The sequence below is a fragment of the Ciconia boyciana genome, chromosome 2 (assembly GCF_034638445.1).
Source record: "Ciconia boyciana chromosome 2, ASM3463844v1, whole genome shotgun sequence".
NCBI lineage: Eukaryota > Metazoa > Chordata > Aves > Ciconiiformes > Ciconiidae > Ciconia > Ciconia boyciana.
In genome coordinates, this window is record NC_132935.1 from 120,172,466 (window position 1) to 120,296,177 (window position 123,712).

General features: G+C 41.5%; 6 protein-coding genes and 2 long non-coding RNA genes across 19 annotated transcripts; 5 read left to right on the plus strand and 3 right to left on the minus strand.

The window, feature by feature from the left end:
* The first annotated feature begins 4,568 nt into the window (after nucleotides 1-4,568).
* LOC140648190 (C-C chemokine receptor type 8-like) lies at nucleotides 4,569-5,624 on the plus strand. The gene has a single exon (XM_072853817.1). It carries the CDS (start codon nucleotides 4,569-4,571, stop codon nucleotides 5,622-5,624), a length of 1,056 nt encoding a protein of 351 aa, XP_072709918.1.
* A 21,248-nt stretch (nucleotides 5,625-26,872) lies between these two features.
* On the plus strand, nucleotides 26,873-28,857 carry LOC140647072 (C-C chemokine receptor type 5-like). The gene is made up of 2 exons (XM_072851432.1): nucleotides 26,873-26,981; nucleotides 27,653-28,857. The coding sequence occupies exon 2, from the start codon at nucleotides 27,664-27,666 to the stop codon at nucleotides 28,732-28,734; it is 1,071 nt and encodes a 356-aa protein (XP_072707533.1). The 5' UTR covers nucleotides 26,873-26,981; nucleotides 27,653-27,663; the 3' UTR covers nucleotides 28,735-28,857.
* Nucleotides 28,858-38,411: 9,554 nt separating this feature from the next.
* Nucleotides 38,412-44,834, plus strand: LOC140648189 (C-C chemokine receptor type 5-like). The gene is made up of 3 exons (XM_072853816.1): nucleotides 38,412-38,520; nucleotides 42,919-43,081; nucleotides 43,753-44,834. The coding sequence occupies exon 3, from the start codon at nucleotides 43,764-43,766 to the stop codon at nucleotides 44,832-44,834; it is 1,071 nt and encodes a 356-aa protein (XP_072709917.1). The 5' UTR covers nucleotides 38,412-38,520; nucleotides 42,919-43,081; nucleotides 43,753-43,763.
* Nucleotides 43,950-48,808, minus strand: LOC140648192 (uncharacterized). The gene is made up of 3 exons (XR_012041141.1): nucleotides 48,660-48,808; nucleotides 47,969-48,078; nucleotides 43,950-44,928 (listed from the first exon to the last, which is right to left on the minus strand). It is a non-coding gene; the product is annotated as an uncharacterized lncRNA (long non-coding RNA).
* Nucleotides 48,809-48,937: 129 nt separating this feature from the next.
* On the plus strand, nucleotides 48,938-75,637 carry TOPBP1 (DNA topoisomerase II binding protein 1). Of its 5 annotated transcripts, XM_072853808.1 has the most exons (28): nucleotides 48,948-49,001; nucleotides 49,394-49,481; nucleotides 50,063-50,197; nucleotides 50,787-50,930; nucleotides 51,733-51,914; nucleotides 52,059-52,252; nucleotides 53,075-53,254; nucleotides 54,306-54,475; nucleotides 55,017-55,180; nucleotides 55,697-55,944; nucleotides 56,214-56,533; nucleotides 57,347-57,519; nucleotides 58,526-58,737; nucleotides 60,026-60,318; nucleotides 61,570-61,743; nucleotides 62,802-62,911; nucleotides 64,024-64,147; nucleotides 64,530-64,679; nucleotides 65,185-65,293; nucleotides 65,889-66,081; nucleotides 66,911-67,137; nucleotides 68,194-68,357; nucleotides 69,291-69,405; nucleotides 69,937-70,100; nucleotides 70,980-71,120; nucleotides 72,287-72,376; nucleotides 72,835-72,996; nucleotides 73,391-75,637. In XM_072853808.1, exons 2-28 carry the CDS (start codon nucleotides 49,401-49,403, stop codon nucleotides 73,532-73,534), a joined length of 4,563 nt encoding a protein of 1,520 aa, XP_072709909.1. In that variant the 5' UTR covers nucleotides 48,948-49,001; nucleotides 49,394-49,400; the 3' UTR covers nucleotides 73,535-75,637. The 5 variants fall into 5 exon arrangements, 2 of the variants coding, with proteins under 2 accessions (XP_072709909.1, XP_072709908.1); XR_012041139.1 differs by lacking the exons at nucleotides 72,835-72,996; nucleotides 73,391-75,637 and having other exon boundaries at nucleotides 48,938-48,987; nucleotides 69,937-70,126; XR_012041138.1 differs by lacking the exons at nucleotides 72,835-72,996; nucleotides 73,391-75,637 and having other exon boundaries at nucleotides 69,937-70,126.
* Nucleotides 75,638-77,967: 2,330 nt separating this feature from the next.
* On the minus strand, nucleotides 77,968-92,827 carry CDV3 (CDV3 homolog). 7 transcript variants are annotated; one of them, XM_072853822.1, is made up of 6 exons: nucleotides 92,293-92,826; nucleotides 90,142-90,221; nucleotides 87,838-87,974; nucleotides 86,601-86,763; nucleotides 85,430-85,479; nucleotides 77,968-78,522 (listed from the first exon to the last, which is right to left on the minus strand). In XM_072853822.1, the coding sequence occupies exons 1-6, from the start codon at nucleotides 92,515-92,517 to the stop codon at nucleotides 78,518-78,520; spliced, it is 660 nt and encodes a 219-aa protein (XP_072709923.1). In that variant the 5' UTR covers nucleotides 92,518-92,826; the 3' UTR covers nucleotides 77,968-78,517. The 7 variants fall into 7 exon arrangements, with proteins under 7 accessions (XP_072709923.1, XP_072709924.1, XP_072709920.1 ...); XM_072853819.1 differs by lacking the exon at nucleotides 77,968-78,522 and adding an exon at nucleotides 83,166-85,047; XM_072853820.1 differs by lacking the exon at nucleotides 77,968-78,522 and adding an exon at nucleotides 85,054-85,298 and having other exon boundaries at nucleotides 92,293-92,827.
* Nucleotides 92,828-93,120: 293 nt separating this feature from the next.
* LOC140648185 (uncharacterized) lies at nucleotides 93,121-100,610 on the plus strand. Of its 2 annotated transcripts, none has more exons than XR_012041137.1 (3): nucleotides 93,121-93,680; nucleotides 95,549-95,765; nucleotides 98,182-100,610. It is a non-coding gene; the product is annotated as an uncharacterized lncRNA (long non-coding RNA). The 2 variants fall into 2 exon arrangements; XR_012041136.1 differs by lacking the exon at nucleotides 98,182-100,610 and adding an exon at nucleotides 95,884-98,151.
* Nucleotides 100,611-100,714: 104 nt separating this feature from the next.
* On the minus strand, nucleotides 100,715-120,473 carry BFSP2 (beaded filament structural protein 2). The gene is made up of 6 exons (XM_072851607.1): nucleotides 120,018-120,473; nucleotides 111,016-111,098; nucleotides 108,937-109,093; nucleotides 106,475-106,636; nucleotides 101,549-101,680; nucleotides 100,715-101,068 (listed from the first exon to the last, which is right to left on the minus strand). The coding sequence occupies exons 1-6, from the start codon at nucleotides 120,471-120,473 to the stop codon at nucleotides 100,715-100,717; spliced, it is 1,344 nt and encodes a 447-aa protein (XP_072707708.1).
* Between the last annotated feature and the right edge of the window lie 3,239 nt (nucleotides 120,474-123,712).

The following is a 123,712-nucleotide window of genomic DNA, read 5'->3' on the forward strand; positions in this document are numbered from 1 at the left end:
GATGGCTGTGTGTCAGGAACGCCAACCACCCCAGAAGCAGCGCAGGTACGTAAACCTTTCTGAAAGCCAGGCAGGGCCAGGGACTCAAACGTGTATATCTCAAAACTTCTCAAAACACAGTAAAGCTGCTCTTGGAAATGTTACACCAGACTCTGTAATTCTGCTGTTTCCCTCCAAAACACTGGTACCACCACAATTTTTCCTCCCTCTCATTATTACCAAGCTGTTACCCACACGCCCAGCGCAGTCCTCTCTGGTCTGCCCAAAGTACAGCAGACAGCCATCCTCCAACCACGGCAGTTGCCAGGCCTGCTCACTTGTATCTTACCTTTTTTTCACTTGAATTCAAGCTCTTTTCCTTGCCTTTGAGGTTCTCTACATCTTCTTGCTTGCTCCAGCTTCCTCCAACGCACGCAGCGTTTCCTCTGATGTTTCCCTGCCGTATTCTTCCAGCTTCATGCCTCGCTTTGCCTGGCTGTGCAGAATTGCGGCTGGTGAAAATACACGTCTGGAAGATTTCCCAGTTAAAAAGTATACCTTTTCAATGAACTGAAATCTTTTTGCAAAATCATAACACATGCAACAGAAAATAACTCAAGAAAAAATATAAGTTTTTTTTTTTATTTTAGAATATGTAGAAATGTTTTAAAATGCAGATATATTTTTAATGGAGGCTTTCATTCTTTTATTAGTTTCATGTCAAACTATTGCTTAATTTTTTTATATGTGTTAATAACTTATCAGCCAAACCAATGCAAAAAGCATCCAATGGAAAAGGGGGCATGTTTAATTGATTGATGTTTTGATCATAAGAACAAATAATGAAAGCTGACCTTACTGATTTCTAAACAAAAAAGTAAATAGAATGGAGTTACATTATGTTGTACTGTATGTCTGTAACAGCAGGACATACTACTGACATATTATTAATCATATAATTAATATAGAGAGACCAGAATAAAATAAAGTTGTATTACAACAATGTTCAAAAGTTAATTCTGAAAAAAAAAAAAATGAAAAAAGAGGAGCTGGTCTCTCTTATGTAGTAAGACCAACTGGGTACTCGGAGGCAGGGTGATGCCGTGGTCACCGGTAGCATTTTGAATATGTCAAGGAACAGGTGTTTTCTTTCTGACTGTGCTACTGACTGGTGCCAGATCCTTCATTAGGTTACTGCTTTTTTTCCCCAGCCCATTTTCTCACTTTTTTTTTTTGTCTGCCTGCAGTATTTAGCTCTTCTCTTCTTTGGGACTGTCTTTCACTATTTGTTTATGCAACAGCCAGCAAGCTGGAAAGCTGCTTTGGGTTGGAGCTGCTAGCCGCTACCAAAGAACAGGTTAATAACTTTAATAACAGCCATGCTTTGGATCTCCCACATACTTGTTTGGGGTTCTTGGGCAAGTCTCGTGTTCTCTGTGCTCCTATAAATCAGGAAAACGGTGCTTGTTGAGATTAATGGATGAAAAGTGTATAATTTGGCTGACTTATAAAGCACCACTGTTTACAGTATTACACAAAATGAAAATAATTTAAAGTTATTGAATAAAATAAAAAATTTCAAGCCTGTCCTTGTTTCAATATTTTGTCCTTGACCATGTAGCCTAAATGCACTAAAATATACTTTAAAAAAAACCAAGGTAGCAAAGAAACTCTGAAATATCTCCCCTTGAATAAAAGCTGTTTAAAAATGATTGCAAAGAGGTATCAGTAGCTGTGAGTTCTTATTTTGCTCAGAAAGTTAATACGTTACTAACGGGGAGGGACATAACCAGACTGCAGTAGACAAGTTCATATTAGCAGAAGGAAATGAAAAACTAAAATAATGCGACTCGGAAATTATATACCAGCTTCTGTAAAAAGTTGCCAATTTATTAGGGTGTGCTCTGTGATGGAGACACCTGAACTTTTACATTTTTTGCTTAAATCAGGCGTGGCTGTCAAGAAGGGGGGGTTAGCAAACACATTAAAAGGAGAACACCTATTCATGTGCTACCTTTACTGTCTTCAAAAAGAGACATATTGGATTTTTGTTTTGCAGAATGTGTTTGTAAGCCCTCTCATCTCTTTTCCTGTTTACCGCAGCTACAAAACCTTCTATTTGTCTCAAAACCTATTCTGTAACTGGCAGCTGCCCATTCGACACCTGCATATCACCAAATCTCGGTCATCTCCACAAGCTATGGAGTAAACCTGGAAACTCCCGAGCCTGAGAGGGGACAAGGACACGGTAGAAGGAGAAGGTGACCAGAGCCAACTGAGAGAGTAGAGGCTTCTTGCTGTCAAAGGTAAAGTCCATCTGCATTTAATGTGCTACTCTTAAAAGTAATGGGCTAACTTTGGCAACCAGGGGAAAGGGACCCGCAGCAGTTATCTCTCTCTTGACACCCTCCAGAAAACTGCTTTTTCAGTTTGACTGTTTTGCCAACTGATGCGGAGAGGGCAGAAAATGGAAAAAGCCATGCCCTGGTTGGAAGCTGTCAAAGGCATCAGCGGTGTAAAGGTGGTCTGAAAGTCTGAAGTGGAGCATCTCCAGTCCCTGTTCAGCCCAGGAAAAACACTTTTGAATTTTGCCAAAATCAGATGCATCATATCTATAAATCTATATCTATGTATCTGTATCTATCTACGTATTTATATATCTATAGCACAGAATTCATTATTTTTTGAAAATTTTTTACTTCTGGTTGTTGAATCTATGGACTGCTTTTAAGGGGTCCCTGACAGGCACTTAAGAAAAGCAAGTGATTGCTGCAATGCTTACAGTCACAGCGTGTCAGGGTCACACATCAAAAGCATTAGCAGGGAATATTTTCTACCTGTATCTGTTGCTGAATGAACAGCCGTTATCTAGTGTCTTAATATCTTTATATTTAGGGGTTTATACATGAAAACAAAGTTGAAATTAATAACACAGATGTCCTACCTACAGCTGAAAACTAAATATAAGAAAGAATTACACTATCAATGTAGATCGCAGCACTACTTCTCTCTCATCACTCGTTATTTCTGAACAAGGAACTCCATATGGTTGAGTGCTGTACTTGTAAGAGGTTTCTCTGCATTGCATGTGCCAATTGACTTTGGTGGAAACAGTCCTGGTGCCCCAAGAAAACCTGAGGCAGGTCAGTGAGGCATGAGCAGCATCCATACCTGGAGCAGAGGACAAACACCGACTCCAGCACCCCTCTGTGCTGTGCATATGGATCCTCCTGTTTCCCTGCACAAGGTGGCACAGCCAGGCAAGAAGGGGTGAATTCTGATTCCTTCCTCATCAATACGAAAATTTTCACCATTCTCTCTCTTTTCGTATACCCGAGCACCAATTTTTAACTCAGGGGAGCATGTCCTCTACTTTTAATGAATTAATCACTGTCATTCATATTATTGCTACAGCTTAATAGCAATGATTATTACAAATGATTCTTCCCTCCTGGAAACTCTGTGTCTTTGAAGCTCTTTGAAGATGTGATCAACCTGTACGCGAGCATTACATAGGTGTAGTGCACAATAAACATGCAAATGACTTCGCAGTGACAAGGCAAATTCCTTTGAAATAGTGTCTTTTGAAAGAACCATTACTTCTTAAAATGTGAACACTTAACTCTGCAAACCAGATCCCCTTTTACAGGGATCATGACGTGACATCTGAAAAAAAAAAAAAAGAAGGTGGCTAAAGCACTGACTCGCTTTTGGAGAGCAGGTCAGACTATTTTAAAGCTGTCTTCATTGCAGTTCTTCAGAAATGACAGAGAGGACACTCCCTCCTCCCCCCCACATTGTTTTGGTTTTCTCTAAACTAGAAAACTGAAGTTGGGCAGAACAGGCAGGCGGGATAAACTGCTGTGTTTTAGCAATGGGCACAGCCAAGCCGCTCACCAGCTAACCCGGAGGTCAGTGGCAGCCTCGCTGCAGCAGCCCAGAGCTCGGCACTGCAAGTGCTGCTGTGTAGCCCTGCGAACTCCTTGCTGCTGCAGAGGTTTTCTGTATGCGATCCTGCACCCACCCATGGAAAACTAGCTTACATGTCTCCACACTCCATGCCGGTATCTAGCCCTGATCAGCTCAGCTAAAAATGTGGTTATGCTGCTGGGTGATGGCTTCTTCAGTCGAGACACGTTTATAAGGGTCTTTATGCTACAAGCAAAAAGCTTCCCCACCCCAGGGAGCACAGGAAAATCCAGATTCATAGATCAGATGCAGGTTTTGTACCATTTTGCACCATTACGATTATTCAAAGCATGAATTTTTCCCTGTCACTATAATGATGAGGGGCTAATTCACCGGAACTGAGGCAGTTTCGGGGAAATCGAGAGCATCCCAGTACTCACATGTATGCATGTATAGGCATGACTGGCAGGCTGCAGGTGGAGCCTGTTGGGTGGTACAGCTGCTCTTGTCCAGCCAGTGAGACCAAGACTGCATTTTGCAGTCTGTCCTGCATTTTGGGTCCTTGGAGGCTGACCCACGGGCTCAATGCAGCACTGAGAGAGGCAGAAGCCACCCTTGGGAGTCCTGTGCCAGGACAGCCAGCCATTTATCCCTTGCTCTTCCCTGCACAGGTATCTGAGATGAATCCCACAAGCCAGTTCCTCAGCACAACAGGATATGACTATGGATATGATGAAAACACTGCTCCGTGTACTGAAGGAAACAGCTTTCGCAGGTTCAAATCCTTCTTTCTGCCAATCCTTTACTGCCTGGTGTTTGTCTTCTGCCTTCTGGGAAACTCCTTGGTCCTTTGGGTTCTCCTGACCAGGAAAAGGCTGACAACGATGACTGACATCTGCCTGCTGAACCTTGCAGCCTCCGATCTCCTCTTCGTTGTGCCTCTTCCTTTCCAAGCCCACTACGCTTCAGACCAGTGGGTTTTTGGCAACACTATGTGCAAGATAATGGCTGGCATTTATTACACAGGTTTTTATAGCAGTATTTTCTTTATAACCCTCATGAGCATAGACAGGTATGTAGCAATTGTCCATGCTGTCTATGCCATGAGGATACGGAGAGCCTCTTGTGGCATAATTATCAGTTTAATCCTGTGGCTGGTGGCTGGCTTGGCTTCTGTACCCAACATCATGTTCAACCAGCAGATGGAAATCGAGCAGTCTGTGCAGTGTGTCCCCACATACCCCCCAGGCGGCAATACCTGGAAGGTCGCTTCTCAGTTTGCAGCCAATATCTTAGGCCTCTTGATTCCCCTTAGCATCCTCATTTGCTGCTATGCCCAGATACTGAAAAACCTGCAAAAATGCAAAAATCGGAACAAGATCAAGGCGATCAAGATGATTTTCATCATCGTCATTGTTTTCTTCCTCTTCTGGACTCCCTTCAACATTGCACTGTTCCTAGACTCCCTGCAGAGCCTGCACATCATCAATGACTGCAAGGCGAGCTACCAGATAGCCCTGGCCCTGCAGCTGACGGAAACCATCTCCTTCATCCACTGCTGCCTGAACCCCGTGATCTACGCCTTCGCCGGAGTGACGTTCAAGGCCCATCTTAAAGTACTACTTCAGCCCTGTGTCCGTGTCCTCTCCAGCCCTGTCAGAGGTGCTGGGGCTGGTCTGTCGTTTTCAGCACCCACCCAGCTCTCCGGCAGCTCTGACAGCGCAGGGGTCCTGTGAGCCTACCTGAGCTGCCTTCTTCTGGTGCAAGAAGCTGGCCTCAGCTCTGACATGGCCCTGGAGGTTGTACCAAGTGTGCAGCATCCTCTTGGGAGGACCAGTATACCTATACCTCCTTTTGGGATATGCTCTAAACTACGGCACAGTAAGTGCCAACGTTAGCTTCCCAAGAGCACCAATACGTTTGTAAGGTGGTGACCCTGCAAGCTTGCCACAGAATTATTTTTAATAAAGTTTTAGAGCTCTTTTAATACATTTCAGCAAGCAGCGTGCTTCCTCTAGTACTTATTTTCTCTTCTGATGAAAGCATTGCTTCTGGCTCACCCCCAAATACGCTCTGCCTTGTGGAAGCTGTTCCATACCTGAATCCCTGCATCCCTGGGACAGGCATGGGACACCCCTCCAGGAGGCGGGGGACAGGCATGGGATTACTTCAATTGCAAAGAGGGAATCACCTCAGCCACTGCCACCATTCCCCCTTTGCTTTGGCTCCCAGATAAAGAGGCCCCTCAGCTCAGGGTCCTGTTGCTTTGCTGTGGGACACTCCCAGGAGAATGGCTGGGGAGGGTCTGGAGCTGCTGCCACCCAAAGCAGCCTTTGGTGGTGATGCCTTCAAAAACAGCCGAGCAACACCTCCAGGTGCCCCCTATACTGGCCACTCGTAGAGGCCCATACACTTGAATATGTTGTCATCAAAGCAGCTGACAGTCTGGGTCATCGCTGGAGGTGTGGGCCCTCCAACTCCGTGCCCCCAGTGCTCGCTCCTAAATGTAAACACCACAAAATGGCATGTACCACATAGGCTCCGTCTCTTTTTCCATACATCATTATTTTCTGCCATTTTAGAAATGTTTTCTTTGAATAAACATATTAACTGCATCTTTTTATATCTCGGCTCCTGAAAGTCTTTCTAATGAGTTGCAAGCCTAGATTAGGATAAGGAAAGGATGTTTTTACTGATTTTTGAGCTGGTATCATGTAAAATACATCTGATGGAATTCAGAGGCACTCTGGAGCTCTTCAGCAAAATAAGTCTTGCCTCCACTTCCCTGCTGAGAAAGATTTGTTCTCAAAATCCCAATGAAAACTCACAGTGAAAAAATAACATTTATGTTGAGGTAATATTACTGTAAACAAAATTTTAAAAGTTAAACAAGAGAGTACCTGAAAAAACCACAGCCTGGGTATTGTCAAAGATTGTATTTTCTAGGGTAATTAAAAATATTATATGTTTTCTTCGTTCTCCCTTTCCTTCTGAAAATGTTTTTTTTTTTTTTTATGTTTCCTAAAAATTTCAAATACCTTTCTAACCTCAGTGCCAAAATGGCTCTTGCCATTAGCTACATAGTAGAGAAAACACTTCTTTCATTTATGATAGTGTAATTAACATTTCTAGGTTTTATTCCTCAATGGATAAGAAATGCACTGCAGCTCAATTACTGTATCATTTTACTTCTCAGAAGACTACTAGGTATTTAGAAACAAAGCCTTCTGTTCGTGTATTTCTGTGGGTTTTTTGTACTGTGCAGGCACTTTAAAGAAACATGGGCCAACATCTCAGATCAGATATCTTCCCCGTGTGGCCAGAATTTTGGAGTCTGGATAAAAGTATTTCTGTTTAAAATGTTCAGTGACATTTACCATCATCTTACCCGTTGGTGTTTCAGATGCAAATGGAAGGGAGAAGAAAGAGAAGCTCTCTAAATATTCTTTTTTAATTGGTATTTTGAGAAGAAAGGAAGATGGAAATGTTTTCTGGCCAGCTCTCACACACTGACACTTTCCCAATGAGCTGCATCACTGCAGCTTAGGCAGCAGAAAACTGGGCAGTCAGGAGCCAAGTTTCCTGGCTGCAGGGAGGAGACACAACTGACATTAATCAAAGAGGGGGCCCCGGTCTGATCCGGACTGCATGGGACGTACAGCACCAAGGAGCTCCCTTCAAGGATATGAAGTATCTGTGGAGAGTCCCCTGCACTTTTTTAGGCCTCTAGATTTCAGGGAATGATGGTTTCATACCCGGCAGCTTTTTTGGCAGCTTTTTTTCTGATTGAAATTGGGCACGTGTGAAACAGCAAACAATTTGCACTGATCACTTTATTTTGTCAACAGCTGTATAAAAAAGACCAAAACCAAGCAAAGACTGCTTTTAGGTAAAGGTAGTATTCAAGGACTCTCTTGTTTTAAAACACAGACCTGGATCATATCTGCAATCTTGTTAGTCAGAAGAAATAATAAGGACTAAGGGATAAGGTCCCTAAATCCTTATTTTTCAATAATTGTTTATTTCCCTTGCTGAATTTCAAATTTCAAAAGGACAAGATGGTCAAAAGCACTGTCATTTTTCAAAGATCATGCTCCTTTTCAGGTTGCTATGTCATTCAAAGTGATACGCACCAGATATGCCCCAGACATGCACAATTCTTTCCAATGCCATCATGAAATTCTGCAGGTGTGAACCTAAAATGTCCCAAAGACACTCCTGCATCATTAATGCAGCAATGTTTTCAGCACTGGACTAGGATTCTCTCTGGGTTACAAGGCTTCAGTTTCTAGTATTTTTTTGTCCAGCTCCCACTGAAATCATGCTCTGTGCGTGTAATAGCAGAATTTAGCCCAAATGATATGTGAAGCCTTAAGCAAAGAAGTAAAAAGGGAGGTTTTGCTGGACTCACTGCAGAGTTTCTTCCTCTTCCTCCATGTCTTCCACTGCTGCGTTTGAAAGACCAGTATTTAAGAATCCAGAAAGGTAGATCCAAACCTCCCATCCTCTGCTCAAGCACAGCTGATCTCTCACAGATCAAGACTGAGGATTCTTAGGACACTTTTCCCTTCAGAATGCTCTTTCTCTGTCTCATGTGGCTGAAAAAAAGGAATAATACAAGTAGCTACTTTGCCCCTTTTATTGTACAAACTAGCAGAATACAGACACAAACATACCCAGCATCACTTCCAGCATACACAGCAGAGCTCTCAAAAGCATTGCATCTCTTCTCTAAAAATGAAATTTTAATGTTGTAAATCCACAGGATTTTATGCTACTCCTACACGTGATGGAAAGAATCAATGGAGACACTAAGCAATGGTTCAAAAATTTTTGCACTTCTACGCACTGAAACAGTTCTGGATAACAGCACTACACTAGTAGGATACTGTTAAGGAGCTGGTACTGCCATTTTTTCCGTTATACATTTCTTTTTAGGTAGAAACTTGTCAACAACAATCTGCTCTCTTCTGCAGTTGTAATATTCTCTCTGGAATAAAGCAGGTAGCAGAGGCACCATTTCCTGTTTCAAGGGTTCTGACACAAAGTAAAATTGGTAAAAGAATTTTGCAATCTACTCATAACCAGACCAGCTAGTTTTCATGTGCTGAGGTGTTGTCAGCTGCAAATACCACTGCAAAAGCACTAAGGAACATTCAGGTTTGATGTCACCTGGATTTCCTGGTGCTGTGTGTGGTAATGTGAATATATATGCCAAAATATCCATTAAATTAGTGGAAAGTTGATCGCTATTCTGAAGAGGATGGAATAAGGAAATTATTGCTGTTCGTAGAACAAATCTCCTAATCGGATGTTGCACAACTAAAGCAATTAATGTTTCTCCAAGGACCAAGCTGTAACACCTACCATTGATGTCAGATTGCCAGCTAAAGTGCTAAGTACCACTTTTCATGTTTGGTAACATTTCCCTAGCTAGTTCTAAAATGTGTCTGAACATGCTTGAACTTTCTAGCTATTGATTTTCATCTAACGTTTCACAATCCTCCACTTTCCTGCTTCATGCTTCTCTGCCCTTTTGTAGTATGATGCCTATGACACTATGACAGGAAAGTCTGACATTATTCTAGTCCAAGACCACTTGGCAGTGTGCAACAAAACATCCAAATGTGCACATCCCCAAAACCACCTCCCAGAGCTTTAAAATAAATGAAGTATAATAAAACTGTGCAAAGCAGTGCAAAAGAGAACTGGGAGAGTTAGAAAAGCAAGAACATAATGTAAGATGTGGTGCTGTTGGTGATTCCTCCTGGCTTTTCTCCGGCCTGCGATTGCCAAGTTCACAGCTTCTGTAATGTTCCTCAGTCCTATTGTCTTACCAAGGGACAGACCAAGCTTAAGAAGATGTGAGACTGAATTTTAGACGTGTCACATTTGGCCCACCTCCCGAGGCTAGGGTAATGAGAAATCTGATTTGATGAGAGCTCCTGGGAGACTAAAAAAGTGAACATGGGAGATCATTCTACAGGAAGAAAAATTCCTTAAAGTGAGGTTCTGCCTATTCAGGAACAGTCCTTGGAGGTTGTGCACACTCTTGCTCTCTGTCTCTTTGGCCCCATGAAGCCCCCCTCTTTCCATAAGGAAGAATGAAGAGCTGCACCTGGTGTGAGAGCAGGGTAAAGTGCTGCTTCGTTCTGTGTTGGCATCTGGATTTGCCCTTATCGTCTAGCAGGTGTAGAGGTCTGTGACCTAGCTAAGGGAATGGGAACTCCCAATGGGAACAGTGACAGAAGGTCAAGGGAGACAACCCACAGAAGGTGTAGAAAATGTCTACTTTCCTTGCCTCTTCCACTTCTAGGGAGGAAAACTGGATGTTAATTTCTGACTAAATACTGGAGTTTCATTTATTCAACTTTTTTTTGGCTGCATCTGCTCAAGCTCCTAGATTAAAACTAAACAGCAAAACACAGGTGCAACTCTCAATTAAGATGCTTAAGCAGTATTAAAAAAGTGGGAATCAAGCCATAGAAACCATTCGTTGAAATGATGTCAGAAATCATGCCATACTTCAGGATGATACAGCTCTGGAAAAAAATCACATTAAACTTCATCTTATAATACTACATTACTTAAGGTAATCTTCTCAGTGAGTTTGGGAACCATGAGTATATGCCTCCGAAGAGCTGAAAAATTTATTCACACTCCTACCAGTTGTTCTTTGCTGCCCATTAGATGCTGAGGGCAGTGGTCTCCAGGCAGACCCCTGTCACTGGCAGCCCCAGGCAGCTTTCCAGCCCTGGGATCACACACTTTCAAGAGGTTAGGCTATTTGGCAAATGTGTGAAATTCAAAAGACATTGCAGATTATTTCACAATAACAAGCTTAGTTCACAAATCACACACACTACTACATGACAAAGACCTAGAAAAAGTGTGCTTTAGGTGCTAGAAATAACTTTTTTTTCCAGTGCAATTTCTACAGTGGGCAGTTCAGGGTCATGAAGAGATAACAAAGTCACTTTCAAAATAAGAAATGTGCCAACACAGTAAATACAGTGTCACATAGACAGCTTCAGAGAGACAAACCTGTGAGGTCAAAAAAGCATTCTGCTGCGCTCAGGCTAATTAGCAGCTGAGAGCTAGGACGAACAGGTCACACGGCTGCTGGTCCTGGACCTAGCTCAGATGTACCTGTAACTGTGCAATATAAACACATTTCTCCACTTATTACAGCCTGTGCACCAAAATGTTCCCAGGACTGGCTTTCAGAGAGTCTCTTAGGTTCTCCAGCAGTTCAGGGCCATCAACATCAGTAGTCTGTGACAGTAGGGGCATGGGAGACATGAAGAAGCCTCAGAGTCTGTGGCTGAGATGGGAGATTTGTGATAAAACCAAATAGTGCCACCAACTGCTGGGAACCCAGCACAGGGTGTCTAAAAAGAATATGGAAAAAAATATGTCAACAACAGTTGTTCTATGGTAGAAGATAAAATTGTAAAGTGAAAGATCACCTCATCTCTCAGAGGGAGGGGGAAACATGAAGTTATGACTTGGCACAGCTCTTAATTCCAGGAGCTGTTTTAGCCACTCTCCTACTCAGAAATTTCAACCCACTATAATATACTCTTGAGCTTTCAGTATCTTGCCCCTTTTTCTTTCTTCTGGGGCACTTCCCTTAGCACTGCCTTCCCACTCCTAAGGACTACTCCCTCTGCTTCAGGAGTCTCTAGCACCTTAATTTCTTTTCTGCTGTAAACATGCTAGAGGGTAAGTCTGTGCCTTTGTCCCCAATCCTTTCCTCACAGCACACCTCTTTGCTTCTTGAGAGCTATCAACCTGACAGGTTGTTGGCTCTCAAAAGCTGGGGCTGAGCAAAGCTGCCCTGTGCAGAAGGTGAGTGAAAGAGACATTGCTGAATTCTTCTAGCCTCACTATCTCCAGCTCAAAAATATAAAAATTTCCTGAAATATATTACTATATCTTCTTAGTATTGTATTACGAAATATTCACTGAATATTGCATCTTGTTACAGGGGGATGTAACAAGGGAGAGACTTCTGTAACCCTGTAAACGGAGACTGTGCTTTCCAAGTGTCTTCTGTAGCCCTGTCACCCAGTAATACAGTATTTTGCCCAGTAATATAGTATTGGTATTGCTATTGCCAGGCCACAGGGTTTGTACTGAGTGTGCAAGGCCTCAGGACTGAGGCTTGCCAGCCTGGCTTTGTCTGAACTCGACCTGCCTGAAGCTTTATTTTTGCTTGGTTTAGCTGCAACAGCAGGTCTTCTGAGCAGGTGGCTATATTTAATTTGTCCTAGTTTTGCTTACCTTTGTGTGGCACAACCACAGTTTAGTAGTAAAACCACAGATAGTAGTAAAAAATAGTTATTCTTTCTAACATGACTCTAACATGATGCTGCAACATAGAGAAATACAGTCCTAGTATGATAGTGGAGGCTTTGAGAAGTAGGGACAGAGAATGAGGTGTAGAGGGATCCTTTCATGAGGGACCAACAGGCTGAAGCCATTGACCTTAGGACTCAGAGGAGCAGTGGAAGAGCAAAAGCATTACACTTAGAAAAGGGGTATAAATGAGGAAGTGTGTATACCACAAATTTAACTATTATTTTTGTTATTATTATTATTATTATTGTTAAGATGTTTTTGCCCAGATGTATTCATGTTTGGGGTTTTTTTTTCTCTTTTCTTTCTCTTTCTGAGATAATTAGATCTGGACTAAAAATGATTGTTGGATTAGAGTGCTAGAAGTTCAATTACACTAACAATAAATTCTTGGGTTTATGTATAAGGTGTTTCCTTTTTGCCCGTAACAGAATTGTGAGTATTACATTTGCCCCACAGACAAGGCCAACTAGGCAGCATCGAGCACCTTGGTAGACAGGCTGGGTTGTGGCACTGCAAATTTGTGAGGTATGGCACCACCTTGGGGAAACCCAAAACAGATGTGAGAGAGTGAATGTGCCTCACCCTGAAAGCCTGAGATTTCACAGGTCTGTATACAATAATCAATTTAAAGCCAGGTTCTGTCACATGTTTGAGATCCACCACTGAATTCAGTGAGGCAGGACACAACAGTCATTGGGATTTGCATAACCTTTTCCAGGGCTTGACATCAGTGTTAAAAAGATCTAGATAAAAACTACTTATTACCTTCTCCGCTTATTTAGGATAAAGATATAAAGAAGAGTTGTATCAGCCAAAATCAGATATTGCTCATTTGTGGCCACACACTGTAACTACCTGTAGTCCTTACACTAGAATCTTGGCTACAGAAACACGCCTCACACAGTCTTCTTTCTGATACCTTGTGTGGGTTTTGGTCTTCTTAATTAGAAATACATTATAACCCGAATACATTATCCAGTGCAAACCCCAAATGCATTAATAAATTAACCCAGAAGTGAGATACAAAACTTTCTGTGGTTTACAATTTTCTGCTGAAATGACCTCATAATGCCACTAAGTTCTGAAGCTTGCCTGACTTCAACTTTCTTTAAGAACCTGAAAATCTCAGAGGTCTGCTGAAACTCTGGTGACCCTTAGATGATTTCCATGCCCAACTTCTCTCTTTCTGTCAGCAGTTCCTTTCCTTCTCTTGAGTTGGAGAAGATAATCAGGTGTCCTGTCTCATCCATCCCAGAGCACTCCAGTGTCAGCTGGTCAGTCTGTCTCCCCTCCTAATGGGTCATCCTGTTCTTCTCTTCCTTCACACTGATTCTCAAGCTACCTGATAAATTGTGGTTTCACTTGTCACAGCTTTCTGATACAGCTTTTCCAGGTTGTGGCTGATGTCCAGAGCCTTTGGCTCTAATTTTTCTAGGCTTTTTTCTCAGGCAGAGAAGATGACTCCTTGATTTCAGGGAAAAAAACACAGGCTTGTGGGGCTTAGACTTACCTGACAGTGTTTTCAATGAAATGAGTGGAGTGAGGAAAGTTGGAAGAGTCAGTGGTGAGCACTGTGTAAGTATTTAATGTTTAATGCATTTAACATATGAACAACTAGGAGATAAGAAATGGTCCCTTGTCAGTGTGAAAAACAGTAACAGACAGTAAACTTCTCCACTCTCCAAGGACAAGTGCTAATAATATTGAAAATATATTGTGACTTGAAGGAAGTCTTGTGAAATGCAGCACCAGTGTACAATGTTAAATCCCTGAAGAAACATGCCAGCGATAGTTTGGTTTTGAGATTTCAGGTAAATCCAAGTGCACTTCAGGCAATGCAAATACATTTTTTTGCTAAGATTCACTTAAAGCTTTATGTAGGGCTTTATCCCAGCATACTTTAGTACAACTTAGGCAGAAATACCAGCTTTTCTTTGAATGCTCTTGCTCAGATAGCTTTTCATTTGAAGTTATTTTTATCACTTATTTGTGGCTTGCTTTCATCTTAACACTTACACAATCTCTTCCAAGAAGAACGGCAAACTAATTTGCATGCGCTAAATATACTGGCATAAAAGAACTATTGCAATGTGATCTTGAGAGCTTCACAAATACAGATGGACTTGGCTTCATATCACACTTGCTAACACTGATACTGTTTTGCACAGTGGCACAAACAGCCTATACACAACCGTTCAACTAACAGAGCAGGTGTAAAATATCTCACTTGTGGACAAAGCTGTAAGCTAGCTCTTCCATTCCCATTATGAGACAGCAATTAGTACTGCTTTTAAAAAAAAGAGAGAGAGAGAGAATGCAATAAAATTTACCACACCATAGTACAGAAGATACCACAGTGAGCCCCATTTGCTGGGGATGGAGAACAGCATCCACAGTCTGTGGTATCACAGACTCTGTGGTGTGGTTAGTTTGCTGTGGACTGTGAGAAAGGAGATTTTGCTGACTTACCTAAAGCCCAGTGTTTTCTTATATTTTCTCTACAGAAGTTACTAAGGAAATGGTGTCTCCACCCTGTAAATAAAACCTGTCACAAGATTATTAGGGTCAGATTCAGTATGTCTATAAATTGGTATAGTGTGGCTATCAAGCTGGCTTCAGGCTGCTGGACTCTCCATGGAGAGTTTTCTCAGAAATAAAGCAGGCTCCACCAGACAGGTGCACAGGAGTGTGAGGCCAGTCTCTGAAAAGACTGAAGACTATCTGGGGCTGGTTGTGTCTTTCGGATTCAGTTTCATTGAGCAGTCCTGCAGATATCTGGGAAGCAAAACCAGGGAAGACTTACATTTCAGAGATGCCAAGTCCTGTGCCACAAATACTACTGGAATCTGCAAGCTTGTCACACGGCAGGCACAAGTTCCACCAAGGGATTTAGGCACTCAGGCCTGAATTTATTCTACCTACCCTATCTAGCACATAAATTAAGCACCTTCCCTTTCCACTTAAACTTAGATTTTCATAGATAGCCTCTGAGGTTGTGTTCCTCATGTCCCAGGGCCCAATGTGAAGACCAGGAACCAGGAGCTACAACAGATGGCAACCATGCCCCCAGCATAATACTTTGCTTTGGAGAAAAACAGTTCACAAAACAGGTTCCCCAAATTAATAGATGCTTGACAGTGTTACTCATAATCTTGGCACTTCAGCTTCCTCATTGCAAAATGGAGATAATTGTATTGATTCATCTCATAAATGTGGTGAGAAGACAAATACTGTAATATCTGTGAAGCAATCAGATATTACCCTGTCAAAATCAGATATAACCAGAACTAGAGACATGATCATGAGGTAAAACCAAAATTCTGCAGTCCAAGAAGGGTCTGGGTAGTGTACATTAAATAGGGCCTGTTCCTGCACGCTAGTGAAGTGCAATAGAAAGAACCCTGAATAACCAGTCCCTCAACTGGGAGGATGGCTCCTGCAAACTGAACGAAGCATCATGATGTGGGGACTCTAGAGGTTAACATCAAGGGCAGATTGCATTGATATTTCCTTGTGTAGTTCTTCCCGTGAGCAACTCAGAATATCTTAAGAATATGTTGAACTCCAAATTTACTTACATCTCGGTTGCCAAGTCTTACTTCTCCAAGGCTCTGTGAAATGCCCCAAAGCTGTGAGAAAGCACTATGACACCTGAGCAGCTGATGATGCAACTTTCATATGCCATCAATAGAAACTGTGTTTTGCTTTTATGTATCATCTTCCTACCTCTTCTAAAACACAGTGCCCCTTTAGAACACGTGCATGGGTATGAGGACGTAGAAGAAGAGGAGGCCTTTGCAGCCTTACTTCTGTGACATGATGGGGAGCACATACAGTTTTCATGGGCGTGAGCAGGGTACTGTCTTCATAGTGCCCCAATAAATCTGTTTCTGCTTCTGGGTGGGTCATTAGCAGGACTGGTCTTTAGATCTACAGCATAGGTCTCTTCCTCTTCAGCAAAGGATGTAGACAGCATTATCAGGCTTACCTGCTAAACAACCACCTCAGCCCCAGCAAACAGCAAATCAAAAATATTTGGCTTGATCTTTTTCCAAATAAAGAATGGTTTCTTACCACCAAAAGCCCCAAAGATTTCATTCAGGTTATCTGAAACATTTGATTGGGCTATAACTCAGTTTTATCAATGTACAGGTTAGCTGTCTAGTCTGAACTCATTGTCTAGGCTCTTTCTATCGCTAAAGAGAGCCCCCTCCATATGGTGATTCATTCTAGCCTAAGGTGGAGTAGCTTAAGACAGAGGCAGTTACCCTCTGCAAATACCTACCTCGATCCTTGGACTATAGAGGGAGCCCTTACACTAGCTAGCCGATGACCAGCTAAGGGTGGGAGAGATGGTTCCTACAGCCTACAGCATTCAGTTTGAAGGAGTCTGGAATGAATTACCTACTAACAGACCTTGCAAAGTCCTCCTGTGTGCTCCTCCTTGTGCTCAACCGAAGTTGCAACATCCCTTCTCCTGTAAGCTTGAGGACAGTCAGCAAAATGTCTGCTGAGGGCTACTGTAGATGCGGACGCTCAAGAGGAGTGTACTGCACAGGACTCAGTAATACATTTATTGAACTCCTTTTTCAACACAGAACATCTACTTCATCCAATTTCACCATAAAAAGGCAGGCTGAAGCACACCAGAGGAATGGGAAAGCAACTCCATCGGTATGCACCTTCCCTCTTCATGCTGTCCTGCTTTGCCTGAAATTCTTAAACATGCTTTGACACAGGGACTGAAGTCAGTATTTCTCCTTCCACGTGAGAGGCCTAGAATATAAGATGAACTGCAAGGCCATCACTTAATCTTTGCTATGGTCTTAGTGGCATACAGCTGAGGCCCAATCATTCCTATTTAGGTAATCTGCTTGGTAATTTTACCAATATTTTTGCCAACAGTGAACTGTCTCCAGCTCTCCCTTTCCCTCCACAGGAAGAGAAAAGAGACTTCTTCAAGAAATTAAGCAAATTATGTCAGTGCCCTGAGTGTATCCCCATGTCTTGACTTCAGTATCCACATAACATTCTAAATTTAAGGCAACAGTATTATTGTCGGAAAAAGATAGTTCTCTCTGACATTCAGCGGTTGATGGAGTAATAGAAGCACATCATAGTTTGGTTCCCTTGCTTCAATTCTGTCAGTGGTAGTGTTGTGACAGCTTGTAGAAAGCCCCAGCTGAAGTAAGACAGTTTTGTTGCAGAAATTTTTCATTCTTTTTTGATTCTTCTCTTTGGTACAACCAAGTGGTACTTCTCTGTTTATAGAATTTCAATTGATTAACATGGTGAAGTTTAGGTACTCTTTTCTTCCCTTCTTGCTCTTCCTAATTTTATAGATGGAGAACCTAAGAAGCTCTCTAATTTTATAAGGCAAGCAATCTTCACCTGGCAATGTCTCTGACTTTGGGAGGCTTTTCTCCCACTGCTTCCCCTGCTTCCATGTCCTAGGCAGTTTTTTTGATTAGTTAATGTTTATAAAGCTCACTAAAACCTTACAGGAAAGATGCTAAGAGTAAAATCATAGAAAGTAAGTCTGAGAAAGCTCTCCAGAGATCATCTAGTCCTTTCCCAATCATTCCTCACAGGCCATGCTTTCTACACTGATGAACACTTCATTCCTTTCCCCTGTATTTCTTCAGAGTCCCAACATCCCTGAAAAAGGGATTTTCAGATGACTCTGTCCTTTCTAACAGGCCCTATCCTCTATAATCTAATAATAATTTAGCTACCATTCAAAATGTAGTCCCAGGTACCTAAAATTAAGTGTCCAATATGAGATATTTCTTCTCTTTTGAATCTTTCCTTTTTTTCCTTTATTTTAATCTCAGTCAAACTTTCTGAAGTAGCTTCCAATTATTTGCATTACCATTTCGGAAAGAAACCGTCCCTGATTTTCAAAGGTCAGAGCAACTGGAGCTCAGGCAGCCCAAAAACACTGTCTACTTGTCTTCAATCTAAGCACCCAGACTGGAGGCACAAAGAATTAAAACTCTTTCAAAACAACGTGTGCAAAATTTCTTTCTCAAATTAGAAGTGAGTCATGACGCATGAGTCACTCATTCCCCATCACAAGAATCCATCAAACCCATTACGCCAAACTCAAGACCGCTGCTTACCTCACAGATTATGAAACTAGCATGTAGGTCTTCCAAGGGTGACTTCTTCTGTGATCTTTCCTAGGACTGGTCTGTGTCAGAGAGAAAATGAAAACAAGAATTTATCCATTCCTGAGATACTTCAAATTTTAGCAGTTCTATCAATATATGGATGCTTGCAGATCTGCATACATTTTTTTCTCCCACATTTGTTTAAAAAGTACTGTCTGCATAGGCTGCTTGCTATAGAACTAGCTCTTTTTCCTCTCTTGCGTGGGAGAGATTCAATCCCAAAATGCCACTTCTGACAAGTTTCAAAAACTTTTACCATCACTTACAGGTTAGCTCTGCTAGTTTCAGCCATTAATTGCTTTTTGCTTGGGCAAACTAATAGAGCAAGCAAAAAGAAGGAGCTTGGTGACTCCAGAAAGTCCCTGAAAAAGGCAGAAGGAAGCCCCAGTGTCACAATACAGGGAGAGAAGAGGGCAAGGATTACTTCTGGTACCCCCAGACAATTACACCCACCTGTAGCCCCTGGACAATGGACTCCAAAGGAGTCCCACCCTCAAGAGCCCAGACAAGCCCCTTCTCCAGATGACTGCCCCTCTTTCTCATGGGGCAGCAAAAATGAAGTGACTTGGGCAGGATTTTTGATCCTGCGAGCCAAGCATTTCTTTACCAGGCATAGTAGTTCACAAAAGATTAAACTTGCAAACAAAACTGCTGAACTAGGAGCCTGTAGATTGAGTAGGAAGACACGTCCCAAGTGGTAAAAAACATAACTTTTCAAATTCAGACAGCAACTCAGAAACAAAATGTGGGTTGTGTCTCCCTGTTATTCACTGTGTCCCTGTAGGGAAGGCCCTTTCTGCTCAGGCTTGAAGGTTTTCAGTGGTTTGCTGTCTATATTCACAGCAAAATCTACACAGCTGCTTCCAGATCAACAGGAAATGTTTATGTTCTTTCAGCCATCACAGAGACCCCTCTTCCTAATGCCTTCTTAGGCACTCCTTCTGAAACAGCTCTGGAGTCTCTTTTATACTCTCTGGAACACATGTGGCCAGGTTATGTATCACTGGTTTTATTGAAACTCCACATAGATATTCTAGGAAATTACAAAATCCAGCTATAACTGTAGCACAAGCTAGTCTTACAGCTTTTCAGGAATACTGCAGGAAACCACCCAGCAATCTTAGAGAAAATGGTCAACAGCTGCTGCCAAAAACCTGCAAATTTGAAAAGTGTAGCCTTGCTATAACTTTCTATAAAAATGTAAAAAGACTCCTCAGGGAGCAGGTAAGTGGCCATATTATTAATCAGTCCTGGTTTATAATGATCACTTACATAGGCACCAGTTATCACTCCAACACCTGGAGGCTGTTGCAGCTGCAGTGCCAATGGCATTGGTGAAGTGAATGTTTTAAAAATATAAATGCATGACACCAGCCGGTACACTCAACTATACTTCCTGCCTTTGAAGGAAAAATATATTTTAACCACTTTCTGTTATTTTAATCTCTTTCTTTCTATTGCTTTCAATCGTGCAATGTCACCACATCAAAAAGGGAATGAGCTGCAGATTCCAGCTTGCCTCATACAACAGCCTCTTAGAAGTGTAAGATCATTACAAATGGCTTTGCAAAAACCATAGGTGTTCAAGGAGGGAGTCTACACCACACAGTGCAGTGTGGTGTAGACTGCATGAGCTAGTCACATAACTGGAAGGAAGGTAGCTCTACCAGCACAGTGCTCTTGCCTGACCTAATTCGTTCTGAAACTTCTGGACCTTGACTTGTCTCTCTTCACAATGCTCACCTAAGGCAAGTGTGATGCTGTGTAACATGACACTGCTTTGCATAGTATAAACGTATCCTAATTTTGCTTACAGATTCTTTTTCACTAGTGATGATGAAAGGGAGAACCATGTAGAAATTATGTAGAAGTCAGTCAGTGACAATGAACATAAGGAATACCTTGGTGGGGTTGTTTCAACGGTCATTTTGGAGACCTGAATTTCATTTTAAAAGCACACGTTCTGTATGCCAGGTATTTCGCACCACTGTCTGTTGAGCTGCAGAAGTGTCTAGAGCAGCTAGAAATACTTATTGTCCTGAGAACAGGATTTTATTGAATTTAACCACCCAGTCTTAATCCTGTAGAGAGTAGTTCAGATACTGACTGCTCCAGTTCCAGCTGGAGCAGAACAAGTAGATGCCCATAGAGTCTTAATCCCTCTGTTCTGAACTCAGCCTGGAAACTGAGCATTTCAGAAAAGAAGAACCATACCCTTGATTCTTGTAATGAAGTTTTGCAATAGATCACACAGGAAGTGCTGTTTCCTATTTTCAGATATAGGGTTTAACTATGAGTTTGTTCACAAAGAAGAAGAAGACACGGTCAGTCAAAACAAGCTTGATAAATCAGTAAGTAGCTCATTTTTTTCCTTTTTTACATGTAAATGTGTATGTATAGATATAGATTCACTCAGTGGGGAAGTATATGTGCTTAATGACAGTGGTAGTAGAGCTACCATTCATGTAGAGGTGCTATCTTTAAGAACAATTGGGTCTTGTAACTAGCTTACAACACAGGATAAGGCTAAATGTGAGAGCAGAGAACTGAACTGGACAAATGGTGTAGAAAATTATAATCTTTTTTGTATTAGAAACTTACTGGGTCTTGGTTTCAAAGCTGTTCCAGGAGGTCAGTAGCTTGAACATGTATTCTGCTAAGGATATAAACTGATCAGACATTAAATCCTTCACACTTAATCTAACCTCTCCAAATGTGAGCAATATCTTGCTTTACCAGATGCAGATGGCAGATGCTCTTCATCACTATCCTATCACATGGTTTCTTTGTATTATTCAAGCATTTAACCTGTTAAAGGTGTTCATTATCATGTTATGAAGGGATACGTTCTTTGGGATTGGTTCCTCTTTTTAATGTGATGCCTCTGAGCCACTACATTAGAAAGCCTGTACTCCATATCTCATATGTATCAGTCATGATCTGCCTTGCAATTTTTGTTAATGAGGTTTTACATGAATAAAATTCATCACTACTACACTGGAATTGTACCATTGTCACACACAAGGAGAGGTGAGCTCTTCTGCTTGGATAAATGAGACTTGCCACTTGGGTATTAGCAAAAAAGCTACAACAGCCTACGAATGTAATTTTTTTTTTTTTTAGTATATCAAATATGCAGCTATAGCAACATTTGCTTTCATCAGAGTATCGCACTGTCATTGTATTGCCAGAGTATTGCCAGGAACTACATCAGAGTATTGCCAGGAATAGTTGACAGTGCCAGAGCAGTGGGCTTGAACTTGTCTGCGTGGAGACCCTTACAGCAATAACATGACAGGGCCATGATCCTATGACATATGTTAGAAATCTCCACTCCAGACTATTATTCTTCTTTTTTATACTCAAGTTCATCCCCTGAATGGTTGTGACTACAACTATTGTTTGAATTACTCTAAATTCAATGTTTTATCTGAAGCAGTTTAAGCAGAGACACTGAAAAAAAAACCTGAACAGAGATACTAGCATAGGACTTAGCCTACACAAGAGAAGAGCCCTCTTACACATATAGTCATGATTTGGAGGAAGACATTTAATAGCTGTCTCAAGTTTCTCTTTCTCAGAGTGCTTACGCTACTCTTTTACTGTACATTCATTTAGGTAAGAACAACTCCTACTTCTTTTGTCCTGCAACCACATAGACTGACTCTAACTGCAGAAAAGCTCAGAATTTTTGCAAGACTGTCCTTCTGGTTTTGGTGGGGAATGGAAACAATTGGATCCTGAGGGTTCACAGAGAATTAAGCCTGTTCTTTCCAGCCCAGAACATATTTTTCCTTGAAAGTTCTGCAGGGATGGAAAAAAACCCATCAGTTAGGAAGCAAGCCATTCTGAAGAGATGTTTGTAATGCTCAGTTGTTATAAAAGAGAAAGAGGTTTCCAAAGCGATGTTTAATTTTGGAAGGGACTGTCTTTCCCCGATCATATCCTGGAAAGAAATCCTGTGGTCATTACCACATGAAAAGATGTGTTTGAGGGAAACTATCAGCTCAGAGTCTTACATACAGCATTTAGATTACACTTCCATCTTTTCTGTCAGCTTTCTTGGTAACTCAAGAAAAGTACGTACTTTTATGCTTGCTCCCCAAGATGTCTTTGGTGTCTGTGCACAGTCTTCTCTGTAGTTTTGCCTGTCCACAGACTCCATCTGGAAAGTCAAAGGCAAAGTTAAAGAGATAGAGCTGTTAGCAGGCAACATTGGGCACTTCTCTTGCAACACCTGCTATCAGGATATATCAGGGTATTATTTTTCTTCATTTAAGTTTCAGTTTTACCCTGTACTACATCATACTTCTCTCTCTTCATAAAGTGCCCTAGATGCTGCTGACACATACTTTTAAGCTGGCTACAAGTCATTAAGCAATTTCTTTTTCTGTATGACAGACACTGCCATTTGTGAAAAGGAGGAGAGTGAGGGCAAGGGGAGTAGCACTGTGTTACCCATTCACACATTTCAAAAAAGAAACCTTGTCTTAGACCATAAAAAGGGAAAGGCTCCATTAATGCACGGATGCTCTTCTAACTTGTAGTTATCAAATGTTCTGATTTCCATGAGGAAACTTTGTCCAAATCCCCTTTAGGGCACAGCAGGCTTATTGAGCTGTGACAACTGCCATCCCTGAATAAGTCAGTGTAGCAATTCAGGAGCCTCTTTGCTTGAATTACTTTAACATGAAAATGTCTGATAGTCATACCAGCACCTAGACACTTCTATAGCTAAAGGTGACACACTATAGATAACAGCTAATACTCAAGAGCTAGCAAAGACTTCTCTCAAAGCAGCTTAAATACAGAAATCTGAAAAGACATGATTCAGAGCTACATCCTCATTACATGAATCTCTGAGGTTGCAGTAAGTGTAGCTTTGTTAAAACTTAAAGAAATTACATTTATTTTGGCTCACGACGTTACAATTATTAAGAAAATAAAATTTTCTCCCATCCAAGCTGTTATCCCATTTTCTCTGCAAGAACTCTTTCCCAGGGTGCAGGTATTTGGCCCAGGGCTTGGTCATACTTCACTGTACCCTACTTCTTGCAGACTCAGAACATAACCAGTCCTCCGAGGGGAAACAAGAGTAGCATCTTATTGGACTGCTCATATATTTAGATGCTTTTGCATGATAAGCACACAGGATAAATTAGAACGGAAGGAGGGCACCAAAGAGAAAATTATCCTTCTCTTATATTTCTACCTTAGGTTTGACTCAGTTGCGCGCTTTTGCAGAAATCATCCAGAATTTCTGTTAGCAACCAACACTACCCTGTGCATGCAGAAACTGTGGGTGTGTGGGCAGGACAGTGGGCACTGATGGCCGCATGCAGTCCATAAAGTAAACAAGAAAGCTATGCAAATGAAAATCATTAAGACTTCCTGAATATTCATTTGTAATTTTGGAAGGAAAATAAGAGGGAAATAATCACAAATTCCCAAATCAGAATATCTCAGAAGAGCCCGTTTATACTTACCGCACAAGAGCAGAGGTAAACCTGGAGATTCCTCTGCTAACACACCCATTCTGAAGGTTCATGCCTAGATCATTTTGGAGCCAGAACCAGACTTCTTGTCAAGGGCTACAGCTTCTGCAGAAGAGGTTCCTTTCTGCATGAAAATTAAAATTGGAAAAATGGTTAAAGATAAATTAAAAAAATAATCAAATGCAAACAGTAGTTTCCAATAGAATTTGTTAGCCAGGTCACTTTTCTAGAGCTCTTTGTGATTAACATTGCTTGTGTGCAAAGGATAAGGAATTTTTTAGAAAGCGTTTCAGAAAATATTTTTAATATTTTGTGCTTGTTGTGAAGAGGAGGATCTGTCTCCTATCCCGTGCAAATGCTCAAGAGATTTCCCATCAGGTCATAGACAGTAAACAAAATAACCACAGTACATGCTGTCTTTCTAGGCAGCATCAATGCCAGTTGTACAGGGCAGGAGCTCAATTTTGGCAGTGGGAAGGCGTACTGGGTCTGGCTGGGATGGACTTGATTTTCTTCACAGCAGCCCTTATGGTGCTGCCTTTTAGATTTGTGACCACAGCTGGGACAGGTCACCCAAACTGACCAAAAGGATATTCTGTGCCATATAATGTCATGCTCAGCGATAGATCTTCGGGGGGGGCCGAATTTTTCCAAAGCTCAGAGACTGGCTGGCCATTCGTCTGCTTGGTGGGAGGTGGCAAGCATTTGTCCTTGTATCATCTCTTGTGTTTTTTTCTGTTTCCTTCGCTTATGCAACTGTCTTTATGTCAACCCACAAGTTTTTCTTGCTTTTGCCCTTCTGATTCTCTCCCCCATCCCGCTGTGGAGGGAGTGAGTGAGTGACTAGATGGGGGCTTAGCTGCCAGCTGGGGTCAACCCATCACAGGAGATAAGACTTGGGAAAGGAGACAAATCTGTAGGGAATCAATTACCTTTAGTTCTGTTACTCCCAAAAGTATTTTCTGTTGTTTTCAAGTCTCAAAATAAGTTCCAAAGTAGATTATAAAAATTATTACTTTCTTTGCATATATACAAAGATTCAACAAGGCTAAGTGCAGGAGGGGAGGTTTAGTTTGGATATTAGGAAAAATCTCTTCACCAAAAGGGTTGGTTGTCAAGCTCTGGAACAGGCTGCCCAGGGAAGTGGTTGAGTCATGATCCCTGCAGGTATTTAAAAACCGTGTAAACGTGGCACTTAGGGACATGGTTTAGTGGTGGACTTGGCAGTGTCAGAATTATGGTTGGACTCGATTATCTTAAGGGTCTTTTCCAACCTAAATGATTCTATGATTCTGCGATTCTATATATGTATGAGTGTATATATATGTATATATATATGTATGTATACGTGTGCATATACACACACAAATTTGTTTTAACACTGTGTAATCAATAAAATTTGTTCATGAAGATTATTTGTATTATACATATATCCACTGAGATAAAGACACAGATTAAAACTAGGTCCTCTGGATCCTGAATAGTCTGTAATTACGAAGCAGGAAATAATCCTTCCCTCAAACAGCTGAGTAGGCTGACATGAGCTTAAGACGCTTCACAAATTTCACATGCTACAGCTCAGAATGGCCCACCATGTAATTAAATTGAGCTCCTACCAGAAAGCAGACCAGGGGCCTGCCCCTGTATCAATCCAGCCACGGGCTGAGTTTCTTCAGTTACATTTAGTTTTGCAGAACTCAAAGGGCAGAGAGAATGAAGTGGTGGTTTTGAGAATGTAGTCTCTGCAAAAGACATCTGCAATCACACAAGGACAGACCTCACCATTGAAAAAAGTGCACGGCAGGGCTATAAGCAGGAAAGGAGCAAACATTGCTGCACTACATGAGTGGTCAGGGTTCACAGAGCAAGTTGGGGCAGATGCGCTACCTGAAGTCTTCTGTGTCAAGAGGCACTTTGTTGCCTTTGTTAAGAGAACAGGTATCGAATTGCCAGGAAAATGCAGATTTCAAAACCACCAACCTGCTATGAACAGCCACCAATCTGCCATGAAGTACCCAATAAAAGCAGTTATGATGACACAGGAAGAGCAAGCAGCCCTTTTACCAGACAGCAAATAGCTCTATTTGAGTGGCTACCAAACGCATCGCTTTCACTTCCCCACTAAGTGACCAGGAAGGACATTCAGTCCCTCTGACACCCGTCTTCACAAAATCTTCTTCCCAGCTTCTTATAGGACACGCAGGAATTCTTCCATTTTCTCCGGAGGTCTGTGAGAAGACAGATCTCCTCAACTTCTCAGAGACCAAATTACACAAAGCTATGCTTCTGCATCTGGCTCACAGTCCTACCAGGGACTTGGGAAAGGGGGAGGGTTTGGTGACAAGAAGGGCTGACATCAAAGTCAAAAGCCTTTACCTGCTCCCACTATAACAGAACTTGCCTGAGGGCCTTCACAGCTCTGCTGCACACTTACCTCCCAGGCTGTGACTCCTTCTTGCAAGGGAAGCCCAGTCCCTCCAGCAGTCCCCAAACCAAAACTGGAGCGACAGAGAGTTTGGGCAACCCTTCCACCTCCTCAAATACTATGCCACCTCACTGGAAACACTGACTAACAAAGGATGAAGGATGATATCAAACAACCGCTACACATGAAGAACTCTTAGCGCACACTCATAGCGATGGCCATATCTGCCTTTTGCCTTTGTGCCCCCTCCAAGACACTTAGCCAATCTAAACTTTGTCTCTCCTGAATCACGGCTGCTAAACAGCTACTGAGACAAGGAATCAAAACTTCTTTCATACCCGAGCACTGGGGAGGTCTTTCAACTGACAGGAAGATGCCACAACAGATATAGGTGTTACATCTGGCCACGCTGATAGCAACTGTCATCTTGTATGCCATTTGCCGAGGTGTTTGCCTATCTGTTCTTTCTACAGGACTGTGCACCGTTTTCCTTCCAGAGCCACCCAAGACCAGCACGCTTCCATGGCCTACGCCTAACCCAGACTTTGTAAAGGACACAACGTTTGCCACTTTAACCCAGACCAACGCTGCCAACTTGCTGCTCTGCAACACCCAGGACTGCAGGTCCACCTTGTGGTATGTTTAGTACTGTGCAAAGGTCATTTCCACACCTCCAGTGACCTGATTCCCACAGCCATTAAGACTTCCAGGAAGACATCAACAACCTGAACAAGCGGCAGTCAGTTTGTTTTACCCAGGTCACAGCACCTTTGCAGGCACTGGTTTACACCTCGCCAGTGCCTGCTCCTCCTTTGCTGAGGGCTACAGTATGGGCTGTGGCACGATGAGAAGGTGGCCAGGTCCCAAGGAGAAGCACGGCTACGCTCTGCATGCCAGCCGCTCTGCTTTCCTGCTGCTGTCTTGCTGGCTCACTCCACCCCTTTGGAAAGCCACTGCTGAGCGCAACAGCCCTCAACTACCCACTGCCCGGGTTAAATTCATCATTCCTCTGCTTCTGCTTGGGTCAGGCAGCTGACAGGCCATGCTGAGGAGCAAAAATGCATCAGACAGCATACACGTAGGAAATGACACACAGCACACTTCCAACATGCTGCAACGTAACTTCATAGTATATAGATGGGTTTCCTGGGGGCTCTGCAATTTCATTCTCTTCCACACATTGATGCAGTAATGCTTATGTGCTCAACAGCAAAAAGCATTCCAGATGAGGACAGCAGCGTGTTTCATTCCCCTCACTGCCAAGCTTGGGGTTTCCTCTAGTCTAACATCCTTTTCTTCCTTTCCAGACCAACACACCATGGAAAACCATACCATGGACTTAGCCGACTTGGCGCTGACAACAGAATTCGACTACAGCGATTCAGCGCCATGCATGGGAACTGAGGAAAAGCACTTTGCAGCAAACCTTTTGCCACCACTTTATTCTTTGGTGGTGATATTTGGCCTCACGGGCAACTTGCTTGTTGTCCTTATCCTGGTGAAATACAAGAGACTGAAGAGTATGACTGACATCTACCTGCTCAATTTGGCAATTTCCGATTTGCTGTTTGTATTTTCTCTCCCTTTTTGGGCTTATTATGCTGTTCACGACTGGATTTTTGGAGAGGCGCTGTGCAGAATTCTCTCAGGTGTCTACCTCCTTGGCTTCTACAGCGGCATTTTTTTCATAATTCTGTTGACCCTAGACAGGTATCTGGCCATAGTGCATGCAGTGTTTGCTTTAAGAGCTAGGACAGTTACCTATGGCATCCTCACCAGCGCCCTCACTTGGGCTATTGCTATTTGCGCTTCTGTTCCTGGGATAGTATTTCACAAAACTCAAAAGGAAAATTCACGTTATACTTGCAGTGCTCATTATCCAAGCGATACTACAATAAATTGGAAGTACTCCTATACTTTAAAGATGAACATCCTGGGACTTATTGTTCCAATGCTCATTATGATTTTCAGTTACTCACAAATTCTAAAAACATTATTGAGGTGCAAGAATGAGAAAAAACAGAAGGCAGTCAGACTTATTTTCGTGATCATGATTTTTTACTTCATCTTCTGGGCACCTTTCCATATTTCTTCTTTTTTGCATACATTTCAAAGTTCCCTTTTTGACCCAAATTGTGAAATCAAAAGTCAACTGGAGAAAGCAATACAAGTGACAGAAACAATCTCAATGATCCATTGTTGTATCAACCCTGTAATTTATGCCTTCGCTGGAGAAAAATTTAGGAAATATCTTTATGCCTTTTTCCGAAAGCATGTTGCAGTCCACCTCTGCAAAAAATGTCCAAATCTTTATCGTGAAAAATTAGAAGGAATTAGTTCCACATTCACACCGTCCACTGCAGAGCATGACATCTCTACTGGACTGTAAAAATACATCATAACATTAGTTAGTAAATGTTGCATCACTTGCTTTGCCTTAAGGACTGCCTGACATTATTTAAGATCTTTATGTCAACCACTACTGAAAACTGTATGATCCTCAGTTCTTGTGGTTAACTGTTCCCTGGGGTTACAGCATTTTCCATTCTTAAACTAAGAGAATTAGTGAGGAAACATTAACACCATAGCTGGATCACATCAAGATTTGAATGGGACCCAGAATAGTACAATTCTGTTTCTTGACCCAAATTCTATCCAATGAACAAATGCTAGTGAGGTTTTCCTACGGGGAATACAATATGGAAGAGACTAAGGAGTAATGTCATCTCACAAGAGCCATTTACTGTTATGTGAACATTTTAAGATAAACACTGGGAGAAAGCTTTGAGGATTGATGTACCTATTTAGTATTCAACATTAATGGAACATCTTTTGGAAATGACTATTCTTTCTGCAACATGGTCAGGCATTTGATAGAGGGAGGCTTTAAGTTTTCTTCATTTTTCCCCCCCTACCCCTTATTTTCCCTACATGAATAAAAGCTGTTTCCATAAAAAGGAATTTGAGGATGAATATGAGATATATCAAGATAGTATCTCTCTTCTGATGGGAGAGTTGACTGACCTTTATCTTACTGGGGCCATTTAATGCAAGGATTTATCTGTTAGCTAATAGTGTTGTCATTTTTAAACATAATCCTTTTGAATATAGACTAAGTTATAGTATTTTGATTTTAGTTCTTTAATTTTATGCCTGCCATATCACTGTTCAGTTGCTAACATTTTCCAAAGTGGGATTTTAATGGGCAACATCATGATTTTTGTGGGTGCAATTTTGCAAGTAACTGCGCACACCAAGTCTACTGACTGCACAACAAGACAATGTTGCACCCCAAAAAAACATGAGCTTGTTTCTGACAAATCATATCCCTCCAAGGAAAACAGCACTTAACCAATAAAAGCACATCACCAAAGATCTGCAAGGCTAGAATGAAAATTACCTTGGTATTCGGTATGCAAGATTCTGTATGAAAAAAACATCAGGACCCTCTGAAGGATTTTGGAGACCATGAACACAGTACTGACTGTAAGCCTCCCTAGTTCTGGACAGGTAGATCATGTGTGTAGAGGAAGACTTTACATGGCAGATGCAGTAAGTGTGGCAGGCTAGGCTCCTGCATGAGAAAAACATGCTCTTCACATACACAGTAAGTCTGATGTTTGGAACACACTTCTAGGCAGACAGTAGCCTTGGAACTGCAAAAGCAGCCAACTGCAGAGGAGACATACCCACTTTACCTTCCGGAGAAGAGTGCCCATAGCCAACTGTTGCCTCAGTTAGAACTGTGTGCTAATTGAAGACTCGAGACCATTAGTCTACTGGTGTCGTATGGCCATACATTTATGCCATTATTAGGAGTTTCCCTGTAAAAGAAAGTGGTGTTCTAGGGACATGATGTTAGCAAAGAAGAGGAGGGAGGGGCACAGTGGAGAAGTTCTTGCTTCAAACTGTAAGGAGGTGCAGGTGAGCACCCCTCATGCAAGTGAACTCTCCTTCTGCTTTTTTTCCCATTTACTTCAAAGGGCACCACTCATGCATGTAAAGCCTTGCTCGTGGAAATCTGGAGGGGCAGGTTCAGCTAGCCTCTAGGCAACATAAGGACATAAGAGAGGATTCCACACTACTTAACATTAGGCACGTGATTCAGATGCCTAAATTAACAGCAAATCTCTTCAAGGTCCCTCAGTGGTCAGTAGAGAAAAATAGATGCCCAAGTCAGAAGCAGACATATGATTTAAATGGCCTCTGGGGAAGATTACCTGTCTGACTATAGAAAGAGCCTGGAAATGCCAGCTTCTTAATTTAGGTATCAGATGCCTTAATCTAGGTGGTGCAAATACTCTTCCCCCTCTAGCCTTGTAACATCAAGGGACTGCTTCTATTGTTAGCTTTTGTCCTATCAGCTATTATAATCTGGCCACTACCTTGTGAGGTTAAAAGCCACAGATAGGCCAAAGAAAAGACCAAAAACTATCCTCACAGTAAACTTTCTTGCTTGGAAATAGTATTTTTCCTTTCTTTTGTACTTTTTTACTGCACTAAAGTGAAAGCACCTTTTTAATATTAAAGCATAAATTAGTTAAGTGTGATACAAATCCTGCTGTAACTGTGATATTTCTACTGCTGTGTTTTATTTTAAATTCTTTTCTTGTTGGAATTACGTTTCTTCCTGTTTTCATGTTAATGCAGTGAAATTAATAAAATCTGTGTCTGAAAAACAATGTATACCCTGTAGCCCATGTTCTCCTCCTAAGCAAAAGGGCATCAGCTCTGCTGTCAGAATGGAGGTTGCAAAAAGATGCAACTATGGACTTAAAACACTCACAATACCACACCCTAGTGAAGCAAACCAAACCAAACAAGCAGAGAACTGTTTGCCCAGTCCAGAAGCTACTGTAGCTGGCACGGCTTTTATCCACCCGCAAGCCTGAGAAGAGTGCATTATAACAGCTTCAGGAAAAGTCTGGGGCCACAGATTTGGATGGGTGAAATCTGACAGGTAGGAGAAACAGGGATGCGTATAGGGGAAGAGGAGGAATAAAGGAGAGCAATAAAAGATAGCACTCTGTTAATACTGGGATAAAGACAGGATTCTCCATAGACTTTCTGCAGCTAATTTCAGATCTCCTTGCACTGCATAGAGTGACCCCAGCAAAGTGGTGTGCCTGATCTCCCAAGTTTTATGTGTAAGGAACTTTAAGCATTCAAAGTTTGATATAGAAATATGCTTCTGCTTCACCATGTCATTCTCCCTGTTCCACTGTCCCAATTCCTTTTTTCAGCCTATGATCCACACCTCCTCCTCTCCCCTGCACACTGTCTTCATCTATCCACAAGGGGATAAGCTAAATTCTATACCCACTGCCTTTGTTTTCTGATTTGCATTTTCTATTTTGTGCTGGCAGGAAAACAAACAAACTAAACCTAAAGATTAGCTTATTGTTATGTTATGTGCCCAGGCAGGATAATCCTTGATCCTTCATTGTAGCTTTGCACTGAGACAAACAAGGCTCTAGATAGTTTTGTGGCAGATTTGGAGTCTTAATCAGTCAGATGTGGCTGCAGGATGGTGTAGCTACAGGCCAGGTAGCTACAAATTAGGCTAGCAGGACTTTAAGCAGTCTGGTCACAGTGGCATGGAGCTAATCATGGGGAAGATGTAACAAGATCCCCAGTCCCTATGAAAGAGAACACAAGTCACCTCAGCAGAGAGGTGGCAGAAATTTTACATACAGGAGACAAATATTCCGTAACTCAAGCTCTGCAGTGAAAAGCACCGAGACGAAGATACAGTGTGTATGTAAGAGCTAGAGAAGCAGGCAGATACGCAGAAACTGTGCAATGAACTAAAGGTGTGTTAAGAAAATGGCAAGGCACACCAGAATTGTAATAACAGCAGAGAAGAAGCTGAAGAACACAGAGAAGAACACAAGGAAGAACCACTGCAGTGCTTGGGAGGCATCTGAGCTGCTCTGGTGAGATATTGAGGAAACGAAAGCAAGCATTTGCGAGAGTGTACAAGTAGAACCAGAACACCAAAAAGATTCAAGACAGGGGCTTTGTGAACACTACAAGTAAATGGTTGCTTTACAACAAATGTTGAACAGCTAAGTGGAAACTGTTACAAGTTCAAAATTTTGGGCACTGAACTTTTGAAGAGATAATGCATTGACTGGGCTTTCAGCGTGCTTATGAAAAGAATGCCCAGGTGCCACGGACAAATATCTATGCACAGCCCTGAAACAAATCGAATAGTTTATGCACAGGACAGGATGGAGTCTGACCTTCCTGGTAGCAGATGCTACTGCCACATGTTCAGAAGCATGTGGGGAGGGAATACCCCACACAGCAGAAGATAACTGCTGACAGTCAGGCAGACTTCCGAAGGGGCAAAAGGAAACGTAGCAAAAGTGCATATATGGTATTGGTGAGTGCTGAGCAGTACCCACAACCAACCACCAGATTTATAATCACTGCCATTGGTTTGTCTGTGGCAAGTATATAATGGACAAACATAGAAATAGTGAAACTTCTGGTAACCAGTGCATAGGGATGTTCCTGTCATAAGACTTTCTTGTTTGTTAACCCAGCTGTGACCTTATGTGTACATATTTTAGATGAGATAAAGGTAAATGGAGTATAAAGGAAGAGGAGTAGGTGAAAATGGATAAATAGGAAAAACTAGTGGCAAAAAACGAGAGAATGACTTTATTAGTTTTAACAGAGGCTAATAAAGTACTAGCCAGAGTAATGGGAAGATCAGAGATAAATACTTTGAGCAGAACATTAAAAGATTTAGGTGAGTAAGAGAGACTTTCGGTTATGAAGCTCCAAAATAAATATCACTCCTTCCAGTGAAAATTACAAAAGGCATAAATACAAACAACATAAGGACAAATTTACATGGTATCTTGTTCCAGTTAACAAAAAAAAAAAAAAGAAATGAAGAGCCAAGAGAATGACATGATGCTGACCAGGTTAAACAGCACAACCAGAAGATACTGCTCATTTTGCAGTTTAATTTTGCTGCTGTTTTCAACTGCTGATGCTTACTGGCCTTCTCCTAGTGGCTACTGTGGTTACTGTAGCTTTAGAAGCATTACACCTTAGTATAGTAATAAAAAAAACTGAGCTAGCAGAGGAAACAAAACCAAACCAGTAAATTCTGGCGCATTTAGAATATCAATAGCAATCAGGCCTAAACAAAGAAGGATGTTTGTCTAGAGATAAGGGGTGAAGGCATTGCTTTGTACCCATATTCTGGTGACACTTGCCTACTAGGAGCTGTACTTCATTCAGAAGATGGAAAGGTAGGGAAAATAAATGTTCTAGAAGTTTGTATAACTGCCAAGCAGTTTTGTAATTCCTGTGACAGTGAGAGCAATCTTGGTTTGAGTGTTTTAAGTCTGAGATGACTGATCCTGGGGAGGTGGGGCCACAACACTGAACTGGAAGGAGGGCAGCATTATCAGACACACAGGCCAATATGCAAAACTGTACAAACCTTCAAGTGATGATCAGCTTTGCAGAACTGTCTACGAGGTTCTGCCAGTAGGACGCTAACCATATGACACTAGCGACACAACCTATCCTGATACCAGACTTTTTGAATGGAATGGAAACCAAGTGGATGGAAGTGAAGGAGCCATTTGGATATAACTTGCAGGAACGCTATCGTGAGGTATGGACAACTACAGACTACACCTAATCTTTGGCACCCAAAAGTACTTTCTGGTTCCTGGGTCCTGGCACATAACTTGTCATTGTACACACTCTGTCCATCCTTTCTGTGACCTAGTTTTCACTGGGAAGAAATCTGGTGTGCGATTTTCCCAGCCTGCCTAATCAAAGGTCCAGGATTTACATGTACACTGAGGAGTATTTCTGATTCACAGTTGAGATAACCCCAAACAGCACCTCTAGACCTAGAATTTATGTACTATAAATGTACCTGAAAACAGCAAAGTGTGAGAATTAAAGACCTATGTGAAAATGAGATTCTGAGAGCTGAAAATTTGTGAAATGCATAGCTATGGCCCAAAAGTAAAATCTATTGTACTATGATAACCCCTTATATATAAAACAGGGCAGTAATACATAAGAAGCCTGGATAAAAATGGTAGAAGGAAGCAATGCTCTCTTCCTCCTCACTGCATGAGGAAACACAGCTAGTTCAGTAACAGCAGCTTGGGGAAAGCCAAAAGAAAAATAATACCATGACAATGGAATTAATATGTGCTGCAATGGATAATTATGTATGTGCAAGATTTACAAGAGAGAAACAAACAGAAAACAGAATAATAATAGGGAGAAAAAACCCCTTGATCTTACTGCCAGTAAACAACCATGTGAAGAAGTAGTGTTAATCCAGATTAGAAATTCTTGTGTCTTCCAGAGTTTTTTTTTTGTAACCCAGCTTCCTCAAACCTGTGAAAAGTGTATAATGTTTTGTTGGGTTTTTTTTACTAGTCTCCATGACATAAATCTTACGGTGTGGTAGGTAACCTTTTTTCCCCCATTTTCCTCAAAAGAATGTACATCACAGATGTAAGATTGGGTGTGATTGTACAGTGGCAGCAAAAGATTAGTCACAAGAACTTGAGAGCCTAAAAAAAATGGCTGATAAGAAAAAAAACCCTAAGCAACAAAGTAGTTTTACCTGGATGTCTTTATTCAGCCTCTTCAAAACAAAGACAATTAACTATTACTGATGAAATAAAGTATATGCTAATACTAACCTAATTTGGACAGGGATTTTGTGAATATAACAAGTAACAAAATGAGATATAATTGGGGGAACCAATGGAAAAAGAAATGCATCCAGTCTGTGTTCACATGTCTTCATTAGACCTCTTCTCCAGATGAAAAGAATGATCTGCTTTGCTGTAGTTATAGACAAGAGTGTTGTGCACTATCATACTGTGTATCTCTAAGAAAGGTATCTGCCATTCTGTCCTAGGCCTTTTTTTTTCCCCAGTCTTTCTTCTTCAGGTGATACAAGTTTGTAATAAATTGAATGGAAACTTTTAGTTGCATTTTCCAGTTTCTGTACCCGTAATTCTGCTTGATGACATTTGTATTTCACACTGGTATGTGAGCATCTGGTATGTGTCCTAGTAGACATTTCAGTACTGGTGTAGACTTCACATAAATGATGACATCTCCTTGCAGGAGTACCATTCACTTAGATACTGGATACTTCAGTGTGGTGGCCTGATTACTATGAAGATCAATCATATAATCAGTCACTAGATAGAAGAGATTGACGAATGCAGTTTGACTTGACAGTGTACATGGCTGCGTACTTGCTGAGTACATGAACTTGAGCCCCACGGGTAAGGAACGAAACCCACTACCATTCCAGGAATGTCTTTACGGAGGGAATGAGTGTCACACCACTAAACATAACTCCTACTCATCTCTGAAAGTAAAACCATAATAGGTAAAATTCCAAGCTGTATCAACCCACTGTATTATTCCTTCTATTATTGAACAATAACTTTGATTTCTTGGAAAAATTATGAGGTTCACCTGTAGGTAAAGATTCTTAAAATCTGCTGTAACTCATGGCAAGCAGCAGTGCATTTCTTCGAAGAGATGCCGGGCAAGGGATTGAGAAAAGCTGAAAAAATCTGACTTGTAACAATGGATGGGCTACTTGCATTGTCCATACCTCAGCGTTGACACACACACTAGATGGAGGCAATCTGAAGGCAGGAGGGAGGAGGAGGTGATGCAGCAGCAAGACAGCCATTCCCAGGCTGGTGTGATGGAGCTTCAGGCTGGATGGGAGGTCAAGTCCTGCAGGGGCCCATTGAGAGCGACTGAGGGGAGCAGGGGAGCAGAGAGGGAGACGAAAGAAAGATCTTGGCCTGACAGCATTGATGAACAACAAACCACCCGCACCCCAGTGTCCAGCAAACAGCACGAGGGGCCTGGACTCGCCTACAGCCACATGCAAGACCTGATCAAATCTGACTTCTCAGCAGCTCTGCTTATCTGCAGCTGGTGTAGAGCTAATTGAACATATCTTGTAGGTGCTTATAATAAAGTCACAGTCCAGGTGCCTGCTGCCAGTGCGTCCCTGTATTTGGGCTGCCAAGTGTCCTAGCTATTCACACCCTCTGTGGGGAGTCTCTCATCCAGCTGTAAGACCCAGCTGGTGAGCAGACCAAAACCATTCCCCTTAGTCAGCTGCTATAACCGTGAGTAGCAGAGGCCCTCTGTTGGTGTGCAACACCCTCTGCGATCTCACGGTTAGTGAGATCAGTAAATGAAATACCCAGCTACGCTTGCTGATTAGACTGAGCTATGAGAATGAAAAGCTATAAGCAACAAAATCAAACAGATTAATAAAGCAAATGAATCTGTGGGAACAAGGGACTACTTCTGAAGACCAGCCTACCACAGGTCTTAGTTTTAAGTTGTTGTTGTTAGTTCAAATGTTTGAGACCACTTTTGTGAGAGCATATTTCAGAATCAAAAGCTTGATGAAAAACAGGCAAGTCCAACAACAGGTTTGAGACTGTTTCCCCTGTTCATATAGTGTGAGATTATGAAAGGTTTGAGAGTCTCCAGTAGGTTCAGTAATATGTAACGAACAGTGAACAATGAAGCAGGCTTCACAAAGAAATCCTTAAAATGCCTGGTAATTTCAATATGTAGACTGTTTAGGAATTATACATTGAAAAATCAATTTGATACAATACCTTGTTTGAGAATTATAAGAATTCATGATAGAAGTGCAGTTTTTTGTCAGCAAACTTTGGCAGCAATTAGGAGCTTGATTTAGGTGTAGTGGAAACATTTTTAGAAGCAGCTCTTTCCACTGACTGTATAGGGGTCTAATATAGTCCATCAAATAAGGTAGCACGAACATGCCCTTAAAATACCCTACAGCGGCCATTAATTTCGACGCTGAGACTCCAGCCCTTAGAGAGCTCATTGGAACAGCTGATTAGGAAAAGAAGAGAAAAATCTATTGATCCTATGGAATAAAGACCTTGATTAGTCCCTCGTGCAAAGAAGGGTTGACAAGGAAATCAGGCTGAGCTTTTCGCTTTTTACTGTCTCCCCCCAGATCTGAGATGTAACTCAGAAGCTGTGATTCCCTTGACTTCCATTAAGGAATGGCAGCATCCAAAGCAAGATATCTCCATTCAGCTTTTGGCATTTTAGAATCTTTTAAGGATACTAAGGACTGAGTGCAGGAAAGACATCCCCTTAGTGCCTTCACTAGGCTGACAGAATGAGGGACTCCAGAATCCTCCAAAGAGATGTCAAGGGAGGCAGGGGGTTGCACTTTATTAGGTATCTTCTCAGGGTTTCTCTCTCAGGGGTTCTCAGGCATCTGAGAAGCACTGTCTCTTTCTTGCTTTCTCTGTACTTTTCTACCTCCTGTGTGGTTTCTTAGATGTCTAAGAAGGATCTAAAAAGCTGCTCACAGTGCAGCTTCATTTTAACTCTGAAAGTCACAGGAATCAGACACAAGGAAATAAGTTGATAAGAAATCAGATTCTATCAGGCTTTTCTGAAGCTTAGTTCCAAAAAGTAAGTAACAGTGTTGTTTTAAAAGGTCAGGCTCACTATATAGACTAAGTCATAGTCTTATGAGAGGGATTAAAATAAAAAACACAGTCCAAAAGACCAGGTTAGAGAAAAATAGAATCAATCAAATCTCCTAAAATATAAGGACTGCAACTCAGAGCAAGCCAACAGAAAGTGCAGGTAATTCTGAATAGAAGTGTAAGCTTTATTCAAAAGCTCCACTTTTTGTTGAGGGACAAAAACCTTAAAAAAATTTAATGATTGAGAAATGTAAAGGGATGAATATCATGTAAACTGTTCTTGATGCAAAAAGGTTAGCTAAATGAAAAAGAGAAAACAATGATATAAAAACCTTTTTCTAGAACTACAGCTGTGGGTTGTGAAACCTTGAGCTCAGCTCCTAGGAGGATCCTCCACAATTTCAACATCTCTGCACATCTCTCAGAGTTAGAAAAGTAACATCTGATGACCCATTTTTAGAAAAAAGAGAACTGCTCCTTGATTTTTTTAAAATGAAAACTGATTTGTTTGCTCGAAGTTTTCAAACTGATACATCCTTCTTCATGCAGGAAGAGGTGTTTTTGACCTTCTTCTCCTGACTGACAAATCGGTTTAGCGTTACTCTTGATGTAATAATCCAAGCCATCACTTGCACCATAGATACATGGTAAGTCACCTTTGCTTCTTTTTTCTTGTAAACATTTAGTAGTTGCTTAGGTAGTCTAATGCCCGAGTTGAAAAATACTTGTGGAATCTTGCCAGTGTACTCATCTTTAAAAATTACCCTGGGGAAATGCATAGGATATGTTAAATGAAATATACTATTTTTAAAGGACAGAACCACTAGAAGACTTGAGCAGAGGATCCAGGTAAGCAAAGAAATAAATCTCTAGAGACTGATCTGAGTAAGAAATATAATGGAGTATGCCTCTCTGATTTTCTCTCTGAAGATGATATATAATGATGAAAATCTGGATTTTAAAACTGTTATTACAAATACAAAACAGCTGATTTGAGTGAAGAGTACTTATTCTTCTCACAGGATGACTACAGAAAATCTGATGTATTTTAAACACTCTGCCTCATGGAACCTCTTTATACTCAGGATAGCTTAGCATTTTACTTCCATTTACTACACCTTTTTAATTGTTACCATTTTATACCATTGCGCAAATGGTACTCACTGAAACTCACTTTAACAAAATCTTTGCCTCTTTAAAAACAGAGAGCTCTGACCTGAAACTCAGCATGAAACAGTGACGTGAGTTTGCTCAGCTTTTCTATGGAGAGCTTTTCTCTTGAAAATTGCATGACTGCTAGTCCGAACCAGAGCAACAGAATTTGTATAGCAGATTTCTAGAAATATTGCATTTATCTAAACTGTATTCAAAATAATGTAGACCTCTTTTTGAAATATCCTTTCTTCAGAGATCTTCCAGGATTATCTTTGGGGTTTTTTCCTAATGATCAGGGAACATAAACCCAGCCAGATATTTCTAATTAGATAAACAACCCAGGTTGATTAACCCAGTGAAGCATTCTAGCCAGTGGCCAACACTATTTCCTAAACCAGTGAGATTATAGGATAAAGCACAAAACCATTTACAGTTCCTTTTTCTGGTTTCCAAATTAGTTATTTGTAGTTTCCATTGTCAGCATGTGCTGGATACTATACACAATTCAGGGTAGTAAGTACTTTTGCAGAGAGAGAGGCTTCTGAAGCAAAGGCTAGGCTAGAGGAATGGGGCTCAGCAGAAGGAACTGCTCAGAGGGGAGACCACAATTTAAGCATGCAAAAAGGATTAAAAGGAAGAAAAGATGCAAGGAAGATGTGGTTGTCATTCCAAGAAGGCAGAGGAAAAGGAGGGAAGGCACCGAGATAGCAGTTAGCAGGAAGAAGGGGCAGTCGCGAAAAGAATTACAACAGTATCAAGGCAGCATTTTGCAGTAATATTTACATGAATCCTATCAATCACACATTCATAAAATCCCACTCTGGGTTTATGACCCAGGTGTTTTTCATACCCATGTTTATGCATGAGCATCACACAGGTCCAAAATGATCAAGACAGAACGTGCTGGTTCTGGCACTGTCTTGCAGCCAGTCCCTCATCCCATAATCCCAGTATACAGCAAGACTGACTGACACATCGGAAATGGGGATATTTAGCTATATGCAGTACCAGGGGCTTGTACTGTCAGGGCATACAACATAGATCTAGCAGATCTAACTGAAGGGAATATTAAATATTTGCGCAGTGCCCAAGTCTTGTCATATTTTGAAATAAAGAAGTTAATGTTTTGGACCAAAGAGTGTTCTATGAAGGTGCTTTTTCTTCTAAAAGAGTTGCTGAAAGTACTTAAGAAATATAAACACTTTGATACTTTAAAATTAGTTTACTTACTGTCAATACACCTGACCCACAGCCACTTCCTTTACCAACAAAACCATTATCTCAGTATTGTAATAACTATGTAGTTAGTACAGCTGTGGAAAACAACTGTTTCACAGAGATTGCCAGAGCTTCCTGAAAGCCGGTTTTGAGGGGTTTGACAGCACTTATTTTCTCCCCAAGAAATTGTATTTAGGCAAAGGTGAGACCCAAACTGTTAAAACTTGCCAATTTTCTCTTATTTCTTGTTCTCCAGAAGAAAACTTCATGCCATACTCAACGTGCCAAAGTAATGTTCTCATTCTCGATATTGTGAGGAGCAGAGCTGACAGCCACACTCAGGAAGAATGTGGGGAAGGGGCGGGGAAAAGGTTTGCAAAAGCAGCACCTCTTTTTGTTTCCAAGGTGCAGCTTTTGCTCCAATAATGCTTCCTTCTTTTTGGGCAGATTAATATCTGCACTGTGCAGTGTAAGAATCTCCATCAGGAGCTGGCAGCTCAGGAGAGACTCAGATCCTCATTTTTAAGGTCAGAGGAAAGTGGTCAAAGACCTAGAAACCAGTCCCTTCCCCAAGACCTCAGTTTAGGTTTAGCTAATAGATATATTAATAGATAAGGATATCTTATATCTTACCTAATAGATATCTTAATAGATATAGATATCTTAATAGATAATTAATAACTATCTTAATAGATAAGGACATTAGCATTTTGAGCGATCTGTGCTTACAGTAGAAAATAGTCCTTTCACCTGAACAGTTTTATCTAGAGAGCCACAAAGAGACACTTCAGGGATTTCACAGGCTGCAAATCAAAATGGACCACTATGAGCTTCTACCAAAAAGCAGACCAGGGGCCTGCCCCTGTGTCACTCCAGCCATGGGCTGAGTTTCTTCAATTACATTTAGTTTTGCAGAACTCAAAGGGCAGAGAGAATGAAGTGGTGGTTTTGAGAATGTAGTCTCTGCAAAAGACATCTGCAATCACACAAGGACAGACCTCACCATTGAAAAAAGTGCACGGCAGGGCTATAAGCAGGAAAGGAGCAAACATTGCTGCACTACATGAGTGGTCAGGGTTCACAGAGCAAGTTGGGGCAGATGCACTACCTGAAGTCTTCTGTGTCAAGAGGCACTTTGTTGCCTTTGTTAAGAGAACAGGTATCGAATTGCCAGGAAAATGCAGATTTCAAAACCACCAACCTGCTATGAACAGCCACCAATCTGCCATGAAGTACCTGATAAAAGTAGTCATGATGACTGTCCTGGTTTCGGCTGGGATAGAGTTAATTTTCTTCCTAGTAGCTAATACAGTGCTGTGTTTTGGATTTAGTATGAGAATAACGTTGATAACACACTGATGTTTTAGTTGTTGCTAAGTAACGTTTACACTACTCAAGGACTTTTCAGCTTCCCATGCTCTGCCAGGTGCACAAGAAGCGGGGAGGGGGCACAGCCAGGACAGCTGACCCCAACTGGCCAAAGGGCTATTCCATACCATATGATGCCATGCTCAGTATATAAACTGGGGGAGTTGGCCAGAGGGCAGTGATCGCTGCTCAGGGACTGGCTGGGCATTGGTCAGCGGGTGGTGAGCAATTGCATTGTGCATGACTTGTTTTGTACATTCTTTTATAATGATTATTATTATTATTGTTTTCTCTTCCTCTGCTGTCCTATTAAACTGTCTTTATCTCAACCCATGGGTTTTACTTTTTTTTTCCAATTCTCTCCCCCATCCCACTGGGGGGGGAGGCTGAGCGAGCGGCTGTGTGGTGCTTAACTGCCGACTGGGTTTAAACCACAGCAATAACACAGGAAGAGCAAGCAGCCCTTTTACCAGACAGCAAATAGCTCTATTTGAGTGGCTACCAAACGCATCGCTTTCATTTCCCCACTAAGTGACCAGGAAGGACATTCAGTCCCTCTGACACCCGTCTTCACAAAATCTTCTTCCCAGCTTCTTATAGGACACGCAGGAATTCTTCCATTTTCTCCGGAGGTCTGTGAGAAGACAGATCTCCTCAACTTCTCAGAGACCAAATTACACAAAGCTATGCTTCTGCATCTGGCTCACAGTCCTACCAGGGACTTGGGAAAGGGGGAGGGTTTGGCGACAAGAAGGGCTGACATCAAAGTCAAAAGCCTTTACCTGCTCCCACTATAACAGAACTTGCCTGAGGGCCTTCACAGCTCTGCTGCACACTTACCTCCCAGGCTGTGACTCCTTCTTGCAAGGGAAGCCCAGTCCCTCCAGCAGTCCCCAAACCAAAACTGGAGCGACAGAGAGTTTGGGCAACCCTTCCACCTCCTCAAATACTATGCCACCTCACTGGAAACACTGACTAACAAAGGATGAAGGATGATATCAAACAACCGCTACACATGAAGAACTCTTAGCGCACACTCATAGCGATGGCCATATCTGCCTTTTGCCTTTGTGCCCCCTCCAAGACACTTAGCCAATCTAAACTTTGTCTCTCCTGAATCACGGCTGCTAAACAGCTACTGAGACAAGGAATCAAAACTTCTTTCATACCCGAGCACTGGGGAGGTCTTTCAACTGACAGGAAGATGCCACAACAGATATAGGTGTTACATCTGGCCACGCTGATAGCAACTGTCGTCTTGTATGCCATTTGCCGAGGTGTTTGCCTATCTGTTCTTTCTACAGGACTGTGCACCATTTTCCTTCCAGAGCCACCCAAGACCAGCACGCTTCCATGGCCTACGCCTAACCCAGACTTTGTAAAGGACACAACGTTTGCCACTTTAACCCAGACCAACGCTGCCAACTTGCTGCTCTGCAACACCCAGGACTGCAGGTCCACCTTGTGGTATGTTTAGTACTGTGCAAAGGTCATTTCCACACCTCCAGTGACCTGATTCCCACAGCCATTAAGACTTCCAGGAAGACATCAACAACCTGAACAAGCGGCAGTCAGTTTGTTTTACCCAGGTCACAGCACCTTTGCAGGCACTGGTTTACACCTCGCCAGTGCCTGCTTCTCCTTTGCTGAGGGCTACAGTATGGGCTGTGGCACGATGAGAAGGTGGCCAGGTCCCAAGGAGAAGCACGGCTACGCTCTGCATGCCAGCCGCTCTGCTTTCCTGCTGCTGTCTTGCTGGCTCACTCCACCCCTTTGGAAAGCCACTGCTGAGCACAACAGCCCTCAACTACCCACTGCTCGGGTTAAATTCATCATTCCTCTGCTTCTGCTTGGGTCAGGCAGCTGACAGGCCATGCTGAGGAGGAAAAATGCATCAGACAGCATACACGTAGGAAATGACACACAGAACACTTCCAACATGCTGCAACGTAACTTCATAGTATATAGATGGGTTTCCTGGGAGCTCTGCAATTTCATTCTCTTCCACACATTGATGCAGTAATGCTTATGTGCTCAACAGCAAAAAGCATTCCAGATGAGGACAGCAGCGTGTTTCATTCCCCTCACTGCCAAGCTTGGGGTTTCCTCTAGTCTAACATCCTTTTCTTCCTTTCCAGACCAACACACCATGGAAAACCATACCATGGACTTAGCTGACTTGGCACTGACAACAGAATTCGACTACAGCGATTCAGCGCCATGCATGGGAACTGAGGAAAAGCACTTTGCAGCAAACCTTTTGCCACCACTTTATTCTTTGGTGGTGATATTTGGCCTCACGGGCAACTTGCTTGTTGTCCTTATCCTGGTGAAATACAAGAGACTGAAGAGTATGACTGACATCTACCTGCTCAATTTGGCAATTTCTGATTTGCTGTTTATATTTTCTCTCCCTTTTTGGGCTTATTATGCTGTTCACGACTGGATTTTTGGAGAGGCGCTGTGCAGAATTCTCTCAGGTGTCTACCTCCTTGGCTTCTACAGCGGCATTTTTTTCATAATTCTGTTGACCCTAGACAGGTATTTGGCCATAGTGCATGCAGTGTTTGCTTTAAAAGCTAGGACAGTTACCTATGGCATCCTCACCAGCGCCCTCACTTGGGCTATTGCTATTTGCGCTTCTGTTCCTGGGATAGTATTTCACAAAACTCAAAAGGAAAATTCACGTTATACTTGCAGTGCTCATTACCCATCAGAGCAGAGAAATGCATGGAAGCAGTTCCTGACCTTAAAAATGAACATCCTGGGACTTGTTATTCCAATGTTAATTATGATCTGCAGCTACACACAAATTATAAAGACCTTACTGCAATGTAGGAATGAGAAGAAACATAAAGCAGTCAGGCTTATTTTTATCATCATGATTGTCTACTTTTTTTTCTGGGCACCATACAACATTTGCATTCTGTTGCGTGATTTTCAAGGTACATTTTCCATCACTACCTGTGAAGGCAGTGGTCAACTGCACAAAGCAACCCAAGTGACAGAAACAATCTCAATGATCCACTGTTGTATCAACCCTGTAATTTATGCCTTCGCTGGAGAAAAATTTAGGAAGTATCTTCATAGATTTTTCCGAAAGCAGATTGCATTCCACTTCTCTAAATACTGCCCCGTCTTCTATGTTGACACAGCTGAACGGGCTAGCTCCACCTACACACAATCTACTGGAGAACAAGAAGTTTCTGCTGCATTGTAAGTTGTGTCTAGTGAAAAAGTGGAATTCACTTTTGCGAAATCAAGTCTGTGATGAAAGCCTGCAGAATCTGTCCTGGACATTGGCTCTAAGGCAGCTGCAAAAGATCACAGAAAACATATTTACCAAAGCTTGCATTTGCTCACACATTTGTATTTTGCTCATACATTTGTATTTGTATTTGGGTATTTGTACGTAAATGAAAAGGATGTATCAAATTAGCTACCTAGATATGCTAATGTGGGATTCTGTAGGGAAAAAAAGAGTTATCTTTTTTTGTGAATGTAAAAGCATAGTTTTGTACTATAGGGCCCAAAACCACACAAAGGCTGAGGGCCTCAGTTAGCAGGTTCATAAACTGGTTTTTTTGAAGTGAACTAGAGGTTAGAAATTGACACTGGTTCTTTGGAAACATCTCTTGACTGTACCTTATACAAGATATCATCTCACTCATTTAAACTTGGTCTCAGTCACATCTTTTACTAGCCTGGTCGTGTATCTCTGTAAATAATCCTAAATTACTGAGGTCTGTGACACTGAATCTTTACAAGTGGTATGGGAAAGTTTTATACATTTAGAAGATACTCTGATATTTCAAGGTACATTTTCCTTTGCGTATGATTGAGTATCAACCTCTTGGATCTTTCTCATAATAGTTTTAACTGCTAGGTGTTGATATCTAAGTGACTTGAGAGTTTGATATTTCAGAAGGCTCTCTTTTAATCAACTGCTGTTTTATATGCTATTCGTACTAAGAAGCTAATATAATGACCTATCATTGATCAGAAAATCAATGTTTACAATATTTTAGAAATAAAGTATTGCACGTGGAGCTTTAACCAGGTTAGATCAAATGTGGACAACGAGTCAGCAGGGTTTTAGCTTTTTAGTGCAGTGATTTTGCTTGCCATTTTTCTAGCCTACATAAGAGAAAAACTTAAAAATATGAAATGAATGCAGTTGTAATGGCTGCAAAACCACAACAGCATTAGAGGTGTGAAAATGATTTCTGAACAGGGTTGACCCAGATGTTTTTAGAGATAAGCATATGCTATAGACATTTAAATTATCAAAACATATGAACAAGTAAAAATATTCACTGTTCTACAGATTCATGGGCATAGAGCATCTCTTTTTTGTTTTAGAAGCAGGTATCATTTGGGGGCTATGACAATGTTTTTTTCTGCCATTTAAGAGTTTTACAGAGAGCAAAAGCTTCCATAATTAGCAAGACTGATGGTCAAATATGACTGGGCTTCCCCTTAAAGCTCAGATCCTGCAAAGCACTTGAACACACAGAAAAGATAAAATAAATATGGGGATACTCACATGCTTAAGATGATACCATAATCACGCTATTAATTGATTTAGGCCAAGTTGTCCTTTCTAGCATTTCTTATATTTCCCCTAAGACATATGGTTTTGGACAACTCTGGAGACAGGAAATTAAAAGCGAATATTTTAATTGCTGTTCTTATCCAGCAGGGCAATTTCTGTTTCCCAACTCCTCTAGATAGCCTTTTAAATAATATTTTCAAAGAAGCAAATGTTTCAAACAGCCCGAGAGAGATTTTACATTGCCAAGTGCTTGTGAAAGCAGGAAGTGAAATAGGGAAATCTTTGCTTATTAAGCCACTTGTTTTAAGTTATTCAGTTTTGTCATATAAAGCACCACTTTTGGACTACATCCACATGGGAAGTATAACAAAAGTATACTACACCTTCTAATTTACAAGATTTTCAACTGCATACTCTTTTTCAAGACCCTGTGCATCAGTTACTTTCTGGACTTTGTGTATACTTTTAAAACAGGTAACTATATCAGTATAAGCAGAAATTGGGTAATGTCAGCATAAAATGACAAATATATGCATTTATTTTTTAAAGAGATAGGAAGCTACATGCAGTAACTTCTAGATAGGCTGGCTTTTTTTTCCTTCTAGAATACCTTTATGAAAATATTTTTATATTTTATTCTGCTTTTGACAAGAACTTTCATTTGGCCCCTAAGACACACCTGGACGGCTTTGATGTCAGGCAGGGTATGTATCTTGACCAGCCCTGCAGGAGCAAAGTATAACAACCAAACATGCACGAGCACACTGACAAGCTTTCTGAGAGGCATATCAAAAAGCAGCCCCGATCCTTTGCAGTGTTCTCTTCTACAGCGTGGATCTTTCCAAGCAACAAGCAGCTTCCAAAGGGAAGAGGTGGAACTTAGAGACAGGTGACCCACAGGTGACCCACTTCACCAAGAAGGGACCACATTTCAGCGAATGAGAACAAGCCATATTTCAGCTACTGTAGTGAACTGTGATCCACATTCAAGGAGACAATAGAAAACACGGTATTTGGTAGCACTGCTGGTGCATTCAATTAAGGACTCTGCCAATAGATTGTAATAATATTTTGTATTATACAATTCATTAAAGTTGGTTAACTTTTTTGTATTAGACTTCTTGATCCTTTCTCCCCTTCCCCCCTTTTTTTAGAATAGCCCAGAAGAATGAAGAGAAATTCCTCTTCATAACAGGTTGCTATGATGCTGAAACAGCAGGCAGGACAAATTCAGGGTTTCACAAGTGGACTAAGAACCAGCATCATCAAATAACACAGGACCATCAAGATAACTCCAGTGTTCTTAACTGCTTGTCACTAACAATCTCATAATAAATATGGTATTTTGGTTGTCATTACATTTGGTTTTGTTTATTTTTACAGATGGGAAAAGCACTATCTCACACAATTCACTCTGAACCTAGAAGATTAATATTAAGTGTCTTTAAAATAAATAAGCATACAAAAGAATTTTTAGTGTGTTTAGGATCTGCCCTAGTGACTGAAGAGCTAACATCTAACAATTACAGTAGACTTGTGCACACGCTTCCCTTCAGTTCTTAAGATTATGTTGCCATCATGTGGCCACACTGTAAGGTGTCATGCTACCGAACATTCACTACCTCGGCAATGCTTTTGATGCTTTCCTCTTTCGAAACATTTCTTTTCCTCAGAGGATCTTCTATCAAAATTACTACCCCACTATGGGCAGCATCAATATTATGCAAACAGCAGCAAGCCTTAGAAAACACTGATGGCCACTAAGAATGGAGGTCCATTGGATGAGTGGGCATGGTCACCTTTTAATGATTCTGGCAGATGTAACTGTGAGATGGGAGAAGTGAGGCTTGTTCTAGTTCCTGCACAAGTTTTGCATGCACTCATGTTGTCCGGATTCCAGCCGTCTGTTCTGGAAAGAGAGCATTTAGCATTCTTGTCTATAGCTTGGAAGTTACAAGAATAAAAATACATTCCCTACCGTATTTCCTTTGGAAAGACAATAAGGATTGAAACTTGCATGGAAATGGGATGCTCACACTTCCAACGTCTCCCAGGCCCTGGCAGCTGTGATACTCCCCCTATCGCCCCCCAGCAGAAGTCGGCAGCACTAGTACCCCAAGCCTATTCCAAGTGAGCCCCCTTGATGGACTTAGGCGTTTTTTTAGATAGTAAGTGCCAGGTGCGGGGGATGCCGGGACTAAGGAAGCAGCCTTTCTTGCCACCTCCTACGGCAGCAAGAGTCTCCAGACCGCAGAGGAATCTCCTCCAGCTTACCGCTCAGTAAGGCCCGCCTGGGCACCCTGCTGTCTTTAATCTGCGCACGGACCCACCACTGCCACACTAGGGGCGTAAAGCTGAGGGGACTGCACTGACAAGCAACCAGGTGCGATACGCCGCAGGGATACATCAGCGGGAGGAGAGGGAGGAGGAGGAGGCGGGGCGGTGGCGGCTCGGTGAGGAGGAGGCCGGACACACCCGCCCGTTACTCACCACAGATCACCACAGGCCGCCGCGCGACCTTCCCGCCCTCCGAGGACGCGACCGGCGGCGCGAGCACAGCGACCGGGGGGGCGGGGCGGGGCAGGGGGGCGGAGCGACAGGCCCCGCTCAGCAGCGCCTCCAACAGGCAGACCGCGATAGCGCACGCGCGGTCCCGTAACGACGTGCAACCACTCCCCGCCCGTATCTCCGGCGGCGCATGCGCCTTCCTCGCTCTCCCACGTCCCGCCCCGCCCTCCGGAGACACCGCCCTCTGCATCTCGGCCCCTCTCTGCGCCTGCGCAGTGAGAGGATCGCCGCTTTCCCGCCAGCCGTGGAGGTGCCGGGTAGTGGGTGAGGGGCTGGGGTCGGGCTCCCGTCCTGCCTTGGGGCCGGGGTCGCGGTGTGGTGTGGTGCGGTGCGTGGTTAAACCGTTAGTGCCGAGCACCCGCTGCAGAGTAGGGGCCGGTGGGTGTGCAGGAGCCTGGAGGTGGGCGCGTCGGGCGGTAGCAGGGCCCCGGCGTGAGGAGGGGACCCTGTGGGGAAGGGGCCTCCCGGTGGGCCCGGTCTCCCCCGCTTTCCCCCGCCCCTCTCCGGCAGAAGTCGGCGGCGTGGGGCAGGCCCGTGGGCCGGCGGGCACAGGGACAGGGACGAGAGGGGTTCCGCAGCTCCTGGAGGTGGGCGGTGCGCCCCGTCACTGCGCGGTTCCGGGAATGTCAGGGTGCTTACTGGGTTTTGCTTCTCAGTTAAAGGATGAAAGGTAGTAAGGAGCCATTTTTTGTGAAATTCATAAAGTCTGCTGGGAACTCGGAGTATTTTTTTAAAGCTCTTGAGGTAAGTAGGTTTGATTACCTTCCTCAGTGAGTTTGGTGAATTATCTAATTAAATTATTTCTGTGGTTGACTTAGATGTAGCTTATATGTATACATCTGGAAATAAAGCTATTTCTCTAATAGAGGTGTTTAGTGTTTAATAAAGTTTGTGGAACAAGAACAATTTTGTTGAAGAAATTACTTGAACAAGAAATAATTATAATTTCAAAACCTGTTGACATTTAGTGAAGTGACACGTAGCTTGGAAGGTCTGGATGGTGGTCACTCATCTAAGCACTAAGCAAACTTAGGAAGGACACTGTGGATTGTTTTCCACCTTGAGAGGTTAGTGGGAGCTACAGGCACTGTGTGGCAGGATCAGGTCCTGAAAGTTTGTATGATGAACGTTTAAGTCTGCGTATTGTGAAGACTCGGGGGAATGAGGGGGACCTCCATGAGGTATTTTAACCATTTCTTCTGCCAGTATATTCTCACATGGTAGCTTTGGTGTGAGCTGTTTCAAGTAGATGTACCTGTGTAGTTTCCACAGGGTGAGCTATTTGTGATTTGTTAATCAAATGTTGTTGCACTGTTTACCTGCAGTCTATAAAAGAATTTCAGTCAGAAGAATATCTCCAGATCCTTGAACAAGAAGCAGCACTCAGTATAAAAGAAAATGATAAATCGCTTTACATTTGTGACCCTTTTAGAGGCGCTGTTTTCAATCACCTCAAAAAGGTATGCTACCCGTCAACTTACTTCTAGCTATATTCTTTCTTTTCTAGAAGCACTCATGTCCATACTTACACTCTGTATGTTCTCTCTTATTGCACTGAATATAGCAGTATGAAGTATTCACAATAAAATTTTTAAAACTTCACTGCATCCTCTATTTAGGGAAGAAGATGACTAGCAAAGCATAAGGATTATTTTGAAGCATGTGGAAAAATAAATAGTATGATCAGTTTTGATTCTGCAGGAATCGCTAAGCTGGCTCTCAGACTTTTTTACCTCCTGAGTAACATGATTTCGTTTGACCTGCAAGGAATTGCCCAGCAGGCAAAGATAGGCTAGCTGGAATTCTCTGGCATGTTAGCTATAGCATCTGCTGCTTTTACTGAGGCCAGAAAACCTACAAGGCTTGTACTGAAAATCCGCAGCTGAAAGTAAAAACAAAACTGTCAACTACCTGGAGATGCTAGAGGAGGAGGAGAGACCAAGGGCCCTGTCTTCCTCAGGATTCAGGGACAAGGAAAGTCTTCTTTATACCAGTGTACCTTCTGCTAATTTTCTTTGTTTGTTTTTTTTTTCTGTTATTTTATTGCAGCTTGGTTGTAGAATTGTTGGACCACAGGTAGTCCTGTACTGTATGCAGTCCCAGCGATGTGTCCCAAGAGCTGAGTATCCTGTGTACAATATGACCATGGCTGATGTAACGGTATCCTGTACAAGCCTTGAAAAAGATGTTAGGGTAATGCATTGTACAAAATTGATTGTTTAGCTAATTATTGTTGACATTTGCTTCAGATAGCTCATTACTAAGGCAGCAGTCATGCTATATATGTCTAACTGTGCCTGTATCTAGATATATCTAGTCTTTCTATAGTTAGTAGACTATGTATAGTTCATGTAGAGAGTTGTATGGAGAAAGAAGGAGTCTTACAAGTATATGTAGTATATAAATGTGTATGTAGTGGTGTATTTATGCATGCACATGTGTATATTACATAAGCAGATACATATATAAGATTTCAGCTGTATTAATATGGGAGTAAATGTATGTTTTAGGGATTTTTATTAACTGGTTAGATGGATCACTTATCTTGCTAGTTTGTCTGCAGCTATAATGCTACAGACAACATGCTCTCTTTCTGGTTCCTCAAAAGTACATAGTAAAAATGTGATACCCAGTCAGCTATGGTTTAAATAGTTTATCTTTAGAAGTTTACTTTTTATTTATTCTGATATCTCTTTCTAATTTATACTACCTAAAATGTCAACCATCCGTAAAATTTTACTCGTACAGTATGATTGTAGTATTTTTATTAAGGGCACATATTATGTTCAGCTTATCATAAATGCAAATAAAATGGAAATTATATTTTATGGGTTTTATGGCTTCCACATATATCCATTTTGTATTTTTGAACAGCTTTTTAGGAAAAACCATGGACAATTTAAATCCATGATTTGTTTTTTAAGGTGAACGTGAGTGTGATGTAGGTTCTTTCTTTTTTCTTGATAATTTTCTGTAATTTTTTTTCCCCACCCAGGAAGAAGTTCATAAATATGTGCAGATGATGGGTGGACGTGTGTACAGAGACCTCAATGTGTCAGTAACTCATCTTATAGCTGGAGAAGTTGGCAGCAAAAAATACTTAGTAGCTGCTTCCCTGAAAAAACCTATTTTGCTTCCCTCTTGGGTTAAGACACTGTGGGATAAGTCTCAGCAAAGGTATAAAAAACAAAGCAAAACAAAACTGGTTTTGTTTTGGGGACTGGTAATTCTTATGGTGATACAGACTACTTTCTTTTTCTGGTTGCTTATACTTGGAAAAAAAAATATTTTATTTCTTTTTTCTTTTGTTCATTCCTTTAGCATAATGAGGTACACTGATGTTAACATGGAAGACTACGCTTGTCCTGTGTTCCTTGGCTGTACAATTTGCGTAACTGGCTTAAGTAGTTCAGACAGGAAAGAAGTACAGCGCCTCACTGCTGAACATGGTGGGCAGTATACAGGGCAGCTCAAGATGAATGAATGTACTCACCTCATAGTTCAAGATCCAAAAGGTAGAACTTACAGAGTAAATATTACTTTCACTTCTTGAGTTGAAGTAGTGTGAATATGCATAAGCATAAGAGTTTGAACTGTCTCTGTCTCTGCTTCAGTGTTGCCCTTACTACTTCTGTGTAGGGAATCACTGTGGATAGGACGAGTAACACAGGGCACCCTTACTTTGCTCTAAAGGCACGAGAAAGAGAACAAACAAGGGGGAAAAAAAAAAAGATCCAGATGGTATTTAAGAGAAGAAAAAGGAAGAATCCTAGAGGGGATGGAAGAATAAAGAAAAACTGTTTTTTTGGGAGAGCTGGATAGGACTTAATTTATATGCTGATTGAAATTGGATTGTGGACTAATGTTTTTTAACTGATCTATTCTTTGTGCCTTCTGAACTCCCTACTAAGATGAAATGAAAACTCCCTTTCTTTCATCTTGGGAGGATGAAAGGATTGTAGTTTTACTGTGAGAAGAATGGGAAGGGTTTTCTTTTTTCCCCAATTTCCCTCCCTTTCCCCATGGGGAAATAATTTGTTTTCCCTGTGCTTGAAAGCTTTAAAGCCTTTTCTTTTTTCTTTTATTTTTTTTTGTTTAGTACCCTGTCATACTGTACCCATGAGCTAGCCATCAATGAGATTTTTTACTCTAATTTTAAATAAAGGGGAATAAATAAGCAGGTTATCAGAAGGGTCCAGGATAACACAACTTGCACATTTAAAATCAGTTATCTGAATTTTTAAATTTTCTTAAAGTCCATCCGTCTTTCAGCAATCACTGTTTGAAGCATTAGTCTTTTAGTAACTTGTGATTTTTATTTTGTTTACTTTTGAAAGGTCAGAAGTATGAATGTGCCAGAAAATGGAATGTGCACTGTGTGTCTGTGCAGTGGTTTTCTGACAGCATTGAGAAAGGCTTCTGTCAGGATGAGACAATATATAAAATAGAGGCTGGATCAAAACGGAGTAATATACCCAGTACATCAACACCTACGAATCATGCCAGCAAGCCTGATAGTAAGTTAGTCCTTTTTAAAATATTTTAAAGTAAGGTAGGAAACATTTGTAGTAAGGAGGAAGAACTGTTTCAAATTAGCAGAGTGCTGCCTGGTTTTGCAATGCTGTTTTGACGGTTTGGGTTCTGATTCTGCTTATGCTTAAAACACAACAGATTACTTTTATGCACATCTAATATTCCAACATGTGTAGACTTAAAACATGGGAATAATTGTTTAAAAAGTAAACTTGGATTAGGCGTATGATTGTCTGCTTAGAAATATACACCACTTATTCTTAAGTCCTAAAAAAAGACTGTTCATACATTTGTAGTTTAAAACAAGTGTCTGTTATGAATTAAATCTTGCAGCAGTCTTAGGAGGAAAACAAATGCTGATTTGGCGGGTTTTTTTAAATTTTTTTTTCCTTCATATATTTGTTTTCACTTACTCCATGCTATTAACAGAAGGAAAATTAAAAGCATTTTGTATAAAACATGGTAGCATGAAAGACACAGCCAGTTTTAAATGTGTTCTTCCAAACACCTTTTAACTGACTACTACTTCAGGAAATGACTGAGCAGGAGCACTGGGTTAGCACTACCAACAGAGCACTGAGAATTCTAAGTTAGGTGTTATGGAAACTCCATATAACTCTTTTAAATCACAGAGCTTCAAGTTGACTTCTCTTTAGTACAGAGAGGCCTCTCTATTTTTAAGAGTATTTCTAATAGGTGGCCGCAAAACTGGAATAAAAGCTTTGAAAACTGGTTTAATTGGCTGCTATCTCATAGATGACATCCATTTGGGAATAAACAGAAGGTGCATAAGCATTCTTGCTAGTAAGACCATACTCAATCTGTGTGTAAATAAACCCCTTGATTTAACCTTACCTAGTACTAGTACCTTACTAAGCACTAGATACTTACCTAGTATTTTTTATTTTTCAGACTTTACATTTCCTTCTAGCCTAACAAAATTGTATGTGGCAGTTTTGTATTTTGTTTAGAGAGGCAGCGGAGAGAGATGAGCCAAAACTAACGCATCTTTTTAAATTTTACTTTTGTTTAAAGATCATACCCTTTCGGACGTCAGCCACATTTCCAATATCAATTTGAGTGGTGTTAACGAAACTGCATGTAGTTCTGCTATGAGCAGCAGACTGGATCCTCTTCCTCATGAGCTGGAAAACGTGGATATAAGTTCTTTTCGCGCCCCTGAAGATTTGTTAGATGGGTGTCGAGTATGTTTAACAATGTATGCTTTGAAATGTTCAGTCTTAGCCTGTGGAAGCAACTAACTTGAGGCACTGACAATTGCTGCTTGACTAAATTGTTGTTTCCTTGGTCAGTTGCAAATGCCGGATTTGTTTTGTGTCCACTTGCTGTAGCTTGCATGTATGTCTATATATATATGTGTATATAATTGTGTTAAATATGTAGTATAAATATAAAATTATGTATTTATAGACAGATATATTTAAACACTGTAGTGAATGGGTTCTAGAATTGGTGTGTGGTTTTGGGTGGGGGGGGTTTTTTTGGTTGTACGACTTTGGGGCATCATTCCATTAGTAAATATTGAAGTTTTGCTAGATTAATTTGCAAAGATAAATTAATCCAATTCTAAATTTTCTGCTTCTCGGAAGCTGCATCACTAGCTTCTGTGTTCTACAGCAGTCAAAACAAATTATACCAAATTATCCTACTTTATTTCTTCTTTTTACTTTTTTTTTTACTTTTTTTTTCTTAAAAGGCTTTTTTGTTGCTCTGTTCTCATTGTAGATCTATCTGTGTGGCTTCAGCGGCAGGAAGTTGGACAAGATGAGAAGGCTTATTAATTGCGGTGGTGGTGTTCGATTTAATCAACTTAATGAAGATGTTACCCATGTCATTTTGGGGGAAAATAATGATGAGCTGAAACACTTTTTGGACAAGACAGCTCACAGGTTCTGATAACTATATTGCTTAAGGTCTACTTCTGCCTTGTTTTCTTTCTCCCACCATCTTATAAACAGGAAAACATATATTGATTTCAAAATCCTAAACAGTTCTTGACTTAAATGAGAAGAGTTACAGCTAGTATTCATAAGTACATCCTTGTGTGTGCTCTTGAATACTGTAGTTCTTTGGTTAGCCATGAGTCACCTCAGTGAATAGAAAAATGAGTATTCTTATTGGTGAAAAGAGGTATTAACATGTATTTGTTAATATATTGAGGAGGAAGGATTTGGCAACCCAGCAGTGGCAGATATAATTTATGTTATAGAAAATGAGTATGAAATCCTCTGTTCTCAGACTGAAAGAATTAAAAAATCTTGAGGTCTGTAAAGTTTCCAAAGCTTGCTTAGTATTGGAGTTACAAACTTCAGGTGCGTGTATATATTAGTATTTGCAGAGCAGGAAAGAAGAATCACGGTTCTGAAACCTGCTGTAACTTGTTTGTATAACACTTTATTTTATAGGCCTCATGTAGTAACAGCGAAATGGTTGCTGGAGTCATTTAGTAAAGGTTATCTACATCCAGTGGAACAATATATCCCTCTAAACTACCAGCTGTTAGAGAACCCAATTTTGGAGCGACCTGGAATGAAGTTGGTTCTTCCCAAAAATAACAGTGTCTTGAAGAAAGAAGCTGTGAATGTTATAAAGCACCAGAAAGCTGCTGAAGACGACTTCCTCTCGCTATATGTAAATAATGATTCTACATTAGGTATGTTCTAGGCTCAGCATTACATGGGAAGTTTAACTGCTCATAATTAGCATTTGAGTTTTGCAGCATTTGCTTATTAATGTACTAGATGTGGCTAGCTTTTAAACGTCTATATTGTGTTTTAGAAATCAAACAGGCCTATATAGAGCAGTTTTTAACTAAAATGTGACTGAAAACAGCAGAATACTGTCATATCTTCATGAAACTCTTTTGAGTTGTCTTTGATATTCTTGTCAAGCAATTACTATGGTTGGTCTTTTTCCTTTCAGATGAAGTTGAAAAACTAACATCCAGTACCTTCAATGATGTTACTCACTTGACTGTTCAGGGAGAGAATCAATCTTCTGTCTGTAATGGTTCTTTGGGAGAGTCTTCTGCACTGGTTGAAGGAGGCTTATTTGTCAGAAAGAGATTTCTCCTTTTGGGTTTTGGTGATGAGGACAAGTCCTGCATTGCAGATATTATAAAGGAGAATGCTGGGAAAATTTTGCCGCTGCAAAGCCGAACCATTGCAGACTATGCTGTGGTACCTTTATTGGGGTGCACAGTGAAGCCAACTGTTGGGGATGTTGTCACAAATACATGGCTGGTAAGGGAGTTATACTTTCAGTTCCATGAGTAAACAGGTATCTGTATTAGAAATATATCTTGTCAGAATGCAGAGTTACTGGTGGCTTAAGAAAGATAAGAAATATACTTAGAGGATAGCCTTGGTTCATCTGAAATGCACTAAATGAAAGCATGCTTTAAAGCCTTTGCATCTGTAAGGTATCTTTCACCTGTTTAATTTTATTTTCTATAGGCTTGTTAAATAGTTCTTCATTGTCATGACTGAAAGGTGGCTTATATGACAATTTAACAGCATTCTCTCTAAATAATGAAGCGTAGAAGGAGCTAGTTAACTAATAATGATTTCTTTTGATATCTTTGTGCTTACTTTTTCTTGTTTCATGTTTTTTATAGCTTTTTAACTTGTGGCAGAAGAGCAACTCAGCTTTATAGCTCAAAGTTAAAAAAATATTAACCATATTTGCCAAGAGCAGGCACATGATGTAGACTAACTGCTGTTAGTATTTTTCAGCACTAGGCAACTTTCTGTGAAGTAAATCTATACAGACCCTCAGATCATGCCTTGAACTACTTTAAGGGAGCCTCCAGGGCTGGAAGAGTAGTAACTGAAAAGTTCTGAATAATGCCTTAGTATGTCAAACATGACAAAATTAAAATAATCTAGAAAAGAATTTATCTGATTCGATGGAAAATAATTTGTCTCAGATGTAATGATGGAAGCAGGATTGTTTGCTGTTGAGTCCATAAATGCTATTGTTCAGTTGCTGAAATATTGTTGGGTTTATTGCTATTTGGCTTGATTTGCATTGTTCTCTCTTTCACCTTCTTTAAGATAACATGTGTGGAACAGCAGCTCCTTTTAGATCCCCAGTCCAATCCACTTTTCACACCAGTCCCAGTAATGGAAGGAGTTACGCCTCTGGAAGATAGTGTTCTTTCTTTTAGCCAGTTCACTGGTGCAGAGAGAGACTCCCTGGTTTATCTGGCAGGACTGCTAGGAGCAAGGTATGTCTCCTGTCACCATTTCTTCTTGTTCTTAGACAGCCAGTGTGATGAAATCCATTATGCATTTCATTTCTTCTTTTACAGGAGTAACAAATATTAAGAGTTAAAGCTCTTTTGGATTCTCTTCATTTATAAAACCTAGTGCTGAAGCAATGAGACGTTATTATATAGTTCTCTTATTTTCCTCTCCTTTAGAGAAATTTAGTCAGTATTCACACAGCCTAATTTCTACCAGAATACGCTCAGTCTCATATTTCCCAATGACCAGGTCTCAGTAACTTTTTGCTCTGCTCTAGAACAGAGGAAAAAAAAAAGTCAGTTTTTCAGATGTCAGGCCTTCTGAGTTGCTTTTCAGTTGTCCAGGAGTGGACCATTTTTCCTCTTCTTCAGTACTCTCTCGTTCAGCCTCATAACCAGTGATAGTGCACCATTTCTTAGGAGCTGGGATGGTGAATTATTTGCTCCCAATTCTTCAGGATCTTTGAAAAACATTAAGAAAAACATGTTTAGTCATGAAGTGGCAAAATTGTATAGCTTAAAGTATCATTTGATCTGATTTGTAGTCTGCTTGAACTAAATTCTTTGCTGGTGAGTTCTCAGTCCTCCCAGCTTCTTGAAAGATTAGGTCCTTGATGATAAGAGAAAAACTGTAATATAAAGAAAACTGTTTCCAAATGAACAATAATGCTTGTTGGCTCCAGAAAGGAATCCAGCCTGTCCCATTAATCTTGCAGAAGACTGTTAGGCCCAGTGTATGATTTGGAAATGGGATATGTGAGGACTTCTGGAGTATGAGAAATGTTATGTTTTCAATACTGATAGAAGCAAACGACTACTGTTTAATTTTTTTTGTGTGTGTAGGTTAGGCTGTAAGTGCAAAGTAGATGGCCTTAGATAATTCTACTGGTTCTTCTTCTGTTGCTTGAATGCCTTTTATAATAGTATAAATGTGCCCTAGATTAATTTTGTTTATGACTAAATGAATGTTTTATTAATCTAATTTTAGAGTCCAAGAATTCTTTGTGCGGAAAGCCAATGCAAAAAAGGGAATGTTTGCCAGTACCCATCTTGTAGTGAGAGAACCGGATGGTTCCAAGTATGAAGCTGCGAAGAAGTGGAATTTGCCAGCAGTCACTGTAGCTTGGCTTTTGGAGTCTGCAAGGACAGGAAAGAGAGCTGATGAACGCAAGTTCTTGGTTGAAAATGCAGAGGCTGAAGGTTGGTTATTAGCAAGTTAGGGAGTATGATTGTGTCATTGTACTGTTCTTCACGATAAAGAAGGCAGGTATGATGAAATCTTTTTCCTAACACCTTTGAAGTATTAGAGCTAAAGGATATTTTTCCAGGTATTGTTTCCATATTTTTTTTCCTGCTGTTGAGTCGTGATTATAGAAATGATACTGTGTGTTTGCTGCAGGTTTCTTGGAGCTAGTGGAGTCTTGTGGTTATCAGTCAGTTGGGAATCAAGCTCCGTGTCTCAGCTTTGTCTTTTCTGATACATATGCTGCTCTGTAGATTGCATGGGAATTGATGATAGATCCAGCTTAGAATTTCATACTTGTTGATCTGCAATGACTTGATGCCTCTCTACTCAGTCCTTCATGCCTACTTCATCTTCTGATGCTTCTGCTCCTTTTCCAGTTATTCACACCTTTTGTTTGGCAATATTTCTTCCATATTAAGATGCAGACTACAGTGATTTAATACTGAATGTTAGTAGACCTATTTTACCAGTGCCCCTGTGAATTAATTATATGGGTCACTAAGTCAGAGGACAAAAGGTATGTCGTTGGCATAGGCATATCTTATCTGTATATTACATTTTTAAGGAAAAGGGGGGGGAGGGGAAATGAGCAGTAAAATTTAAAAGCAATTCTTGTACTAATCTTTTTAAGCTATAAAGATGATGAGTCATGCTTATCTAGAAGTGTTTATGATGGATAAGCTTTAAGGGCTTATTCCTGGCTAAATCTTGGTCCTATTAATCCAAAGGCATAAGGGACTGGAAGTGTACATAATGACCTAAAGAAGTGAGATTCAGAGTCATGAATACGGAAGAAATTTTACATTGCATGGAAAGTAAGGAACCAGGGAGGAGGAATTACCTTTAATGTTGAAAGGGAAGGGTTTGTTGTATATTACATCTTTTTCTTGGATTTGTATTTTGATAATTGTTGTATGATGTATGTGAGCTTTACAGGTATGTGTGGAACTGCAAACAGTGTGAGTGGGCCAGGGGTTGCTTGCTCTTTTTCTGATGCTTAGGGTCAAGCTCAGTACCAATGTAATTCAAATTAAGTAGTTAACTGAAAGAGACACTTAAGGTACTGGCTTTTAAAATATAATTGTCAGTTTAGAGCATTTATTGGGGTGATGTGAATTATTTCTTTAGGGGAAGGAAGGTCAGATGAACTTTCAGTTGTTGTTTAAATAAAAGTGTATGTGAGATCTGTGTTAAAAAGAAAAATCAGATTGCTTGCTTATGTTTTCTTTGTTTCTTTTAAAGATAAGGAGAGTTCCATTACACAGCTTAGCGAGACACCAGCAACTGTTAAATCTCCTGATTCAGAACAACCTACTTATCTCCTTGAAGCCGGAAAAAAACCAGCTGTGACCCCTCTTGATATCAACAGGTTCCAGAGTAAAGCTTTCCAAGCTGTAATCTCTCATCATATTGGGAAGAAGACAACCCCTCTTGCACAAGGGGGGCTGCCACAGAAAGAACCGTCTTTACATCTTGATACACCGTCAAAATTTCTTTCCAAAGACAAGTTATTCAAGCCTTCTTTTGATGTAAAGGTGATCATCTTTGCAAATTTTTTAGTCTGTAGAGCCAGTAGGGTTAAAGATGCGCATACGTTTAAATACAGCACAGAAACCTGTGCTTACACCTTTTTATGCTGTTAACATACAGACTTCGCATGTTGAATAAAGTCAGGAAAACTGGCTCTGTTTATTTACATATATTTCTAGTTAATGACCTGTGGACTAAATTTATTGACTAGTAGATGCTGTAATGTCCTTAACAAAGCTCCTTTATGTTTATTGTATCATATGCTCATGTGTTCTACACCTCACGCAGTACGCAGTCTGTGTTCTTTACATCTAAAGACTGAGAAACGTCTTACAAAACCAGAAAAATCTAGTGTTCTCTTTAGATAGATCTGCTTCATGAAAAGAAGGCTCCAGGGAAACCTTATAGCGGCCTTCCAGTACTTAAAGGGGGCCTACAGGAAAGACAGGGAGGGACTCTTTATCAGGGATTGTAGCGATAGGACAAGGGGTAACAGTTTTAAACTGAAAGAGGGTAGAGTTAGATTAGATATAAGGAAGAAATTCTTTGTTGTGAGGGTGGTGAGGCACTGGAACAGGTTGCCTGGAGAAGTTGTGGATACCCCCTCCCTGAAAGTACTCAAGGCCAGGTTGGATGGGGCTTTGAGCAACCTGGTCTAGTGGAAGGTGTCCCTGACCATGGCAGGGGGCTTGGAACGAGATGATCTTTAAGGTTCCTTCCAACCTAAACGATTCTGTGATTAAGTTGGTACTCTGCTTTTTAAAATCTAATAGTTCACCACTGATAATTTTCAAAAGCAAGATGTTCTAGACCAAAATTTCTTTTCTTTTTTTTCTTTTTTTTTTTTTTAAAAAGGCAGTAGGAAACTTGGTGTTTGAAAGGTACAGATAGTCACATGCTCATACGCAACTCTTGTGGGGGGAGGTATTAGTAAATTAAAGTAATTGGTTGGGATTAGCAATACCTGGGTTTGGCCACTGGCTTTTCCACTGAGGGCAGTTTTCATTGATGGCAGTGAAAAAGAGAGATTAATAATCTATCTTTCTGTTTTGCTTATGCAGACTCTAAGATTGGGGTTGTCTTGTACTGCTTTTGTGCAATGGTACTAGAGTTGCACTTGCTAGGTGCTACTGTAGTACACCATCCTGGTTTAGGCGTGTGAAGTCTTACTACTGACTATATTTGTGAAACTTGCACTTGAATGAGAATTTTGTAATGTGTTCGTGAAAGTCAGTCCGTTGCTTCTTTTTTGGTAGGATGCTCTGGCAGCTTTGGAAACTCCTGGAGGTCCTGATCAAAAAACCAGGAAACTGAGCACACCTCTCTCTGAAGTCATTGGCAGAAACTTGAAATTGGCACTGGCAAACAGCACACGGGATACAGTAGCTCTTACTGCCAGCCCTCAGTTGACCACTGCACAGCCAGAAGTGGTAGGAAACTTTGGTTTTGAGTTTCTGGAGCATAGGCTTAATTAAGAAAATGCCGTATCTTTCGTGATTTAAGTTACAAAGGAGTTTGTGAATTGTTCTTTGTGATATTTGTGTAGAAATCCATATGATTATGCATTCTTCAGTGACAGTTAAAGGAAGGTAAGATAGAAGAGTTTCCTCCCCGAAGGCAAAGAATTTTAAAACCTTTTTCTACTGTCTGTACTACTATCTTGAATATTAAGCAGTTGCTAAGTAACATGGCATAGAAATATGTACCAATTTAGACTTTGTAGTATTGGGATGAGAGGATTTCATCACACGTAAGAAATTCCCAGGCTCCAGATGAGCAGGGTTAAATATTTTGTATTGGACTAAAGTTAGGAGTTCTTTTTTTAATACATGTGCCTTCTTTTCCTATCTTCCTCTGTAAGGCGCTGCTCTTCTGCTTACTAGGGGGCACAAGATGTGATCAGTTGCTTATTCCCTTATAGAGACATGTTATGTTATCCTTTCTTGTAGTCATCTTGCCTCTTCAGTCTAATATACCCTAGTGAGGGAAAACAGAAGATAATGTAGGAGGAAAGGGAGTATTTATGTATTGCGTGCCATGTTATTACACTGTTCAATGTAGAGGAGGGGCAAGAAAGCTTAATGGCCTTCAGCAAGGGAAGGCTATCACTTCTTATTTTGTAACTCCGTATTCTTATTTTTTTTCACTCCAGTACAGTGAAATACTTCTGTGGCATCAGGTGTAATAATTCCCTAATTTCAGTGTTCAGGAAGTGCTCAGTCTGTGATGGAAAGAGCAGAATATGTTCCAGGGAGAATGGCTGAGAGTGAATCTTTTGTCTTTGGATTCCTAGTGCATGGAATGATAATAGTGCTGGGTTTTGACCATGGAGTTTGGGAGTAGCTAAAATAGAGAAAATATGTTTATCTTAGTTTTGTTGTTATTGCATATTTTACTACATGCTACACTGAATATTAAAGTACTTTTATTATTGATACAGAAACCTTCCAGACATGACTCTCCTATTTTTTCCCTGCTGCTTGAACAGGAAGAAGAGCCCAAGCCTCTAGCTGATGTTGTTATATGTGTTAGTAAAAAACTTAGTAAGAAGCAAAGTGAACTGAATGCAGTAGCAGCTTCTCTTGGGGCAGACTACAGGTATCAACTGATACAAACAGCTTCTAAGCTTCTACATTGATGTGACATCTTATAAATATGAGTCTTGGCATCCTAATATGCTTATCTCTATGACCTTTTGCTATAGCTAAACATTAGATTTCACCACCTTAAACAATTTCTTTTGCAAAATAAGGCTATCCACTTCTAATGGGAAATAAGGCCATCTTTCCTCCCTGCCTCCTCAGTCTCTGTGTTCTTGATAAGTCTGTCTTGGAAAGACTGTTTGTCCTGAAGTCTTCCTGAATTGCAGAAAAATGTTTGTTTCTTTTCTTCTTTTTTGAAGAAAGCTATGAAACATTTTTAACTTTTGTGTAGTTTAAAATTTGCTTTATATTTTAGATTTTGAATCTGATCTGAATTTGTGTGTGGTTCTCCCTGGCTCAAAACTAATTATGTTACAGATTGTAAGCATGGCTAAATTACTGTGCTTAGAAAAGCTTAGGAAAAATAGGTTGTCACAAAGAGAAACTACAAACTAATCTTTGTGATTTAAGACAGAATTCTGCTCCCACTAAATTTGATTTATATATTGTTACTGATTTCTATGACAAGTGTTATTATTCACAGTGTGGATGAGGAAGTTGCCCTTACGTTTGGTAGTAGCTTAGAAATGCTGAAGATATTTGCATTAGATAGCAAATACTAGTTTTTATCGGTTTAAATGTTAGACTCCTGCATTTTGTTCATTTTGAGCTTCAAGGATCAGTATTTCACTTGCAGCTCAATATGTCAATAAAAGAAAAAGCTCTCTCATCCTGGGTCACCGGTACTTTTCAGAAACTGATTTGAAACTCTACTTACTTAAATAAAAAAAAACCCCAAGAAAAACTAAAGCAAAACCCCTCCTCTTCCATATGTTTATCAGATTTAGTTTTGTTTACTTCAGGAATGCTTTCAAAAGACACTGAAATTGTTCTATCCTGAAACTGAATGCTGTCTTTTTTGATGAAGAAATTGTTTGTTTAGGCATAACAAAACAGGGAAAACAGTATTTTAACATAAATAAGGGATAGAACAATTTCTGGGATGAGTTTCTAATACTTTTTAATAGGAAATGGTATCTTCAAGTTGTATTTTGTTTTCTTTTCTAGATGGTGCTTTGATGAAACAGTAACACACTTCATCTACAAGGGAGGACAAAATGACAACAATAAGGAGTACAAATCTGTTAAAGAACGGGGTATACATATTGTTTCAGAACACTGGCTTTTAGAGGTATGGAGCTAACTTTGTTCCCTTATTAAAAGTGAAGGAAAATGGAGGTTTAAAACCAGTTATATGGCAATTGATTTTCTTTTTGAATGTATATTGAACATATATAGGAACTGATGTTTTGCATCCTGCTTTGCATTTATAAATTGAGCGATCAGTTTTCACTGATGTACTTTTACTTTGTTTTCCATGAGGAGAAAATAAATTATCTTCCACTGAACATTTCTGTTGCATGTTTCCCAGAATAAGGGCCACATTTTTTCTCTTGTGTAAAGTACTTCTTTCGGTGGTGGTGTTCTTATATTTTTCCTATGTTTAGATGTGGGATTTCTCTTTTATCTCAGTCAGTTTCTCATCTTTCTTATGTTAACTGATGTTATTACAGAGTGCCCAAGAATATAAAAGGCTTCCTGAATCTCTCTTTCCTCACACTTACAATCCCAAAATGAGCCTGGACATCAGTGCAGTGCAAGATGTCAGGCTCTCCTCCTCCAGTAAACTTCCATCAACTGGAAAACCAGCAGAGGACAATGAGGTATAATGTGTGCTATGAATTCATGTTCTGTGAAGCGATTTGGATTCAGTTAACTTAATTGTTATATTAACATATTAATAAAAAACGTTGATGCTTATTCAGCGATGCCCTGAATCAGGTTTAGCTTGTAATTAATAGTAGCTATCGCAGATGTTCCTTAAGGTTTTTCTGCATTTGTAATACTCCTCTTCTAGGGTGATGGAGGGAAACACAAGCATTTCAGGATCAGAAGTGCTTTCCAAATTTGAAATGATGTAGGTCCAGTCGTCTTTTGTAGGTAACAAGATCCAAGGTGTGAACTTGCCTTAGTAGACATTTAGACCACAGAATAGGTGTTGTCATTGATGCTGCTGTTCACTGTTTTACTGTCATTGCGGTAGCAGAAAGGTTCGATTTACTGAAAGGCAAGTTTATTAATCTTGCTGAATTTATACAAGTGTTGAACATGGGTAAAAAGCAAAAAATTTTGGTGTTTGAGAATTCTACTTGTCTTAATTGTTTTTAGATTATTCCAGTGGATGAAGATGATGCTGAAGATGATGTAACTACTGACCGAATAAAGGAAATGGTCACTACAGGGGAAGAACAAATTGTAACAAGTGAATCCAAAGGAGGTGAATATAAATCACTGTTTTCAAAATAGTTGTGGAACATCAAGCTATCAATGTAAGGCTTTTACAGTTTCAGGTGGTTCCAGATTAAGATCTGGAAGCTTTAGGTACTAATTTATATACCAGTCAAGTACAGCTAGCCCTTATTGTTGCTGGATGTGAGGGAAGGGTTTTGCTCTCTGTTGTAAAGCCTGACAGCCCATACGAAAATCATGATCATCCATTGCAAATTACTTAATTGCTGTTTCTTTGGTTTTAAAACACTGAAGTTTGTTTTTAACATGACAAACCACTGTTTTAGAGTATACCTTTTTTGTTATGTAAATGTATTACAGGAGAATTGTGGCTATAAGTTATAATAAGATCATGCGAGCAAATTCAGAAGTGAGCCAAATGGAGATTTCTACTTGTGTCTAGGAATAGGTGACTCAGGGCATACGTAGTTTTCCTAGATATTTTTTCCCAGATATCTTTTCCCCTTCTTAATGTATTGGTTTTGTCCTGATACAGGGGAGGGAAGTTGACTGGAATTTCAGTTACTTTTCACTTGTTACAATATAACAGTCTTGATCTTTTGACTTTTCTTTCTTCTCTTAAGTTTTAACCCAAGCACTAGAAATGAGGGAGAACTTCCAAAGGCAGCTGCAGGAGATCATGTCTGCCACATCGCTAGTGAAACCACAAGGGCAAAGAGGTTCCCTTTCAAGGAACAGTTTTGATGGTTCTCCAACCGCTTCCGATAGCACACGGTCTGTGCGAAATGGCCGCAGTAGGGTCTTGGAAGCTCTAAGGTATTGATTTGTGTTTCACAGTATCTTATTTTGTCTTCCCTGCGCGTTCTTAAACAGTCATTGAAACATGAATAGGTCTCCAGGGTTTTCAAATGTATTGTCTTTCTCTACTGATGTACTTCAGTTGCTTCTCTTTCAATTCAGAATCTAACTGGACATGCTAGGTAAAGTCAGAATGAATGTTATCTTAAGCCATAATGGGTATTTCTTTGTTTTTGAAAAAATCATAGAATAGTATGATTGCGTTTTAATTTTTAATTTAATTATGCCAACTGATTTATTTTCTTTCTCTTCAGATTAGTTAGTGTTCTTATAGATTTTGAAGAAACTGTTGGTGCAGTATTTCAGTACGTAGGTCATATACAAGTAGTAGGTATTCCTGCAAAACACCTCTGTGAATGTTTCTCCTCTTTTCTTTTTCTTTTCTCTCTAAACAGAGAATAGGATTTGAGCTCTAACAATGCTGAGCTACAGTAAGAAAGTAATGGAAACTTTGCAAAATTATTCCTTTAGCTTGGTGTTTATTTGCAAATTAATAGGTTCAGTAAAGAGTAGAATACACTGGTTTTGGAATAATTTATCAATATGACATGTAATAAAAACATCTCCTACCGATATTTTGGTTGCCTTTTTTCAGCCATGCTGACACTTAGGCCCACAAAGCCAGGCTGCTGGAGTTGCTTTTATACTGAAATTTTCCCCTTTCCTAGCCATGCTTTCTAATAATGAGGTCACTTGGATGCTACAGTTGATGTAATCATTAACACATTGCCTTCTAGTCTTCTGTAAAACAAATGAATATTTAAGGTATATGTGCTTTTTTCCTTAGGCAATCCCGTCAGGCACTCACAGATATCAACACAGAGCCATCCCAGAGTGAGCAGATCATCTGGGATGATCCTACTGCGAGGGAGGAGAGAGCAAGACTTGTCAGCAACTTTCAGTGGCCTAATAGTCCTTCCCAGTACACTGACCAAGGTCAGAGTAATGTCAATAAGAACATGGATGAGTCTGCCTTCAAAGGATCTTTAGCTGATGCAGAGGTTGCGGGTATAGGTAAAATCAGAAATACAGTATCCTTATTCTTTGCTACAGCATCCATTTGATCTTTGTGACTTTTAAAATGCAGTAATGTTTGAATTCTCCTTTAAAAAAAAAAAGTGAGCACTGTTGGCATTTATTGAATGCCAAAAATACAATTTTACATCTCTGAGCTCCATTATGTGGTGTTGTGTTTTGAAGAGAAGCTTTCCTATCCATTTGCCATTTGTGGTCAAACACCAAGGCAGCACCTGTCTTTAAAAATAGCCTGCATCAATTTTAGGAAATGTTCCAAATTTTTATTTGGAACCACAGCTGGTTTCCAAGTAACCATTCAGGTAGGTATAGTGGAATTCAGATGGGAATACCAGTAGCAGAATCTTTTTAATTATAGTGGAAATATTCATAGGTGAAGAATGGAGATATAGGAAGAAGATACCCATGAGCCCGAAAAACAGATGTGTCAGAGCTGCCGATGGACACGCTTAGGTCAGGATTCAGTGAAGATACTGTATTTATCTTCCATGTTCTTTTTGAAGTCTTTAGTCTACTGCTGGGACTAAGAAAGCAGCATACTTATGTTTTTTTCATCTCTTTTTGCTGTCTCTCAGGAGGCAGGAATGGGAAGAAAGCAGAATCCTTTATTTCTCTCTCCACTGCCTCCCTCCTGCCCCCAACTGCTTCCCTCAGTCTATTTACAGAGTTTCTGCTTGTGGCAACAGTCTTCCTGAAAACTGACCCTGTCCTAGAGGAGGTTGAAGAAAATTAGCTAAAGGCATTCAATTGATTTTTGGTTCAACTGAATCAGTGCGGTTTAGCCAAGGAAATTAGGCCATTTGAGGTTTTTCTTTTTTTCAGAACAAGGTATCCAGGCACATGAGTCTGCAATATTGCAATTGGTGGTTTGTGGTATAAGGAAGAGCATCTTTAAGAAAGGCAATGGTGAAATGTAACTGTGCATGTAGCAGCAGTTGTATTTTGTCCTTTTAGGATAGCTACTTTTTTTTTAAACTTTATCCATAATTATATTCAGCCAAAGACAAGTCATGCAAAAAAGCTTTACTTTCACAGCTGTTCCAGAAGCTGAGGATGGAGATTTGATTGAAGGTCTAAAAAATCCTGTATGTAGAGATCCTGAAACACCGATTAAAGATCACTTGATCCCCACTCCGCAGGCCCCCAGCATTGCTTTTCCACTGGCTAACCCTCCTGTGGCACCGCAGCCCAAAGAAAAGGTTTGTCATATGAAGAAATGTTCATCATGATTTGTGTTATGAGAGATGTAGTGACACTCCAAGAACTTTTGAACTTGACAGTAAATATAAAATAGGTGAATATCTGCATTTAAGAATCTTGAAGTGGATTACTTTTGTACAGTTCTCTTTCTTTTTCCTCCTTTCTTTGAGATTTTGAACAAATAATGTTTGTTCAAGTAAATAAAGCTTGTTTGTTCAGATAAATAAAGCTTTTTGTCCTGTTAGTTCCTGCTGGAATGCTGAGTTGGGCTTTGGAGTGGAGAGTTACAATGTGTATTACTCAGAACTCCTCCAGCCGTGTTGGGATGATGGAAAAAAGTTTAGACTTTCGTTTCCTTGGTGCTATCTGGAATTTATGTTTAGGTACAAACTGAAAATTATTTTTCTGCCGAAAACCTGGTTTAAAATTCTGCTTTGCTATAGTGAACTTGGAAGGGGCTAGGAAAATGAGTTTAGTCTTTTGCCCACAGTGTATCGCTTGATGCTCAAAGTTTCAGCAGCTATGTGTCCTCAAAGGCATAACGTGTCATGTTAGTACATAGGCTGTGGTGGAAACGCATAGAGGCCCTCGAAGTTATAGAAAGCCTGAATGAATGAGGCAGTGTGATGGATGATGATTTCTTCATGTGTTCAACTTGGCATTTGGTGGATATGAATGAAGGATTAGTTTTTGTGACAGATTGGTTCAGTTGTGCCCTGAAGAAAGGGGGAACCAAGAGGATGTTAAGCAGGAGCCTAATGTTGATTTGATAAGATCCAAGCTTTTGTCAAGTGATTGACAGGTTTGGTTCTGCTTTTCCTGGCTAAAATAAAACTTAATATAAAAATAACCCAGAATGTTTGGCAGAGAAATAGTCAGCTGTCAACCTAATCTTTCTGTCATATTTTCAAAATCTGTTACTGTATTTCCAGGCTGTTACAGAAGATGAGAAGGCTGATGAAGAACCAGAAAAACACCGTAAATTTCAGCTGTCTTCTCTTAATCCTCAAGAAAGATTTGATTACTGCCATCTGATTGAGGAATTAGGTACCAGATATTTGTAAAATGCAAAGAATAGTATGTGTCTGTAAGCTTGGTCAGCTGTGGCTCGTTGGAGAAAAGAAAGGGCTTCTGTTAATGACTCATCAGATTTGAGGTCTCAAATTTATGGCTTTCTGTGCTTGTGAGTGATTCTTTGAATATATTATTATTATGTGAGTGATCAGCTTTGCCATAAAACAGCAATGGTTTTGTCTTCTGGCAATTTCTTTTAGCTATCTCCACAACGGCCTCATTCTTTACTGTTGGGAGTGCCCAGGACTGCTGTCCTCTGGTGTCTCTCTTGTTCCTGTCTGTGTTACAGTGGCACTTAATTTTTATCAGAGCCACTCTTTCCTGACTGCTGCTCCTTTCTTGCCAGCTTCTGCCCATGTCACTTCAATGATAATGTTTTCAGTGTAAATTTGAGTTAAGTATATTTTTATCTGAATTCAAATAATTCTCACTTTGAGTTGATCCTTTCTGTGGTACAGCATGACCCTTAAATATTTTGAATCAAATTCATTCCTCACTTCCAAGGTGGAATAGTACTTGAGAAACAGTGCTTTGATCCAAGTTGCACGCACATTGTTGTGGGACATCCTCTTCGAAATGAAAAATTCTTGGCTTCGATGGCAGCTGGAAAGTGGGTGCTTCATCGTTCCTACCTGGAGGCATGTAGAGGAGCTGGCTGCTTTGTTCAGGCATGTGACCTTATATCGAGAAATGAGTATGTTGCACCTTTTCTCATTTCTTTTTGTTTTGCACTACTAGGACAGGACTTAACCTCTAAAAGCAATTAGCAGTTTGGAGTGCCCAAGCCTTGGGAGTTTTAGAGGATCCAAAGCCTGAGAAATTGAGAACCTTTTCTCTGAAAACTAGTCCTGGACCAAACTCCTAGTATAGGACAAATAAAATATTTATAGTGAGTTCTGAAAATTGAACCTTCAGTACCTTTTGGTAAATCCTCATTGGTATCAGCTAAAATTATGGGGGTCTTGTTACACCAGGAATTAAATCCTGATCCTTTCAATAAATGAACATCATAGATTTAAGTGATCCATCTCTGTAACCACGTACATAAACATTTTTGAACACTCTTTTCCAAGTGCTCACCTCCCTAACCATTATTTCACACTTCTCCTGGGTCTAGTAGTTCTTTTACATTGACCAGGCTAACTTTAAAATAATGCCTGTAGACTGGTTCATATCTTTATGTATCAAAACCAATTTTCATTGTTTTGGAAGACACTGCAGAAATGTAGAGTCGATGGTGTCCAAAGTAGTGAGTTGCTTTGCTCTGCTGTTGCATTCCATTGCAAGAGGAATCTGGTTGTCTACAGTGTGACTTGATGTCACAGAAAACATGAGTTGATTTAGATACATATGTGCAAATAAGAGCCATATCTCTAATTTTAACTAGAGCTGTTTTGGCCAGATAAAATCAATATATAAAGCTAGAGTGACTTGGGATTTGTTCTAGGTTTTTTTTGTATTTTCATTTTGGTGTGGTTTTTAAATTTATTTTTCTGCTGGTAAAGTTGGCAGGACTGCTTTGTAATTCAAGCTTATGATTGTTCTAGGAAGAAGATTATGAGTGGGGAAGTAATTCCATACTTGATGTTTTGCCTGGAATCAATGTAAACCAGAAGAAACTAGCACTCGCAGCCATGAGGTGGAGGAAAAAAATTCATAAAGGGAGGCAAGAAACTGGTATTGTTGAGGTATTTAGATACTCATGTAAGTTGTACAGTGTGGGTGGACAGGACAGGGATTGTCAGCAAGAAACTCAGAAACTTAACTGGCAGGGAAAGGTAATCTGCCTTGTTATTAAGAACAAAATGGCTTAACTGGATATATTCTAGTTAAGTAATTTTGTTGTAAAAAAACTTTTAGTGCTGGCATATTAAAAGTCTTAATCTCCTCCTGAACCATTGTTCATTTTTTGCAAAGCTGGAATGTGGCTACTTACATATATAAACATCCCCTGGCCATGAAGATGATGTTTACACTTCGCATCTCTGATTCGGGAGCTAGCCTAACTCGGCTTTAGTAGGAAACCACAACTGGTACTGGCAGTAACAGTTACAAGTCGTGTGCTGTGCCGTATAGGTGAATACAGCTCTCTGGACAGCATTTTTATAGCTCTAGCAGTGAGCATACTGTTGTGCTTCAAACATGGCACAAGTTCGCACCTTTCCTAAAGCACCTTCCATTATTTTTGTGGTGCAAGTTCCATAGTTTTTCAGTGAGATTTTTGCAAGTGGGAATTGGGCTCCACAAAGCCTTTTAATTCCTCTCTCAAATCAAGCATTGCAGTCAAATATCCATGGAAAAGTAGAAATACCGCTGTTTCAGTTGCATCAGGATAAATCTTGACTTGCATGTATTGTATAATAGCCTTTTTAAATGAACGCTTGTAACAAATCCTCTGTACCCCTTGCCTACTTGGAAACCAGAGTGAGTGCTTGTAGAAGGCAACCACTTGGCCCTAGGTGCTGTTACTGTAACTGAGTAGATAATATAGTGCATGGGGTAGCATGGAAATGTTGTTTCCAAGTAACTGTTTTTCTTAAGATGTGTTTCTGTAGATGAGTGTCTGGTGTTCTGGAAAAAATACTCATTGCCAAGGGTATTTTCATAAATCAGTTTGCCCATCTTGCTATGCAGGTGAAAGGGCTTGGTGGCAAGTTGCCTGACTGTATGGCGTTGGCCCAATAGTTGTATGTTATGTGGGTTTTTTTCTGCCATTTACACTTAAAGACAAAACTAGGTGATAGCAAATCTTCATCTGATGGATATTCACAAAAGGGGAAAATTATAGATCCATTAAGTTGTTGTACTTGTTTAGTACCGACGTACTTTTGAATAAATTGAGTCTTTTATCTAGGGAGCTTTCAGTGGCTGGAAAGTGATCCTGAATGTTGACCAAACCAAGGAAGCGGGATTCAGGCGCCTTCTTCAGTCAGGAGGAGCAAAAGTATGTAGTTTTTTTGAAAAAATAATTAAATACACATATGTTTGGTTGGTTTTTTTTCTTTCTGTTAAACTCTGTGCTGGGCATTTTCCATGTGAGTAAAACGTCTTAACAAACAAAATTGCTTACACAGGATAGCTGAGACATGGTCAAAGGGTGGGAGGAAAAAGCTATGTCATCTTCATATTGCATGTGGTCAGGCAGGGCAGCTTGTCTGAGGTCACACAAGTCAGTAGTGCTGGTGGGAACTCAAGATAGAATTTCTGTTCCCTGCTCTGATGAGAAGGATCACCCTTCTTGAAAGGTATGCGATGGTACAGAATGCAGCTGTAAATGGTATTTTATTTCCCATTGCTTTGCTAGTTAATTTGATGAGTGAAATTATAGGTCATGAACTGCATTTGTCTTGGGGAAGAAACACAAAAGTAAACTCATTTTTTCTGTCGTGTGTTAATCTGTAGGTGTTTTCTGGTCATTCTGTGTCTGTCTTTAAAGAAGCAACTCATCTCTTTGCTGACTTCAGTAAGCTAAAGCCGGACGATGCCAGGATTAACGTAGCAGAGGCGGCAGCCCAGGGAGTGAACTGCCTGAAACCGGAGTACATTGCTGACTACCTCATCCAGGTGTGCATGCCCGAGGGTGCTTTTAGGGGTGCTCTTCACCTGCCCCACAGGTGCCCTGGCCTCCAACAACCCCAGCCACCTGAAGCCTCTGAAAGGAACTCCTGCTCTACAGGTCATGTGCCTCCTTTGCCAGGAATTGTGGCCAGAAGTGTCTATGCTGAGTATTTCAATCCGTGGCCTCAAATTTTAATTGCTATAATGTGACTTGTTCTAGTGCTGGCAGTGGGATCTGTTGCAGGGTAGGGAGTTTACAAAACATATTCAAAATTCAGGTGTGCAGTGTTTGTTTTGTTATTTTCAATTTTAGAAAACTGAGCTGTTTCCTTCTTCTCAGAAGCTTCTTGAGCTAAAGAAAGACTTGAACTAAACCACCTTTTTTCTTCCTCTATTGAAGGATCCACCTCCCCCAATGGAGTCTTACTGCCTGCCAGAAGCTGAGTCTTACCTTCAGAATGACACAGAACTTGGAACTGGAGTATCCCAGAAAAGAAAAGCACTGGGAGAAATGAGCAGAGTGAAGCGATCCAGAATACACTGAGCAAATTCCATGGTTTTTAATTTGTACATTTTTTAAATCGTATTTCTAATTTTTGTGATGAGAATGAAAAAATACAAGCTTTGAGTTTCACTGCTAATTTGTCCTGAGATTAAAATAACTTTACAGTAATACTCATAGGAAAGATTGCTTTGGTTACCAGTAGCATCTAAATATGTGGCAAGAACTCATCCAAAAAATACTTTGTCTCCAAAATGTCCTAACTGTCCCACTAATGATTTTGTTTAGGGACACCATTGTATAAAAATAGTTAAGAAATACTTTGTGAGATGCTTATCACATCTTTCATCTGTGTGTTGTGGGGAAAATACCAGTTGATAAGAATTCTGTTGCATTTCCCACATAGTAATGGACTTAGGCTTTACATGAATTTTTCCTTTTTTGGTATTTTCTATTGGAGGGGAAAAGGGAAACGGCACAAAAAGAACTGGCTTGTAAATTTTTGTACTAATAGAGGGTGTAATAAATTATTTCTATAAAACAGAGGTGCTGTTGAGGTACTGCCATTCTGAGTGCTAATGAATCTGTTCAGCAAACATAGAACCAACTCTGTTTGACAAGAGGTGAAGTTTGTCTGACTGTGCTCCCTGTTTGAGTCTGTGACAGGAACCAGAGGCAGAACAAAGATGTTCATTTCCAGCTGCTGGAAACTTTCTTGGACAACCACAACATTTGACAAACTGTTTGACCTTTTAGTAACTATGGGGCCTGGGTCTCTATTTACTGAACTTACTGTATGTGAGTTGCACCGTGTTTGTCTGGGTAAAAGTGTTTTGTGCTTACGAAATCTGAAGAGCTGTATTTAAGCAGCTAGAATTGCTGCAGCCTGTTTGAACAGAAAAGCACAGTTACACAAGACCAGTGGAGTTATCTGGGGAAATACACGTAACATCATTAAAGTCTATTTAATTTACCTCTTTATTGTTTTGAAGGGGGGGGTGTATTCTATGTTAATTTTCTAGCTGCTGAACAGTCTGTTTTATAGAAAGTCTTTGCATCGGTATCAGTTGCAGATACAAGAAAGGATGAGCCACAAGCATCTAAGCCCTATGCCATCTGGAGAATCTTGCTCTAGGCTGGGGAGAATGAGCTCCTTGTTGCTGTGGGGGAAGGCACAAGGGACCTGAGCTGTGGGAGTCTCCAGGTGAGAGAGAATGGGAAGGCAGCTTGCCTTTATGCGCAAGGCTGTACTTTGCGTGCTTCTGCTTCCTACTTTAGTGCAGTGGATGTTTTGTCAGTGAGCTCTGCAACACACTGTTGGAATGACCTGAAGGAACTGTCAGGAGGGACCGAAAGATGCCAGTGAATGTGAGGGATTTGATTCTTTTCAAAAAGTGAAATCTGTGCTCCTAGCAGTGGGGGCTTAGGCTGTGGCAAGAGTGCTATGTTGAGTTGCAGCGACTACAGTCTTATCACCTGCTTTGCTTTTCTTGATCTTAACAGCTTGATGCTTTTTGCTATTTGTGGATGTCAAGCATCTCTGATGTGCTCCAAGTCCACATGCTGAAAATAATGCTGCTGTTAATGCCTTAAATCACATTTTGAATTTCTCTGGCAATTCTCTGTTCTACCTTCAAAATGCTGCTTTGCATTGCAGGCATTTTAAATAGGTGTGGATATTAGTCAGTGAGACCTAAGGGTTCTGTGATTTTATTACATTTTTTTCTTCTTCTTCCCAGTCCTCAGAAGAAGCTGCTGTGGAAGGGTAGTGCTGCTATTCTCACTTTACAGATAAGAAACCACTCCCTGACCCACTTAGCTAAGCTTTAAAGAAGTCTTGGAGACACACAGTTCCTGCAGCTGCTGTGAATCCTGGGGGCAGGGCAGAAGGGGAGCAGCTAAAATCAGACGCATACCAACCCCCAGTAGAACCAGTAACGTGGGATCCGGGCGTTACGTGTTCTCCAGCCATCTATATGCCACAAACAGGCCACAGCATATGCTGTGCTGCCCAGGTGGACATCAGCTGTAAGCCTGGGGGAAGGCAGGCACTAAGCAGCTACAGTGAAGGAAGGAGGACAGCAAAGGACATGAGGGAGCACTGGGGGGAACAGAGGCAGAAAGCAGCTGTTACAGTGAGAGCCCACCCCTCTTCTGTGCTGAGCCTACTGACTGCTGTCATTGCTCAGTCACTGAAGAGAGGGGTGAACATGACAAAAGTGAGACAGACTTGGAGGTATAAATTCAGTTGGTGCTGTTAAGATAAATTTTATTTTCTTCGGCTTTCTTCACAGGAAACATCACAAAAGTGCTTTACAGAGTTTGATACCATTACTCTAACATGGGACAAAAGGACAACAGGTGTGTGCACTGCACAGTTAGAAGTTGTCAAATGTAGAAGCCATGATAGGTAAACCAGGGTAAAAAATCCTACTGACAAAAAAATATATATATAGTTCAGGTTTTGAACTTAAATTATGACTATAAACATATAATTATATAAATATACAGGCACCATTAGGTTCCTGTGTTAACTGTGGGGGCCACACAGGGATTCTCAGAAATAGATCACATTGTACTCTACTTTGCTGCAACAGTTTCTGCTGTGCTCAGTGGGCTCCCAGCCAACCATTTTCCCAGCCAGACAGCATCATTCTTTCTTTTGCACAACAATAAGCACTCAAATGGCTTTATCTTCATTTTTCAGGTTAAGTCTGGTGGTGAGACATTCTGGTACATTGCTGAAAGCAAATTCAGTTTCATATTTTTTTTCCACTTACAGAGATGTCCTCTTACTATTCTTCACTCAGTCATCTCTTCATTTAAAAAAATAAAAACACACTAGGCTAGACCCTGCTGTCCAGATAAGACAGTTTTGTTTGAGCTAGCACATTACCAGTCATGCAACCCCATTCCTTTTCATAGCTGAACCATGTTGTACTGTGACCAGTGCTACTGCCTTCATTTTGCTGTATTCTGTGGGAATTAGGCTCCTGTATAGCCTTTGAGGGCCTAGGTTTAAATTCTTCAAGGAGATCACATTTACTTGCTATGCAATTTTGCAACAAATAGAGCCATGTTTGTAATGCTAGAGCCCTGACTGAAGAAATACAGCATGATCAAGACTCAGGAGTTCTTGCTTATAGAGCTGCTTTCTAAATAAGCGGTGAATAATTCAGGCACCTGACTAGAAATCCTTGGCATGGTAATAATGTAGACAAACAAAAGAAGGAGTGAATACTCTAGGGTGAAAAAAGGTCAAATCAAGAGATTTTTGCTGGGCTTTTGAGTTGCAGAAAAAAAATTAGCAGAGCCCATTACCTAGAAAACACTCTCATGCCAGTTTACAAAGCCAGTTTGCCTTTTACCTAATTCCCAGATTAAAGACACAGTGCATAGTCAGAGAACTAGTCAGTCCTGAAGGTTACTGGGTGGTTAGTAAATAACACAGTAAGGATTTACAGTGCCAAGACAGGGCTTTGGTGAGCACAGCAGCAGAGATGAGTCTTTTAGATGTGTGGGAGAGGGTACAAAGTACTACATTCTAACAACTATCAGATATTGCTGCATCTGCTGTATTCCCCCCTGCCCCTCAAAATTAACAAAAAACCTCAGCTCCAATTTGCCAACTTTATAAACCCCCAGCAGCCACAATTGTTTTTGACAGAATACTAGTAACAGCTGTAACAGAACACCTAACAGATACAATTTATTTGGATGCAAAATCCAAGGGACATTCCTCTCAACCACATATCATTACTAGTACTGGAAAGCAGCTGTTCTGTATGATACAGTATTCTGATACTGGGACAATGCAGCTCTCAAGTGGTAGGCTATATATCATAACAGGCTTGAGTCTTCCCTTATGACACCTCCTTTGTATTTATAAACTTAGCGATACTGGTAAATGCAGTCAGCACTTAAAGATTTAACCTTATTTATGGATGTATGATCTTTAAAGTACAAGATGAGAATGTGAAGAGATGAAACAAACCACAAAGACTAAGCCTGCCCCCCAGTGTTGCAGCACTCATCTTCATCTCAAATTTTGTAATCTAATTTCAATATCCAGTTAACTACCTCAACAGGTATGTTAGACTAAGCATGGCTGAGCCCATTTGGTTGCTGCTCAGAGACCCAAGTAATAGATCTGCTTCATCTCTGCCACAAAGAGCAGAGTAACCCAGAAATTTACAAGTTTGCTATGGGGCTTGTTCACTTGTACTTAATTGTGGCTGTTGTATCTAGACTTCCAAGTGAGAAGATCTCAAATCAAGTTTTAATGAAACTGACCTCAAGCGAGAGAAATAACTCCACTGAAACCAATGAAGTTAAGCTCTGGGAGATCAGATTCACATATGTTTTACCTGTTTCTCAATGCATTTGTTCTCTTGTCAGCCTGTTTTTATGGTTTGAATCATTTTGTTACGGTTGTACATACTCTGAAAAAGATACAGAATAAGTGATTTGCTTTAATTAAAAAAAGCTTACGACAACATTTTGACTAACAGTTTTCTGTAGGCAAATTATTTGAAATAAAGCAGACAGTTGTAACTTGATGACTTCAGTGCTATAAATGAGCTAGGAAGAAAATTCAATATAGAAGATAGGAGACAAGAAACAGAACAGAAAAGGTCAGGTTGAGTAACAGTTAGTAAGAGCATGCCATGCTAATCACTGGTAAGAAGAGTGAATTATATACATGAAACTGAAGACTTCAGTATATCAGATGGCAAAAGCCAATGCCCACAGAAAGTTACTAGGTTTGTCAGCACTGGGGAAGATGGTGATTGCCAGGGTAGGCTAACTAACTCTGTAAACTTGGCAATTCAGTGGCAAGTGAATGTCAACAGAAAATAAACCCAAGACAATGAATACTGGAAAGGCTTTAAACCACTCATACATGCTCTGGTGGATTCTGAATTAGTTGTGATCTTTCAAGGGGACGATCTAGGCATCACCATGGACAGCTTGATGAAGACATCTGCTCAATGTGTAGTTGCAGTCAAGAAAGCGAATAAGATGTTAGGCTGTATTAAAGACAGAACAATATGGAAAAATATTACAGCATGTATTTCTCTTAGAGGTCCTCAATGAATATTTGCTGTTTCATCAGCACCTTAAAAAAAGTGACATGTTAGAAAAATACAGGGAGGAAAGTGATAAGAGAATGGGAGAAGCAGCTCTCCATAGCTGGAAAGACAGTAAGACCAAGGTAGTTTATTTGTTAAGAGGGGAAAAGAATAGATGATATACATCTTAAAAATAATTCTCCTCCCCACCATATAACAGGGTATATACCTCAAAGTCATTAAGCCACCTGCCAATGTTGACCTCAATATCACTCATCATCATCATTGCCATAAGTATTCCAAAAAGCCCCCGTGTTATTCTATAATGCTTATTATTCAGCTAGTTAAACATTCCCTCTGAAGCAACTGCAATAGTTTGTGGAAATTTAACAGTGATCATTTCTGACAGAGAATTGTCACGGCTGATGCACATTAACAACTGTCTTAGAGGTGCTGCCATGATAAAAATATGAGTAAGAGAAGATAGCTGCTGGGCCTCATCTCTGTCCAGTACCCACCAGAGGTCTAATTTGTCTGCATGCATGCCACCATCATGTTCTCTGCTTCTATTTGGAGGCCCACTGTAAAAGCTGAGCGATGAACCTTGAAATCACCAGCGACAGCAGACAAGGGCATATTCATAAAAATTATTTCTTCATGTTCCTTCAGCTGCAGTTAACTAATAAAACAGGATATAACAGTAAATAGGGTAATCACCTCTCCTGGACCTGTATTCCTTCCTCTCCTACCTACCCCTCAGCTTACCCCTCTCAGCTCTATCTTCTGACCGTTTCTTTCCTTTATCTGTTTCACAGACACCTCTCCATGGGCAACTATTTCCGTTTGGTTTACTCCCTTCATCTTTTTCCTCCACAGCCTGCCTTAATACCAGATTTTAAAAGTTTCGAAGTTAAGATTACTCTCTCCCGTATTTCCATTGTACCTGCATGCCACTTCAACTTAAATACAGGAAAGGATAAAGAGTAGGACAAATGTGTGTTTACATGTGGAGAGCAAAAGAAAATTACATTCCTGCCACGAAATACCACTTAGTATCCTGACACAAACATATACTTTCAGGAGTGAACATTTCTAGTTCACATAATCTGAAAAACTTGTAAAACAGCCACATTATAAGAGATGGCTATCAACTGTGAGCAGGATTTTATTTCAGTCGTGGGGCTTACAAAAAATAGCAATATTGATTTTAATGTATTCCACGTAAAAATAAAAAGCCTCATATCAATATACCATCTGGGTTGCACAGATAATTAAAAAGAGGAAATATCAGTTAGAGTGCTCAGCCTGAACTTTGTCCTTACCCATACATACTAAAATAAGTCTAATTACATAAATCTTAAATTGAACGTATATTACATTCTGTAGAAATAAGCCTTTCCCGAAGTAGTATTAAAATACTGTAATGAAAGCTAATATAAAGATCTTTTAATAAAGATTTTTAGTCCTCTGTAGCACCTTCCATCAGCCTCAGCCCTTGACAAAGAACAGCTTTGGCCTCACAACACCCCTGTGAGGTAGGTTGTTGGGTTTTTTTGGTACAGCTGGGGAAACTGAGGCAAAGTGAAACTAAATTACTTGAAGTTAACACAGCAGCTCAGTGGAAAACCAAGGCCAAATACCACTCTCTTGGTCCTATGCTCTTGCTACAAAATGGGCTTGCTTCTTTTCAGTGCATGCAGTTGTTTTAGATTATACTTTCCATTCCAGTATTCCAGATGCACTACTTTTTCTGGCAATTCATTAATACTGTGATACTTTTTAAATATTTGTATTCTGGCTAAGCAGCCCATGGAACTTCATTAACCTTGCTATATTAACGTGTATTCTAAGCAACTGAATATAAAACCATGACATACGTACCATTAGAAGATGCTTCACAAAAAAATGAAATGTCTTCATAGCAATTTGAATCAGTGTCTCAGCTTTTTATCATACAGAAGTGAAAAAGAGTTTTCTTAAATATGAAACAAGTTATTTCCCAATAAGATTGCTGAACTATCTTGGAATTTGTCCTTTCTCAGTTCTGTCTTTAGGCAACTGGTTAGACAGCTTTGTACCAATGCAAAATTCTACCTTCTCTCTGGACAGGTTTTCCTGAGTCTTCTTTAAAGGGGAAAAAAATAAAATGGGATGCCTTCCCCAACTACTGAACTTCAAACACTTTTGCTGATTTAAAGTCAGCTGGATCTGTCATTTGTGAAAGTAGTGCTTACCCACGCAGCACTTCTCCTATCCAACCACTTACACTCTACTCCCTGCCTCAGGCTATACTATCATTTTTAATACTATCATTTAGAAAACGGCCTTCCTAATCCCTCTCTTCTTATACCTCCTGTGTTGTATTTCCAGTCCCAAATTAAAAAAAAAAAATCTTCCTTCCTGTTCCTTTTCACTTCAAACAGAACATGGTGGAACTACACTTTGTGCTTCAGAAGCCAAACTCTAGATACATGATAGTTATGACTCTTCAGTTCTGTTTTCTGCTGTCATTTCTTCTTCCATCCGCTAGAGCTTGCAGGTTCTCCTATTAACCTCGATACAGACAAGCTGACTTTTTAACTTCTGAAGAATTTATCAGCAAATGTGTCAGATTTCCTCCCCCTTTGTATCTACCTAATTTATAGATCTGAAATTTAAATATGCATGTTACTATTTTCTTATATTTGCAAATAAAGCCCCTATTTACCATTAAAACCAATTTGTGAAATTAAAAGCTGAAAACAGAGAGAGATCATTTGGGAACTAAATTACAGTCAGGCAACAAAACCTGGATTGTGGCCATTCATAAAGATTTTTAAGTACTTGTGTTTTTGGCAAAATTTAGTTTCTTGGGCCTCTGACACAAATTGATCATGTAAAATACGAGGTATTCATTTCTCTGACCGTGTCAATATTTGAAAGAATAATATTACTACCTTGTAAATAAGAACCTTTTAAGCACATGAAGCCCTATTAGTCTAAAATAGAATAATCTGCTCCACTTTAGTTATGGTATTTGACAGAAAACCACAAGCAAGTTGTAAAACTGCTCAAGCAGGCTGAAATTAGAAAGACAAAAAGATACAACTATTGCAAAACCTCAGATAAGCAAACTCCAAGCTGTGCAGCCCTATCAAATGTATATTGTGTTTACCTGACCTAAACAGCACAGGAGTGTCAGCCATATTCTGGTGAAAGAACTTCCAAGAGCCAACAGATGCAGTCAAATACCAAAAACCCTAGTCCCTACAGTGTCAGGTCTCTAACATAATTTGTACCATTAAAAATTAATCTATTCGTAAGTTTTGTAAGAGTTACTTTGGACATGACTGGTAAAGCTATCTACAAAGACAAAACTGAAGTAGCAGGAGACAGTCACTTTTAGTTGTCTATTCCTCTTGATTTGTCAATAAGATTAAACATGGCACAGCTAAACCGGGGTGGGGGGGAGGCAAAACTAATCCTCTCCTACATTTATCATCAGCTCAGGTAAATACAGATGCCAGATTCCTACAGCAGGTGTTTGGGAAGTCCAGCTTTATTAAAATTATCTAGGTTTTGGCATTTTAACATTCCTTAAATACAGACTATATCACTGAGAACCACAAGTCCAAATTGTTCCTTCCCCAATAAGTACTGGACATTTAAACATTCTACTAGCAAGTTGGTAACTTTATGGCTGTGTTTTTATTTTAAGCCAGAGAAAGTAAAATGGAACCTTTAAATAGGAAATTAATAACTGAGCCACCATAAAACCATGTTACAGGTTAGGAAGTTCCTGAAGCAGCACACAACTGCATTTTACTCATGGGTATCAAGAATCTTGTTTCTACAACCGACAATCCTTCATTTATGGAATGAGCCTTCAACAAGCATTTTGAAGGAATGACATGGACATTCTTAGCATGCCTCGAATGAATGCAACAACAAACCAGATAAAGTTGGACTTCAGAGTCTCAAAAGCATATTGAGCTTCCACAGAGAACTGACTTTCAAAATTTCAGGCATGCAGAACAATTAATTGTTACAAGGAAGATACTGACAACTGGCATTTTGATAATTGCTGGCAGCGATATTTATCACAAGAAACACTTTAAAATAGTTTAACATTCTGTACTATGGAAATCTGCTGCATTTCTGATTTTTTTCCTTTATGCCTCCAGAAAGAACCTGGAATGATACGCTTAAGAAAAGCCCCCAAAATAACACCTCTAGTTATCAATAGCTGATGGATTCTGGTGACAGCAACCATCCAGAGGTTGTGGGGTTTGGGGTTTTTTTTTTATTCTTTTAATTTAGCAGAGCTACTTTCAAGTGAAAAGCAAATCAAAGCTTCATTCATACTCAATTCACAATCTCAAACCAGTCCTATATGGTGGGAGTAAAAAGACACTCTGACAGGTAGCAAACTAAACTTCTATGTATAAATAAAAGTGATACTAATATGCACTGCTATAAGCTCTTAAACATAGCCCACCTGACCATAAGGCTGACTACCCACCTCCATGGCCTGTCCCTTAAGAGATCCAAATGCTGTGTTTCCTCACCTGTTGTACAGTTATAAGCTAGAACTAAAGGTAAAAATTCATTAGACTCCAGAATCCATGTATATTTCCATTTTATTTGATTTGAAACTGTTACAGGGTTTTCTTGAACTGCCAGAATTCATGCCCAAAACCTCAAATAAAAATGGTACAATGGACAGTCTCATCTACCCTTCATACAGTAGACTAAAACTCGATTCATGTGCATTGGTGATCTCAATCACTTCAGAGCATCAGGAAAAGTGTTTTAAGACTTCTCATTTCTACCACATCAAGTGACATGTCCATTTACCATGAATTCCACAGAAATCTTTAGTGACAAATCAACAGTTTTGCTGGCAACAATGTATTTTCAAGGAAGATACATGGCTCAGAGTCCAAGGGATTGGGATCGGTCTTTCAGTGGGGTTTTGTTTCCAAATGAATTATCCAAGTTTAAGAATAGTCTCTTGAGCCCTCTCTTTAATAGCAGCTTCTAGCAGAAGTTTGAGAGACAGTTAACTCTGCAAGGGCAAGGCCAGTTTTAGTCTGTGCACAAAAGAACCAGGTGAAACCCCAGCCCCACTGAAGTCAACAGCAAAATTCCCATTGGCCTCAGAGAAGTAGATTTAAAGCAAGTCAGCAGTTAGTCAAAGGGAACCCAACTAGGCGATTCCTGCACTATCCTCATCTTCTGCACATACACAGTACTCCCACACATGTAAGCAAGCTGTGTTTTGTTCCCTTGTTTTTCTTGCCATTGGCAACTCTTACAGATGTTGGGTCTATTTTTTGGCATTTACTCTGAGAAACCTCAACACTGGAGCATGCCACTATTATACTTCATTTTGCTTCTGGTGTAGGAATTCAGAGAAGAGAAAAACAGTTACAGCAGGACACTTTTGGTACTTGACAGCCTTCATTCATCAAATCGGTTACAGGCAATGTCCTATATTCTTAGTGTTTCAGTGCCATTTTGCCTCCTTCCACTAAATTAAGTCAGAGATGACAACAAATTAAAAAAGTCACTGCCTTCCATTATTACTTAACTTCCTGACTTTGACTAAACACCGTTTATGAGTTTCACTTAGAGGATTTCTGCCTCAAAAAGCCTGCATGCTTCACAGAAGTAGCCAAACAAGTAAGGCTTACCAGCTTTAGTTATCCCTCTGCATATGAAGTTATTTTGGTTATCAAGTAACCATTACCCTTCAATGAACAAATAACTATTTTTAATAGAGGATAAATTTTTATCTAGAATCGCTACTGCCACGTATCTCATTTTTAAAAGACAAATTCTGAAAACTGTAGTTGGAGTCTGGATACCTCTGTGTCAAATCAAAACTCTTCAGTCTTAGTGCTTTAGGGTGAGAAAGACAAACCTTATGACGAAAAACAAAATAAACCCTATTTCACTACAATATCTCATCATTATTTAAATATACTGCAATTTGATACCAGAAACAAGGCAGGCATTTTTTTGTGGAGAATAGAAAAAAATGCTTAAACAGACAACTGTGAAAATGGCTAATGCAAACAGACCATTCAAACCCATCATTCCTCAAATCTGATACTGAATGAGTTTTAATTTGTTTTGCAGTTACTTCAGTACAGCTATCTAAAAAGGTAAACAAACTACAGCTCTGTTATACTTGGATAGTATGAGTGGTATGGTACGCTCCAGAAGTCTCTAGTAGGCTATGGCTACACATGACAGGATTCCTCAGAAGGGGAACAGAATAGGTTTGTCATTAAGGTCACTTAAATCTTTGTTATAGCAAATTGGAACCAAATGGCTGACTTCTGCAGGATTTCTGACAGGAATCCAGTAGAGCTGGTTTCAAGTTTCAGATGGCCACTAAAACAGCTGTAACCTTCTCTTCCAGAAGTTGTGATCCACATGGTGTCCACAATGAGTGCAGCAAGTCTGAGGTAGTCAACCTTTACGAAGGCTCAGTATCTGAACATAAAAAGATTTTGAAATGACCACTGGCTGTAGGTATCTCTCTGAGCAATTAAAGAACACTGATGACTCTTGTTCACTCATTTACATTAATTTACCCCATATCCAATGGAGAAGTTGTAACATAGTACGCTTCCATAGTGCAGGAGAACCAATCACTTACGTCAAAGTAGTCTGCACTTGCTGCAGTAGATCCAGCAGAAATAAGGTGGCATGTTCATCATAGCCGTTAGCTGTAGTTTAGTTACCTTAGTAGAAGGGTTACCAAAAAAGCATTCCTTAATTGTAATGTGTATGCAGCTCTACTGATCCCCAAGCACAGCATATTGGTTGTCTAGCTGAAGTTTAAGTGCCTGGTTTTTTGAGACCTCATCCCTACCTCTAGTTTTGTGTTTTACTACTTCAAAGCTCTTCTCCATTTCTTTATCCCTAAGGGAAAAGAAATGTAATCAGTAAATATCTTATCACTAGCTTGTGAATCGTGAATTTCTAGTCGATTTCCACCCCATCCCAACAAAAACATTATGAACACAGAACACTAAGGTCTAGAGTTTTAACAGAACACCCAAACATTCCCAAGCAAATCTTGTAAAACCTTATCTCCAGAACCAAGCTCATCACCCAGGACAATTCAGATTACATTCTAAATTTCAATATTAACATTCTCAAAAGTAAACTTAAGTGCATTTATGAAAAATAGGTTTTAGAAAGCATAAGTCCATTTCTAGAATGTTCACTCAGAATTTCATCTTAGCTCAATTTGCACCATTCAAACCCTAAAGCATCAATGACAGTATGTCTCATTTGCCAAGCAGACAAAGCCATAGCAAAAAAAAAAAAAACCAAAACAGAAGAAACAAAGCTTCTGCTAGGCTGTATTAGTCAATAACACAGCAAGCCAAAAAAAAAAACCCCAACCCCCCCCCAAAACTCAAGTGAATTAGGTATTGGCCTAGCTATCTTTTCTGTAGGGAATGAAGTTATGCAAAGATCAGGACTCAAAAGCAGGGTGAGACTCAAGTCTTCACAAAATACAAAACACTTCAGCAAAACTGGGGGGGGGCTTATCATTGTAAACCACAGCTCAGACAGCCATTACTGATTTGTATTTGTATTAAACCCCATTCCTCCATTTAATTACCTTCACATCTCTAATGAGAAGGCAGTGTGCTCAAGACATCCTACTCATGTCTACTGACGGTAATACCAGAGAGCCTCACCATGGCTCATATCTCAGGGAACCAAATACTGTCAAGAGCAGAAATATTCTGCTTCAGAGAGATCCTTCAGCAAGTCAAAGATAAGGTAACTGGCAGTCTTGTTTGGCTGTCTCACTGGGCCATGCCCTATGAAAGTTATTTCATGGGAAGCCCTTCCTAGAGTTGGAAAATACAGTTAAGACCCCTCCCATATCTCTTTGCCAAACAGAATAATTTATTAGTTATTTCCTTCCTCTGTGGAAAGATTCAGGCTTAAGCCCTAAAACAAAATAAGAACTTAGAGGAGGCAGTTAAAATATGTCTCTTAGGGAATTAATGGAATGTACTTACTTTCGACTGTCTACGAGCTTGGCGGTGGACTGCAGTGACGGAAACTGCGTATCACTATAGATTTCTGGTGGTCCTTGCTGTGCTCTCCGTGGCCTGCCACCCTCCCTGGCACCAGGCGGCCTGTATACACCACCAGTCTGAACTGGTTCTGGGGTTTCTGTAACTAGTTATAAGAACAAGATTTAGACAAGATCGTAAGTTTACATTCGTATCTGAAAGAAAACACAAATTAAAAAAAAAGAAAAGAATCTCACAAGTATGTTTTTGCACCTTTTAGAGCTCTGGAAGCAAATATTTTGGACAAGGCAGGAAACTAGGTGTCACCTAATGTAACCTATACTTAGTAATCAAATTAAAATGCAGCTCCAGTGTATTGCCTCACAAAGTTCAGTGAATCAAAACCACTGATGAGGACTTCATGTTTCTTATTTGCAATTTATTAGCAGCTTACATTTAAAACTAGAGATTTAAACACATAATTATATATTTGCCAAATCTTATTGAAAACACCTCTCCAGATGCAGAAGAGAATATCCAAATAGTTCGTATTTAAGGTAACAATCTACAACGAAACAACACTGATTAACTAACTTTACCTCCTTGCCTGTTCAAACAAGAAAACACAGAGCAGGCCACTTTTCGATTAATTTCTCAATGGAAGAGAATAGTCTGAACTCAGATCATGGCTAAGTAGGTTATGTCCACTGATGCTAATAAATTGTATTTAATCAAAACTAAAGTCCTATCCCAGTTAAAGAATCAATTTTGCAATGTCATGTTCTCTGTACCCTAGAACTGATTTAAAAAGCATACTACTAACCATGGAACCCTATTCGAGAACTGCCATATTAGACATCATATACTGGCTGAACATCCACTTAATTGTCAAAGCAATATTTTTAGATCAACAGAAATGCTTCCAACAGCTATTTTGCAGATTGCAAAGTAGAGGGATCTCCTTCAAAGATGGAATGCTTCTCTCCCCCCCCCCCCTTCGAAGTCGGAAATAAAAAGCCCTCCATTCGTGTTTATTTTAAGTACCTGACAATACTACCAATTCAGTTCCTCAGATCCATTCACAGGAAAATTTACCCATTTGCTAGCATGTCAAACAAGCCATTAGTATGTTAGAAGGTGCCTGAATAGGAACTGCTCCTTGAGCTCTACCCACTGAGCAGCTTAATTCAGCCTGATATACTTCCGATTGGAAAAAGCAACAACTCTGAGTTAAAGTTACCAATTGGTTCAACGACAGGTGCTGGTGCAGGAGCTGACTTGTTCCAAGGACCAGATGATCTGTCTACACCACCACCAGTCTCCTCCCAGTTGTCACCGGGTTCTTCTCTTTTTTCACTTTCATCATCTTCCTTTTCACTATAGAAGAGAAATGATAAGTAGCATTTTACAAACAGAGGTTTGAGACTTGCCAGAGATTACACAGTCACCGTAGACACGACTTCAAGGCTACTGTACTGAAGATACTAGATTTAACCAGACTACATTAGTCCTGTAACCACTGTATTAGTACTTCCATCTGAACTATTTTTGGCACACTGCTACATAATTTGGCAACTGAGAAGGAAAAAAGTTCTTAAAAAAAAAGACAAATTAAAACTGTATTAAGTGATCAAATAAATTGATTTCTTATTTTGAGCTGAAAGACTTTTTTCTTACTAAGACAGTCATGCATTTGGAAGCAATGAGAAGATAAAGCAGGAAAGGGCTACAAGTCCAGCTTCCATAAAATGCTTTAGTCAAGAGGAAGAAATTGTGGAAAAGTAGTGACAGAAAGCAAGTCCTGAGCTCCTTTTCCCTATAACCGCAACCTGAGAAACACTCTTATATTACCCATACAAATATAATCTACAAACCAACTCAGATATTTTTTTTAAAGCAGGCAATCAAAAAAATACAGAGAGAAATATATGCCACTTTTTAAAGATAAATCATATGCAAAAGCCTGACTGTATTTTGACTACTTTATTTTGCATAGAAATGGTCAGAGACTCAAAATAATTCGCTAGACAAAGCTACTACAGAAAGCTGTGTGGTACAACGGGACATACATGGAGGGTGAGGCTGTTAAAAAACCCAAGACATTGATCTGAACAGCAGCAGCAAAGTGTGAATACAGAAGTTTATAATGCACCAAATCCTACTAATCATGATTGGATAAGCTTTCTATATAAGTAATAGTCAGAGAACAGTTAAAAATACCTATCATTTCTGAAAATTAAACGGCCTTTCACTATTCATCCAAATACAGTAACAATCATAGTAAGCTGGACCAAGGGCCTAAACACATCACTATCCTATTTTAAACTTCAGTTAAAAGCGGATGCCTACAGACTAGCTAGAACAAAGTATACATAACATCCCACCTCCACCAGATACTCTGTGTCTTATTTTCAGCAAAGAGATCTCCAGAGCTGGATAATTTATAACCTCCAGTGGGTTCTTCTTCCATTTACTTCTCCACTCTCCCCTTGAATCCACCGAGTGGTTACAAAATCCTGTGGCAGAAACCTCCACATGCCTGAAAATCTGCCACAGCATCAAAAGCATTCAGAATGCCAGCCTTTGTCTGGAAAACCAAAGTACTCGATTTTCAATCAAACAGTACTAGTAGTCAGTGAAGCAGCCCACTTGTTACTTGTCCATTCAGACATGTGATTATCCGCTGTAACACTTCAATGGTATGGAGAGCTTGTGGACCAAATACGTGCAAACAGCCTAAAAGGACTAGTTAACTGAAAGGGAAGGGTGGGGGGGGGGGTGTTAAAAAAATAAATAAATCAAATAATATGTAAGACCTGCTCAAACAGTGAAGAAAGCATCTATTGCACTGGTTACAGTTAACATGATTTTCAGATGGCATTATTCTGAAAATCATCAATATGACATTCTCAAGTCTAAGACTGAGGTCATAAAAATCCTTCTTCTGACCTGATGAAAAGTTTTTCTTAACCAGGACAGATCTAAGCAGACTTACTTTGGATCAGATTACAGGAACAATCTAATGAAAAAGCAAACAAAGAATCTTGGATGAGACTCATAAATGCAGTCCTGTGGGATCTTGTCAGGGGACACTAGTTTTACCAACTATATTTTTGGGTTTTATTGAAATAAAAATGCAATGGTTCAGGAATTCACTCCCCAAACTGAGATGCTGAATAGATTGAGTCAGATACCCTTACAACAGTCAAGTGATCCAGTGGGAATTACTGTCCTGCACTCCTCTCTCAGAGAAATTCCTACTTTACTATCTTTACAGAGGGGAATGTTAAGCATTTGTAATAAAAATCTCAGTCCCAACCAAAACAGATAGACCTAGAGTATCAGAGATTTAGAAAATAAAGAGAACATCAGCAGAGAACAGACAAACCTAAGTTACCCTGCTGCAAACTTCTATACTAGCAGAAACATATCAAACCTCTGCTTAATTGGACTCCACGGAGGCAGCTCTGAAGAAAGAACATACTTTTTAGACGTAAGTAATGATTATACTGGAGAGAAAGAGGGGGGAAAAAAAAAGCAGTACCTTATTTGCATGGACTGAACTCTAAGACCACTATAATCAATTTCTTCCTTTTGCTCAAACTCTTTCCAATCATCCTCTTCCTGTAAGAAGAGAAAAATATAAGTTGTTACCTTCTTTACACTGAAAGTAGAAAAGAAGAATATAACTAAGATAACACAAAGAAAACTAAGGGTGAAGGTGCAGTTCCATGGGAAACCTATCTGTGCGCACCACTGCCAACAGGGGAAAGGATTCCACTCCCTCCTTCCCAACTTACTGTATGTCAGCTAGGATGCACTTGCGAGCTGACTTTAACTCACTAGAACAGCTAAGAAATGCCCCAGCAAAAAAGTAATTCAAGTGAAAGAAAACCATATCATCTCAGTAAAAATCCAGCGGGAAGTCAAGGGACAACACAAAGCAGGGAACAGGACTGTGCAGTCAAGACCAGGGAAATACAAGGGCAAGAGCCCTCCCTTTAACAGTAAGCTTTTATGACAGCTTGAACGCACATGAAGCTTTAGATTTACTTTTCCATCACCTATTTCACGAGCCAAACAGTAAAGAACATTTGGAATAGCTTACAGTGGATCTATGACAAAGATTAATATTGGTACATTTGACTTTTTCACATTCACAACCACATTTACAGCCTTTCTTGTTTTCTTAATATTTTTATAATAGTAAAAAGGTCAGCTTCAAAACCACAGCAATGTTAGTACACAAAAATAGTAGAATACTAGTCTCTGGAGAGCACCACTTAAAGGTTTTAAAAGGGAAGTTAGATTACATGTAAGGGGAAAGAGGGACCCACCTAAATGGAGCCAATTTTGTCCTGCTATGTAATCAGCAGATTCTGGGGTTATTAAGATAGGCCAGAAATGGACCAGAAGAGATAAGCAGTCCTCCCATGTTCCTAGTCACAGCTTTAAGACACACACAGCCTAATTAATAGTTTACATAACTCTTACACTCTACATGAAATGCAGTTATATTACTTTAAATACAAAGACCTTGCAAGCAAGGTCTGCCAATGGTATAGCCCCCTTTCTGCTGAACAGCTGGGAATACAGATTCTTCTAAGAGCCCCGTCCTAGGATCTTCTACATTACCAACCTCTAGCAGGAAAACTTTGACCTGCTTTAAAGTAACAGCAGAAGTATAAAGTGACTTCATGTTACTTTACCGTCTGCTGAAGAGTCAGTCTTTTGGAAGAACGTGAGTCTACAGCTCTAGAGTCTTTTAGATTTCTTATATCCCCATCTCCATGGAACCATCACAGTTTCCAAACTAATATACCTTTCACGTTTAACGATCTTTATTTCTAATCCAAGTACAAGCTTCAGTCAAAACCAGATACTATTTTACAAGCAAATGAGCAGAAGGGCAGCTGAAAGATTACCACTCACCTTGGTCTACTTAAAAAGCTACTGCAGCTGTCAAGCTCCCTAAGTTAAACAACATTAGGAAATCGCAGAGTATTTCTTAAAATTCATTTTAAATTATACAGCATGGCCAGTTGTAAGGCACTAACTCAACTACGAGCACTTGCGCTTCTCTTGCATTCTCATCGTTTCACTATAATACGGTACAAAAAAAATTACCGGCAGCAAGACCCTTCCTGGCAGAAAGGCAAAGAGCTCGGCGTACTTTGTCTGCAGAGCCAGGGGGATCTTATCGCCAAGGCCCACAGGCCACACGCCACAAACCCAGGTGGCCTACGGCTGGCACCTGATGCAAATCCTCAGTGCCAGCCACTACCTTGCGCCAAGACCCAGAAACCAGGGAGGGCTGGGCAGAACCGAAGCCGCAGACCAGGAACAGGCCCCGCTTCCACCCCCACCCCCCCACGAGAATACAGGGCGCGTTTCGAGGCCGGGAGTCCGCCCAGGCCGGAGCCCGCCGGACTTCCCTCCCAGCAGCAGCGCCCCGACGGCTCCAGCCTGCTGCCGCCCTGCTCCGGGGCTGGGCCGGCCCGGGAGCCCCGCCAGGCCCGGTGCCGCCAAGAGCGCCCGCATGGCCGGGCGGCGCCGCTCCCCCGGGCCGGCGGCGGCGGCGCCCCCTGCCGGCAGGAAGGCGCCGCCCGGGCCAGCGGAGGAAGCCGTGACCCTTCCCCCACCGCCGCCCCGACGGAGCGGCCCCGCTCCCCACCCCCCCTCCTCCCGGCCGCACCTTGGTCGCTGTCTTGGCGGAGCCGGCGTTGGAGGCGGCGGCCCCGGAACCGCTGCCGTCAGCCGGGCGGGTCCCCCCGGCTGCCGCGGCCGCCCCTGCGGCGTTAGAGGCGGCGTTGGAGGCGCTGGAGGCGGCGGCGGCCCCTCGGCCGCTCTTCTCCTTCCGCTTCTTCTTGTCCCGCTTGGCGAAGAAGTCGTCGAGGCTCCTCTCCTCGGTCTCCGCCATGGCGGCGGCTCCGGCTGGCAGCGGCGGCGGCCGGGCCCTGCGCGCGGCGGCCGCTCCCAACGGCGGGGCGGGGGGGGGGAAGGAGAGGGCAGCGGCGGCCCGGACCAACAGGTGAGCCCCGCACAGCGGCGGCGCGGCTTCCCGCTGCCTGCCGCCCCTCGCCGAGGGGAGCGAGCGCGGCCGCCTAAGGGCTGCGGCTGGCCGGGCCCGCGCGAGCCCGCCCGACGCCCGGCGGGAGGAGGCTTCCGCGCTCCACGTTGGTGGCCGCCGCTTGACACGGCCCGAAAGAGAGGAGGGGGAGGCGACCCGCCGCGGGGCTGGGCTGAGGAGAAAGGGGGCGGGGCCTTCCTGCTGTCCTCCCTCCCGCGCATGCGCCGCAGCGCCCCGGCCAATGAGCGGCCGGGAAGGAAGTGCCTGCCGGCCAGTCAGAAGTCTCCAGGGGCAAGCCGCTGACGTCGCGACGTGAGAATGCGTGACGGGCGGGGAGGCGGCGGCGCGGCTGGGGATTGGCCGAGCCGGGTGGGGGTGGGGGGGAGGAAGGCGCACGGGGTTCCGTTGAGCGGGGCGGCGCGTGCGCGCTGAGGCTGGGCTCGCGGGGCGGGGCGGGGCGGGGCGCTGCCCTGCCGGGTAGCGTGTGCCCGGCGGCCGTTGGTCTCCCGTTGGGCTTGGTCTCCCGCGCTTCCGCCTTCCCCTGAGGAGAGCCGGCGCCCCTGAGGGGACCTGCGTGTGGGGCTGGCCGGCCGGGCAGGGCTCACAGGTGGACTGGGTCCAGCCGGGGCTCCTCGGGAGACCGTTGGCTGCTTCCCGCGTCGGGACAGGCCCTTCCTGTCAGGGGCCGCCGCGGAGTGAAAGAGGGACAGGAACGGGAGCCCAAAGGGGCTGTCCCCACGGAGCACTGCGAGAGCCGCTTCTGAGGAGGCTGAGAGGGCTGCTGGAGCGGCCGCAGCTCTCAGACAGTCCTACCTGCTCAGGAGGTCTGTCAGCCTGCCAAGCGGCGGCTCCGTTTGTGCCCTGCTCCACATCCTTGGGGTGAAGTGGCGTTCACTCTTAGCGTGGACTGAGATGACTAAGGCTCGGTCTCCCCGCACCCTGGGAAGGGCCGTGCACTTACACTGTCATTGTAAAGGATGCAAGGAAGTAATTTAGCTTTCATCTTGGAAATGGTGCGTTTAAGTGACTTAAGACTTGAAACACGACTCTGTCTAGAATGTCAGCATGCGTTGGTGCGCACTTCCTGGCTGCTTTCCTGACTCGTAGTGAAGCCTAGGGAATATCTGCGGGAAAACAAAATTCACAGTGGGTCTCTGCAAATTGTCACCACTAGCTTTGGGTACTGTAGTGACCTTCAGGTCTGCAAAAACACATGGGTGTTTTAAAAGTTCACCATGGCTTCAAAATGTATTGTCAAAAGTTTTGAGGCAGAGCAGTTTGAAAAACAGCCTCAGACTGTCATGAGTCATAAATAATTACGTGAAACATTGTTTCTGATGACTTACTTTGTTGGTCAGCCATCAAAAGGAGATAGATGTTCCTACTGCTAAAGTGTGAGCCCAAACGAGAATTATCCATCAAATAAGCATTGGTTTGTACTATAGTAATATAAAAGTAAGCATGTTTGTAGTCTTGATTTATTTAGTATCATTTTATGCTTTGTGATATTTTCTCTTGAAATTGTTGTGTATGTGTGTATATATTAACATACAAATGAAAAGTTTTTCTGAACTTTGGAGAGCGTTTGACAGTCTCTTTAATTTGTGTCCATGAAAATACTGTTGTTTAGTGTTTTCCATCCATAGTTCTTGGCTTCTTTGAAAAAACAGGGGAGGTGCTATTGTCATATTGCAGAAAGAGGTTAAATACTCTCTGTCTTTGTGAAGCGTTTTTTAGCTGTGAGTAACTGAATTGTAGTTGAGTGTTCTGCATTGGGGAGATTTGTTACATTCCTCTTTTTATGTCTGTCGTGCTGCGTTCTCCTTATGTTTCTCTACTACCATTGACATTCTGTGCACTTACAGGATTTGATCCCGCATAGAGCAGGCCCTGAGAACTAAAAATTCCAGGCACAACGGTTCACCTGGTAACACTGAGAATGCTGCATGATCAATGACACTTTCTATTTCATGATAGGAATAATTACTGAAGTAGAAAGCAAATTTGGTAGCTAACTCTCATTTTCTGTGCCTCCTTGGTGCACCTGGGCTCCCCTCCTACTCCTGCTGTCGCCTTCGGTTGATAGAAAGTCACATGGAAGATGTGACACAGGACAGCTCAGTGTGGAAGGGTGTTTAACGTTCCTTTTGTCGGAGCACTGCCTTCCCTTGCATTTTTACTCCATTACTGCCCAGGAAGCTGACATACCTCCGCACTGCACAATGCCGTAACTTGCAGGCTCAGCACTGATAATAATATGCAACTAAGCAGACAATTTGTATCCCTCAGCTTTTGTGGTAGGTAATCTAATACTGGCCACTAAGTACAGTGCTGTGTCTGATTCTAAGCTACGCTTTTTTTGAATTTCAGCAGCTGGTAAAATATTTTCATTGCATTATTATGAATAACCCCTAGTATCAGGCTGAAGAATGCAAACCTGATGGCTTTTTGCTGCTTTTAGCATCTGCGTCACTTGTCCCTTGCAAACACAGTGCTGTAAGGCTGGCATGACCAACTCTGGATTAGAAACTTAATACCTGTCAGGAGCAGAGTACCAAGAAACATTTCAGCTGTGAAATCTCAGTGGAAACCATGGAAAATAGCAGCAACATTTTGGGCCTCGGAAGGCTTAGATCCACATTTAAAGACATGTCTCGGTTGGCACTTTAAAGGAAGCATTAGTTATGCAGTTATGCTTCAATTTGCCTCCCACCTCTGGTTTTATTTTTATGTAAAATTGTGAAAACATGCTGATGTACAGCATTTGTAGTTCTCTGCAAATGCATTGCGTTAGCTTTTATGGTTAAGATTGTTGCTGTGTAAAATGTTAGATGCAGAAAAAAAAGGTCAGTATTTCTGTTTTTTCCTCTCTCAAATTCAGTGATCCTTAATACTTACACAGAGGACATTTGGCTGAAGAATGGCTCACAGGCATGGACTGGCAGAAGTAATGTTTGTAATGCAAGGAATATATCCAGAATGCCACATTGCCGCGATGGGAGCACGAACTCAGCAGACAGCTTTCTACTGCAGTGTATATCACTGACCTGTGTGACCAACCTTTGGCAAGACACAGTGCTTTGAATGCCTCTGCTCAGGTACAGATTTACCCGGAGTACTCTTGTCTCTTTCCTCCCCCACGTTAGCAGTGCACACTGCAGCGTGCCTGTCGTGGCATACAGTGGTGCCTGTCCACCTCTCGTCTTTGTCTTGTAGCTATGATGAGTCTTGCCATGATGCTGTTCCCTGTGCATCTTGGTGCATTTTATAAAGGTTGAGGATTGAAGCACTACTGCATGTAGGGGAAGTGATGCAGCAGCCTCTATTCGTGTGGAGAAACTGAAGAAAGGAAAGCCGAAGTGAGTTGTGGGTGATGCAGGAGGCAAGAGCAGACTTCCATTTCCAGTCACCCAGTGTTTTGTCTTACCCTTACTTCTTCGTACCTAATTATCTCCATTCTGCGACATGAAGGTGACAGACTGCAAACTGCTTTGACATTTGCAGAGCACAAGCAGAAGAACACTTCATTCGATAACTCTTAGGCAGACGCCTGCTTAAGGAAATTGGAGAAGGTGCCCTTAGGTGCAGAGCAGCTTGCAGAAGGGTTCTGGTGGAGTCCTTGCCACAGCATGGGCCCTGGTTCTCTTTAGGAGCTTAACCTTCCTATCAGCTTTGGGGTGCTAAGAGTTTGCTGTAATTTCAGACCTCTACAGCCAGAAGGGAGAAGCATTATCATGCCCATTTCTCTACCAGTAATTGCCATCTGAAAGCAGGCAGTGGTGGCAGCAGTGCATGGTGTTTTGTTGAAGTATCAAATTTTACACAATGCCAGCTTGAAGTCACCTTAAAAATAATCTTTTAACCACAGAATCAGTGTAATAATGCTTATGCTAAAATGTAAATAGTAGGAAGATAGGCTAGAGTACCAGTTCCTAGCTGGTGTGGTATGCTGCTACTCAGTGTGAAATCTGAAATGAAGCATGGGCTAGCATAGGGCTGGCACCCTCTGCCTCCCTCGAGGATGCAGCAGCGTGTGTTCAAGCTGTGGCGCAGAAGAAGCTGTGCCTGGCTGAGGAGGAGGATAAAGTATGCATATGGTTTGACGATACAGCTTAATCTGACCTAGTGACTAGATATCGCCAAGGGGGGTGGCCGTGCTTTACAGCTCTGACTAGTCTCTCTCCACCTCCCATCCCTGTGCTGCTACTGGTACATGTCTGACCCTGCAGTGGCCTGATTCAGGGAGCTGAGTGGCAGGAAAGTTTCCCTGAATTTTGCAGGGCTAATTTTCTGCTGATTTTGCTTCCTGAACTGTCTCCTGAGACATCAGACAGGTGTTGGTGCTAACACAAGACAGTGTGATGGGAATGCGTAGCAAGTGAGGGGGAGTAGAAATGTCTTTTTATGAAGCAGCTGGCTGTTAGATTGTATTATGTGTACTCTCTGACTGCATCCTGAGTCTGTGTAACAGCGAATGCCACAAATCCCTTCATGGGAATATGGGTGTGATAGATACTGCAGTAGGAAATAATAAAACCTGTTTTCTGGTTTTGGTTTTCTTAGGAAAACCGGTTGGAAACATGTTCGCCTGTATTTAATATAGCAACTGCTAGACTAGAGGATAAATATAAAGATAAATCAGTTTATGAACCTTAGCACTGACAAATAGTTGTGAAAGCCTTTAGTCTCTCATATTCTCAGTTTCCCATCTCACATAGTGAATACCGTTGATGCTTAGATAGCATTCAGGCTGGCCAGGTATGCTGGAGGGGCTGTGTAGCTAGCTAGGTAGCTAGCAGGAATTTGTGTAAAAGTAGAGAGAGATTTCTTCACAAGAGTTTTAGCACTTAATATGAAAGCACTTTGTTTTCGAAGGGCCAGATGTGCTACATTTGACTTCTGATGAACTATCACAAAAACAATCTTTTCAGTGGCTTTTGGTCTTTGCTAGGGATAGAAAGAAAAGCTGCTGGAAATTCATTATTTATGCTTAGATGCTTCCTCCTTTTCCAGCCACTTCCCCATACTGGAATACCTTGATGATTTTGCAAGAAACTTTCCATTCCAATGAATAAACATCTCAGTAGGAATCTAATTTAATTTTTATGAAATATGCTGGGTCATTTGAACCTATGACCCAAGTTTTCTTGGAGCAAGAACTTGGAATGGCATATAAGAAACTTTAAAAAATCCTTACTTTCGCATCACAGTGTGATTGTAGACTCATAATTTCATCAGGTTTATCTCTGTCAGTGACATTTATAAAGAACAGTTTCACAGTGCAATAGCCAGCAGTGTCTTTTCATACCTGAAGCATCACTAGAAAATAGCAAAGAGATCTGATGCCAGATTGTATATTTTTATGCTGTAGGATTCATTTGATTATTTATAGAAGCTGCTGTCAATAATTACAGCACACAAGAGACAGAAGGAAAACCTGAAAACCTATCAGGGGGCTGCTATGAAGAAATACACAAATCATTTGTAAATTCCCTCTTTTTTCTCAAATCATAGGGAAACTGCTCTCTCTTATGTGTCAAGAATGAGGGGGAGGTTATGTTTCACTAATGTCAAAAAGTGACCATTCCTAGACAGCATCCAGTGAACAACAACCTGAGGGTCTGTGCCATCTCGTCTCTTGTACCACCATTTGTGTGTATTTTCTCTCATCATCACTATTCGTGATGGAGCCTCAGCTTGGTAAGTTCTGCACTGATATGTAAGAAGGTATTATCACTGCTCTGAGGAGCCTACATTCTATGAGAAAAAACGGGAATCTGCCATCATCTGCCTTTCTTTTTTGGTTGTTGTTGGGTAGTCTCTTAATCCAGTAATTTTTTGATCAAAATCTTGCAGGTGGTACATGCCAAATGGCCTTTTTGCAGAGATTAAATGAGGAATTGTTTGTCAAGTAACTGTGTCGGGAAGGCTTTTCCATGTGTGGGGGAATGTGCAAGGAAAGGCATGACAACACTTGTGTGCTGATTCCTGTTGTTCACTGGTGGATCAAGTAGAGTGGATTTGGAGTGTATTTGATTTTATCAGTCTTTAAAAACTAAGTAGCTTTGTTAGCTAATGTTTCAATTAAAGATCAAAATATCTGTAGACTACCTCTCATATATGCTGTATGCCATTGTGTTCTCTAATACATACTGTTTCTCAGTAGTCTTTGAGTCCACTTAATGAACTATGTTGTCACCCTGTGTAACTGTCAATACTGTAAAGTCCTAATCCAACAAACACATGTATGGTTAGCTTCATTCCTGGGCAGGGACCTGTGAAGGAAAGCCAGCCATCTACCTAAGATTTTGTGTGATAGGGACCAAGGTTCATTATGTTTCTCTGAAAATGCAGGATCCATCTTGGCACTTTATATGACCATACTGCAAATGCAATACGATGAGGATATCAATATTTAAAATATAAAAGAAAGTCAGAAGTGAAAGATGGCAAATCTTTTTCATCATGATACCGTCAAAATAAGAGAAACTACTGAGGGTCACCCACACGATGATGCTATGTGGGTGCCTGTTCAAAAGAAGTTTGGCCAACCTGCCTTAAGGGATGTTGATATCAAGAAAGAGCCAAGCATACAAAAACCAAATATTAAAATGTATCAATATATCAAAAAGTATCACATTTGCACAAACTGCCACCCTGGCTAGGACTCTCAGTACACATTAAAATGATGTGACCTGGGCTGCAGGCAGAACTGTTGTTGCTCTTCTGCACCTTCAACTTTTCCAGAAGTTTAGACTAGAGTTAAAACATGTTTATTAAGTACTGCTGGGATGCTCACATTAGTGTTTATGCTGGCTTACGTATTGCAAAATTAATCGCATCGAGTTAATAGCACACTTTAACTGCTTCAGCATTATTTGAATTAGATCTCACACTAGTGAGCTTGTGTGTGAGTGTGTGAGTGGTCTTGTGACACAGCAGAGCGCTCACCATTTCCATGCAGATGCTGTGTGCACAGTGGAGGGGTAGTTCAGTCTAGATGTATTTGTACTATAAAAAGAAAGAGTTTGCTTGCTAGAAAGTGGAGGGCCTATGTTCTTAAGCCAACCCCCTTCAGCTATCCTGAAAAATACTGGAAGAAAAAAAAAGTCAAATGAAAAACCTGATATTCTTTATTTTTATTATAATTTTAACAACATGAGTAAATTGAAATCTGTAAGCAAAGCAATTACATGAGAAGGGTCTAATAAAGTTGTTCAAGCTACAACCTACTTCGATTGTTGAATCAAACTGAATAAAGCAGGCTGCTTTGATGGGTTTTTAGCTTCCACGAACATAATTGGCAGTGACATCTTCTTTTGCTTTAATGGCAATGGTCTTCTGTGGGCTGAGAGTTTCATAATCAGCTGAAAGTAAAAAAAAAAAATAAAAAATTGGTCACTACTACAAATAGGAAAATTGCTGAACCAAGTACTATCCTCAGTTCAGCTGGTGAAATCTCATCAACTTCTGCAGGATCTGATTATAAAAAATATTTCTCCCTGACCTGAGCAGAAGAGCAAGTAAAAAATCTGTGGATCAGATTCTCAGAGGTTCCATAACTAATGGTGATTGAGGCTCTTAAAAAAGCCCAACCAAGCAACCCAACCACTGTAAAGGTGTTTACAGGTTATTCCCAGAGGACAAATGTTAAGAGTCTGAACTATGTTTCTTCACAAAAGGTATAGTCAGTGGGCCAGATTCTGTCCTCAGACTTCAGGGGGAACTTGTGTGTTTAGAAAGGAAGCTTCCCTAGGATCATAGCTTTAATATTTGGACTGCATAGTGGGAGGAGGAGGGAAGGCATAATGTACCCAAGGCAAGAAACAACAACACAGCTGCTTTACAGCCACTAATGTAGCCCCCAGATGCTGTAGTAGCTTCTTAATCTCAAATCTTCAGGGAAGTGAAACTCGGAGATCTACTGGCGTATTCCTAAACCTTGTCCTTCCATGGCAGTGCTGGAAGCCACCCATCTCCAATACATCAGGAATCTCTGCACGACTAGATTTGGGCTGTTCTTCCCCTTTGGCAGCTTCTCCAAACCTCACCATCTACCACCCAGCTTTATCAAACACAAGAATTGCCCGAGTCGTCCTGCTTTCAGCAACCTCACAACCCCTTCCCAGGGACCACATGCTCTCCATCCTCGTGGCACACTTGCTTTTAAGGACAAGTACCTGCTTTGTTCTCCTTCCAGAAGGCAGTGATATGCAGCAATGTCTTTCTCCAGCTGTTGTTTTCTGGTCAGCAGATTTTCACGATCCCGCTGCTGCTGCTCAGTTTCTACTTTGATTTCTCCCATCTCTGCCTCCAGCTTGGAAATGACAGAGCCTAGGTTCTGCAGTTCGATGTCATGCCAGTGCTTGGCGTCATATAAAGAGTTCTCCAGACCCCTCTTCTGTAAGGGCAGGACAGCAGACATTAAAACTGTCAGTTTTCATATGCTTCATAGTGATTTTTATTCAGGTTTGGCCAATGTCTCTATTGAATATGCTTAAGTGGAGATGTAATATTGTGAGAATTCATTTCTTTAGATACTTTGAAAAACTTGTATTATTACAAAGGTTGAACTACTTTGGTTACAAGGCACAGATGTTCTTCACATTGTCAAGTACTACCCACCCAGCAATCTCATTGAAATTATTATTGAGTATGAAGACACTGAAAATTGAAATTTGGGGCCCGGTTGTCAAATGTGGTACGCTTAGTGCACCACATCAATCAAGAAGAACCCAGAAACATCTGGCATCTCTGGAAACAGTATCCACTGGAAAACGGGATTTATTCTTAAGTCTGCATCCCAAGGCAGGAATGTTTTCCTCAGAAGGCATGTTGAATTCACATAGAATATACCCATTGAAAACCCAACATTACTTACCAAGGTTCTCAAAGATTCAATCTCTGCTTGCAAGCTCTGTATTTTGCAGGCAGTTTCATGGAACTCGGTTCTGAGGCCCTCCACCAGCTCTTCCTCCTGGGTTCGCACGGCAGCCGTTGTTTCAGCCTGTTGCTGGTAAAAGATTGCGACTGTCGTCACAGCCTGCTCAAGTTATGTTTTAGTTTCCTTACATACCAAACTGACAGCTGATATTGTCACAGTTTGTGGCAGTTCTGACTTTAAGTTTGATTCTTGTATATTAAATCCCTTGGTTGAACAATTCTGGATACTTCTTAGTGTCAAAATTACCATATTTTCTATGCATTTACTGTAAAATGGCTTATACATATAAGTATATATTTTATCTATGTCAACAAAACCTGTTCAGCATTCATACTAGTACATTTAAAATTACCTATAAAAAGAAAATGTTGCTGTGATTTTTCATTTTGTAGCTATACTATAATATTTTTAAAGTGTTTTCCCTGAGCCGATTGGATTTCAGAAGTATTCACACCTTGATTTTTCATGTAGGATTCTGTGAGTCAGAGAGCAAGTCATATCACAGAGGTCAGAAAAATAATTTCTGTTAATTGAATTATGATATTCTTATGCAATTTCACGCTGTTGTTGCTTGTGGGGTTTTATAAGTGTTTAGTTCAGGCTCCTTGAAAATAGGTGAAGGAAAAGGTACCTGAGTAAACATAAAATTTCTATACTTTTTAATGAGGGCTGAGATCAAGGTTTTCAATCCAGAGCTCTGGGCTCTCTAGCAAATACAATTCTTCAGTCAAAACCTACATTTCTTCTGGTTGATGCTAAAGGTAAACTATGCAAAATACTTCCATTCCACTCTGAAAAATCATCTTGACCCTGTCATGCTTTTCTGATTATGCATTCTTTTGTTTTAAAAGTAAGATCAAATTTAAAAAAAATCTGGGACCATGCACCAGAAATAATTTTTGTAATTTTTTTTTTTGTACCATCATGTGAACCCCAAATCTTGCTCATTGTGAATGAAATAATCTCAGGTGAAAAAGGTCATTTAAGTACCAGTTAAGTCTCAAACAGAATTTAGGATTTATGAACCTGTATTGCAGAGGGCTGAATTTCAATCCAAACACCAAAACTGTCCTTTCCAGCAAACTGCACAGAGCCTGTATTTTCCAGAAATATTTTATAGGGGCTTGTGCTTTAGAGAGACATAATCCCACCTCACTAGTCCTGGTGAACCCAGCCTAGTGATCATGGACGTGCCACTCTGGTTGTAAGTTGTGTCTCCTAAGTTGTGTTGAGAGTGTAGTCTGCACCTTATTATGGTACGAGGACTATAAATGCCTCTTTTTAAAGAAATACCACAGAGGGTGCCTTGCATCTATATGGCCTACACCCATTACCTGAAGCCTGGCATCTCTCATTCACATTTACCCTGCTGGTGGCTCAAATGCTACCTATAAATCCAACTTGCCCTCCCCACAGGTGATGTTGAAACTCCTCCAGGAGTTACCCTAAGCTGTCACAGCTACCTGACATTAGTGATGTGAATGATAGAACAGGCAGATGGAGTAGATGGAGGTGGCCACATCAGGCCCTAAATACTGCAGATAACACAGCAAGTAAGCACACACTGAATGAGCTCTAAAGCTTTTGGTACACACAAGGTTTCCCCATCCTCCTTACAGGATTACCAGCTGAGTCACCCCAAGAGTCCACGTGGAGGGTGCTGCTGGGCATGACACTTGGCCTCAGCTTTGGGCTTCCTTCTGTGGAGAATTGCAGACGTAGTCTTTGTGCCCTCTTCACTAGGCAATTCGTATTTTCTGGGGGCTCTGCTCTTCCTATTCCTGAGATGCTCCGCAAGGGAAAGGCTATACTGAATTGTGGTGCCCACAAACAACTGGATTAGTGGAGGGAGAGGATTAAATCATCCTCCTAAATCTTTATAATTTTCATGCTTGAGTTTCCTAGGAATGTGTGGATTTCAAGCACGTCTGTACAGTTCTGAGCCCGGTATTGTGCAAGAGTGCAGAATCTCTCATTAGTCTGTTTTTCATAGAATCAAGATAATTAAAGGATGATTAGGGATAGAACACCAACCTCCAGGGTCTGATCAGCATGATAGCTGCAGAAGGGAAGTGACTTTGATAAGCTCTTAAGAGTGCTGGGAACATGTTAGCAAAGTAGCAAAGAAGGGAGAAAAAATTGACATAATTCACAACATTTTTCAAAACCTTTTACGAGACCTAGTGTAGGGGACGACGGAGGAAGCTGTGTGATCATGTGCTCAGGGCAGAGCATTGCCATGGATCAACAGCTGGTCAAGGACAGGACATGAAGAGGAGAATTAAGGTCTAGTTCCATTATGACAGAAGTTTAAAAGCTTGATACCTCAAGGGTTGCTGCCTTGGGGATGAATCATGAACTAGAAGGATTTATGGATAGCAGAAAACAATATAGACTAGCAATGAGCAGGGGTGGCTGTGTGGAATCAAACCACATGAATGAACAGCGCCACATCGTTAAGTAAAGCATGTTTCGGGGGAAAATATTAAGCAGCTTGCATGCCTTACAAGGGTTTAAATCACTTGTGTCAATTCAGGGAAAGGTTTTGAGCATTATGGACACAAAAAAGTGCAGAGCTCAAACCAATGGACTGGAGTTTTGAGGTTACTTACTTACTCATCTAAAAAAAAAATTCCCATGTGAAACCCTGTTAGGTATGAATATAAATTGGTATGTTTTGGTGCCTGAATACCCGTGAAAAATCTACCCAAGATTGCAAGTCTAGTCAGAAGACAAAGCAAATGAGGCAAGGGAACTGGTCAGAAAACAAAAGTACTGCCCTGACATCCAAGTCAGTGCTAGGACACCATTTGAAATACCTTGGTCTCAACTGGTCACAGCTATGCCAAAGAGTGGGTGCAGAGAAAGGAAATTAAAGCATTAGGGACCAAGGAAAACTCACAAAGGGAGATTGAAGAAAACAGTAATGAAGAGCAAAGGAGAGGAGGAAACTGCTCTCTCTCCTCTGATGTCGCAAAAGAGCAAGGACAAATTCTTCGCAGTGTGGATAACAAAATGGTGCAACTTAGCCACACAGATGACATAAGTCCACACACTTAGTTGAAAAAAGGGCTGGACATAATTAGCAGAACTCTTGTTATCTCTATAAATAGTAATAATCTGAATAGTTCTGTATGAGAAACAAAACCATGTAAGATACAAATCTTCATCATCTGGGTTTAATGAGAGGTATATTTGGCGACAAAAACCCCTAGAATGTCACACCAGAACCTGCTCTGAACTGAAACGGATCTTTCCAGAAATCTGTGATATTCGGATTCTTCCTCCCATTAAAAAATCAAACCAAACCAGGAACAACTTAAACTAGTAAGAGCTTAGACTAAATGGCTAAGTAGGGATGGGTTAGGTTATGTCTGCTTATTGGCATTTCTCTGCAGCATCTGGTGTTGGCCACAATCAAAGACACGACAGTGGGATCCAATGATCAGTCTACTATGAGGTGGCAGTTTTCTCCCCAAATGGTATCTCTCTGCAGTTGAAAGACCAGATATTGAAGGTATGAGAGAATTGGGAAGAAAGAAGTTGTGAGGGTGTGTTTGCACAGGAGGAGGAGGAACAGGAACAAGCAGGACAGGAACGTGGGGACACTGAAGAATTTGGTGCTGTCGGAGTAATGCTCATTTTGCTGAAACCCGGCAGTGGGCCAGGAACAGATTTTCTGGGAAAAGCTTAGGAGGCTACTGAGGATCCTCTGGCTTTTCAGGGCTGCATATGCTTTGTATGGAGGCACTCTCTGGGCTCATGCAGTTTTTTACTGTCACTGACTTTCTTTGGGCTGTACAAGCTGAAAATCAGGCCCCCGCAGACTAACCTTATGAAAACTTTTCTTAGGAACAGTCTGGCCTGCTCACAAACTTGGTGGGATCTCTGGGATAAACTCCTCTGATTGGCTTCTTGTATATTCCCTAGCACCTTTGGTATCACCATTGTCACAGGAGTTTTCTTTATTTTGAAAATGAACACCTACTCAGAGCTTGCATATATCTTTGCAAACATATTTCTTGATTTTTTTCTTGCAGTTTGGCTTCACTACTCCTCTCATAGCAGCTCTGTACCATGGAAAGCGGGGAGGCTATGTTTTTGCTAAATATTTCTATAGCACAGCTGTAGTTACAATTTGCTGTGCCATGATCTGCTGTAATAGCCAACTCAGAATGAGATGGCTTCTAAAATATAGGATCGTGCACTGAACTTAATGCTTCAGCTCTGCAAAAATACTTATTTCAGCCAGCCACTTTGGACAATGAGTGATCCTTCATGACAGAGAAAAAGCTGCCTTAAAAGACTGTTTCAGACTCAGCATCAGGAGAGGAGAGAACTTTTAAAGAAAATGGCTATTATCATCACTTTTCATTTCTAAGTTAATATCCAATTTTCTCACCACTGCCAAAGGAAACAATTTCAAGGAGAAACCCACAAGGAGTCTGTATCTGTATAATTAGTGTAAAGCAATGTATTTTGCCTTTTTGGTTTATAGACCCCTGTGGAGGAATGGCCCTGGTGAGAAGTGTAACAACTGTGGCTTTTCTGACACAGAAGGTATTAACTGTTTAAGTTTGTTTTTCTCAGCCAACATTTCAGAGCCCTTAGAAGTCTCCCACAGATACCTGTGATACCAGCAGGGTCACTTCCACCGCTGCTTAACTCTGTGCATCCCAAGAAAGTCACTGATATTTATGAGTGTATTTTCCAATGGACTTGGACCAAAATTCTTTAGATTTTTACCATCTTATTTGTTTCAAGAAAAAAACCACTCAGCCCTCAAAGTTACTGCAGAGTATTAGACAGATTTTGTGTTTGCTTTGAATCCCTTAATGTTGGAGTGGGTTACAGAGCACTTACCTTGGTACGGAGCAGGGCACCTGCCTCAGCACGATTCTTTTCAATGTCTCTCTCCCAGTGGATTCTGATTTTTTCCAGTATGTCATCCAGGCCACTTCCCAGGGGAACATCAAGTTCTTCCAGCTGAGATCCAGCAAGCTGCTTGTATAACACCTTCACATCCTTGAACAAAAATAACAGGCAGAAAAGAAGGTGAACTGGACAATTGAATGGTAGCTTCAGAGGGGCTCAAGGAAGAGCTCTTGGTTCCACAAACAGAGAGAGTAAGTAAATTTGGTCCCAAAAGGTGTCTCTATATGAATGATTTAGTGCACTGGAGGGTTTCTTTTTCAGATGTGGATTTGCCTTGCTTCTGCATGGGGAGTCTTGCTGGAGTTTCCCTTGGTGGAAGGAGACCGAAGCCCTGCACCAGGGCACTGCCTGGAGCAGCCCTCTCGCAGTGGCAAGTTTCTCCAGCAGTCAGAGCTTGACATCCACACACACTGCACACCCAGGACCACAACTGTATTGCACTATGCAATAACATAGACATGCGTCTACTGGGAGATACAATAAGTTGTGCAAAACAGCAGGAGTCCTATGGCCTTGCAGCTTGTGTGAGCCACGTGTGCTTTTATGCATGTGCATGTTAGATGAAGAGCACTCTCTTTCTCTGTGGCAGCATTCTGTTCTTTTTTTACATATAAGCGCTCCAAAAACATGTAAGCAAGAGAGAATTATTGTGTCTAGAATTGCATGCTTAAAGGTAGCACATCAGTTGTACACTGTGTTCAGGAACACAAGAATAAATGGGTTTTGCACATGTATCTGAAATGTCTGGCACCACAATCCTTTTACGTCAATCTGTTTATATGTGCTATTGACATAAGCAAAAAAAAGTGGTGTAAAAGCATCTGGGAATTGTATTTGTAGGCAGTGGCCCCTGACAGTGACAGTCCTGGAAAAAAAGGATGGGCAAGTATATGTGAATTATGAATCTGCAAGAATGAAAGCCTCAAAATGTGCCCACTCCAAGTGCACAACAGCTTCCAAAGGACTTGACATGGATTTCCTAGTGGGGCCACTGGAGGAAAGAAAGGTTTGAATTAGTTCAGGAAAGTCCTTGGGACTTTATTGTGCCAGAGCTCAGCTGGAGTAATTGCAATAGTTGCTTCCAGCCTTTATTCTGTAACTTCTCTTGAGCAGCTTCCCCTGGTGAAAACCAGTCCTGGGAAAACCAGGTCTGTGCTGGGGTGGTTCTGCGAATGCTCACATACTCCCAATGGGAAAAGAAAGGAGCATCCTTCCACCCTGCAAGGGTTCCTCGCTGGCTAAATGCAGAGCGAGAGGAGCTGTTGGAAAGCTGTTATTCTCGTTACGCCATATATATGGGCAGAGAACAGCATCAGTACCAACGTTTCTGGTTTCACAGCAATCATTGCAATACACAAAGGTTTAAAGGGGATCTTGTGTATTTCTACCAATTTTCTGTTTTTCCTCTTATCTAGAACAACTTTCATCTTTCTCATACCATGCAGTGGTGCTGAAGCCACTGATTATTTTCTGCAAAATGCCAGCCTTGGGATTAGACTCAGGAAAGTAGGGACGGGATGAAGCAACCTCATCTTGGCAACCCAAGTGCCTGTATGCCTGCCAATGTTGCTGAAATATTGTGGTTGGAGAAATAACCCGTAAGAAATGTAAGGTAGGATAGTGCCTCACTTCCGTGAGCCGTCTCAATTCAAGCGTTCTTTTACTTTTGAGGCATCAGCACAATTGCTTGCTGTCCCTTATGTGGGATTAGTAGTACCTCCATATTGGAGCCCCCATCAGTAAAGATGTTGGGTCTGATCCTGAAACCCCTGCTGAAGGGAATAAACCACCTTCATGCAAATAGTGCTGGTGAATGTAATGAGTAAGTGGGAAAGTATTGCAAAATTGGGTAATAATGGGTTTCTCTTCCAGCTGCCTGTCCCTGTGACTTGCTTCAGTGGTGCGTTGCGCAGGAGAGACTCGGTTTGGGGAGCCAAGCAGCTTGCTAAGGCAAGCAAGAGTTTTCCAGAAGAGCCCGGTTAATGCTCAGTGTTAGTGCAGCAGGACCAGAGCTTGTTCCCTGCACAGGCATTTTCTCTTTACACCTCTGGCTGAAAATCAGACGTCACTGTTGAGATGTCCACATACGTGACTGTGCAACCCCGTGACCATCATGCGGTGTCTGGCAAGAAATGAAGTGATATCTCTTCCATGTCATAGTTATCAGATGAGAAGGAGTTAAAACTTAAATTGAAGTAATTTGATCATGCCTCAGAGGTTAGTGCTTTAAGTTAACAGAGAAGAGAGAAATAGGAGCAGTTTTCAGGACAATCCCCCCACCCAGACATGGCAGGCAGAGCTTTTTAGTGCTTGCTTTGCACTAGATGTATGATACCAATTGAATGAAACAGGCACACATTAGCTTTGCAGTGTCCCAAGTCTGGACTTACTTCTTCGTGATTCTTTGACAGCAAAGTCAGTTCTTCTTTCATGCTCTCTATCTGACTCTCCAGATCCATTTTAGTTAAATTAGCATCATCAATCACTTTATATAGGGAATTAATTTCATCTTCCACTGCTTTTCTGAATGGCTGTTCATTTTCATACCTGCAGAGAAAAAAAAACCCCAAACCTTAATACAGCACAGCTCAGCAAGAAACACCTGCATTTTTTTAAATGACACCATTGTGCTAATTAGCTCATGTGTCCCAGACAGAGGCACAGAAACACAGAAGATATACTTTGCTCTCACCTTGTCTTGCTATATTTGAATTTGACTGCCTGGAGTACCCTGTCATTAACTCAGGGTGTAATAAAACAGGCCAAGTTAGCAGTCTGCGCTACAGTGGTTATCAGCCTGACAGGATTCCTGAATAAGCATGGAGAGGCACGTGGTCTCTTGCTAGATCTGGTATTTATATACAGTATGACTATGGGTGGCTTTTTCTCTGTTTGCTTGGCTGTAAACTGAGAATAACTGCTCACTTGTCTACATAAAAACTTTTCAGAGCTATGGTTAAAGAAAACACACACGCATCAAGCATTACTTTCACTAATGAACATGCTGATGGAAGTCTGATCTGTGTTCCAGGATCCCAGCCCATCCTTAAGACCAAATCCTAGTAGTATCAAAATAAATAGGAAAGTTGAGCGGTTGGTTTGTCAACTAGAATTGCTGTTAAAGCAAACAGCTCATTTCTAAACTGTAGCTGCAATGGTAGGGAAAATTGTGGCAGGCAGTTGCTAGTCTACAGTGGTGCTTGCTGCGTCACTCTCCTTTGTACCTTTTCATTTTAGGCTTTCCATTGAAAATGTGGCTGAGTTGCGTGGCAGATCTCCTTGGGTGGAGGCTTTTGTGTCAAACCCATCCAACCTGGGGACCTGGTGGCCAGGGAGGTTAGACAGGGGGGTTGGCAGGTTAGACAGGAGCCAGCTTCATAAACAAGCCCTGCACTCTGCCCCTTGAGAGCCACCTTCATTGCTGGGAGTTCAACAGCCTGGGAAAGAGGCAGCTGATCCCAGTGAGAATCAGGAGCTTCTACTCTGCCATGGACTGATTTGACATCGTTTTTGTTATGTAGACTGCTTGTCCAAGTCAGTTGACATTTTTAAAACATATTTTTTAAAATGACTTAAAATATGAGTGTAGCTTGCTGGATGTAAAGCCACAAAATGAGTAGCTCAGAGTTGTACCTTTCTGAAATAAAAGGCAAACCTAAGAATGTGATTAACACATGTTTTGATATGAGTAAATAAAATAATACCAGGGAGAGACAGAAGTTTAAGGGATTATAAAAATCATAGGAAATAAAAATCAGTTAGTTTGAAATACTAATGTATGTCAGATCTTGCAAAAAGCTATTTGTAAATGAACAAGTCCATTGCGAATAAAAGCTAGAAGGATCATCAGGCTTTCCGAGTAAAATTTAAAGAGCTTCATGCACTCATGTACATGAATATTAGGCTTTGCAAATGGAAAGATGTTAAAAAAGTAGTTTGTCAGTATTTAAGATCTTCTTTTACTATTCATTTCTCTCCGTAAAGACAAGGAAAATCAGTGCAGCCCATTTCTGTTTTCTTATCTAATGTTTCCACACTGATGTTTGTAGTGGTACAGTTTTTGCTTTTCAGCTGCTGCAGTAGAATGATTTTTACTTCCAAAACCACTTGTGTGGCACTGCAAATTAAAACTAATAATCACATGAATGTTTGCCTTTATAAAATGTCAACCCAAATTTGAATGAATACTGACCTCTCAGTAAGAGATCACTGTCTGTATATCAAAGAATAGCTTAAGTCATTTTGCTAGTGCACATTTTTGTTACTATAAATCTTCAAAATCTTCCAAAATAATGTTAGCATCATAATTACTTTGCTGTTACAAAAACCCTCCCAAGTCAGGTGGTTGAATATTCAGCTGAAAAGAATGAGCCCATTCTGTTCACTAAGCACTACTACCCTATAGAGTAAGCGTTTGCGAAGGCAAAGTCTCAAAGGAAGTGGCCAGGTAGGTGCCACCACAAGACTACCTGTCTTTAAAATCTTCAGCACAGGCTTGAATGTTCTCGGTGTGCAGCATAAGACGAGCATTTTCAAGGACTGCTTCGCCCACCTAAAAGAAAGAGACAACAGAGCTCAAGCAATGAAGAGTTTCAGCACATTAGCTATATGCACTGTATATGTGCCTTAAGCAGATGTACAGCTTTGATTCTGAAAATAATCCTTTAGCCTAGGGCTGTTCAAGTGACTCATTCCAGATAATTTAATTAATTAATTTTGTACATATAAATTCACAAATTCTCTGCAAAGAGGCTGCAATTTGTCATCAAACTGTTCATTGGTCCTAAGCATTCATCTTCATGTGGAAGCACATTTATTCTGATTGTCAGCTGGTCACAAGAGGTGAAATTCATTACTGTGTGCAAGGTATGTTCATCATTTTAGTTCATCATCAACTTATATTTTCTAGGTACAGTTTAAGTAGCACTTATGCAGTTCCTATTCTACTTCCCATATCAGCAGTCCTCTTCAAGGTTGTCCTCTTCAGTGAGCCAAGGAATACTTGTTGCTTATGCCACCTGCGAGCCGTCCTCAGCTCCCAGAGCGCTGTTTTTCTTCTCTGATGGGATTGTGTAAGCACTTGTGATAGATATGAGACCTGAGGAGCAGGCAGTCTTCAAAGATTATTACACCGAATGTGAAATGCTTTGGAAAGATTGTGCAAATAAGACTGTGGTATCATTGCTATGGCTCTGGGGGGTATTTTTAATACCTAGGAGGTACTTGAGGGGTAAGCAAACCTGAAAGGGTTGTGACATAGCAGCCTGTTGTGATTCCAGAGGGTTATATAAAATGATAAAAAGGTAAAAAAGACCACTGCCTGCCCTGGAGTCGCACATGCACTGAGCTATGGAGGTGACCAAAGACATGCTGAATTTGGTACCAGGATTAGAGCAATCATCTCTGCAAATAACTATCTGGGGGCTCCAGCCATCCCATGGGCCATGCCACCACTCTAGAGGAGCTAAACTGAACATCTCTTTGGTCTTTTTCAGGAGATGCACATGGAGATTTCCAGTTGAAACTAAACCACCACATGAATAAGAGCAGCTTTTTAAGTGGACCAGGAGAGTTCTTGAAGCAGAAATCTTTCTTTAGATAATTAAGTCTGCACCTAAATGAGACTGCAAATCCCCGGAAGCATTCTGCTCCCCTGAGGTGAAACAGGCCATGCAATGTGGAGACATCAAGGCTGTGTCCAAGCAAGTTATCTCAAGTATTGCAAGTAGGATCGTTGCCTTAGTATGGTCCTACCCGCTCTTTGGCTTGCTGCTTGGTCATGGGGTGGAGGTGGACATGCAAGGCTGAAGCATTTCTAAGTGGTAATTAACATTCATCCTCACAAAATGTGGCTTACTGCTCTAAATGTCTCACAAATGCTTGGACAAACAAATATGAAATATTGTTTGCTATTCTCCTGATGATGTTATCTCTCCTGATAAGGAGACATCTGGAGGAATAACCTATTCCCCACATTGAGAGGTCCATAATGGATCATGAATTAAAAGCACTCTACGTTTTTTAAATCTGAGGAGGCACGAGAGTTAAAATGAGTGGTTTGCTTACTTCTCACCTACTGTTAGGAACAAAAAGAGAAGGTGGCTGTGGCTGGAAGCCTGGGGCTGGAGCACCGTTTCTGCCAGCTCCAGCTCAGCTTGGCTTCCAAAGGAAACAGAGCTCCTGCCATTGCGTGGGCAGACATTTTTTCTTTAATAACTGTGGGATTTCTTGGCCAATTCCAACCAATTCCAGCCAATTCCTATCCCATAGAGGGACAGGCCATCTCAGGGACACCCAGTTCCAACATGTTTTAAGAAACTAGCATCTAGACAGAGGAGAGGAGTCCCATGAATACTGCCACTGGGCAAAAAAGCCCCAGTTGAAGCACGAGAAAATTAGAGAGGGCAGCGAACGCACAGGAGCCAGAGATGTTACAAAAGCCCCAAGTGTGGGCAAGGAGATGGTATCTCACAGCGCGCCAGCCAGCCCCACCGTGCAGCACACAAGTACAGAAGACCTTTATGTGCTCTCTTGCACACAGGACTGGCTCTTCTTCATTGTCCAACCCCTTGTTTCCTTCTCCCTGCTTCTTTGCAGCCCTGCTTTACCAGCACTGGCCTAACTCCCCAGCCCTGGGGTTGTCCCTTCTGTGGCATTTCAGAGCGGCTGGGCAGAGCCAGGACTTCAGGGCTGTGCCGCTGTGTCATCCTCAGGTCCCCTTGCAGGACCTCAGTTTCTCCTGAAAAGTGGGGAAAAGACATTTAGTTTTTACATGGCAGCAGCATGGAGGTAGCGGCAGTTCTTTGACCCAAGCTCTGAATTTTTTTTCCTCCTAATGTTTAGACAATTTACTCTCGGCCTCATTGGAATCTTGTTCTTCTTTTCTCTTTTCTTTTTTTCTTTTCTTTTCTTTTCTTTTCTTTTCTTTTCTTTTCTTTTCTTTTCTTTTCTTTTCTTTTCTTTTCTTTTCTTTTCTTTTCTTTTCTTTTCTTTTCTTTTCTTTTCTTTTCTTTTCTTTTCTTTTCTTTTCTTTTCTTTTCTTTTCTTTTCTTTTCTTTTCTTTTCTTTTCTTTTCTTTTCTTTTCTTTTCTTTTCTTTTCTTTTTTTCTTTTCTTTTCTTTTCTTTTCTTTTCTTTTCTTTTCTTCTCTTTTCTTTTCTTCTCTTTTCTTTTCTTCTCTTTTCTTCTCTTTTCTTTTCTTTTCTTCTCTTTTCTTTTCTTCTCTTCTCTTCTCTTTTCTTCTCTTCTCTTCTCTTCTCTTCTCTTTTCTCTTTTCTTTTCCTTTTTTCCTTTTTTCCTTTTTTTCCTTTTTCTTTTTTCTTTTTTTCCCTTTTTTTCCCTTCTTTTTTTTCTTTCTTTTTTTCCTACAGAAGTTATTGCGTTTTGTCTTCTGCCAACTCATGCACGTATAGATCATCAGAGAAGATTTTATTTTTTTTTTCCTGACTCAAATCAGGGAGCAGAAACGCTGCCTGTGATTTGCTCTGCCCTGTCAAAACAAGCCCATTTGCCTCCAGCAGTGAGCCCGCTACAGTTACAGTATCTGACCTAAAGTCTGATGAAAATGAATGTCTTTGAGGGAACTGGGAACATCCCACGAGCAAAAGTAACATTAATCCTGTGAGCTGCACAGTGCCACTCAGGTCTATGTTAACGGCTAAGTTTAGAGGCTGAATCCAGTGTAAAATGGCTTTTGGGCTGCAGCGAAAGCAGAAGCAGGGAATAGCTGGTGATTTGCCGCTGCCTGGATTTCTGCCTCTCTATGGAGACAAACTGTTTTTCAAAAGTGCTTTTCAGTAGTAATCTTGTGGTTTCATTGAGGCATTTGAGGTGACTTCTTACCTGCCCCACAGTGGATGTCTTTACCAGAACCCTGGCACCATACTCCTGAGGACTCGGTCAACACCTGACTCCCCTCTTCACAGACTGGCAGCTAATGCCAAATGTTCAGTGAGAAAGTGCAGGGCTTTCCAAAACTGCACACAAACCTGAACTGTGCTGTGTAAGTAAAAATGGTATAAAAAATGTCTAATGTTTGGAGGGCTTCAGGGATGAGTGCTGTAGTGGGAGCCAGCAGGCATTAGCCTTTCAGCCCTCCTGGAAATCAGCTGTATATGCTTTAAATCCGACAGTGAACCTGAAGGATAAATAATGACGTGGTTTCTATGTAGAAACCAGGTTTCCTGAAAAATTCTGATTTGCATGAGCTGTGAAAGCTCTTTCCTCAGCTTCAGAAGAAGAAATGTAAGACTTCCATCTAGTGGCTCTTTTGTTTGGTTTAATTCTCCTAATAATCAACAGCTGGATGCAAACACACAGCATTGGTGAGATGGATTCATAGCCGCTTGGCTGACACATGTACTAAAACGCATGATTCAGCAATTTAGGAAACACCCTTCTTTGTGTCCGTTGGAAATGAGAGGGCTTGCAATGCTGCAAGCACTTGGACATTGCCTCCTCCGCTCGTGAAGCAGAAGGCAACGCTGTCCTGCCTCGCAGGGCTTCTGGGAGGCTTAATTCACTGATGCCTGTGTAGCACTTCAACTGCCAAGATGGGAAGTGTTATAAAAATGCAAATATTATTATTAATAATAGCTCCTTTAAGTCACGTATACTCGCATCTGTGATGCGCATGCACCTTTTGAACATGATTTTTTTTTTCAGCTCTTGAATTAACAATGAATATTTGTGGTATAAAACATCTTATCTAGAAAATAGCAACAATTTTCTTTGATTTCACTGTGATTTTATAGATGTGAAAATGCAATTTTAATTTTTAACCAAAAAAAAATCTTATCAAAATCTGCATCAACGTACTGGCCCATTTACTGGGTTATGACTGGCAACAAGGAAAACCATCTGCTTCAAGGGAGTTTGCAGATGCCAGCCTTGATAAACTGTGATGTGATACAGACACTTACGGGGAGAACTTATCCCTGGTGGCTGGCAACTTTTGATTTTTAAGAGAGATCTGACCAAGTTTGGAATTGCAAGATTTACTACGCCTTTCAAATTCTTAGCTATGCTTTATCGATAGCTTTGTATACTTTTGCTATTCTTACAAAGGCCTAATGCCTTTCTGAATGCTGCTGAATTCGTGGCCTCAGGTGTGGCCTGTGATAATGAATCTCATGGTTTAATTATTCATGTAATGGAAAATTATCCGGCTTTTAAGTTCATTTCAGTTAAAGCAAATGATGGCTCTGTGGAGAAAGATCAGAAGATGCTGGTCTAGTCTTTCCTTCCACACACCGAAAGAGATGGTTGATATCAGCCCATTGCCTCCAACACATCGTAATTCACAGCTAAATCAGGCTAAAATAATGCAACCCAGTGCCTGCTGCTCAGATGCCAAGCAGTAAACTCATAACGCTTTCTGTTGTGCTTTCCGTGTTGAACCCCTTCTCAGAGCCTGAAGGAGGAAAACCCAAAGGCAGCAAGAGTGGCCTTGGGAAAGGTAATACCTGGAGAGGAGCTGGGACGATTGATGGGTCCTTTGCTGATTCCTGCTGCATCCAAGAAAACACGACTTCATTTATACATTGAATATTTTATAAGTAAACAGGAATGCATCAAAAAATGCCTTGTTCTTACAGCAGGAGATACCTCCTAAAAAAACAATCTGTAAAAACTGTAATGTTGCCTAAGCACAAGGAGAAAACCTCACCCCCCCACACCTCACAGCTGTAGGGGAAGATAGTCCAAGGTTACGCTGTTGGAGGTGGCTGAGAGGACATAATTAAAACTAATTTATTGTCATCCTCTGTATGGTGGTTGACCAAGCTCTGTGCCATTTTTGTGGGAGTTTGTTGTGCCCTTAGATCAGTGGCAGAATGCTATTTCACCAATTTACAGACGCTACCCATGCACTGTGTTGCGTTAGAGTGTGTTACAGATAATACTCAGTGGCTCTCCTGGCCCCGCAGCAAATAAATTACTCTGTGCAAGTCCAAATGCAGCGATTCCTCGGGCTGTCAGTCCTGTATATTCTCCAGGCTTAATACTAACACTGGGTAAACACTGACAGTAAGGCCAGGTGCAAATAAAAGTATGTCTATAGAAAAACCCTGGTGATCTTTCGAATGCTCCCAACCATGCATAGGAGCCACAGCAGTGATAAAATTGGCCCAGGACATCGACTCCTTCTTCTGCTTTTGTGTTTACTCCTGTGATCTGAACTGCGCTACGTGCCATCTCATAGACAAAATAAATCTCTGTGTCTCCCACGCAGCCGTAATTGAATGGTCACGGAGGCTGAACTACCCTCTCCTCTCTGTAAACTCGCTGAGATTATTTCAAGCATCCACTTTTCCCAGGTGCTGCCCAGCTCTGTGGGAAGGAATTGTCGTTACAAACAACCTCCTATTCTGCAGAAGGGACACATTTGATTAGAGACAGAATTTTCCACAAGAAGACTGGGGTGAAGCCTGGAGAACAGGAGTATGTCTGGGGTAAAATGAGATGAATTTGTATTTCTGTCACATGAATTCCTCTCTGCAAGGATTTCTCATTTCCCTCGTTTCCTGCAAAAATCTTCCCATTTTGCGTCTGTCCCAATTAGCGTGTATCCACCTGCTCTGCTAAAAACCAGCTGCCCAGGCAGATAATTAATGCTGTGAGCTGGATAGTGGCTTCCCATCATTCAGCTCCTGTCAGTGATCCCCTGCTGCAGTAATACCTCTGACAATTGCAATGAAACACGAGTGGTTTTTTCTCCTGAGGGACCCTCCACTCCTACCCTCCGAGTCACTTGCTGCCACATTTGTTTCCCCTAGCTCTGCGTTTAGGAGAAATGCTGGCACCCAGTTGTTACTGGTGGGAGGACAAGTACGCAAAATGTGGGATGCCAGAGCACATCCCAGGAAGGGCAGGAGGGAAACGGGACCTCTGGTCCGCTGGGCTCTCTCCTACCCCACTGCAGAGATGGACCCATCACATTTCTGATTTTGGGACCAGGAGAGTCCGTGACTCTTACACAGCCGTATCCTTGTCTTGTCACTAGCAGGGCAGGAGGATGGGGCTCCTGTCTAGACCCCCCCCCTCAAATTGTGTATTTTTCTTTGCTTCTTGTTCAAAATCTGTTCCTATTGTGGGCATTTGGGTTAAACCAGGCGGCTGCTCAGCCAGCTTTCCACCCCAAAACTTTCACAGCTGCTTCACATGAAGAGCACCGAGGGGTTTATGGCTGCCGGGCATCCCTCCCGGCTGAACGCACGGGGCTGGCTGGGAATCAAAATGAATCCTCAGATTTTGCAGGAGGTTGAAAAAAAGGATATGTCACATGAAGGCGGATGTGGATATCTACAGAAAATCTAGATATATTTACAAAAATTACATCTAGAAATGTATCTGCCAGGTATCTCATTTCAGCTGACTCCTGAACACCTTTTACTTTTCCTACTGGGACGCGTCATGGCAGGAGGGTACTGACTTCGTGTGGTTGCAGCCTTTTCTGTGGCAACTGATTTTGATGTTATTTTAATAAGTGTAACACTTTTGGTGTTGATGCTGGCATACTTATGCCAATTAGCCCCGGGATGAATGAGTCAATCGGTGTTTGGGCTGGATGAGGTCCTACTTGCATTTTTGGCTACATGCTTAATATAAAAAAAGCAAAGAAACCTATTAGTCAGAATTGTACATGACAGCTCAGATTATCTCTGAGAAAGTCAAAACCCACTAAGTGATGCCTCTTTTATTGATTTAATTGAAGTAATTCGGAAACTTTATGTATTCTCTTATGTGTTTTAATGATTAAATATGGATGATGCTAATCTCTTATTTTCTATGATACTTGCAAATGGTACTACTACATAGCTTTATTTTTGTGATTTTATATAGGAAGAGCCAATATTCAAGCTAGATTTCATTATGAGCTGCTCTTATTTACTCATAAGAAAGGAAGGTAGAGGCAAGGTGGCAGGATGACAATATAAAGAAAGCTTAAAAGGAAAGCAATTTGGATGAAAAATTATTACATGAGTAGGTTCATCTGCACTACAATGTTGGGATTTCATATAAAGAAAAATCAAACAGTCCTTCCTAAAGTACCTATGGGCCTACTTTTTGGTCTTAACCATAAGCCCCGGTAGGTTTTACAGGTGAGGTCTACAACTGCAAAATGGGACACTCTTCTGGAAAACATGGGATGGTGGCTGCAAAGCGTTAACCCCCCATCTGACATCAAAGTCCCCATCTACCTCAGCAAGACGATAGCTTCAAGGGAGCTTTTCATAAGCACCCCAGATTCAGAGCACCCATTGCCTTCAGCAGCCAGTCCCTTCAGGAAGCTTTATAGGATTAGCGGCAGCAATGCCATTTACCAATACAAAAAGATAACAACTTTAAAAGTCGGTGCTTAACTGGGCGTTTCTGCTGACATGATGTGTGTACAACAGCTTATGCCGCCGCATTCAGGGTTCAGATGACATTTGTAGCATTCTGGGTGAAGATCTGTCCTAAAAATGCAGCACACTGTAAAAATGCACCCTCTTTCCTACACCAGAGTAAAACTCTGGCCAGCCCAAGGTAAAACACACAATTGTCCCAGGGAACTTAAAGTTGTCTTCCAGGCTTTCTGTAGCCCCGTCGATGGCATTTTCTGTGCCTGGACAAGCACTGCCAGGAAGAGATGTGCAAGATGCCGGGCTCCCGCTCTTCAGGGTCCCATCCGCTCCCACTGGCTGGGAGTCGAGAAGCCAGGACTCGTGAGGTGCACTGAGACCTCGAGGGACAGAGCCCTGCATTCACTGCAAGCAGGATATCAGCCTGCAAAGTCTTACTGGTCTTACTGGTCAGCAAAAGGAACTGTTTGTTGTCCATGAGGTCAATGCAAACACCATTTTGCACCCCCACAATAAACACTTTCCTGGAGAACCCGCAGCCTGTGCCATATGGAGAAGGTGGGAGTAAGGGATGGTGGGGTGGTGACAAAGGGAAGGAAAGGAATCACTCATTTGTAGCCATGTAATTATTATTTTTAAATAAACAGAGCTTTTGAAAATGTGGTTAAGCAAACAAGGGAATAAAGTAAAAATGTGAATTGCTAATTAAAAAAAACCCAACGTGCTTGTAATGATATCATGTTGAGGGATAAACTAATTCAATCCTAGCAGTTTTCTTTTAATAATTTTGATGCTCAGTGTATTAACCACAACTAGGAAAAAAAAATTAAGAAAAAACCCCCACCCATTTTAATCAGCCCAGACTATCGTGCCTTAGGGTGCATTTCAATCACCCCCATGCACAGGATGCCTGAGGCAATTCTCCTGCTTAATAGGCATTTTCCACAGCACACTGTGAAATGATAATGCTAATTATCATGAAGATAGATTTAAAACCCTCCGTCTAGGGCACTGCGCCATGAAATCAGGCAGCATTCATCAGCAGCATCAACCCTCGCCGCTGAAGGTTGCTAATGACTCGTGAAGCTTCCCCGTCCCCCCCGCTGCCGACAGTGCTCTGGTGCTCACCTGATGGTAAATCGCCTCCCAGTTCTCCCGCAGCGCTCCCCAGCTGCCCACGCTGGCCGCTTTCTTGTCCAGGTAGACTCTGATGTGCTCCTCCAGCTCCTGGTTGACCTGCTCGAGAGCTCGCACCTTCTCGATGTACTCCACCAAGCAGCCATTCAGGCTCTCGTAGGAGAGACCCCTGCCCTTCTCCAGCCCCGGGGCCAGGGGCACGGCGGTGGAGGAGCTGCGCAGACCCTGGAGGAAGACGCTGCTGATGCCCAGGGCTCTGCGGGACACTCGGGTGCCCAAGCTGCTCACGCCGCCGGTGGGGACGGTGCCCACATAGACGCCGGGGGGTCTCGACAGGCTCCCTGCGCCCCCGACGCTCACCCGGCGGCCAGGTGGCCCCGAGCCCTCGGCCGCGGAGGAAGAGGGCTGCTGCCCCAAGAAGGATGACCGGCGCCTCGGCAAGGGCATGCTGCCGCTCCAGCCCGCCGAGCGCTGCCGCTCAGCCCGGCCGCCTTGCCCCGCACTGGCGGGAGGGATGTGCCGAGCCCAGCAGGTTGGGGCTCGCGTGGGGTTTCGGCTTTGTGCGATGGCTTTCTGGAAGGGGGGCTTTGTGCTGCCCGGGAGCGCCCGTCACATTGTCCGGGCGGCCGCTGGGTCAGCAATCCCATTTCAGGGGAAATCTCCCTGCTGCTGCTGCTGCAAATGTGGCAGATGAAAAGCACAATGGTGTTTACAGGGACAGTGGGACGGGGATTCAGTACAACGTACGTGTTAAAATACCAGCGGTGTTTTCTGCACTGACACCCAGATGATTTCCTACCCTTATACCCACAGGTATCTAGGCATTTATTACGAACGCATTGGCCGCTCGCACCCATGCTTGCTCCAGACAGAGTCTCCTGCAGCAAGACGTTACCTAAAGTTAGCAAAACTCAAAGTTTTAAGGAGCTGGCAGGGCCATGGCTGAGCCGAGCCAGCCTTTTGCTGCCGCAGAGCCTCGAATGCTCCCTCAGCCCCGCTGCAGCTTCTGGATTTCTCTGCGCTTTGGCTTCACCACCCGACCAAAGCACATTGCCCCAAGCCCAGCAGATTTTAACTAGGGACAAGCACCCTCACGCCTACCCCTGCTCAGTCGGTTTAACGTCACATTATCAACTGCACCCGGTCTGTTCAACAAGGGCCCATTTCACTTGGACTGCATAACATGGCGACAGAGTGAGGCAACTGTGAACCGAAAGAAAAGGGCAAAACAATCCCTGAGACTTATTGCAGGGGATGGGGGAGTTTTCCCCTGCTCTTCTTTTTATGTCACTGCTCTTTAGCGACTAGTGATCGGGGGGTAGTTTATAGGTATATAAGTAGGATGTGTGCATGGTACAGTAGGATCAGTCACTATACAGTGTTGGGGTAGCTTTTTCTACCTACACACAGGGTGCTTCACAACCAGGGTGCCAGCCTTGTTCCAGTGTAGGATTACCATATGCAATGTGGTAATGCTACACTGGATTACCTGTGTAGGATTACCTGTAATGTGCTGATGTTGGGTATTGCCCTAATGCGGTGTAGGTTTGTACCGGGGCGGTGGTGAGTCTTTGGCGAGATGGAATACAATCAGAAATCCCTGTCTTCCGCGGGTGCCTAATCCTGGCTCGCCAGGTTTGCAGCTGGAGTTTGTTTCGCTTGTTTTTTAAGTCTGGGAACTGCGAGACTGCCTATGGTCAGGTCACCATTTCCCAGCTGTGTGAAGCCTGGGAATAGCGCAGCATCTCACAGCTTTGCAAATATTTTTGGCTAGTTTCTAGGCATTCTGCATTTAGATTACCAAGCAAACTGTACTGGCTAAATGAAAGGAATCCTCCAGTATTTCTTACACAACATTTTCAGTGTATTTGCTCTGTGTCAAGTTTAAAAAAAAAAAAAATCTGCCTTGCAAAAGCAATACCGTGTACAGAAAACAAATGTAAAAAATATGGACTTTTTTGCAAATAACTGAATTTAGTTCTCTGTCACCTCATTCTCTCTTTCCACCGCCCTGTTGAAATAGAAGTCTAAGGTCGTCATGGGATTGCTTTTGCTCTTGGCAAGACCCTCGGGAAGTTTTTACTCTCTAATCAACCAGTGATTTCCAGGTGACCATTTAGTATTTCATCATGAGGATCGCAGATATCATATTGTGTAGCATTTATCCCATGGTGAAAAGATATATTCCCAAAGTGCCCATCCATGTCCATACACAGCCACGTCTTCCTGCCTGCCCCCTGTCACCTCGCAGGGAAGCGGTGCATTACTCTCTGATTCTGAGCAGAAAATCAAATATCTAGGAGAGCCCCTATAACATTACAATTTTCTAATTTTAGGAAGCCTGTGGCCCACATTCAGGTTTGTGTTTCAGCACAGCACAAGTGCATGTGTGGGACAGGGAGAAAGGAGGGACGACAGTGCCTCTGGGGCCCCCTGGTCCCGGGGGGAGACACGTCTTGGTCTGATTCCAGCCATCATTTAGTAAAGTTGTCAGGTTGCTCTGACTAACCACAGCCACTGGGACACTGCTGGCAGGTGGGAACAGCTGGACCAGATGTGCCACTGCTATAATTCCCTTTTCTGGTATCAGCCATGGCTCACCTTGAACAAGGCATATGGTTAATGATGCTACGCTAACCCTGTCCTGCCCGAGCTTCCCTTTTACACAACCAAGCAATAAACCAGCTGGCACAGAGCAGCCAGCTGGAGCAGCGGGCAAACTCCCTGCTGCCTCACAGCCTGCTCCTGATGAAGCGAGGAGTGAGGGTAGAAAATAATCTACAAGAGCTGGTGGCCAGAGGTGGCGAGAGGACGGCTGAGACCTCAAAGGTCGGAGGCCATTTCACTTGCCGAATGATACAAAAAAGGTAATTTAAGAAGCAAACCTGAAAATTGGTCCCATGGTAACAGTTTTGGGTTACCCAAAGAGAGAGCATCGATTTAGGCAAAGTCATTCCATGTTCCATGTTAGCCTCTCCTTGTAACAACCTATTTTTAATCCATCATTTAAGCTTCGTTCACCCCTGCTATTCCCCTAACACTATTACAGCCTGCAATCTAGCACTTAACTGGGTAGGACTGAAATGCCATTTTGCTCTGAAACACTGCGTTTTCATTCCTAAGGGGGGAAGGAAAGTCTCAGAGAGTAGAGGGGGGTATGAGGAAACTTGATTCAATGGCACTAGGAGTTTACGCACACAAGATAAATAAAACAGTGGGGAAGTGGAAATGTGGTCAAAGCCACAGCACTTAATAGGTGGGAGTCCCTAGTTACCACATTTCAAGATTTCTGACAAATTCAAAGGAAGTTTCTTTTCCTTTGAAGGGGACATTCTACATGGCTTCCTTTGAGGCTGTTTGCCCAGCAGGAAATAATTCAGGACTCACTGGGCCGGAGTGGAGCAGCTGTGAGTCCAATGCGTAGTGTGGTTAGGACATTTACACAGGGAAAATGGTCATTCTGGTCCTTGCTCCTGTAAAACAGTTTTGGAGCTCAAACTGGAACGTGTCTCTCCTGTTTAAGTCTGAAGAAGGTAACATAAAAAAAATAATGGGGCAACGTTACTACCCCGAGGGGTTTGCTCATGTCTTGTGTGGCCCTGGATCCCATGGGTACGTCAGGTTTGTTTATCATCCCACTGTAGCCCAGCTCCCCTGCTCTGCCCCTGCTGAGCTGGCAGACCCTG

Excerpts from the sequence above, each read along its gene's own strand:
- LOC140648190 (XM_072853817.1), top strand. The coding sequence starts at position 4,569 with ATGAATCCCACAAGCCAGTTCCTCAGCACAACAGGATATGACTATGGA.
- LOC140647072 (XM_072851432.1), top strand. The coding sequence starts at position 27,664 with ATGGAAAACCATACCATGGACTTAGCCGACTTGGCGCTGACAACAGAA.
- LOC140648189 (XM_072853816.1), top strand. The coding sequence starts at position 43,764 with ATGGAAAACCATACCATGGACTTAGCTGACTTGGCACTGACAACAGAA.
- TOPBP1 (XM_072853808.1), top strand. The coding sequence starts at position 49,401 with ATGAAAGGTAGTAAGGAGCCATTTTTTGTGAAATTCATAAAGTCTGCT. Across the intron at positions 58,738-60,025 it reads TGAAAATGCAGAGGCTGAAG|ATAAGGAGAGTTCCATTACA; the intron begins GTTGGTTATTAG and ends TTTCTTTTAAAG. Across the intron at positions 72,997-73,390 it reads TTGCTGACTACCTCATCCAG|GATCCACCTCCCCCAATGGA; the intron begins GTGTGCATGCCC and ends CCTCTATTGAAG.
- CDV3 (XM_072853818.1), bottom strand. The coding sequence starts at position 92,517 with ATGGCGGAGACCGAGGAGAGGAGCCTCGACGACTTCTTCGCCAAGCGG. Across the intron at positions 87,975-90,141 it reads GTTCAGTCCATGCAAATAAG|TGAAAAGGAAGATGATGAAA; the intron begins GTACTGCTTTTT and ends TCTCTTCTATAG. Across the intron at positions 86,764-87,837 it reads ACCTGTCGTTGAACCAATTG|TTACAGAAACCCCAGAACCA; the intron begins GTAACTTTAACT and ends TCTTATAACTAG.
- BFSP2 (XM_072851607.1), bottom strand. The coding sequence starts at position 120,473 with ATGCCCTTGCCGAGGCGCCGGTCATCCTTCTTGGGGCAGCAGCCCTCT. Across the intron at positions 109,094-111,015 it reads GCTGAAGATTTTAAAGACAG|GTATGAAAATGAACAGCCAT; the intron begins GTAGTCTTGTGG and ends TTTTCTCTGCAG. Across the intron at positions 106,637-108,936 it reads TGTCAAAGAATCACGAAGAA|GATGTGAAGGTGTTATACAA; the intron begins GTAAGTCCAGAC and ends TTTTTGTTCAAG.